The sequence below is a fragment of the Alligator mississippiensis genome, chromosome 11 (assembly GCF_030867095.1).
Source record: "Alligator mississippiensis isolate rAllMis1 chromosome 11, rAllMis1, whole genome shotgun sequence".
NCBI lineage: Eukaryota > Metazoa > Chordata > Crocodylia > Alligatoridae > Alligator > Alligator mississippiensis.
Window position 1 is genome coordinate 51,891,776 of NC_081834.1, and position 141,755 is coordinate 52,033,530.

Genomic DNA, 141,755 nt, shown 5'->3' on the forward strand with positions numbered 1-141,755 from the left:
CTCAATGGTTGTATAATCTGCAGATACTCTGTGAGCTATGGTGTGACAAGCTAATGTTGACTTAATCGAAACTGATTTGCTATTTCATTTAATCAAAACTGTTTTGCTATTTCAATGCTGTTTTGATGTTTTGCCCATAGTTATTATGGGGAAACATAAAATGCAGCAGGCAGGCAGATTGGGGTCTCACCAGAACCCCAGGGAGGGCTGCAGGGGCTGTGTCAGAGTCCTCTCTGGGGTGCAAGCCCCTGATCTGCCTGCCAGATGAAAGAAGCCGGGTGCTGCCACCTGGGACTAGCACCAGGAGCACCCGGCTCCTGTCACCCGGCAGGCAGATCAGGGGCTTGCACCCCCAGGATGACTCCAGAACAGCTCCTGCAGCCCTCCCAGGGGTGCCTGCAGGACCCCAATCTGCCTGCCAGCTGACAGGAGATGAGTGCTGCTGCCTGGCAGATCAGCTCATGCAGGGACCCTCCCCATCCCGGATCAGTACGCCTGTCCTCCCACCTGCTCCTTGCTCTGCCCTGCCACCCCCACACCAGGATGCAAGCCACTGGGACCTGAGCTGATCTGCCCCAGGCCCCACACCCTCCTCCAGCCAGCTCTAGTATGGGGCCAGGGCAGATCAGCTGGTGTGGGGACCCTCCCCCACTATGTGATCAGGTCAGCTCCCTGCACCAGCTGATCTGCCCCGGCCTCGTACCGGAGCTGGCTGGAGGAGGGTGTGGGGCCAGGGGCAGATCAGCTGGTGCAGGGATCAGGGATTGGGGTGGCAGGTCCCCTCACAAGCTTATCTGCCCTGGCCCCAGCTGGAGGAGGGTGTGGGGCCCAGGGCAGATCAGCTGGTTTGGGGACTCTTCCCTGCCCCAGGATTGGGGTGGCAGGTCCCTGCACCAGTTGATCTGCTGATCTGCCCATACCCGAGCCAGCTGGAAGAGGTCCCAGCTGCTTGCAGTCTGGTACAGGGGGCGGGGCTCAGCCCTGGGACTGTACTCTGCCCTCTGCACTGGGCTCAGGTCTCAGCGGCTTGCAGCCCCTTTGAACTCAGCCTGGTGGTGGGAGGCAGAGCGCAGCCATGGCTCTGCCTGCCTCCCGCTACCAGGCTGAGCTCCATAGGGCTGGTGGAGCCCATCGGAGCACAGCCGGGTGGCAGGAGGTGGGGAGAGCCAGGGTTGTGCTCCCTGCTGGGCTGAGCCACATGGAGCTGCCAAGCGCAGCCCTGGCTCTCCCCTGCCTCCCACCACCTGGCTGCTGCTTCGAAACTCAAAACGTTTCAAAACTTTCAAAATGTTTTGACTGGCCTGATTTCATTTTCAGGCTGTTTTGAAGTCTGCTGTTTTGTTTTGATTTTACTCTTTCGAGCTCAAAACCAGTTGAAACACCATCGAAACGAAACAGCTGATGAAATTTCGCACAGCCCTAATGGCTACTCAGGCTGGGTTGACTCTACAGTAAACTCACCCAATAGCTTTTGCACATGTAGACACACACACTGTCATGTAAACTACCATGGCATGGACAAGGCTGCACTCAACCTATGATTGTTCCGTGGAAATTTTGACACGTCACATACATGTGGCATGGACACTTTGCACTATGGCTGCATACACATGTTTAAATGATCTGGAAGAATTCTCCCAGTTTATTTTCCTAGTAGACAAACTTACCAAAAAACTTCCACTCAAATGCTGAGCCCTTTATGAGCAGAGCTTGCAGTATTGATGCTGTAGATCAGCACAGTGGGGTCCCTTTTTACACATTTTGAACTTTCTGCAGGCTTCCTGACTGGCTGACCTAGACTGCAGCAAAATGTGGGAATGGGAAGGGGGTATGTTTTGCTCCCAGTTCAGTTAAGACAGCAGAGTCCAGCAACTCAGACACTGTCTCTTGGTGGGGGTGGATGGCAGGAGCAAAGCATCCTGGAATGCTGAAGGACTGTGCTGTGACTTCTCAGAAGAGAATGTGTACAGACATTTGCTCTCCCAGGAGAAACTCTCTCGGTAGTGATTTAACCCTCATTGTTGCCAGGTTACTTTTCTCCTGTAGTTGCCTCTTCTGCTCTGTGAGAAAAATCCTGAACATCTATACACTTGTGGTTTCTTCTGGTAGAGCAGCAACTTTCCCAGGAGAAACTGAATGTCTGTACATGTGTTCCAGAATATGTACCAGAGCAGTATGTAGCTAAGTTCCTCATGACTTCTAATGCAACTCTAAGTGCAATTACAGTTTTTCTTAAGGATTTTTCTAAAGGCAATGTCCTGAACAAACAGACTATACAGTGTAAAGTTATGCAAACTATTTACATTTTAACATGATTATGAGCTTGTGATAATACTTGTAACTCATGGCTTATGAACAATTGGATTCACATAAATACATAAAGTAAGGCTGTTTTAATCAGAACTTATAATAGTGTAAAATTATTTAAACAAACAAACTGGCCCTTGATTGTCTTGTGGGAAAATGCTTAACTTTTCCTTGCACTACTTTTTGATGTAGATAGCTATGCATTTCTACCCAGTCTTTCAAAGTTCTGAGCCACATCTATATCCATTTAGGTTAATGAGAATAAAGAACACTGAGTATGTTACAGGATCAGGTCCTAAAAGAGCATGTTACAATCAAAGCAAAGACCTTTGCTTTATAAGAGGTTTTTCTTAAAGACCAGATACTATTGAGTACAAAGAGGGTCCACTCATTCTCTGGGGGTGTTAGCAATGCACAGAAACCAAATGGCATCAAAACCTGTTTCTCTCTCAGGAGGCATCCAGTAATGTACTGGGAACATCTAAATTTTACATTCCTGGGTAAAGAGACACGTGAAGCTTTATTGGAGGTTTTGTGGTGTTTCAGCTCTGCAGTGAATGGAAGAAGGTAACAGACTGACAAGGTGAAAAGTTTTTTTAAAAGTGTGTGGAGGGGTTGTTTTACCTTAACCTCCCCAGCTACCTTGATGAGAGCAAAACAGTTTTGCAGAAATAAATGTTCGGTGTGAGTGTATGAGTAGTTAGAGTGTTGTGTAAGCTGTGATGGTCTGGGAAGTGTATGAGAGGCAAGGATTTTTTGTGATAGCTTTTTACTGAACCAGCTCCTACAGTTGGGAGAGTTGTTGGAGAAGCTTTAGGGCATCAAATGTGACCAGGTGACCTGATATCTCAAAGCTTGTCCAACAGTTCTCCCAACTAGTCCAGTAAAAGATATCACAAAAATACTTGCCTCATAAAAGTGAGGTAGCCTGCAGAATTGAGACTAATTCATCTTTTTGATCCCATGCTGACAAAAGGAAGAGCTAGAGAACCATAGGATTCTTGGGTAGTGGAAAAGTATGCTGGATGATTTAGCAGCCTGTTCCCTGACTGGTAGTAAAATGATGCAGAGGGAGGATGCTTTGGTAAGTGTGTACTCTGTTGTCGTATTTTTAAGCCAACATTAAGGGTGCCCAAAGTGATGGAGGTCATTCTTCAGATATGGAGTTCATAGAAGACCACCATCTCTAAAATGAATGCTATTCATTATACAAATATATATAACAACATAGAGATGTATGTTTACATACCTGCACTTTTATTCCATCTAGGGCAGCCATCTTCCTGAGTTGGCTTGTTTCAGAACTGACCCTATTTTTGTCTTCAGTAGATATGTTCTTCCCTTTTTCTGCTTCTGATTTTGAACGTGTTTTTAAAAGTGAAATGTTTCATGAAATTTATGGCCTCCAGAACATGGTGTGGAGGGAAACGTCTGTGCACAGATCTTCCTTTCTTCTTTTCTCCACCCACTTCCTGCAACAAATACACTCTCACTCAGGGGTGCAAAGGGTTCCTTCACCTAAGGTAGAAGTCCCTGACAGAGATCAAGATTTAAGTCAGGACTAGGGTCACTGAGCTGGGAAGCCTATTAGAGGCATGACACTGTTTGGTAACCCCTAATACGTTTGTATAGGTGAATATATAATTATAGCTCATCTCCTCCACAAACAAGATAGAAGGTTTTATTTATAGACATATAGGCAGCATGTTCATCTCTACAAAAATCTCTGCATTTGTTCATCAGCAAGACTGACACCTGCCAACTTGCATACTGGTTTGACAGTATACTTTTGGTATAGACTTCCCTATGTTTAAGGGAAACTGTCAGCAGGCCAAACTCTGCTCAGTTACTTAGGTATAAATATGAGAGAGCAGAGCCTTGTACTTAAAAAGTGTGCATAATTTAGGAAAAGTTAAAACAGTATCTGTTGTGCAGGAGAAAGTTTAAATGAAGCCAACCAGTGTGCATGAAATCCTGACTACATGAGAATGAGTTGCATATTTTGAACTAGCAAAATACAAACAGCAAATAACTAATGAAAAATTATTTTAAGGAATTCTTTGTTGTTGATAGTTTACAAGCTTGCATGCACCTCAACTCAAGAGAGTTTTTATTAACAAAAGATTTTTTTTTTAAAGGTTCCTGTATGTATCGGCAATCTGAATGCCTCATCTTGTGAGCAGTGGACTGGGGAGCAGCTTTTTTGAGGGGAAACATTAGGTCGAAGTCAAATTGTATGCTATATAAGACCTAGTTATAAAAGGTACTTCCACCAAATATAGATCTATAAGTAGGAAAAGCTGAGGATGAAATGGTGTAGGTGTTTCCAAGCAGCTGGGTTTTTCTGGCTTCTATCCTGCAAAACCCTAGTTGGCTGCCTCTCTTCAAAACATTTTGATTTGTGCTGTTGATGGGGTGGGGGTGGGTGCTTCTCTGCCATTAGGACATGTTCCAGATAAATTAGTCTAAGTCTAAACAATGCCATTGTTTACAAAGAGAGCGACAGAAAGGAGAGATTGTTAGTTTTTACCTCTTTTACACTGTGATCGGTGCTGAAAGGGAAGATCTTTTGATATCTCTGCTGTACCTTTGTTAATGCTTCAAATGTCATAGAGATTGCCATATGGTTTAGACACATTTCCTCTGCCCACATGTCTTCCTTCTGCACTCATGGAAGTTAGATGCATCTCTCTCCTCCCTCTGTGATATATTTTGGGGTCCATCACTCTCTAGTATGAGAACATGAATTGAGATGTAGCCAATCCATTGAAGTATCTTACCTCACCATATGATGTGATTATTGCCCTACCAGAAAGCAAAAAGTGGTTCTGGCTCTTAACCTGCTTCCAGCTCTCTCTGGGGTGGCAGAAGGATTCTAAAGGAATGGCTCTAAATGAATGGCTAGGTAGAGTAGCCCTTGTTATAGTATAAAATGGTGATAGTGTAGCTGTCATCCCATCCTGCCACATTTCTATCTGATGTTTAAGAACTCAAGGTTTCAATCCACTGTGGGTATTGGAGACTTTTACAGGAAAGAGATCTAGAAGAAAGAAGGGAAATGAAGACATAAGAAGTCAGTACTACCTACATTGTTTTCCACCATCTCAGTTCATTCCAGTTTTCCCTCCTTTGCTGGCAGGACTGAAAGAAAGATTATGGCTCTAAATTAGCAAGATTACTGTGACAAGAGCAATAGTAGTAACTTTATTATAAAGGGTAAAAAAAAAGATTAAGAGGAACAGAGCTGTGTTCACAGCTGTGCTTTCTTTTATCCTTCACCAGTATAAATACCTGTGGTTCATGTTATGTTTGGTTAATGCTTTGTACAGCAAGAGGCTAACAAATGACATCAAAATCTTTGAGCAATTTTTACAATGAGAAATTAAAAAACAATTTAAGTGTCTGAGGTCATATAGGTTGTACAACTGGATGCATGTCTGGGAATAAACCAGATGGCCTGTCCTACATGGTGATGTCCATTCACTCCTCCTATGGAAGTTAGGAGCAAAAGCCCAGTAACTTGAAGGACTAGACCCTAAATAAGACCCCGTACCTTAAGGAACTAAGAATCTGTGGAAAGTAGGTAGGGAATTAAGGGACATCAGAACTTTCAAAGTATCGGGCCTTGAAGGAAACTATTGGTTCTAGCGTTGGAATATCTAATACATCTCCTACTGGGACAGTGTCTTTGGGCCTATAATAATAACAGTACAGTAGTTCCTGGAGTCCTGTCCTTGCCTGTGCCTGGGACTCTCTCATGCTTGGAACGGAGCATATATAGAAAAAAAGATGATTTTTTTACCTGCCCAGACAACCTACAATCTAAGTATAAGATTAAACATAACACACAGCTATAGACAGGTAGGGGACAACGCTTCACAATTAAAGGCTAATTTAACAATTGATGTAAGGTTCTTCTGTTCTTGAACCAGTAGCTCTGAAGACAGCTAGTGTTCCCCAATACAGTATACACACAAAACTGAACTGCATACACACAAAAATTGCATCAGAATTCAGGAGGTATGTCTTCAGTAAGGAAACGAAACAAAACTAACAACTTCTTGTCATAAAACTAATACTAAGCTTTCTTTTCAGACACAGCTATTCCTACGATTCGTTCCACAAGATCTGTCTGTCCCAAAGCTTTAGTCCAGTCCCCGCCTCTCTTTTTTCCCCCTAAGAAAAGCTGCCCCACTTCTTTTATATCCACATGTGGTAGCAAGTCAGCTATGCCAATGAATCAGTAAAACTCACTTAACACTTTCCCTGCAGGATCAACAGCAGCTAACAGGCAAACATTAAAGCAATCTAAAATAGATGATCCAAACAGAAGTTTAAGGTAGGCAAGTTGTACCTGATGCCCAAGGTTTGTGATCTCAGTTTTGAATTTTCATCATCAGTTTATCTCTGAAGCATAATTAAAGAAATGAAGGTGTGCAGTGACACACAAATATAATACATACACAAAAGTAGGATTCTTCCATGTTCAACAGTTCAACAGTGACAGTTCAAAATGTCCAACCAGCTTTCTGTGTCAAACTCAGTTGTGGTTTTATTTTTATTTATTTATTTTTTATCAATCTCCTATGCTATTTGAAGATATATGAATACTATAGCTCAAGCCTGTCACACAACTACAAGGCATATTGTCTCCAATCACTGTAATGTACCACAGGTAACGCAGACAGACAAGGACTGTTAATGTCCTGCCAGTGCAATGGTTGCTGAAATATACTCAAGAGGAGCAAGGAAGAAGGTCATGCAGTCCACTACAGAAGAAGGCAGACTCCCTCCCTCCTTCCAACACAAATCTGTACCAGTCTAACTGTGGAGTAAAATTCCTTCCTGATCACAAATGTGACAATTGTCTGATCCTAAGCTAAAAGGCAAGGCTCTAACCAGGAACCCCTCCAGGTTTTAGTTCCTGCAGGATCATTGGGCGCACCACAGTCAAAATCCTCAGTCTTGGCTGCAGCCAGCACGCAATACTTCTGAGGAAGGCAGCCCCCGGGCCCTACTGACTTCTGTAGCAATAGAAGAGGGAAGAAACATCCTTCCTGGCCCCATGTGGCAAGCACAAAGCCCAGAAGCATGGGAAAAGCCAACCACCTTCCACTCTGGTCTGTAACCTGGGGATAGCAAGCATCACTCCACATCACACTCTCCAATGGAAGAGCCAGAACTCCTGTTTCTGGAATCCTATCCCTTCCTTATATTTATCACAGCTCCTCTCATTTTCTTTTGTAACTAAGTCACTTGTGGAGCTCTGTTTCATTCTACTGCTGCTGAGCACAGTCTTCTTCAATATCCACCTGCTTTTCACTGCAAAACTCTACCTTTCAGAGATCATCGGCTCTTGTCAAGATCTCTGTGTGAGCGGCTCCTGAGCTTCCTACCACCGCTCTTTACAGCACACTCCAGGCACAGCTATTCCTAGATAAAACCTGATCAATGCTTATCTGTCCTTGAAAACCTCCACTGAGGGAGATTCCATAACTTCCCAAGTCATCTATCCCACTGCTTCACTAATCTAAACTTTAAGAAGTTTTTTCTGATATCCCATCTAAACGTACTTTGCTACAAATTCAAACCATTGGTATACATTCTGCTCTCTGCAGCAATGGAAAAAAGGTGCTTTCCCTTTTGCTTATGGTAGCCCATCAGATAACTGAAGATTTAGCTTGAGACAATGTTGTCATGTCTGTCTATTTCTAGATTTCAAAAGTTTTTTAGCCAGTGATTCTCAAAGTTGGACACGTGTCCATACTTATGGGTTGGACAAATATAGAAATACAGCAGATTAACAGGGCTGGTAGACCTACTGCAGAAGTAACTAATGAGCAGTGGTTCATATGCCCATAGTAGCTTTCAGGAAGTGAAAGTTAAACCCATCAGCTGTTCCACAGTAAGTGCCTGACCTTTGCTAATTTGCTTTAATTTTGTCATTTGTCTAGTCTCCTAAAATAAGCGGCCTGATTTCCAGTAATGCACAACTTCTTTTTGAAGTTCTGTGTATTCCACACCTTTTCTTAATCAGGCCACTTATTTAAATTGTCAACTTCAGTCAGCCAGTTTTGAAAATCTTAGCCCATAGCATTTTAAAGTGATAAGCTGGCAAAGATAAGCAATTTGGCAACAAAGGGGTCAGAGCTATGATTAATCACCTGAGAAACAAATGTTTAGAAAAAGAAGTCCATTATGTTCTAAATTAAAAGGAAATTAAACTGGCAGTTGTACAATAAAATGTATGCATTCTAGATGAGTACCTTTTTTTTTTAACTTTTGCCTGTATCTTTTCTGTTAAGTGAACATCCATAATGAAACAGTCTAAGATGCCCCATTGTTTCTTGTAACACTACACTGTCTCTTTGCACTGGTGTGAATTTGCAGTTTCACCCCCTTATTAACAAGAAAGAACAATAGGAAATATATGTACATCAGGATTAGTATATATGTGTTGGCAAACAACTAAAATGAGCCTAGCTTGATTTCTAAAGTTAAACTATTAATTACTGTACATTGATGATTTCCTTTGTAGTAAATTGTGCACATTTCAGTTAGCAGTAAAGCCTGTGCCAACCCTGCAGCCCCAGAAACTGGCACAAAAAGCAAGGGGGACTTCCCACTTTTATACATAAAATCATAGGGGTTAGGGTCACAAGCCAACAGGCCAAAGGGGAGGGAACACATAAAAGGGATGGTAGGGACAGACATTACACATAAACCGGTTTAAGTGATCAGAAACTGGTTGTGACAGAACGCCCCTTTGGGTGTCTGTCACTTTAGGGGCTGGAGCAGGGAGCTGCCAGGTGGCTGATGAGGGTGGCCATTTTTGGTGAGTAGCCATTTTGAAGAGCTCTGTTATAAGAGCAGAGCATTTTGTGTTTGGCTGCTTGGGGAGTAACATCGCTCAGCATTGCTCCTGCTCCAGGAATATCTTGGAGGTAAGGGTGTGGCTATGGGGAAGGAGGAAGCCTCACTGGTCCTGGGCATGACCTAAAACTGCACCCTGTCAGGATAGGGAGGCCTGGTGGGCCTACCTGTGGCACAGCAGGACCACCCAAATACCAGGGCCGAGAACCTACCTAGTGTAAGGAGTGTTGGGGCACCTAAACCCCTTCCCGCACCTTTGAGTGGGTTACAGAGAGAGTTGGGGGGGGGGTAGGTAAGTTTAGGAGAAGCACCTGAGTCTTATAGGGTGTTGGACCCTGGAGGTGGGCCAGGCACGCTCAAAGAGGAGCACCTGAGCCCAAGAGGGTATAAGATACTAGGGCCTGAGAGTGGCAGGGCAGAGTTGTGGGGCCAGTTAAGCTTAGGGGGGAGTGGCTGAGTCCCAAGGGGATGGAAGATCCCAGGCTCCAGTGTAAGGGGCAGAGTTGTGGCCTGAGAGAGGGGTGCAGTAGTCTGGTGAGGGGCCAGGGGTGAAGTAGACCCATAGTTGAGCAATTGCTCAGTCCCGTTTGTGTGAGGGTCATGGGAGAGGCCCAAAAGACTATGCCAGGGCTGACCAAGGGGTGGGGAGTAAAACCCGAGGATCTCTGCAAGTAGGGCAGAGTGAATGTGGCCTGGATATGCAATATGCAAGAGACCTGGTGAGAGCTGGTGATGCATGAGTAGTATATGAGACCCCAGTGAGAGCGGGGTGATGCATGTGTGCCCTGAGAAGACAGTGTGGGAGAGACACAACTGTGTGTCCAGTTGGACCTGGGTTTGAACCAGAGATGGAACACACTGTGAGACATCAGCAAGGCATGGGACATGTGTAGGGGTGGAAGGAGTGTTTACTTATCACCCGCAATCATTTGGGCTCATGAAGGGCAGCCTCCTGCCTATTTAACAATCATTTATAAATAAGGTGTGGCAGGAGAACAAGATGGGCTGTTTGCCCAGAGACAAGGGCGGGGCCATACTAGTACTGGGCCTGAAAGGTGCTCTTGCCACACTGGTTTAAACCTGTAGCAGAACATATTCAGTGCACATAAATCAGTTTCAAAATGGTCAACACTGGTTTGAGATAAACGTGGTTGAATGTGGTATCAGACTCAACTGATTTGGCTCAAACCGGTTTATGCAATGTCTGTCCCAGATGCCTTCCTGGTTTAAGGTAAATCAGACTCCCCCAGTATCCTGACATGCCCTCTGGGCTGGATGGGGCTCTCTTCTGCAGCCGCAGGGCTGACCCCACCCCTCCGCTCTCTAGCTGGAGCAGAGACCGGCCCTACTGGAGACACTGGCTGGCATGGCCACAATAACATAAAGTGGGCAGGGAAGGGGTTAATTCTTCCCTCCTTCCCCTTTTCCCCCACTGCAGCAGGGTCAACCTGTCTGCTGGGGAGCAGAGGGGGGTAGGGCTGAAGCGGTAGCCTCTGGAGCTGGCAGACCCTGGCTGCAGGGGAGGGACAGAGGGAGGAATTAACCCTTTTCCCTTCCCCCTTCACCTTAACAGGGCCACGCTGGATTGGTTGTCCTGCTGGGTGGGGAGTGGGCTCTGTTCCATACTGGGGGGAACTCTTTCCCCCCATCTCCTCCCAGGGTGGGAAGGGGGACTCTGTGAGATACTGGATGGGGATTGTTCCTCCTCCTCCCTTTCCCCCGCTGCTTCTGTGGGACTGCAATGGGGAGTGCTCCTTGCGATGCTGCCTGACCCCAAAGCAGGTACAGGAGGGCAGGGGAAGGCTCTGTGCCATACTGGGGGGAACTCTTCCCCCTCCTCCTCCTCCCCCCAGAGGGGCAGCAGGAATGCGGAGCTCAGCTGGGCAGGGTGTGGGTGTAAGGGAGGGTGAGGGGTGTAGGGATTCCCACACACTCCCCCCCCCACCTGGTGTGCAGCCCCCACTGCCTGGCAGAAGCAGCAGATGGGGAGGTCAGGGTGCTTGTTCCTGGGGGAGGCATGGCTCCAGCTAGCACTGCGCAGGGGCAGGGAGTGGAGCCTGCCTTACCCCCGTGGCTCTGCTCCCTGAGCTTGCAACTTGCAGAAGGGAAGCCCTGTGCTGGACTCTGCGGGAAGCAGGGGTGGGGCTCCACCTATTCCTGGCAGTGCTGGAACTTGCACGGCAGGGAGAGGCACCATTTCGTAGTCAAACTCAGCCAGCTTTTCTAACAATCTAGCTAGTTGTCCTTCATGTTATAGGAAATTGTGTAGAAAACTGGTGTGTTCTTAATGTGAAGCATCTCGCCAGGGGAAATTGTCAAAATGTTTTGTAAAGGTCACCACAGCGAGTAATTCCTTTCTTGTAGTTGCATATTAACACTCAGCTTTGCTTTAGGTTTGACTTGCATAGGCTGGTATCTTTTCCTGGCCGCCTTCAACTTGTGACAAAACAGCGCCAATGCCAATGTCACTTGCATTAGTGTCCAACAAGAAGGGTAACTGAGGATTGGGATACGCTAAGAGAAGGGATGACATCAACTGCTGCTTTATCTCTGTCAAGGTATTCCCTGGTCTAGATGAATTTCACCTTACCAGAGAGCTTATGTAAGAGGCTTGCAATGGTAGCAAAACCTGCTCCAAATTTTCTATAATAGGAGGCTAAGCGCAAGAAGCTGCATAGTTCTGTTACACTTTGAGGTACTGGGCAGGCCTTAACTGCCTACACTTTCTCTGGATCTGGGCCTATCCCCTCTGTGGAGATCACGTGTCCCTAAAAAGTTCATTTCCCTGCAGAAAAGCTGACATTTCAGAGGTTTAATTTTTAAGTTGGTTCCCTTCAGCCTCTTAAACACTATTTTCAGTTTCTGCAAGTGCTCCTGAAAGGTTTGGCCTATCACATTGATATCATCCAACTACACCTGACAGGATGTCCCTTGCAAATCCATGAACATGATATCCATCAGTCTCTGAAATGTATGAGGAGCATTACATAAACCAAAAGACATAACATTCAACTCAAAAAGTTCCATCTTAGTGCAGGAAGCTGTCTTAGCATTAGACTCTGGATGCACTTCCACCTGCCAGTACCCATTTGCCAGACCAAGGATGGAGAACCATTGAACTTTGGCCAGGAGGTGTAGCATGGGCAACTAGTGCCACCTTAGCCGGATGGGCACGTGCTCCCCCTGCGACCAGTCTTGCCGACTGAGGGGGAGGGGTCCCCCCGTGAATGATCTAGCAGACTTCGGGGGTCCCCCGCGGGCAATCCTGAAGGGGGGGATCCCCGGGTGATCCCATGACAGCGGATCACTGCAGCTGATCACTGTGATCACTACAGCCACTTACAGGAGTGGCTGCGGCTACTTCTGGAGGCAAGCACCAGCCAATCACCACTCCCAGAAGTGGCTGCTGTGATCACAGTGACCGGCTGGCACTTGCAGGGGAGGCACCAGTGCTCCTGCCTGCCCCCCCTGCCCATTGCCTAAGCAGTGAGTGCAGCCAGTCAGTGGGTGCACTGGTGCTCTCAGGGGGTGCACATTCCCCCTACGCATTGCTGCTAAGGTCTAGCATGTCATCAATTAGAGGTAAAAGGCAGGCATCCTTAGCTGTAACATCATTCAGTCTATGATAATCCACAGAAATGTGCACACCTCTCCCTTTCTTCTGTGACAGCACCACAGGGGCAGCCCACGGGCTGACAAAAGGCCTGATGATGCTTCTTTCCTCCGTCTCTTGTAGCTATTGATTAAATTCCTGCTGGAATGTACAGGTACTCTTTGAGGCACCTGTATGACAGATTTGGCATTGCCAGTATTAACCCAGTGCTTTGTTAAGCCTGTATGTCCCAGGTTGTGGTCTCCAAGGCTGAGTACATTTGCATATTCCAACAGGACTTCTTGCACTGCACTCACTTGCTCAGGTGTCAGGCAATGATGACTTAATTTGAACTCATGTTTCCTGCATTCCATTGCTAAGGTTTTGGCTCTTGTCTGACCTCAGTACTCTTACAGCAAACAACCTTTCTGATCCAAGGTCCTCATGCAGGACAGTCCCTCCTCTCTGAAACATCCCGGTTATGTGTGACCTGTGGTTCTGTTGATGTGTTAGCAACACACACTGGAATTTCTCCTCTGTGACTCTTACCCATTCCAGTTCCCACTAGCGGTTCCAGTTCATCAGTGAACTTAGCTTCAAATAATCCCTCCTCCTCTTCATGGCACCATCTCTAAAGTTTGCTGGCGATCATCTCACTTCTAGGAGGTATTGCTAGATTTTTCTCCACTGCCATTTCACATGCCTTCACATGGTCATCTGTGGTATACAAGGGGAAACACCTTCCCAGAAGGGAACATGAACAATCTGCAAAATTCATAGTAACCTGATAATTTTTTAGGAAGTCATTGTTTAACAAGGCATCTTTATTGGCATCCTTTGTTACGAGAATTTTACATAGAAGTTGTAGGCCTTGGAAGTTGTAGGCCTTGTACGCCACTCCCCCAGAATTGGTGATGCTTCTCCATTAGCTCCCTTGACCACTAGCCTACAGAGTTGAAAGCTTCTTTCTGCCTCTGTTGTAGGCTTCTTTCTGCCTCTATCTATGTACAATGGATACTTGGGCATCTGAATCTAGGAGGAACTCAGCTGTCTATGCACTCGCACGGGATATGGAAAAGTGTCAGAACTGGGCCACATCCCAGATGACTTTTCTAGCCACAAGGCCTTGGCATATCTGTTCTCACTTTGTTTCATGTTGTGAAAAACTGCAAGTATCCTCAGGCTTATCCTAAGGTTTCTCAAGGTGCAAAGGTGTTTCGGAGATTGTTATTACTTGGAGTCAGTAAGACTGCTCCTTTGCATGTTTGGTTCAGAGTCATCCTCATCATCCTCTATGAATTGGAACTACAAACAACTCTCTTGGACATCTGTCTCATATTTTGTGAAAATTGAGCCTACTAAACAGTTTACTGAGGTTTGTTGTTCTTTTAAGACAAGCTGGGCACAGTATTGTGTCTCAAGCTAGTACTGACTGATTTGGTTGTCAAAATGGGTTAAATGTTTCTGGCTACCCTGTGTATATTAATATCCCCTTTTGGCTAGAGAGGTTAACTGAGATGTTGGGCCTTGAAAGATTGTTTCCATTGGCATGAAAAGTCAGTTATGCAAATTAGATATGCTGTTTAATTACAAAATATGTTTCCCTGAATGCAGTAGTAACACACAGCAGCTGGTTCTTTCATTGGTCAGAAATCCCCAAGTAAGTCACTCCAAGTCCTATGAACACCCTTTAATCTGCTGGAGTAAGGGCTGACTTGCTATGTAGCCTATTGGTCACTCTCATTGTTTTGTAACTGTTCTTAATACATAGAGGCTTGAAAGCCTTGAAATGCTTGGCCATGTCCATTATCTTTAAAAATGTCAGGGATTGTCTTTGGATCCAACACTCCCCCGCTAACAGCCTTAGCAGCTTTAACCATTACAATGTTTTCCAAGTTGCTGCTTCTAAAGCAATGTTCCCTCTGATGTTTGGTTGGTGTGGGTGTATGATATAATAACGTACCATAATAGTAATAATCTAATATTGCAATCATCTTGTTTAGAGGGAATGTCTTTCTGAAAATTAGCTTATAGTAAAATTATTCAGGAAGGGCCTGATCCAATGATTTAAAGACTCCCACGGATTGGACTTTGTGTGGCCCCTAAATGCAGCAATACAGGTCTGATTAGAAGGGGGCATAGATCTTTCTCAGCAGTGACATTTACTGAATTGTTTTCAGGCATTTCCCATTCTAAGCAACAGGGAATCTTTTTCAGACTAAATATTGCTTATACTTGTGAGAGCAGTTTAGCAGCATATAATGCCACACGCTGCTAGAAAGAACTGTGTCACTGTTTCTTACGTTAGTACTTTTATAACAGTGTCAAGATCAAACAATAAGAGCAGCAGAAGGGCCCTATGCTGTGACATGCACAGATTTTGCTCGGCTTAGTGCTAGCTTGGAGTTTGGAGCAGTCGCACCTTAAATTTAGAAATCCTCTCTGACTGTCCCCCATCTGCACAGCTGTGACTTGCCACTAGAGGCCTGGTGAGCAGGGGGTCCCTTCCAGCCCTACTTCTCTATGCTTTCAAGGCCAAGGCTGGTAGGGCAAGTGCCTAGCTCCCTTGGGCTGGCAGGGGGAGGCTGAGCCTATGCTTGCTGCAGGGTGGGTGGGAGCCGATGGAGGTGAAAAGCAAAGCAACTCCCATGAAACCAAATTAGCAACTGACCCCTGGTACCATTTTCATAGGGTTAAGACTTGGCACTGGTTGCACTGAGGGGGGCCAGTGCTCCCATGCCTGGTAGGACAGCTGAGCTGCCCCCGGCTCCCTGGGGGATGGCTGTCCCCACTGTCTGGATCTGGAACTGGTCTGTAGTTTGCTGGCATGCAGCTATGCCTGATCCATTGAGGAGGGAGCATTGCAGAGGCAGCAGGGCTCACCAAGGCATGCCAGCTCCCCCTGAAGTCAGCTTCACCCTGCAGCTGGGAGCAGAATCTGCCTGCGGCTGGCTCCTGTATCCACACAGGTAGCAGCAGAGCCTTGTACCTGCAACTCAGATCCACTCGCAACCATCCCAACCCAGAGCAGTGGCTTCTATGGCAGCCGGCTGTACTCCACCCTGCAGCAGCTGCTTCCAGCTGCACTGTATGTGGATTGGGTGCCTGGGTAGAGTACTGATGGAGCTACAGGGCTAGAGCTCTTTGCCTACCAGGAGAGTTAAGGAGTGAGCTGAAACTTGGCTTTTCTTCGCAGGGGATGGTGTAAGTAGCCAGAGCTGTCGGGCAGCTGCTTCTAGCCAGCCCTGAAAGGCATATCTGTGGGGAGTGGCCACACCTTACTGGAACAGGAGCTGGGTTGTGTGGATCAGAGGTAATCCTGCCTGGAGTGGCGTAACGTTGAGCCTCATAACAAGTGCTTTAAGCCACTTTAAGGTGTTAATGTGCGGACGGTCCAAGGACTGACCTCCAAAAGCCACCTAAAATTACCATGTAACAAGGCCCAAAGTCATTTAATAACTTGAAAAGTTATTGAAAGCAAAAAAACCCCTGAAAACTACATATACTGGCTCCATCCAAGCATCCTGATATGGTGTATGTTGCAAGCAATCCTTTTTTTTTTTTAATCCCTTAATTTCTATGATTAAGTGTGTTGGGGTGGGGGGGGGAAGGCAGTGCAAAAATAAATACAAGAATAAAACGTAGGTGAGTATTGGGTACACTAGCCTAGGATAAGATCTTTAATCAGGATGATCTCTTCTTATTACCTAGTCCGTCTCCCATTGGTGTAAATGAACTGGCTAATCACCCATTTATAATTTTCCATTACTCTTTTTGTTGTCCTACTGCTACTGCTAGAAGTAGAGTGGGGGCAAGCACAGATGGAACATTCCAAGTAGCTCCTTTTATCAGCTAGAATATTGGAATAGATCAAGAAGTTTTTCTTTCATAAAGTCATAGAAAATTAGGGTTGGAAGGGACCTCAGGAAGTCACATCTAGTTCAATCCCCTGCTCAAGGCAAGGCCATCGCCAGCTATATCATCCCAGCCAAGGCTTTGTCTAGCTGGGTCTTAAAAACCTCCAAGGAAGGGGATTCTGCAACCTCTCTGGATAACCTGTTTCAGTGTTTTACCACCCTCCTAATATTGAGAGAGTTTTTCCTAATATCTAACCTAAACAAGGCCATTGCTTCTCGTTCTGTCATCTGCCACCCGAGAACAGTCTAGGTCTTTTCTTTTTCAAACCCCTCTTCAGGTAGCTGAGAGCTGCTATGAAATCCTGTCTCAGTCTTCTCTTCTCCAGACTAAATACACCCCATTCCCTGAGCCTCTCCTCAGAAGTCATGTGCCCCAGTCCCCTAACCATTTTTGTTGCCCTCCACTTCAATTTGTTCACATAGTTTCTGTAGTGGGAGGCCCAAAACTGGACACAGTACTCCAGATGTGGCCTCATCAGTGCAGAATAGAGGGAAATAATCATTTCCCTTGACCTGCTGGCAATATTCCAATGCAGCCCAGTATGCTGTTAGTCTTCTTGGCAACAAGGGCATGCTGTTGGCTTATATTCAGCTCCTTGTCCACTGTAGCCCCCAGGTCCTTTTCTGCAGAGCTGCTGCCCAGTCAGTCAGCCCTCAGCCTGTACTGGTACATGGGACTCTTCTATTCTAAGCGCATGACTTTGTATTTGTCCTTTTCAAACCTGGTGAGATTTCTTTCGGTCCAATTCTCCGATTTGTTTAGGTCTCTCTGAATCCTAGCTGTACTCTCCAGCATATATATTACTCCCCACAGCTTAGTGTCATCTTCAAACTTGCTGAGGGTGCACTCTATGCCATCTTCCAGGTCATCAATGAAGATATTGAACAAAATCAGCCCCAGGGTACCAGAAATGATCCTGGCTCATGTTTGATCCCAATTAAAGGTGTAGTAACAGTTTCCCTAAAAGCAAATACAGTCCAATCCAAAATATCCTAACGTTATAAATCCAAACAAATCATTAATACAAGTCTGCAAAGTTCCAACGTGAAATCTAAGCTATTTTGTTGCACAACTGCTGGTGACAGAGGAAGACCCATGTAAGTGCCATGTGTCCTAACAGTTGTCGGTTTGAACTCCTTTTTCATTATAAAGTCTCAAGTAGAGAGTAAGTTATTTGTGAATAGGATGAGCTTAGACTTTCGAGGCTGAATACCCAGTATATTTTTAGGATCTTTGCTAGGCTGAATACTGAAGTTCCTGGAGTTTGTTTTTTTTTTTCTCTGTAAGTTTTTTCTTCCTTCTACAAACAGTAAAGTATTTGATTGGCATTCCCCCTTCTCCCCTCCCCCCCCCCCGCACCCATATTCTTTTAATATAAGAATTTGCTTTTCATTACATTGACCTTTACTTCTGGTTGCCCTAAACCTAGTTTAAGTCTGACTGACTTCAGAGCCTGAATCTGAGTTTGCAACTGTATACATTCTTCCTAATTCCTGCAGCAGAAACTTTCATCTTTGCGTTTCTTCTCCTTCACAAAGGCTACGTACAGCCATTGGGGGAGAGTATGGGGAGGTTAGATTGAGTTAAAAATGGCTTCAGATCTGAGGTAAGTCAGGATGTAGGGGGCTAGCAGAGGCAGGCTCCAGGGGTGGCATCAGGAGGGCTAGCAGGGTCCATTGCAGGAATCAGCGGGGGCAAGCAGGGTCCGCAGGAAGGATCAGGGGGGCTAGCAGGGCCCACAGGGGAGTTCTGGGGGCAGATGGAGTCTGTGAGGGGATTAGAGGGATCTGGGGGCAGGTGGTATCTGTAGGGGAATTGTGGGGGCAAGCAGGCAGGGATCAGGGGGGCAAGTAGGGTCCATGGGGGGCTTGGTGAGGTCAGGTAGGGTTTGGCAGGATCAGGGACTTATGGGGATGGGGGACTCCTCCCTGGTCCCCAAGACCAGGGGCTGTTTTTAGCCCCCCATCCTGACTTATTTCCTTAGCTCCCAGCACTGGTGAATGCTGGTAAAACTAGCACCGGGGGTGGGGCACTTGTCCGAGCAGGGTGAGGTATCTGGCTGTCTGTCTGGGGGTGGAGCGAGGGGTCTGGAGTTCAAAACTAGTCCAGTGCTTGGCGGCAGAGGGTGATAAGAAAAGCGTAGCCTCAGAACTGGGGCCAGTGGCTGGGCTTTCCCAGCCCCAGGGCTGTGCTAGGAACTGTACAGAAGTTCAGTTATATTAGTCTCACCTGACTTGATCTAAGCCAGGCTACTTTGGAGGTATAGTTAACTGAGACCAGGTCGGCCATTTTTAGACACATCTATCTGACCTGTACTTCTGTAAAGTTCACATTTAGATCCACCTAACTAGGGATCTAAGTGTAGGGACCGTACCTGGGTGAACTAAGTTAGATCAGGTGGCCATTTTTAACAGAATCTAACCTCCCCGAATGTCTGTGTGTACCCAAAGTTATTGGTTAGGTTTTCCAGGTTCTGTTGTAGACCACTTGTTACTTATTGTCAGACAGGAGGCAGTTTTATGTTATGAACAAGTTCTATCTTACCACTGAAATATAATTTAAGATAAGAGGTGGCTGAATTATTTGTCATTCCAAATGAAAAGTTGATTAAAGGATGGCAAAGCTGACAATTGAATTTTGTTTCAGTTTTTTTCCTTTTAAAAATTAAAATCATGAAGCTCTTAAAGGGATTCTCCTTTTCCCCTTTTTCTCATGAGAAAACGAAGGAAGAGTGAAATCTCCAAAATTCATAGAAAAATTATTTAACTGTTTTAAAAACACATTATTTAAAAAAAAAATTCTCAAACAGTTCTTGCTTAAAATTAGCTTAAAGTATAACATTGTGGCAGGAGTGTTTCTGCCCTCTTATTGATATTTTTAAGCATTGCTTCTCCTTCAGTATTTTTCTATTCTTCTCAGGTAGTGTTGCACTAGAGGACAAAGTGCCTTTCTCTGTGGCTCTCCTGTTTTCCACTGCCCTTTTTTGACCCCTGGCACTTCTTTCCTGAGGCAGTAGGATGAATTTTACTGGCTTTCAAGCTTCAGGCACCACACTGCCATAAGTCTCTGATGACACTGGGTATCACAGAAGCTGCTGGGAGCTTGTGAGTTCTTTTGAGAGGCATGATTATGCAGTCGGTGTCTTGCTTTGTATCCTTGTACTGTATGGTTTAATGCTACTAGGGGGAGGAACCGAATGGCAGATGAGTTAATCTTGCTCTTAGGCCATTAGAACAGCAAGAATCTGAATGGCAACATGTATTGCCTGGGGCCATCCTCCCACTTGGCATCTCTGGCCTGATGTTGCCTCTGCCAATCCCTTTTGGGTTGTCTGCATGTGGCCCCAGTACAGAGGAAAAGAAGCAGCATCAGAGTTTGTCTGCCACTGCTGCTAGAGGCTTTTAATGAAAAGCATTTACTGTGGCAGTGCCACTTAATATTGCAGTCATCCCGATGAAGGGGAAATGTGTGGGAGGCTTACCTGAGATGATGGAGATAACTGGGTGATGTGAAACTTATAAATGAGTGACACTGAGTGATTAAAATTGGTATTGAGGCTGCTTTTTCTGCCTTCACAAGGAGGGTCAATGTTCCCTGATATTCATCTGAATAAATAGCATGAAGGCATAAGTAGTGTGTTCTCTTCCCAACCAACTTACTTAATGTATTTCTTCCCTCAAAAATAGTTTTGAATTTCAAGAATGTTCAAATATGTATAGTTTCAACTTAAAAATACAGCCACTAAATAATACAACTGCATAAAGAAAAATGAGATCAAGTCCATAGTGTCATGATATTGTCTTTTAAAACACCTTCCTTCTCCAAAAGTAGCATTATGAGCTCTCTAGTACTCAAATGTTTAAAGTCTGTTGAAGTAATTCCAGTGCTTTTCTTATGTTGTCACAATTTATTAACAGTGTTAACTAAATTAATAATAATAATAATAATAATAATAATATTGCAGTGATGGCAGCAGTCCATTGATATAAATATGACAGTTTTCCAGTAAATAGGCAAGCCATTAATGTCTTTTTTATCATCTGCAGAGATCTGCATGTTTGACTGTAGACATGACAAATAGTTCCAGGAGGAAGGAGTAGATGATGGTGATGTCGGGTCACAGCTCTTTGCTTTGTCTCTCTTGTCTGTCTGCTTCCATAGCAAGGCAAGTTTTCTTGAAAAGGTTGATGCCTTGTACATCATGGAACCAATGGGGACAATTCAGTGCTTGAATCTCCCAGATGTTGAAGTTAAAATTTAATTTCCTCATATTGGACTTCAAGGTGTTCTTGAAGCTTTTCCCCTACCTCTAGAATGGTTACCATTGGTGAGTTGAGAGTATAGGACCTGTTTTGGAAGCTGGTTGTCAGGCATCCTTATGATGTGTCCTGTGCAGCAGAACTGGTGTTATATAGACATAGCATCATGATGGTGATGTTTACTTGAGCCAGAATGCTGGTATTTGCTCTTCTGTCCTTCCATTTGATATGGAGGATTTTCTGAAGACGTTGTTTATGGTAACTTTTCTCAAGCTTTCAAGTGTTTCTAATGTCATCCAAGTTTCACACCCACCTGTACTACAGGGTATAGTAAATGAGAAGTTCTTTTTGATTCCTTAATACCATGATCATCGCAGGCATGGAGACATCCAAAGGCAGACAGATTTTATGCAGTGTTGAATAGTGTCATATATGTGAAAGATTTACCTTTTGAGCATTTCCCAAGTAAGGGAAATGCTCAACGTTCTCCAAAGATTACCCTCTAATTTTTAATGTGGAGATGCAGCTGGTTGGTTTGGGGTGGGTTGGTAAAAGATCCTGGGTTTTGTGAAACTGACAGCAAATCCAAAGGTTTCATATGCTTCACAGAAGCAATCAAGAGTGACCTTCAATTCAAGTGAAAACTCTTCTATTAAGTAGGCACACATGACACACTTGTCAGCAGATTGCAGATCAGTAATGGAGGTGTTGGTTGTCTTGGGTTTGGAATATGACTGGTTGATTTTTAAAGGGTTCCCATCCATGTGATACTGGATGCTGACTCCAGATGGAAGTTTGTCAGCAATGAGATATAGAATAATTTCAGTAGAGATGGAAAAGAGTATTGGTGTAATCACATCCTTGTTTGACTCCACTTCTAATAGTGCAGGGGTCCATTTCTGAGCCATTGCTTAGGCTGGTTGCTTTTATGTCATTGTGAAGGAGTCTGATAATGGAAACAAATTTAGGTAGACATCCAAATCTCATCAAGATGTTCCATAAAATGTCTCTGAGTGTGAATCCACAGCCTTAGGTCAATGAAGGCCATGTAAAGATCTTTGTTGCTTGCAATTCTTCTCCTGCAGGCGTCTAGCAACAAAAAAGCATGTTCATAATGTCTCTGAGTGGATTGAAACCACACCAGGACTCAGGTAGAATCTGCTCAGTGAGACAAGTGAGAACGTTGATGAGAATCTTCTCAGCTATGGACAGGGGTACGATACCATCTTAATTGCTGCATCTATCTCCTTTCTTGAATATGATAATGATTCTGGCATCTCTCAAGTTACTGGGAATCTGTTCATGTTTCCAGATTTTCAGGATGGCATGTAGTTAGAGAGAGAGAAAATTTTTCTCCCACCTTGCTTCTAAATTTCAGCTGGTATTCCATGAGGACCATGTATGTTGTTCGTCATCTGTTCATCAATGGCTTTCAAAGACTTTTGAGCAATTGGTGGATCTGCAAGGTATTACTTAGCAGGGTGGTGTTGAATGGCTTGGATGGTATTGTCTTCTGCATTAAAGTTGTGTTTCAGGAGCTCTTGAAAGTGCTCCTTCCATCCTGCATTCCAACCTTGCACATTTCCTTGCACTTCAGAGGGACAGCTCCTTGTGTGCTTGGTCCAGAGACAGCTTTGGTGGCACTGAGGAAACTACACATTGTGGTGGTTGGCAGCCTTTTGAATGTGTTTTGCTTTGTCCTCCTGCCACTTCTTTCACTCAAATTTTCCTCCAGGTCTTGGCTTTAATGTGGCAACAAGTGTCTCGCTTTTGTTTGGAGCTGATGTCATTCTACCAAGCTTTGAAGCCTCTCCTTTTTCTGTCATATCTACAATGAGAGCTTGAATTTCCCTATCATTCTTATTGAACCAGGCCTGATGTTTCTTTGTGAAGAAGTCTAGAGATTCTTTGTGTGCCTCATGGATGCCTTTCTCTCAGTGATCAATCTTGTCCAGGTCATCAGGGAGATCAGAGTGTCTCACCGTAGCACTGCTGGACATGCTTGCTTTTCACTCAGTATTGAATCTCTTCCTTGGTTTCTCCTTTGATTTACTGTAGCAGGTCCAGTGTAGGGGAGCCTGAACTGCCCCACATCCTGATAGCACTTTCCTACACCCATCCCGGACCTGGAAGGGGTCACTGAAGGCTGAGGATCCAGGTCCAGGGATGCAGTGAACCTCCCAGCAAGGGAGCTAAACCTGGTGTGGTGAATGAGGAAGAGCTGGCTATGAGAACCAGGAGGGGGGGAAATAAAAGATATTGAAAGCAGCCTTGGGGGCAGCTACACCGGCAGGGAGCAAGGCCGCCTGGAGCCTGAGGTTACCAGAGGCCAAGCAGCCACCAGGGGCGGAGAGGAGGGAGAGAGCAAGCCTCCTCATTTGTTTGTTTTGTTTGCAGAAGCCCTGCAGGCTCTCTTCAAAGCCTCTGAAAGATAATAGTTGACCAGAAGGTGAAACCTGGGAAAAGCTGCATGAAGTCTGCAAAGAGCTAAGTAGCAGTTGATTTGTTTAACTTCATTTGCTTCTTTCACATTTCTTACAAGCCCTAGGTGGCCTCCTGGTGTTATCTACTAGCTCTGCCCTAAACAGTGGGTCCTTAGCCAAAGCCAGCAGCCAAAGTAAAAGTGGCCAGCTCTGCTGACACGACCACATGCCTGTCTGTGATCTGCCCAAAAGCTACCCATAACAGCAGGGATGTAGGTTGTAGCCGTGTTGGTCTAAGGACATAGGCAGACAAGGTTCCTTGGGTGAATCTGATATCTTTTATTAGACCAACCCAAATAGAGCACACACTAACTGCTGAAACTTCCTTAGCCTGATGAAGGGTTTTTGAACCCAAAAGCTTGCTTAATAACTATTCTCCAACTATTTGGGTTGGTCTAATAAAAGATATCAGATTCACTCAAGGAACCTTGTCTACCCATAACAGCATACGTTTACATCATTTTGGGGCAATACAAATGGACACAATGGAACATACCAAATGATGATCCATCCAGCAATCATCTGTGCTAGTCATGGCTCTGGTGATTATGGATATTGCAACTGTTCTAGGCATGCACAATGATGTAATCAAGTGCCAGTGTTTTGAGTGGGGGTGCATCCATGATGTCTTCCTTCTTTCCTTTTGGTGGAAAAGGAGTTCATGATGGTGAGGTTATATTCTGCATGCTTGCTCAGGAGAATTCTATTTGAATTGACTTTCCCCACCCCTTCCTTTCCAAGTGTTCCTTTCCACAGCTTAGAGTCCCTGCCCACTCTGGCTAGGGACAGGCATTCAAAAAGTCTGAGCCTGAATTGATTCAATCTTTGCAGGTTAGTCTAACCTGGGTAGGCTGAACCAGTTTGTAACTGGACAGACATTCTGTCTGAAATTTAGGCACATGCCTGTAGTGGCTCAGGCTAGAAGCCAGGGGATGCTAGAGAGCCTTCTCTTCCCTTACACAGAGCTGAACTGAGCGGGGCATGGCCAGGCCCAGGCCCAGGCAGGATGCTCTGATTAGGGAGGTCTGCCTGCAGCATCCCAGGCTTTTACCTGCTGGCTGCTCAAGGGGCAGCAGTGTTGCCAGCCCCCAGCCCCCTGCTAGCACTCTGAGGCAGGGTGTGTGTGCAGTGTATGCATCTGTTGATGAAATGGAGCTTTTCAATCTCCCTCTCCCCTGCTTCTTTATACTGTCTGCAGCAAACTAACAGGTGAGCAAGCTAGCAGGGAGCTGATAAGTGTTTATCACCCCATCAGCAAAACAATACCCTCTCTCCATTAATTCAAACTCTTCTTAAACAGCTTACTGACTGACCTGTTGATTAGCTCCCAAAAGTCCTAAGGGGTCACTGTTCTGTCTGCCTGTCCCACTAAAATTGAAGATGCACAGAGACATCTCTCAGCATTAGCTAGCATACTACATGCCTATGGTCCATGGGGCTAGGGTCTGTGCTGTGGGAGATAGGAGGGAGGGAGTGGATCCCTGCTTGTCCAGCAAGCAGTGAGGTGGGGTAGGACAGGGGGAAGCCTAGCAGACCCTGCTGTACCTGCAGTCTCTACCAGAGCTCCAGCCAGGGAGCAGAGGGGAGGGGCCAGCCCTGCTGTGGAGCAGAGAGTCCCCCCCAACCCAGAAAACATGCCAGGATGCTGTGGGAGTCTGGTTTATGTTAAAACAGCAAGGGGTCTGGGACAGACATTGCCTAAACTGGTTTGAGCTAAATCAGTTAAGTCTCATACTACATTGAACCAGGTTTCTCTCAAACTGGTTTCAGCCATTTTCAAACTGGTTTATGTGCACTGAACATCTGTTCTGTTACAGGTTTAAACTAGTTTCTGATCACTTAAACAGGTTTATGTGTAGTGTCTGTCCCTAGCCCCTAGCACTGAAATTGCCAAGAATTGTCTTATTTTCTTTGAAGACAGATGACAGGACTTGATTGAGTTTAGAATAACATTTTTCTTTTGTTTCATCGTCTGCATCTAGGGCTAGGGTATATGCACTGATGACTGTTGCATGTTGTCTGCTGGTCAGTTGTAGACAAAGGATCATGAGGTATTGGAGTAACAATTTTGGTCCTGATAACAAAACCAGTGCCATGAATGTGCCTTTGGGGGGAGGGGAGGGCATGAATGTGTCGGGGGGGGGTGTTGGCTTTTCCTTTCCCCCCCAAAAAAGTATAATTACTACCATGCTCTGTGAGCTGCTCTTGTTCTTCATGTCTGGCCTAAAGCAGTGCCCATATCAAACTGTGCAAGTTCTCTGTCCACAAGAGCTACCCTTAGTTCCAGTCACATAAAGCTAATTTCTTTATATAAAAGACCTTTGAAAACTGGCTATCACTAGAAGAATTTACCTTGGGAGAAGAAATTTATCCCAAGAGAAACTATGTCATCATTTGAAATGAAGTTGGTCCAATGAGTTTGCAATCTAATTGGAATGTAAGGCTCTTCAACTGGCAAGGAGTTTCATGTGGAGCTGTACATTCAGCTTAGGCAGAACCTGGGCTGAAATTTGTTGCTATGTTCTGTGATACAAATGTTTTTCATTTGTTCTCCTGTACTGGAAAGAAATATGATTTTAAGTTTAAGTACACTTTCCTTTTTTTCCCCCTTCCAGTTTTTTTCCTATACAAATTTACAAATGTTCTACGCAGAAAAACATAACATAGTAAACTTTATTGCCTTTTGGGATTCTAATAACTTAAGTGGATGTCTTCTGTTGCTAAACGTGGTAAATTTTAGTACTGAAAAAACAACTTTTTCACAGTGGGCATGTTTATACTGAAGAGCAGGAGGGGCTGGCAAGGGAACCCCTTGGACTCCTTCAGACATCCGCTCACATCTCAAACACACACACAGAGGGTCATTAAGCCTCTATACCTTACCAACTTCCCATTTAGATTCAGACACCCTAAGGTTAATTCCCTCCGGAAGCTGGCGTACTGCATGGCCCCGACCAGAGGTGCAAACTACCAATGAAAATTTCAGACATCTGTAAAGTCAACAAGAAGTAAATATATATTGACAAGTAACCACAACAAAACACTAAAACAACAAGCACAACAACCTACAGTACTATAAACAATATACAGTTATGGAGCCCAATACCAGTCTGTCACCCTAGGTGGCAGACTATCACCCTAGAGTGCTGATGGGCAGGGAAGGCCTGCTGTGCAGTATCTCACACCCCTGAGGATATCTATGCTGTTCCCTCGCTCTAGGTGGGTATTAAGCACCTCAACAAAGGGTAGGTGATACTTACCCTGACTGATGCAATGCAAAGAAGCAGCTGAGTGGCCAGCAAGTGCCTAGGTGATTTGGACCCTCTGTCATTGCTCCTGAGCACTGTCACAACATACCCTGTTCTCAATCGCTCGACAACCTCACCGAGAAACTCTGGGTTCCAGACAACCACAAACAATCAAGCAGTAGATCAGTTCCATATTAATGACACTTGCACACTCAGTCATATAATCTTTATAAGCCAAGCTCTTGCTTTGCAGAATCAAGTTCCCAAATGAAAGAACCCCTCTTATCCCAGAGAAAGAAGCCCCATCCACACTGACCCTGGACAGGTTTTTATAAGGACTAAATCACCCTACCTGTCCATCAAATGGAGATCCAATTATCCCTCTCCTACTTCCATCAAAGTCAATCATTATAAGGACTATACAATTCAAACTATGGCAACAACTCATTACCATAATGGTCCTAAATGTCCTATTCCCTCAGTTCCCAAAACAAACAACTTGTTTTCAAACACTCTCTGTGCAAGCTCAGCCTTTAAAAGTAGGTCATAACATCATTAAGGTTAGAAGTTTAGGTGTTCCAGAGAGTTCCACCCTCTAATCATCCTATGCATGTGTAGTCACATCAGGACTCCACTGTCTACAACACAAACCTGTGTTTTTATGTGTACCTAAACTTAATGTGCATTAAGGAAATTTAGGCGCAAGTCTACACGTGCATGTGCTAAGGCGCATTAACACGGGTATGCAGACTAGGGGCTAAAGTTAGTCCCAAGTCAATGAATACACACAGTATTAATGCACATTATAATGCGCTTTATGCAGGTATCACACATATGTTCAAATAGCCTAAAAGTTCCACTTTTGAAGCACATTAAGGGCACGCCTGTATAGACATGCACCCTTAATGCACCTTAAAATGGGCTAATGTGGATTAAATGTATATGTGTAGACATGCCTAGTGTGTATATAATTTTAGCTTTATATTTCAAGTTTTGCCAGTTGCTTGAACTCATTGTCTTTATTATAGCATTTTAATAAAAAGTCTTAAAGACCACATCCAGATGTTCAGGGGCATGTGCTTGCAGTGACAAAAATAGTAGTGGCACAACTTTATGCTGCTACGTTTTGCTGCTGTGCGCTTCCCTGCACGTGTACTATGAGGGACAAATTATCGCACTCTGGGCAAACTGCCCTTGCCTGGCTCCTCTCAGCTCTTGGCATGCCGGAGGAGCTGGGGCACAACTGCAGGGGTGGAGACACTCTGGCCAGCAGTCAGAGAATTTCCCTGGAGGAACGAGCCCCCTTGACTTCTGACGTACACTCCTGCACATGCATTTTGCTGCTTTTTTTCCTGGCCCTATGAGTGACTGGTGCCTCCTGAATCTTGGGGAGTACCCGCAGAAGCTGCTGACGGTGGCAGCCCTGTTGGGGGGCACAAGCCCTGCTGACAGCATCAGTGTCAGCTGTCAGGGGGGGCACGTGTACCCCTGTGCACCTCCTATCAGTTGCCTATGCCTGGCACTTTTTTTTTTGCTACCAGGATTTCCCAGTAAAATATTTTGGCCCCATGCTGCAAATTTGCAGCACAGGAGACATTTTAATATTCCCCATGTGCAGTTTGTGGCACCACAAAGAGGTTTGCAGCACTAGAAACCTCACGTGCCTGCATGTCTTGATGTGGCCAAAAAGCACCCTTTCAATTTGCTGGCCAGATTAGACAGGTACAGTTAATGGCTCAAAAATTCAATTTTCAATGGGACTTCAATATATTTTTAAATAAATGTTTGTTTTTACAAGCAGTTAAAAGCAAAATGGCTTTTAAATAACGTGACAAATTCTACCAGCCACTGTATTATCAGGCCAAACCATTTGGCATTAAATTCTCTTTATGCAATTTTTGTGGTGGCTGTTTGGCACAATGCAGAAACAAAACATTTTGGAGATCTGGTTGTTAGTTAAATATCCTCTTCTCTATTGTATCTAATTGCTGCAGTGCTTAACTTGCATTGTAATATTTTTTCCCTATGTGGTATGAACCATTAGGTAGCCTTTAAAAATGCTAAACTAAGTTATCTGGAAAGATGCCAATAAGGAAATAATTAAGGACTTGCTGGCATTTTTCTGTTTTAAAGGTCATGGAATAAGTCAAGACCTGGAAAAATACGGTATTTTAATTGAATGTATTTACAGTATTCAGATTCTGGTGTAATTGAGAGAGTGTTTCCCTAGAATTTATCTAAGATTTCTTTGCCCTTTTCCCCCCAGTAAAATGGCAGTTTATTTTTTTTTTCAGATGAAGGATCCAGTGAAGCCCATAGTGGTGGAACCGTAACAGCACATCACAATAGGTAACACCATTTAACTAGCATCAGCAAAATACTTTTCACAGACAGCCTATGACTTTGCGAATGGGGCAGCAGACAAGGGGTTATGTGAACTTACGTATGTTGGAGCACAAACATGTCACAGCCAATTTTAATCCTTAAGCCTACTTTTGTTTTGCAGGTTCTTGTTTGCTGCAGGTATCTAAATTTAGCCATATTTTTGTCAGCTAGAACTTACGTTACAGAAAAGAATGCTAGCAAATCTCAGCAGTGTCACACTTTATTAGTCATGCAAGCACTTAAAAGCAAGGTTAGAAACACAAAATTCCACAGATTTGTGGTGGCAGTTGTTTAAAAATGCCACACTGAGCCTTTTGGGATTTACCTCCTGAAACTGGACCAAGTTAAAGCATTAAATTTCTTGAACAATGCAGCTTTTTAAATTAGGAAGGAGTATTTAAATCCTAAAGAAAAGCTCCACTGGACATGTACACTCCTCTTTGCAACATTGAATCCATTACATTTTCTACCAGGTTCAAAGGCAGAAAATTTGTATTTGCTGACACTTCACTTTCTGATTTGGTTTAACTGCTACAGACTGGTTGCGTCACACAGATAAGCTAAACTGAGCCATGGCATCAAGTTTTAAGCACTCTCTCTTTGCCCTTATTTTTGATGTTGCTGTGTAGTCTGGCTATCTGTCAGTGTTGCATTGTTCCTTTCATAGGGGTTAGAGACCAGAAGACATGCTAGGCTGCTAGGCAGCAGAGTTCCAGATACAGGGGCTTTATAAAGGAGCTTAGAAGCACGTTGCAGCTGTGTTGGGTCTATGTTGAAGCTCAGTTGTTGAAGTAAAGATGATTTAAAAAATAAAAAGATTGCTAATGTCTGTTGTTCTGAGTTGCCCACTATAGTTAGTGCAAAGGAGAAAAGCCAGTCAAATTAGTTTTGTTGCTGTGGTGTTGTTTTTTCTTGATCCAGGATTATAAAACTGCAGACTCCCCAAATGCCTCTACCTGTAACAATTGCCAAAGTTGTACTTACACTCACTTCAGAATCGAGTGGAATAAAATGGTTCGGCTTGATGTGTGGTATTTTTCTTAGCCCTATTTAAATGTTTATAACTTTTTCATGTGTCAAATACTCTTCTTATGTACTTTGGAAAATCCGCTCTACACCATCTGGAAACTTGTGTCATGGGCAGAATGATTTCCCAGCTCAATTTCTAAAGTTTGCATTTCCTTTATAGGTCCCCACTCCCCATGTATTTGGAAGAACTTTGGAGCTTAATTACTAAATAGCTAGCTTGTGACTGGGCATTGTCACTCTCCAGGTCAGTGTGCAGCAAGAGATCCATATTCCCTCCACTGTGGTGAAAGGTAAGAACAACTTGAGGTAAGAGGAAATGAAGTTTAGAGGAGAACCAGAGGATATGTGACAGCAAGAGACAACAGCCTGGAAGTTGTTGCAGATGCCAGCTTGATGGAGACTAGCCACAGCAACGAGGTTGCGGCCAGCAAGCAACCAAATAGCGTAGAAAGGGAAGCAACACTGCAGTATATTAGTCTTCTGAAGTTCAGTGCTTCCAAGCTCTAGGTTGAGAACTTTGGGGGCTTTTTTCTTTGCTTGTTGTTTTTGCCTAACAATTTAAAAAAAATGTTGAGGCCAGGACATTTGGGCCTTTAATTTTTGGTAACCTTAGTAAAGAAACATCCTACATGTGAAAGCATTTCCTGGGAAACTAATAAAGTCTTGAATCTAAGGGGTCCAGTGTTTTATACCATCCTACAGTGCATGCTGCCGAGATATGGGAGGCTGGTGTGCCATAGCATACATGTTGTCAGTCAGCTGTGAGGTTGCTGCAATAATGAAAGATGAAGGAAATAGACTGAATTCTGCATCTCTTACTCATGTGAGTAATTTATGGTAAAGCCAGTGGGAATATTTGCATGAGTGCAAGAACACTGCAAGATCAGATGACAGGGCTCTTTGGTTACTGAGGAGGTGCAAAATGAAGCTTCAATTATAGAATCTTCTCATTTTCTCAGTAACAGCTTTCAAAAGTAGATGGAGAGGGCAGGAAGGGATTAAATAACTGCCTGTGCCTCCATATAGTGAATGGTTCTTACATAACTATCACTGGAGAACTTGAAAATGAGTAGAGCAGTAGTTATGCATCTGCTGTAACTTTTACTTTTCAAATAATAAGAAGAATTTTTTTAAGCTGGGCATTATTTTCATCATATCATATAGTTGCCAAAGCTATGAAGAAGCAAGTTTAAAGAAAATTTTAAATTGGAAGAGATCTAAAATGTTTCAGGCCTCAAGATTTAATACCTTATGCCAATTGCAATATTTGCTTTTGCCTCTTGTCTTTGTGAGATGTCCTTAGACTTAAGAATGTGATTTTTTGATTTTTCTTATGTTCTAGACAGTTTTATCCAACCTTTCTTGGCTCTGGCCTTAAACTTTATTCATTTATTGATCTCAGGCTTACTTGGGTTTCCCACATACAGCGGGGTTGGGTGGGGGGGGAGGGTTGCAAATATTTAACTGTTTCACTCCTTCCTGTGAGTTAGCATGCTAACCTGTGGCTTGCTGTGCAGGGCAAGCTCACCAGTGGGTTCATGGTCACTGACGATGGGGCCAATATGGGCAAGGTGGTCTGTGATGCCAACTTTGATAACATCCGCTGTGTGGCACACAAGTTGCACATTGTTGTCAGGGATGCCTTGGAGGGGGACAGGGCTGCCGGTGATGGCGCCAGCCAGCACCACCAGCAAGCTCATTTCCAAATGCAGGAAGGTGGCAGCTACCTCCACTGGAGCATCAAGGGGGGCAAGAAGCTGTGGGACAAACAAACAGAGCTGAACATCCTGCAACACAAAATCATGCAGGATGTGGAGATTAGGCAGAACTCCACATTCCTGATGCTGGAGAGGCTGGTGGAGCAACAGAAGGCCATCCATGAGATCGCCCTGCTCTGGGAGATTGGGGCTGGTCACCCCCTGAACAAAGTTATGTGCGATACCATCTCCCAGATCTCAGTGGTCCTCAAGCCCTTCCTTTAGGCCCCCAAGAGCCTCGGTGCTGCTGCTGCCCTCCTTAGCCAGGTGATCCCCACAGTGAGGGAACTTCAGAGACGAATGGCAAGCTTGCAGTGGATCAATGATCCTGGCTGGGGCCAGCCACTGTCACCAGATGTGCAGGCACTGGTGAGGCGGCTGAAGGAGGGCATCAGGAAATTGCTTGATATCCCTTGCAGTCCAGTGCAGTCCACGTGCTGGCTGCCATGTGTGACCAAAGGGTGAAGGGCCCTGGATCTGGCAGCCAAACACTGTATCAGCGGATGGAGGTGCTGGTAAAGGAAGTCAGGGAGGCAGAATGACAGAGGCGGGGGGACGTGGAACAGGGGGATACACTGTCTCATGCTAGCACATCATCCACAAGCCAATCTTGAGCTCCACCACAGGTGCATGCCTTCTGTGGTGGGGTCCAGAGCCACCAGACCCCAGCATGAGGCAGGTAGTGCTCACCCCTTGGTGGCTGCCTATGTTGCCGAGGATGTGGAGCCACTGGTGTGTGACCCCTTGGCCTACTGACCAGTGTGCCGAGTGAGAGGGTGTTGAGCATCCCTGGGGATGTAGTGACACCCCACCGCACCTGCTTGGACAGTGGTTTGGTGAAGCAGCTGGTGTTCCTGAAGGTGAACCTCCCGCTGCTGGGGTTCCCCAAGCTCCAGGTGTAGATGGACTGAGTGCCACCCTCCTCACTCTGTCCACGCCTATTTCCTTTTTTCCTCTTTCAAAAACCAGGTAATGCCCCGCTCTCAGCTTGAGTGGGCACTAACTGCATCACCAGCCAACAGGGGAAGAACATGTCCCTGGAGAGCTCTTACTCCTGCCAGGATGAACTTGGAGGTATGGCATGGTGGGATGGGGAAGGAGGAGGCACCAGGTCCTGGGCATGACCACTAAAACTGCACCCTGCCACTGTAGGGAGGGTTGGTGGCACTGCTGGCAGTGTGGCAGCCCTGTAAATGCCAGGACCAACGATCCCCTGGCTAAAGGTGGGTAGGAGGTACCATAACCTCCAGCTAATGTATGCACACAGTCCTCACTGTGGCCTCAGCGCGGCACACTGCCACGTTGTGCAGGGGCACCAGTGCCAGGAAGAGCACACCTGAACACACACACAGTGTCACTCACCAGTGTCACGAGTTTTGCCTGTCAACAGCCAGAGGTGCAGGGCCCCAGAGCCCAGAGTGCCCCTGCACCTATCTCGTTGGAACGTGGCAGGCTTCGTTGCCTCACCAGGGCTAGCAAGCCTGCAGTTTTAACCCCGCTGTGGCTTCACACATACACATGACAGGAGTTTTGCTCTCAAGATTTTGGGGTGCAGTTTATCCTAACCCCCTGCACCTATCTCCTTGAATGTTGGCAGGTGTCATGTGCTCAGAACGGGCTACCATTGCAGTATGTTTCATCAAAATCAAGTCAGAAATGACAAAGTTATAGCCTGTTTTGAACTTCCCCATTATAGCCTATGGGCGGAACGTCGAAACAGGCACGAAATGGGAAACTCTTGACGAAGCGACACAGAACAGCTGCTGTGACTCGAAACAAAAGTCGTGGCACACTCTGCAACTTCACTGGAACATAGATGTGTCTGTATGCCCTGGTCCTAACTTCTCATGTTCACTAGGTTGGCCAACTGAGTGTAGCATTGAGCAGCGGACTTTGGTCCTATAACATCTGCAGAGTGATTGTGACTGTGAGTGTGAGTGTGTGTGTGTTAGTGCTCTTTTGAATCTTATAATCAATAAACATGGCATCTTGACATATCTCCCTCATAAGGTCTCACTCATCACTCGAGGCAGCTGGTCATTTGTGCAACACAGAGGCAGCCACATGTGATGCCAGCCACATCACTCCTTTGTGCCTTATCTGCATTAGTCCAATGGGCAGCTAGGCTTGGATGAAATTTCCTTATTTAGCTGCCTACAGCGGAGTTCAAAATCATCTGGCCCCTTTCCAGCCATTGTGCAGGTTGCATGCAGAGCACAGTGCTATGACATCTGGCCCACGGGGGTGGACTTTGATGGCAGCAGCCTAAATAGTTGTGGCTGTCACAGTGGTGGCAACTAATTCTGCCACCAGGTACCTCACTGTCCTCTTCCTGGGCCAGACGGCATGGCTCCTCAGTCTAGAACCACCTGGTAGGTGCTATATTTGAGAGCCCTGGCCTGCAGTATTAATTTGTGACTTGAATATTTGAGGTAATGACTTGGTGTCAACTGTGATTTTGACTTGGTGATACCATTGCTCTGTTGTTAAAAAGCTTGGTGAAATGATGGAGCTAATTTATTATAAAACACTAAAGTGAGTATTTGCTTGCTTGTCCCTTGTAATAAAAGGCACAGCTGGAATAAAAAATATCTGGAAAAGCACCCCTCCTGCCTGGGAAGATGAGACTGCAGTGATGTCCCTGCCTAGCTCCAGCAGAGGGTTGGGCCGCAGGAGGCAAGAGAACGGGGAAGGTCCCAGGTAAAACAGGGCTGCTGCGGGGTTGGAGGAGAGGAATGGCTCCTGCTTCCCCCAGGCCTGAACTGTCCCCCGACCCTCTTATTTGCATTCATCTCATGTAGAGACTTGACTGTGTGTTTGACTCATCTTGTGCAGAACTTGTCCTGCTGGAGGACTGGGACAGTGTGAGCTGGAGAGAAGCACAGCAGAAGTTGAGCTGTGGGGGCTGGTCCTGAGGGATTCACCTTAGGGAGACGTCACTGGGAAGTAGAAATGAAAGTGGGGGTGATGCAAATACTTCTGGGAAGATTCCTAAAGGCTCTATGAACAGTCCTGGCTTATACTGCATCTCTTGACCTGAGAGAGGGCTCTGGGCTGTGGGTGAGGAAGAGTACATGCTGAGTTCATTGGTTTCCAACCAGCCTTGCACAGGAGGGAGAATCCCACCCCTAGGAAATCCCTCCCGGCACTAGGTGCCTGGACCAGGCAACAGAGACCTGTGCCACCCACTCTTCTCCCCACTTTCCTTCCCTTTGCCTGGGACAGGGCTGCTAAAACTCCTGCTGCCTGCGGGGACGGACCTCGGCCTTGCAACAGCACTTCCTGGAGGGGAGCTGAGCCGTGCAGGAAGTCAACTCCTGCTCCCTTTCCCTCCCAAGGAGCAGAGGTGGAGGGCGGGTGGTTTTTGCACGAGAAAGAGGAGGACAAGGATTAGGACACAAAAGGACTCCGCTCTGTGGCCCGTACGGGGATCGAACCCGCGACCTTGGCGTTATTAGCACCACGCTCTAACCAACTGAGCTAACCGGCCACCGTACGACAGCTCCTGGGACTAGCAGTCATTCAGACCCGCCCCTCTCTCACTGCCCGGCTCCGCCCAGCAGCTGCCGCAGGACACGGGCAGCAGAGGAGCAGGCCATGAGCGCCGCCGGCCCCTGTCCCAGGCAGCGGGCTGCTTCCGTGCTCCGCCGCCGCCAGAGCGCACGGACCTAACCCCGTGCTGTCCAGGCTCCTCCAGCCCAGCCCAGCCCAGCCCAGCCCAGCCCTGCGCTGGTCACAAGTGTCCCCTGGGGCCCGTGGCTGCTGATCCTGTGGGGACACAAGTGCCTGCGCTTCCCTGCTCCAGCAGTGCCAGCCCTGCACCAGCCCTCGCAGCACTCGCCATGCTGGGTCCCAGCAGGATGCATGGAGGGGGAGGCTGCCGGGGGGAGTGGTGCACGGGGCATGGAGTGGGAGGCAGGAGTGGCCGGGCTGAAGGCTGCAAGGAAAGCCCGTGTGTGTGGGGTCCCGGGGTTTTATTTGCTGCCCCGTGGACCTGGCAGGGAAGCGCTGGTGGAGGGAGCACGGGGAGGGGCTGTGGGGTTTGGTGAGAGGGAAAAGCAGCACCACATCATTGGGGCATCCAACCTGGGGTGCCCGTGGGACAACAGGGACACTCACCATGACCCTGACAAGGACAAGGCTGGTGCTGGAGCTGTCGCTCAGCCCTGGGCCATGGAGAAGGGAGTCAGGCTCCCAAGAGCCAGCTGTTGCCAGGAGCGGGACAAGGACGTGTCTTGTGGCCACTGTAGGGGCAGGTGCAGCTGGGAGAAGGCAGGTGGGGATTTGGCCTTGTCCAGAGGTGTTCTCAGGCTGGACAGCTGGTGCTCACCCTCTCACACTCCAGCCCCTCTAACGGTGCCAGGACATGTGGGGATGAGGACGGGGCTGAGCCCTCTCCAGGGGCTTGGCAAAGGCTGCCGGGCATCGGTCACATGGAAGGTCACTCCTGTGTGAATGTCCCATGTCCCTCTCTTCCCCCTGAGCCTCCTTCCATCTCCTCTGCCTTGCCTCTGCCTCCCTTCAGCTGAAAAACCCCAAGTGCGAGGGGCTCATCTCCACTCGGGGCTGCACTGTCTGCCAGTGTGGTGAGCAGGGCGAGCGAGTGTGAAAGGTTTCATCTGCTGGAGCCTGCGATGAACCGGAGCCAAGATCGCCCCTCTCTGCTGCCCCGGCTCGGCCTGCTTGTGCAGAGAGGGATCCGTGGGAGCCGCTCCCCACCTGTCAGCGAATGCAGTGGTTCTCCACCTGCTACCTTATTTGTCCCCTGCCGAGCGAGGCGGCAAAAGGGAAACTGGAAGCCCTGCCATGGCACTTCCGTTTTCGCGGCCACAAGCCAAGTCCCACTTTTTCCACCGTGGCCTGGGCCAAAGCAGCCTGCGTGGGGCCTCCCTCCCTATCCCCTGGCACACTTATGCTGGGGTGTGAACGCCCTTGTGCACCGGACTCAGTGGGAGGGGTGGCAGCAGGAACTTCTGGTCTATGAAGGTAAAGTCCGAAATGCAGCACCCGCCAACACCCTGCGTGTGTCTCGCGTACCCCAAGGGTACACGTACCACAGGTTAAGAAACACTGGCCTAATCCAACTCTTGGTGCACCTGAGCAAATTCCTGAACCAAGGGAAAAAGCCTCCGCCCCTCTGGACTGGAGAGATCCTCGCTGTTTTTCTTGTGCATCATGTTTCTCTTCCCTGCCTTCCCTCGCAGTCTGGATATTGAGGGCTGAGGAAAGAAGCAAAAGTTGGGGGAAAGGAGAAGTAACTGCATTGGGCGGGAATCGAACCCGGGTGAACTGCTTGGAAGGCAGCTATGCTCACCACTATACAACCAACGCAGGCCAAGGCTATGGTTGCCAAACAGCTAAACAAGGAGGAAACCCTGCTTCTGTGTTTCTGTTTCCCAGGGCCCTAGTCCTGCTCCACTCCTGGCTTCTCAGATTTCTCCAACTGGGGATATGGGATCATGTCAGAACCTGTGGATTTGCACCTGCTCCTGCCCATCCCGGACTGGTGCAACCCGGGGAGTGTCCAGCCTTCCCTGGACATCAGAGGAGGGTCTGGGACCACAGAGCTGGGAGAGAGGAGCAGAGCCCAGCCCAGGAGCAGACCCTGAGCAGGGAGGTGGCACAAGCGGGTGTGTTGCATGGGAGCGGGGATCCCTGCAGGTCTCGGGAGAGGGTCCAACTGGTCTGAGTTGCTGGGCGGGCTCCAGCCTTGGGCCAGGTGGGGCCGGTCACTATTCTCCCTCCAGTTTCAGCCACAGTGCTCATTTTCATTGGGTCCCTCCGGTCCTTGGCACGGTTATTTGTAGCATTGTTCTTTCACCATCTCATTTCCATCAGCCCTTGTCTTCCACAGGCCTGAAGAGACTTGAGGCCGTGAACTGGGAGCTAACTCTGCACACAAGGGGCAAGGCCTCAGGAGGAGTTGAGCTGCCTTTGGTGCCCGAACATCGCAGGCTCCCACTACTTCGCTCGGCTCACACCAGGCAACTGCCTCCCACCCCAGCTGAGAGTGGCGGCAAGGCCTGGCTTCATCTCTGCTGGGCAGGTCGGAGCTGGCCGGGCATGGGGTGGGCACTTCCAACCCCAGCGTCCCTCCTGCCGAAGCGGAGGCTGCAGTATAAAATACTTGTGTTGTCAGAGGCAGGTCATAGATTCATAGTTTCATAGTTTGTAGGGTAGGAAGGGACCTTGACAGATCATCAAGTCCGACCCCCTGCCATGACAGGAAAGAGTAGTGGGGTCAAACAACCCCAGCAATTTGTTCGACTAGCCTCCTCTTAAAGACCCCAGGGTAGGAGCCACCACCACTTCTCTTGGAAGTTGGTTCCAGATCCTAGCCGTCCTGACAGTGAAGTAGCGCCTCCTGATGTCTAGTCTGAATCTACCCTCTGATAGCTTGTGAGCATTATTTCTAGTCACTCCTGGTAGTGCTCTGGGGACAGGGACTCCCCCAATGATTGCTAGTCCCCCCTGACTAGTTATAACAGGCCACTAGATCCCCCCTCAGCCTTCTCTTGTGGAGGCTGAACAGGTTCAGGTCCCATAGCCTCTCCTCGTAGGGCCTGCCCTGCTGCCCCCCATCACGCTGGTGGCCCTCCTCTGGACCCTCTCAATGCTGTCCACAACCCCCCTGAATTGCGGCACCCAGGACTGGATGCAGTACTCCAACTGCAGCCTGACCAGTGTCGCATAGAGGGGGAGGATCACCTCCTTGAACCTGCTTGAGATGCATCTGTGGATGTATGACAAGGTGTGGTTGGCCTTCCTGACAGCGTCCCCACACTCAGCCCATGTTCATTTTGGCAGCAATAATGTCTCCAAGATCCTTTTCGGCCTCTGCACTGACGAGAAGGGAGTTCCCCAGCCTGTAGGTGTGCTGCTGGTTCTTCCTCCCCAGGTGCAGCACCTTGCACTTGTCGGTGTTGAAACCCATCCTGTTCTCATCCGCCCACACCCGTAACCTGTCTAGGTCCAATTGCAGCCTATTCCTCCCTTATAGTGTGCCCACATCCCCCCACATCTTAGTGTCACCAGCAAATTTGAACAAGGTGCTTTTTATCCCCTCGTCCAAGTCACTGATGAAGATGTTGAACAGTGCAGGTCCGAGGACTGAGCCCCAGGGGAACTGTCCCTGTGGGGGATGCAGAGCCTTGGAGGGGATGGCGGCAGCTGGTGCCATGGGCAGAGATGGCGCAAGAGCAGGTCCTGGGGCACCGCTGTCGCAGAGCAGTGGCAAGAGCTGTCTGTCCACAACCCGAGGCAGGAGCAGGTGGCAGGGCTGCATTTCCAACGCAGAGTCCCTCCAGCCGAGGCACAGGCTGCAGTACTAAATACTTGTGCTATCAGAGGGGATCATGAAGATGCTATTTGAAGCATGATGACAATTTTGGAACAGGAACAGCAGAGTGGCGCAGCGGGAGCGTGCTGGGCCCATAACCCAGAGGTCGATGGATCGAAACCATTCTCTGCTAAATGCTTCTTTTTTTTTTGCTCTTTCTCCTCCTGAGGATGTGCTGTGCTTTTCCCTCAGTCCTGAAGCTTTGTTCCCGGCTTGGCCACACGGTGGCGCCAAAACCAGGGCACGGGCTCCACCGACCCCTTGGACCCAAGGAGCTGCTGCGTGTCCAGACTTGTGAAAGAGGGTTTCTCAAGCAGGGACTGTGGCACCCTCGGGCACCTTGAGATCCTCAGAGAAAGTCTGAGTCTCTCCAAGGCAATGTTAGATGTGGAGGAAGTGTGCAGAGCCTGCCAGAAAGAGCTACTGAGATAGGAGGGATCCCGGGCTTCCCACACAGACAAGCTGGCTGCTGGCTGGGAGTCTGGACCATCCTGCTTAGACTCTTGGGTTTTCCCACTCAGCAATGGTTAATGCTTAATTCACTGGTGCAGGAGATATGCCCCACAGGCCAGATTCACCCTGTGGATCCTCTTCCCCCAAGCCTCCCTTTCTGCATCTTGGTATGCCAGAGAGAAGAGTGGCAGTGGGTTCCAGGTGCTCTTGTTCGCTGTGGGTCCACTGGGAAGAGGTGCTAGGAGTGCGGCCCCACCTGCCACTGCCACTGTCCCTATGCAAGACGGGCACCCCAGCTGCTGCTTCCCTGTCGAGCTGCCTGGCCTCTTACTGGAGGAGCTGGAAGCCGGGCTGTGACCCTCTCAGGTTGCTGCTCCGATCCTTGCTGGAGCTGGGGAGCCTCTCCTACTGGCCACAGCCTCTCATAGGTGACCCAGGAGCCCAGTGGGGAGCCTCTCCTGCTGGCTGCACGCCGCACTGCTGAGGGTCCAACTGCTGCCTGCAGGTCCCACTCCTTCAGGTGCTTCTGGGGCAACTGCTCCCACCCCACTGGCTCAGCTCTTGCCAGGTCTTTGAAACTCCTTCCTTGTGGTCCCTCAGTGGTCTTCCCTTGAGTCAGCTATGCTGCCCCTTTTATCCCCCTCCAGGTGACCCAAGGGGCCAATCAGGGGACATGGAGGGTGCGTTTCTGGGGCCTGATTGGTGAGGAAGGGGAATCCCAAGTCCGCCAATCATCTTTTGCCCTTTCAAAACCCCTGGGCTAAGTCACTGCCAGCTAGCCCATCCCAGTAGGAAATGTGCAGGAGGCAGTTCAAATGCATCATAGGGCAGAGAGCAAAGTGTTGGGAGGACACAAGTGAAACATGCACACCAGGTTAGCACCAGAGTGACCCTGCACCACACTACACAGCGCAGCCCATTGAAGAGCAGCTTGTCAAGAGCTGCTTGGCTTCAGTCTAGTTCTTCTCTGCTCCTCCCGATGGTGCAGCTACTCACTTGCCCTGCAGCCAGACGCACCTTTACCCCTTCCAGTTGCGAAAACATAACAAACACCTGAGCCCATCAGCTGGGGACACCAAACCTGATGTTTGGTGCTGGGGTGGTCACCCCTGTAGCTCCTGCCCAACCGGGGTCCTGGCCCTGGCCCCAACCCCAGCTCTGGCCCTGGCTGTGGAGAGCAGGGGCTTGGTGCAGGGTGGACTCTTCAGGCCTTGATGACGATCTGCGCAGGAGCCTTGAGGCTTTCCCCTCCCCAAAGCAGTCAGGGGCTGCAGAGACAGACAGAATATGATCAGTGCCATATCCTGGGACACCTCTGCCTGTGTTTCTGAGGGTGGATTTTGTCCCTCTTCTATAGTTGATGGGCTTAGTTTTTCACCAGGTACCAGGGATTTCACAGGACCACATCGAGTGGTATCATGCACCCCTAATCTCACACAGAAACTTGCACACATGCACCCAGTTTGGGCCTGGGACCCTGGGGGTGAGTCTCTTCCACAAATACGGTATGACTGGGCCTGGCTTCTGTGGCAGAAAGGGAGGCATCTTTCCCCTCTTCTTCCAAATCAGTCTCTTTCCAAGAAAGAAATACAGGAACTGGAGACTGTTGCAAGTGAGTTTTGGGACCTAGCGTCCTGGGAAAGCACTCTATTCCCAGCTCCCTAGGTTTCCTTTGGCCAAGGGGCTGGGGGTGAGGGGCAGTATGTGAGGGCATGGGCAGCAAAGGTAATCAAACTCTGGCATGAATGCATCTATGCATCTTTAACAAAACCTGGGATGGCCTCCTCCCAATTCATTCAGCTGTGGTGAGCCCACAACTGGAGTACTGCACTCAGTTCTGGGCCTCCCAGTTCAGGAGGGATGTGGATAAGCTCAAGAGAGTCCAGAGGAGAGCCACCATATTATCGGTGACCAAAAGAGAAACCTTCTGAGGAGAGGCTGAGGGACATGGGACTTTTCAGCCTGAAGAAGAGAAGGCTGAGGGGAAACTTGGTGGCAGCCTGGAAGTACATAAGGGGAGTGCATCAGGACCTGGGAGGAGAGTTGTTCACCAGGGCCCCCTCAGGAATAACAAGGTCCAATGGTGACAAGCTCCTAAAAGGCTGATTTCAATTGAACATAAGGAGAAACTTTTTTATGAACTTAGTGTTCAGCGTCTGGAACAGACTCCCGCGATGTCTTCTGCCCGGCGCAATCCCCTGTCCATGTGACTTTCAGCCCTGTGGTGGGTGCATTCATGTTTCCTGGGATACCTGTGGTGTGCTAGGGGATAAAAAAAGAAAGAAAGAAAGGGATTTTCAGAAGCCAGGCTGCTGAGTGAAGAGGAAGAGCCTGTCACTAGGAGGAAAGGTAAGCCGGCTCCTTGAAAGAGTGACGGGAGTCAGGCTGATGACAAGGGAGATGGAGATTTATGGACAGCTGACTGAGGAGCAGAGGTCCCAGTCAGTGCTTTTCAATCAGTTTGTGTCCTTTATCAGAAGCGCCGTGCGGCAATACAGGAACCTCCAAGCTCAATCAAACAGACTGTGTTAAAATGTTTCTGAGTGAACTTCAGTCTCACCACCGGAAATCAGTGAGCGAGGGTGAAGAGGATATAGCCAACTCCATCTGGAAAGTCAACACCTGGTGCAGGTTGTTCAAAGACCCCTTGGGAGGGGAAGTGAAGAGAGAGAATGAAAAGGAGACGTATGCAACTAGACCTGGAGACAGCGAGAAGGACTACAACAGGACCAGGACACTGGCTCCACCTAATGCTCAACACCCAGGAGCTTTGCAACTCAGTAACCTCTGGACTTGTCTAGCAAGGGGCATGAGGGCAGGCAGGGGATGTGGCATATGCACAATGACGGCAGCCCTGCCCTGTTGCTCTTGTGGTGGGCGAACGTTGGTGCTCCTGCACTAAGGCACCGACCTCACTGCACCCAACTGACTTCCAGGCTCCGAGTGCCTCTTTGGGGGTGCCTCACATCTGGCCGACCCCCTTCCTGGAGCACACCCACTAGCCTGGCGGTAACGCTACCAACACCCAGGCTCTGGATTGATCAGAACTCTGTGCCTCCTGGGAAACACAGGCCTAGTAGCCCTTGAAGGTACTTGACCCACTTCAAGAACTTGGGGATCATTCCTCAGTTTTAAGCACAAATAGTGTTCCCCCTTAATCAGCTGAACCAAGGGGACCCAATGCATAACCTAGCCCCTCTCCCAAGAAGTAGATTACTAAGGAGTATCATCCAGAGGCAGGTGGAGATTGCCTCTGGAGGCAGGCAGTACATTGATCATAAGTTTCAAGAGAAAGTGCAAGTTTCAGATGGTCCAGCTTCTTTCTCTGAGTTTTTCCATCCTGGCTACTGCCACTCCTTCTGGGCAGTCCTTAACTTACATAGACCTTTTGACCTCATTTCCCTGGTCCAATGGAGGCCAGCAGCTGTTGGCTGCCAGACAACCAATTTGAAAAGCATCACTGGTTGCTGGGGAGACTGGCGGGGTCTCTAGCCCCATCCCAGTAAAGTTGGCCTTGCTTTGAACAATAGGGAACATAAACTCCTGACCTAGGTATGTGATGGCAGTCAGGTAGGCAGAGGGAGCAGGTTATCCCCTCCCTCAGGAATGTATCCAGCTCAGGTTACAACTCACGGTCACCTGACAAAGGGGGACGAGTTGTGTGCCCTTTCAGTGACCAAGTTAGCCAAATTGTCACATAGCAGAGTCGTGGGGCAGAGACAGAGGTGGCATTCTGCCACAGCCCTCGCACCTGCCAGGCTGTCCAGCACCTCCCTAAAGCCTTCCTTCTGTTCCAGGGCTCAGGGTCGCTTTCTTCCCAGGCACTGGAAGCACTGCCCAAGCAGGGATCAGTGTCGGTGTGGGGAGCAGGATGGACAGACTAAGAGCTGTGGTATGACTGCCCAAAGGAGGATCTCATTGGCTTGTTCCCTGGGCAGGAGTGTGTCAGTGATGGGAGTTGAGGTGGAGCTCAAAGGGGACCGGCGTCTCCAGTGTTTTCCTAAGGAATGAGGGACTTGTCAGGACTTGGGAACTAAAATACCCATGAGGGTTTCAGGCCACATTTCTGCCCAGACTTCATTGCCTCAGGGAATGGCGGTAGAACGGAAAGAGGAAATGGAAGAAGAACCCCTGGGGCACAAGAAATCCCACCTTGGGTCGGAGCTGGGGTTGCCCCATCCATGAGGTTGTGTGGACATTGGCAGACAGAAAGGTGGCAAGGTGCTGAAGAGGGAGAGGTTACTTGCTGGTGAATATTTCTTCCTGTGTCCTCTGTCAAACCTCCCCTGGCATCACCTGCCCTTGCCGGCTGTATTTCACACCCCTCAAAGAATCTGTCCTTGAGGAATGTGGCAAATCTCTTTCCACGCTGGGTGTACTTTCAGCCCCTCCAACCTCCCAGGGAGACAAGGTCTTTGGAGTCAGTGCATGCTGTGTAAGGAAGGACTTGCTCATGTTTGTAGATGTGATGGTGGAAAATCTAGGTGCTGCTCAGCGAGACTGTCCCCCATGAAGATCTTCTGTAGTTCCAAGACAGAGAGGACTTTTGTGGTGGAAGGGCACGTCCATGTGCCACCTCCCTCTGGCTTGTGTCTGCAGAGGTCAGCGACCTCAGCACCGTGACTCTGATCAGTGCTGGCAGGGTCTCAATGGAGGAGTATAAATGCTTCACTCCCACTGCTCCAGAACAGCAACTTGTTCCAGGTCGGCTGCTGGGGTGGCAGAGTTGGCATCTGCCCAGGGCATTTGCTCTTGCATGATCTGATGTCAGTTCCAAACTTGTCCCTCACCCACATTTCATGCCAATATTGGGATAACCAGCACCCGAGGGATCCATCTCTCCCCAAAGCACCCACAGACTCCTCCCAGGTCCCTACAAGTCTCACAGATAAAGGGGAAGAGGTCCAATGGCAACACTGCCACACACAAAATAGACATCGTTGGAGCGTACCAGTCTGGGTAACTTATGGTAGGGGTGATCACTCCCATGGGTATCCTCAGTGACCACGGAAACTCACTCAATTCCCTAACTAGGCACCCATCCATGGCACTAGCTTGTTGGGAACAGGGAGCTGGCCCTGGGAGATCAGGTTCAACTGATCCGTCACCACTTGTCTAGCATCAGTTTTGGGAATCATTGCTTCCCAGCAGAGAATGCCCAAGCCTGCCTGAGCTTCTGAATTCCTGGTGGCTTCATGTTTCCTTCCAGAGTAAGAAGGCCCTATAATATTAAAGACATATTCTACCCTTGAGTCTACATTCCCAAGTAATCCAGACTGCATTGGTGGAGAGACCTGTGCTCTTCACTGTAGCCTTTGTGCCAGATTTTGTGGCATTTGCAAATGGCATCAGTGATGATTTATATTTCATTCCAAGCTCATTCCACGCTCCTGAAAGCTCAAGTCAGGACCCAATCAGCCCCTGTGGGACAGATCACACTTGAAAGGCACTGGCACAGTGAAGATGCCTCTTTTACAATTGTATTCTTAGACCTACTGCTTAGTTCATTTTTGATGTGGTGAATAGGAGCCATGCTTGTAACTTGGGCCAGCTCTTTTGTACACAAATTATGACAGGTATCCTCACTGTAGGTCCTGTAATGTAGGTCTGGGTAGGGCAACATGTCAATGAAAACTACAATGAACTATGTCTGCACCTGTTCCCCAGTGCTTCATGTCCCTAAGTCCCTCTCACCACATCTCCTCTCGGGCCTTGGTGCCCGAGTCATGCTGGCCCCACCAAAGCATTCCCTGGAGAAGTGAAGCCCCGTGCACCATTCCCCACAACCCATCCCTGAAGCTTCCCACGGGAAAGGTAAGGAAGGTCTGGGGTCCTTTTCAGAACCTGGCTGGCCTCAGGTACAGAGAAATGGGGCAAGTGAGAGAGTAGTTCTTATCCAAAGTAAGGTAAAGAAGGAGGGAAATGTTGGCACCCTGTAGCAAGAAACCCTTTCGTCTGCCCCAGCCCCCGCTTCAAATGTGGAGCTCCTCCATATGGCTAAAGCCCCTCTTTTAGTAGTTGCTCCCTTTTGGGGATGCTTTCTCTTTCCTACCTTTTCTTCCTTCCTCTCTCTTTTCTTTTTATTATATCATTATTATTTTTATATAAGGTGCATTTGTAGTGAAAATACAGTTGTAGATACTTTTACAAATGTACTTTATGTTTAAAGGTAAGTTGTACCATTGAACAATGTTAGCAAGAACAGGAATCTCTGTATGGAGTAGGTCCCTGAATGAATCGTGGTTGGTTGTGGAACACAGTAGCCAGTCTGGAGAAGCATGTTAATGAGTGGGAATTAACACCTACAAAATTACAGGCCAAGAAGAGGAAAGAATTAATAAAGAGCTAGGAATTCCAGGAAACTTCACTGTTAAAGGTGTGAAAGCCCCCGTTTGAACTAATCAAGGCTGGAAACAGACCCTCAGGGCTGAAATCCCTGCTGATCAACCACTTCTAGAGCTCTATTCATCACAGTAGTGAATCAATCAAAATTCATCAATGAACTTCTGAGACTGCACGTACGTGCGGATGTGACCCCTGGGACTGACAGCTGCCATCCAGCAACTACCAAGAGGGATATCCCTCGAGGTCAATGACCCCTGGATTGGGTAAGCCTGAGAACTGGGGAGTCACCAAAGTCTGCCAGAGAGGGATAAAAGGCAGCAAAGAATATCCTACAATGATGCTCTCTTTGACGTGACCAACACCCTGCCTGTCAAGCCAGAAGGACCAGCTGGTGACCCCCTTCCAAAGCAACATCACGCTGTAAGAAGCCTCAACTAGCCATCGATGGTGGACTCCAGCACTTGGGGATAGGTATATCTTCATTCCGGTGCTTAGTATTCATAGCTAGCTACTGTGTGTGTGTTTGTGTGCGTGAATTTGTGTGTTTGGAGGGATCACCACCAAGGTTTATGGTCTGACTTTTGCATCCATCCAATAAACTCAAATTTTATGATGATCCTGTGAGTTGGTGCTTTGTAGCCATAGGAAACTCATTGCCACAAATGATAGCAGTGTGTTCCAGGTAAAGGTGATCTACCCATCTGAGGACAGTTATGTTGCCAATCTGGCAAGAAGTGCGTATAGCTGCCACATTGGAATCCAAGATGGCTGCTGTGAATTCCCCTTGTGGTCAATATTTCAGACCTCAGTAGCGATAGAAAATTTTGAAAAATTGCTACATCAGCTCTGTTCTGTTTCATATTACCTCAATAAAAAAACCTGCCATGCAGATGGTTGACACCAGACTCTCCTACATCGTCCGTAAAGAAACATTGCTATGGTGCAGATAGCATCCCAGAGTCCAGTGCAGCACGGGCGGTACTGGTAATATAAACAACCTTCATTTATAAATCTGTATGGATTCATACGTTCTCTTTGGGAGAAGAGATTGATGTCATATATCTTGACTTCAAAAAAGCCTTCGAGCTGGTATCCCATGATCACCTCCTGGTGAAAGTGGCCAATCGTGGCTTTGGGACCACCACGATCCATTGGCTGGGAAATTGGCTCTGTGGTCAGACCCAGAGGGTAGTATTTGATGGAAATCAGTCATAATGGTGCCCTGTTACAAGTGGGGTCACCCAAGGCTCTCTCCTTGGACCCATATTGTTCAAGATCTTCATTAATGATGTGGACATTGGAGTCAGAAGCAGACTGGCCTAGTTTGCCGATGACACCAAACTTTGGGGCAAAGCATCCACATCTGAAGACAGGAGGGTGATCCAGGCTGACCTGGACAGGCTCAGCAAATGGACGGATGAGAAACTGATGGTGTTTAACATTGAGAAATGCAAGGTTCTCCATCTTGGGAGGAAAAACCTGCAGCATCCTTATACATCATTGACCACAAGACGAACATGAGCCTGCATTGTGATGCTGCGGCTAATAAAGCCACCAAAACACTACATTGCATCCATAGATGCTTCTCAAGCAAATCCCAGGACGTCATTCTCCCCTTGTACTCGGCCTTGGTGAGGCTGCAACTGGAGTACTGCATCCAGTTTTGGGCTCCACATTTCAAAAAGGATGCGGAGAAGCTTGAGAGAGTGTAGAGGAGAGCCACACACATGATCAGAGGCCAGGAAAACAGGACTTAAGGAGAAAGGCTGAGAGCCATGGGACTCTTCAGCCTGGAAAAGCGCAGGCTCAGGGGTGATCTGGTGGCCACCTATAAGTTAATCAGGGCTGCTCACCACCATCTGGGGGAACGTCTGTTCACCAGAGCACCCTAGGGGATGAGAAGGTTGAACCGTCACAAACTCCTCCATGACCGTATCAGGCTGGACATAAGGAAGAACTTCTTTACTTTCTGAGCGCCCAAGGTTTGGAATAGACTGCCACCAGAGGTGGCTCAAGCACCTACCTTGAACACCTTCAAGAAACATTTGGATATTTATCTTGCTGGGATCCTATGATCCCTGCTGACTTCCTGTCCCTGAGGCAGGAGGCTGGACACCATGATCTTCCGAGGTCCCATCCAGCCCTAATGTCTTTGAATATATGAATATTCTATGTTTGATATTAAGCATCTGTATTTATTCTTGTAATTAATTGTACATAGTTAAGTATCTGGTTTTGGCCAACTCTATACAGGGTGAGGAAGCTGCTCTAGTAGCTGACTCCTTCCTCAGCACCCTGCGTGACGAGCACCGCTGCCATCGGTGTACAGGGCACACCGCGGGGTTTACCTAGGCTACCTTTGATTCATAGGAGGGTTTTGATCCATAGCCTTCTAAGCTGTAGCTGTGCAGGCTCACCCTCACCCTCACCTGACAACTGAAGAAGGAAGGTAAGGGATGTTCCTGGATGCTGAATACAGGGTAGCCCACAAACTGCATATCCCTCCCCACCTGCTCCTGCACTGAGGGCTTCAAACTGCAGACCAGTCAGGCAGCCTAAACACTTTACAGCCTGTGAGATGAAGGATGCCATCCTGCCCTACACAGTGGAAGATTCAATTGCCCAGGTTGTGGGAAATTCCTCACCCTGAGCAATGCTTTTCCAAGAAGATGTGGGCATGGAACGAGGTGATTCTGGATCAAATCAATTCCTAGAGGAACTGGTAAACCCTTTGCCTGGAGGGAGCTGTGCCTGAAACAGCAATGTGTTCCTAGCACATACCCAGCCTCCCAGGGCTGTACAATCCCAGACTGAGGTATGTGTAAGGACAGATATGCAAAGTAAAGGCAGGGAAAGAAAGCATGGTACCTTGCAGCCGAGAGCAGGGATTTGGAGAAGGCTGTGCTGAGTCACATCCTGAGTTCAAAATCCAAGGTTGGGAAAATCGGCAAGATTCACAAAAGGAGAAGCCTGACCCCACAGCCCTCAAATTAAGAGTCACACACCTTACCAACAGAGCCACACAGGCCAGGATGATGTGAGCTGCACCTGGCCTTTCTGCCCTTGCACTGTCTTCAGGGAACGGCTGCAGCAGCTGTCAGCACCAGGGCCCGGCAGGCCCAGCCTCTGCCAGCAGGGCTCGGGCGCAAGGGTCCGAGAGGTGCTGTGGCAGGAGGAGGAACTTGGGGCCAGGACGTGCTACAGAACAGGAGGAGGAGCAGGCGCAGGTTTTGTTTGCTTATGGTTTGGGGTAGCCAAGCTTCCTGTGGCCCTGAGCTCATCTAGCTCTAATCTCTACTCCTGGAGCAGTCCAAATGCTCCTGAAAGGACAAGAGAGCCGAAAGTGAGTCAACAAACATGGGAACTCACAGGTCCAGGGGCTTGGACTGCTTTGGCTTTGGCGCTTTCACCTTTTTGGCAAAAGATCAGTTCCCAGGCACAAAAACCACCTGCCCCGCCCCGCCCCACCCCACCCCGCCCCCTCCCCACTTTTTTTTCCCTCTTGCCCACTGCCTGTCTCTTTTTTCCCCTCCATTTGGCAAGGAGAGAGAGCCATTTGCCTACACATGCTGTTGGGAACCAGGAGCTCCATCTCAGGTCAGAGCTAGCTTGCGCATGGGGCTGGCCAAGGACAGAGAGAAGAACAGGCCCAGGGTTGCGGGTCTGCTTCAGCCCAGCTCCAATACTGGGCCCGTTCTCATGTGAAGGGAACATGGGGAATTGGAAGTGCCAGTGCCCCTTCCGGGAGAGGGCGTGCGGATTGCCATCCCTGCTACCGCATATGCACCACAATTTTGGCCCAGCGAGAGTTGACCCACACTCGTAGGCATTCCAAGTGAGCAAAGCCACAGCGGGTGTGGCTCTTGTGGGGGCCTTGTGCGGAGCTTCAGTGCTGGGCCCCTCATCTTTCCCAAAGACTGGAAAGGAAAGAGAGCTGTCAACCAGAAAAAGGCCCTGTGGAAACCATGCTTGATTTGGCAGGCAAGGCCCAGGTAGACCTAGGCACCAGGTGGTGGCGAGATCTCCTTGGAGGCCGGCTTCCCAAACTCGCTTGCCACAAAGTCTCCATCTCCTTGGCTCTGTTCCTAAGGATGCGGCTGCTTGGGAAGAAGAGGGGAAGGGTGCTTCTCTTCCTTGTAGACAAGCTAGCCCCACATAGGCCCTGGCTAGGGAAGAGCCCGTGCCCAGGGGCCCCAACCCCAAACTTGCTGTGCGGGTGCACGTGTCTGTTCTGCGGCGGGGGAACATGAGCAAGCCCTGCGTGGTTGTGTAAGTTCCCCGTTCCCTGGAGAAAATCTAAGACCATCAACTATACAAGGGCCTGCAAGAAGCAGAGTGGAGGCCAGCTCTGCATAGGGCAAAGCCCAGCTGCAGTCCAATCAAGGGGAGGCAGGGTTCCTCCACCGCACCACCATTGCCAGAAGCAGGCCCAGCAAGGGCAAGCTTTGGTGCTGGACCTGCCCAAGTCAGTCCCCCCTTGGAAAGTGCTTATTCCCAGCCTCTCCTCTCAGCCAGCTCTTGGCTTCTGCCTCCCCCTGCCTGGAGCTGAAGCTGAGAAGCCGCACAACGTCCCTGCCACTCCCATGTCTGTCTGGCCTTTGCTTGAAGGGGAAGAAGGGGCTGGAGGAAAAGCCCACGTTCCCTGGCTGGGAATCAAACGTGGGCCGCAGCAGTGAAAGCACCAAATCCTAGCCACTAGACCACCAGGGAGGGTGCAGCGCTGAAACTCATTGCCTCTTGCAGCGCTGTCTCACTTGCCTTTCCACAGCTCCCTGGATTTTATCCAAGGCTGGTGCCTGGTGCCTTGGGGAGACTTGGGCATTGCCAAGAGGGAAGCCATCTTGTACCTTAGGCCAACTTGAATTCCCCAGCTGGGCAACTGCCAGGGGGTGGGGCTCTCTGAGCCCTTCCGCCCTGATCTTCCTCACTCCTGGCATTGAAATCCAGGTGCTGCCAGGCTGCGCTTTGAGCTCAGCGCAGCCACTCCTGCATGTCTGCTTCTCCCAGCACACACCGCGCACCGGCACTTTGCGGGATTCACGCAGCGGCCTGGCCAGACTCATGCCTGGGATGAGCCCAGCCACCGTCAGCGCCTGGTCCCCCTGGGAGAACCACTTCCTGGGCACCCGCTCCCACCCCACGAGACCCGAGTCCTCACCCCCAAGGGCAGCGGTGCTTGGAGGCGAGGCCCGAGCCCTGGTTGTGCTCCCCAAGTGTCTGCACCCCAATCCCCATCCCTGGCTCTCGCAGCCAGGGGCAGTGGCTGCAGCATGTTCCCAGCACCCACCTGGCCACGCCCAGGCCCATGAATGGCAGGACAGAGCTGTGCAGGCAGGGGGTGGCAGCTGCCTTCCTGCCAAGAGCGCTGGCTGGGGCTGGGGCCAAGGCAGTGCCGAGTCATGGCCTGGGAGCAAAAGCCACTCATAGGATGAAAGGTCCACATGCCCAACATGGGGCTTGAACCCATAACCCTGAGATTAAGAGTCTCATGCTCTACCAACTGAGCTAGTTCTCCAGCTTGGGCCAAGGGCATGCCGAGTCGTGACCTGGGAGCAAAAGGCACTTGTGGGATCAAAAGTGCAAGAGCACCTACCTCGGGGTCTGCTTGGTGCAGATCTTTCAGGGTGAGCTGCTTGGGACTCAGTTGTTGGCCATTGCCATCATGTGCTTGACACCCTCCTCTGGAGTGATCAGGGCCTTGAATGCGCAGCTATCCACATCGCTTTGGACCCCGAACAGTCAGAGACCCTTGAAAGGCAGCTCAGCCTTCCACTTTCCCTGGTAGGCCTGGAAGACCTCCTTGAATGGGAGGGTGCACATATTACGCTCAGCACCGTCCAGGGTGATGGCCTCCAGGAACTTCCTGTTGATACAAAACAGGTGCTCTTACCGATGGAAAGTACCCCGTTTGACAGTATGTTTGTTCATGCAGGAGATTTGTTTGCCACCCTCATTGGGCCCCTTCTTGCTCAGAGCTGTCTGCAGTCCTGGGGGCACTCCCAAGAATGAAGTCAAAACATCAAGTGAGGTGGAGTCGACCTAAGCACATAATCCTGGGTTGAACCGACATTGCTGCAAGCCCCAGGCACCGAGCGTGGCCCTTCCAGCCCAGCAGCGTGACACGGTCGGGGCGCAATGAGGACAGTCTGCCTTGGTTAACAGTCGCACTGGGAGTGAGGGGGCCTGTCCAGTGGCGGGCCCTTGTGTGGCCCCCACTGCAAGGAGGGGAGAATAGGGGGCCATGGGGGAAGGCATGGCAGTGATCATCTCCCTCGAATCTGGGATGCTGCGGGAGCTGATGCCTGGGGTCTGTAACACTGCCCACCACCCCTCCTCAGGTTTCCCAGAGCCGGTTGCGGTGCACTGCCATCATAGAAATGCACCCTACTGGGGCCAGGGCCTGCCGGGCAGTGGTTCCCAACTGCCCCAGTATGTGGAGGTCGGGGAAGTGGGGTCCATCGTCCCAGGCCAGCCAGCCAGCCAGCCAAAGCTGCCGGGTTCAATCCTCTGGGCAGATTGTGCGGAGCCCACCCATTTACTTCTTAACGATTTCGCGGCCTCTTAAACTCTCTCTTCAAAGCTCTTTTCAACTTTTCCCTTAGGGTACTTGATGACTATTGGTCTCATGCCAGTATTTAGCCTGAGAAGGAGTTTACCACCTGCTTTAGGATGCATTCCCAAGCAACCTGACTCCAAGAAGACCCAATGCCAGTGCACTGGGGGCCGCTACCGGCCTCACACTGTCCACAGGTTGTGCCTTGATCAGAAAGGCTTGGACCCTCCGAGTGGCACCTGGGAGTGGGTCTTCTGTACGCCACATTTCCCGTGCCCCACCACAGGATGGGGATTTGGCTCTGGGCTCCTTCCTGTTCACTCATCATTACTGAGGGTATCCTGCTTAGTTTCTTTTCCTCCTCTGACTAATATGCTTAAATTCAGCGGGTAACCAAGTCTGATCTGTGGTCACAGTTGGATGGGAGGGCTCGGGCTAGGGAGATGGCTGCTAGGTTGGGCAGCCAAGAAGGATGGGACCAAATGGGGCTGGCCTGGGCCCTTGGCCCACCATGAGCGAGTGCAGTCCTACCCACCATGGCTGCAGGAGAGTGTGCTGTCCCTGGAGGAGGCCCGATGGAAGGGAGCTGTGGAGAACGGCCCTGAGGGACTGTGGCTGCATATGCCACCCCTGGCGTGGGGACCTGGGATGCGTGGGGTGGGAGGGGCCCAGGAGAGGGAAGGCAGCAGAGGAGAGGGGTGGAGAGGACAGCCCCAGTAACCGGGTGGGCAGAGGCAGAGGCAGAAGGCGTGTGGCACCTGAAGGCGAGAGGCCCCGGCCAGCCACGCCTGCCTGCTGCCTCCTGCTGCATTCACGTTCCCACCAGCTGAAAGTCTGAACCCCACAGCATGCTCCCTTCCTTGCCACACCCCTCGCTGTAGCCCCGACATGCCCGCAGGCATGCGTTGTCCCTGAGGGGCAGGAGCATGGGCCTGAGACCCTCATGGGCATCTGTGTCACCACAGATAGCCGCACAGGGTGGGCCTTGTTTCTGCCCCCTGGGAACGTTGCGTGCTTGCGGGGGCCTCGGCGAGGGATGAGGCAAGGTAGGGAGCACGTGGTGGGTTTCGGATGCTCGGCCAGTGGAGGGGCCAGTGTGGCGGGCAGGTTGCAGGCAGGCATGGGTGGGCGGGGCCTTCAGGCACCTCCCACCTTCCGTCTCTGCCTCCACCTCTGCCCACCCGGCGACTGGGGCTGTTCTCTGCCCACCCCCGCCTCTGCTGCCTTCCCTCTGCCAGGCCCCTCAGCTGCTTCCAGGCTGACCTTTGAGCTCACCACAGCCACTGCCACATATCTGCTTCTCCCAGCATGCCCCATGCCCCGGTGCTTTGCAGGATCCATGGAGCTGCCTGGAGAGAACCTCGGGTGCAGTCCCTGAGCAGCAGCTGGACCTGGCAGCTGCAGAAGTGTCGGATCCCACCGCTAGGAAATCCCTCCTGGCATTAGGTGCCTGGACCAGGCAACAGACACCCCTCCCACACCTATTCTCCCCTCTCACCTTGTCAACACCCCGGACAGAAGGTGTTTCCATCGCTAAACCAGCTTCTACCTGGGGTGAGCACTAGGGCTGTGTGAAGCTTTGGAAGTGCCCACCCCATGCCTGGCCAGCTCCGACCTGCCGAGCAGGCTGTGACTGAACCAGGCAGCTCCCTTCTCGGGGTCTTTTTTGCAAAAGCAGGTTGTTTGCCTTGGCTGTTGGGAGGACACTAATCCTGCCAAAGGTGTCTGCAGCTGAAATGCTATATCCAGCCACTTCTTAGCCACTTCTTATATTATATCCAACTGTGCAAAGAATGCTTTTTGGAGGAAAGGAAAGGTCTCCATTTATTACACCTAGATTGCACAGAGCGTGCCACGCAAAAGACACAATCACGTGCATTATGTGCAGGTATTCACGGCATCGCTACACTGGCCTGCAAGGATCCCAGCCAGGGTCTGCCTGGAAGGGGAGGGGGGAAGCAGCACGTGTCAGGGGTCTCCCTGGAAACGGTACTAAGCCCGGACAGCTGGGAAATGCAGTTCTGAAATATGGAAAACAAACTATCGGATGGACATGAGGATTTTGTTCCTCCCCCCACCCCTCCATGATGTACTACCCCATAAATTTTTGTAATAATTGTTGATTGCACCCATCTGTTTTGCATGCAGTGCCACAGGTGGTCTTATTCCTCCCCCCACCCCAGCCACAATCACCACCAGAGGTGTGGAGGAGGATAAGGAACCACCTGCTACTTACACCCCATTAAAATTTGTATTTATATACTTAGACAAAAAAAAATTGTGTATATATATATTTCTACATACATATATATATGTATTATATATATATATATATATATATTTCTACAATACATATATATATTTCTCCATACATTTATGTTTATTTTCTAACATGGGAGTTCACAGGGTTCAGGGCTGTGGGAGGGGATGATCTAATTTAGTAGGGAAGGGGGGGGGGGGGGGCGGGGGGTAGATTGGTATGTGGCTCCCCCTGCTGGAATTTACAGGGAACTGCGCACTAAGTTTATTGGTTCGAAAGCCTAGTACATGCAAACACTGACGTGATCGCTCCAAAATAAATAAGTTTAAATTTTATAAGCCTATTTCATTTAAAGAGGTTGAAACGTGATGCAACTGCGACAGCCTTGTGGGATCTTAAGTATTGGCTAATCAGTCTGACCAAAGGAAGCAATATTATTGTCCAATCTAAAAGAGAATAAACCATTGAACATGTTGACAAAGCAAAACAAAATTGCCAGAAATCAGAATCAAAATGCTAAGACTTTTGCTTGTTTCATTTCAACCTTATACTTTTAAATAACACTTTACTTATCAATATGAAAAATCCAATCCATTTACATTGACAATTCAAAACAGACTGAGAAAAAAAAAAATCATTTCTGAGCAACCTGTTTCATTTTGATTCTCCTGATTGGACAACAAAAAAAAAATGAATGGTGGTTGGGGAGAAGTCTGAGAGGAAAACAAAAGTCCTTTTTCCAGCAGATATTAATTGTTCATGAAAACATGCTTTCTAATATAATTTTTTTGTGCAAAAAATGTTAATTATTTGCAAGACCGACTGAACTTCACTAGTTTCCAGGGAACCAGAGAACCTTAGTAGCTTGTATGGCTTGTCCTACACAGAAGTGAGTAGTGAAGGGAAACTAAGCATCAGACCTCCAGGCATCCATCCCTAGGTCTGACCACGAAGGATGATATAGCAGGGATAAGGATTAGCATTCTTGGGCTCTACTCCCTGTGCTTCAATGGGACTGGAGGAAATCTAGTGGTTTTAAGAGAGAATCAGGACTCCTGGATCTAAAAAGGGTGTGGAACCTAATCCATTAGAAAATAAACTTCATTTTACAAAGAGTCCACTTTTAGGCAAATCTCTGCACCCCTTCTTCCACCTATTCATTGAGGATTATACTTACTGCCTTTCCAGTTGCGATGAGCAATGCTTCCTCCCATGCATGTGATTTTAGCTGTCAGCCCTTCCAAATACTCAGAGATGCCTTGAAAAAAATGTACCTTGAAGCAGGCCCCTGATCTTTACACAGACAGGGGAATAGACTTGTTTTCAACAAAGAGACAATGCCAGGAACTAGCCTCTAATATAATTTCCTAAGCTTCTAGTATGCCATTACCTCTGGCCTTAGTCAGAGTATGATGGTCCAGGAATCAAGCAGGTCCCACTTAGTCCCAAAAGGAGTCGTTAAAAGTTCTGTTAATTAACTGTGCATGATCTTCTTGTCAGCTAGTGTTGGTAGCAACACTATTCAGGACTTCTTTGTGAAGTTAAAGGAAAAACCTTACTTGCACTGCACTCAGGAAACCAGTGACCTCCCCTGGGCATCCAGGATAGGTAATATGTCCCTATCTGCAAATTTTGTGCCCATGTACAAAACTCCAGGCCCTCGTTGTCCAAACCCAGGTTCATTTCAGGGTCCACACAGGTTGGGCAGATGGCCAGAGAGTCTGTGTGTCTCAGCAGGATGGCCAGCAAGTCCATGTGGCTTGGCAGGATGGATTGAGAGTCTGTCTTCATGGGCTGTCTGGTCTGAAAAGGCTGCAGGTGTTTCACCACAGTCAGATTGAAGTCTTCATCACTCCCCCAAGCAGCACGGGTTTCCACCTACACCACCTTTTCAGATGCAACCATGTCATTGACCATGGCCGACTGGTGCCTCCTGAGTCTGGGACGGAGTGGGGTGGGGGGTTCCCCAGTGGCTGATTGTTGAGTACTGAACCACCAGCAGCAAACCCAGAAGTGCACTTCCACCAGCACTTCTGGTTTCCCAGCTGGCACTTCCAGGGGGTGCACGGCCAATCTCAGTGGATGCACGTACACCCGCATGCACCCTTACGCGCTGCCAATGTCATTGACTGTAAAGTTGAAGGAGAGTTCCTTCCAGTAAGACACACATAACTACATGCGCCCGACACATGGTTGCCATCCAGTATCCTCATGAACTGCTGCCTCAGTATCTTGCCCTGGGACCAGTGCGAGGCCCTGTCACAGTCATGTCCCTGGGATGCTTCACAACATGTTCCTAGTCCTAAGTACTTAGATCCCCCAGGTTTCTAAGTTTCTGCCAAGAAAGCCCTCCTAAGTTTCTGATTTATTATTGCAAACACTGGATTGTAATTGCTTAGCAATCTTTCTTATAGGTGCAAGTGTGGAATGGTGTGTGATGGCTAGGGATGTGTGATTGATGGGAGGATTTCTTTTTGTCCTGGACTTGGTGACTTTGGGCTATTTGGGTGGCTCATGCAGAGATGCAGTCCATTTCTTTGGTGGTGTGTCCTTTTTTGGTAAAGGTAGTTTTTATAATGGTCAGGTGGGTCATGAGTATTTTTCCTAATGCAGATACTGTGCTAGCTAGACTGACAGCCTAGCTATAGGTCACAGCTTCTTAGTGTGTTTGGGGTGGTTGCAGGGTTTGTGGAAATAAGTGTGGTGATCTGTGGGATTTTGCTTATAGGATGCCATTTTCTCTTGATGGTGTAAGAATATTCCAAACCAAATTTGATGGACATGCACGAACCTGATACAATATGAATGCCAACACCTGGATGTCACCATCCTGCACAGGAAACCTCCGTGAGTACCCATCAGAATATTTCTCTAATATATCCAAACTGTTATATTTCTTATCCTTCTTCCTTCTCCACTTTTCTGCCTGCCCACTAACTATCCTTAACTTGTTAAAATGTTCTGTCTGTCTTTCTACCTGTCCTTGGGGCTAAGTACAGGCATTCGGAAAGCCTGAGCTTTAAGTTAGTGTAACCTGCATAGATTGAACCGATTTGCAAGTGGGTAAAGATTCACTTTTCATTCAGGAAATGAAGGCACATGCCTGCAGTGGCTCAGGCGATAAGCTGTGAGGTGCTAGAGCAGCCCTCCCTTTCTTTCCTCAGTGCTGAGCTGGGGGGAAGGGGCAAGGACAGTGCTGGGCAAGCTGCTATGGTTAGGGAGGGGTTTAAACCCTGACCTAGCCTGCACAGTCCCCAGCTGGGGTGTGCCTGGAGGTGAAGGGGAAGCTGGGCTTTTGTCCACTTACCACTCAAGGGGCAGGGGAGTGTTACCAGACCCTGGTCCCTGACTAGCACGCTGAGGCAAAGGGGGTACAGGGTGAGGGAGGAGCTGCTTGTGTGGTGTGCATGTATCTGTTGATGATACTGGATGAGCATTTCAATCTCCCTCTCCCTGATTCTTCATTCTGTGTGCAGCTGTGGGTAGGAAGTGAGTGGCACCAAAGCCTGTCAGAAGTGCCTCTGCTGTCTTGCTCTTTGGGATGTGCACAGCCACTTCCCGAAGAGTTGTTGCGGGCAGTGTGACAGTGTAAACTTGTGTGTTGCAGGTGGATCTGCTGCCACCTTCTTATTGTCCTGTTAGCTAGTGCTTTATATTTGCCTAAATCTCAAACTGACAGCACTGACAGGTCTCATTCATTGCAAACCAGGTCATTTCTCACACCTCTCTCTGCCTACTGTTGAACACTGACAGACTGCAGCACGGAGAAGCTGCACTGTAACCAGGGTCAGTGTAAGTTATTGATGCATAGAAGCCATCACCAGCATTAATTGCTGCATAGTGAAACTTCATTTGATGTAAGGGCTTGCGGGAGGAGGATGGCTGCACTCTAATGGCTTTGAAGCAAGGCAGCAGGGAGCTTATCAGCCCATCAAGCACTGCATGTTGACTACAAAAGAAAACTAAAGCATCTCTCTGGTTAGTCTAAGGTCTTCTTAACTTCAGGGTGCAGTCATTTGCAAGGCCTTTACAAGCCTTGCTCAGGAAGAAGGGAGGGAGAGCTGCATCCCTGGCTGGCTGACAGACATTGCCAGGTGGCCAGCTGATTAGTTCCAGAAAGCCCCAAGTGGACACTGTTCTGTCTGCCTCCATGCCAGTGAAATTGGACACACGCACACATAGGCACCTCTCAGGATTAGCTAGTATGGGGGGTGCGTAGCCAGATGCCAGCTGGGCTTCATGCTGCTGGGGTTCATGCTATGGGAGGGGGTAGAGAGAGGGAGGATCCCTGCTTGAGTAGCGAGGGTGGGTGTGCAGGGAGGCAGCAGAAGCCTGGCCCCTGCCAGGCAGACCCCAGCTGCAGTCTGCCACCCCCTTCTCAGCCAGCCAGAGCAGTGATAGTGCTCTGGGTAGGGAGGAGAGGGGTGGGCCCAGCCTTGCTCTCTGGGGCAGACAGCCCAGCCCAGCCTATCCCAACCCAGGGCTGAAAAGCATGCTGGGATGCTGGGGGACTCTGGTTTAACTTAAACCAGGAAGGGGTCTGGAACAGAAGTTCCATAAACCGGTTTGATCTCCGGCAGTTCGTTCTGATACTGCATTCAACCAGGTTTATCTTAAACCAGTTTCAGCCCTTTTCAAACTGGTTTATGTGTGCTGAACTTTTGTTTTGGTATAGGTTTAAACCAGTTTCTGATCATTTAAACTAGTATATGTGTAACTTCTGTCCCTAGCCTATCGGTCCAGGGCCTGCCTGGCTCTGAAATGTAGTGTTCCCATCACAGTGCTGCCAGACTATTGTTCTTCTCTCATTCTGTAATCAACCTAAGCCTCGGGCCCCAGCTGGAAGTACTTCAGGGTTATAGGAAGAGCCTTCTCTCTGCCCCTTTCTCTTTTCCTTTGGCTGAAGAAGCTGACAACCCCTGCTTCTGTTCAACAGGACACCACCAGCACGTTCTCCATCACTTAGAATCTGCTCACGATGGTCTCAAGACTGCCACATGTTGAGTCTCTCCCAGTCCAATAGTGCCTTGGGTGGTCATGTTAGCAGCACCCAAAAGTAATTTAAATGCCATCCCTGCATCAACAACATGCACCATGTCTTTATCTGAGTTCCTTAGGCCCTGAGTTTTTAGTCTGAATATTGTCACGTGTTTTCTTGTGAATGTAGATTTGAACCCTGGACTTTCACTGCTACAAGTAGAATAGGGAGAAGCAGTGGCAGGTGCCAGGCCATACTGCCTGCCCGACTTGAACTGCAAGATGTTGCCAACTGCTGCTCCAGACCAGTGGCTCTAAAGCATTTTAGACTCAAGACACCCTGCCGTTATTTTCTGAATGTAGTGGCACCCCATTACAAAAACAGATTCATTACAGTGCTCACCTCCTAGCACAGGGTCTGGGCAAGAGGATGGAGGCAGGGGTGAGTACTTACCTCCTTACTCCCCACTACACCCTTACAAGGATCTTATGGCACCTGTGTGTCCCGTAGTGCTCTCACCGAAAATCGCTGCTCTAGACCCTGTTTCCCTCTTAGAGCTGGGGCCCTGACAGTCAATTCTCCCAGGAGAATTCAATTAGAGTGTAATAAAGCAGAGTTCTTCAAGTGTCATGAAGAATTAGAGCCCAAGAAATTGGTATCCTAAGACCAAGTTGCTCCATACTCTCCCATAGTCCTTTGAGCTGAGTGAAGAAAGTAGAAAATAGAGCTCCTGAGTTACATCCCTACTTATGGGAGTGGCATGTGGACTAGTGGGTGGGGAAAGGGCTGGTTTAATCATGGTATGCCTTAATTTCCCCATATATGAAATGGGAATAATTTGATATGGTTTTCTTTTGGAATGAACTTCTGATAAGAAATATTTGCTCAAAAATTAAAATACTCTGTTTGAAAATGTCAATTATTTTTTAATATTCTGTTCAGATTGACAGGCCAACTGCACCCATCCGAATGTTTTCCATCATATTAAAAGCCATCCCGACAGGCAACAGCGTAGCTGTAACTAGAGAACAGAGGCAATGTGGGGGGGAAGGGGGCTGAGTATTTGCCCCACAGCCCCTCTCAGGTCTGGGCTATTGGAGAGACAAGGAGGCAGAGAACTTGATGTGATGATTCACTCTCGTATGCAACAAACCAAATCATTCTCAAGTCACCTGTGTCTGGACTGACTCTCCTATCCCTGTTTTTCATTTTTCCATGCCACATAATATTCAAAGAGCAGGCAAGCTGGGAAACTGGGTTCTGTCCAATTGCTGTGATAGGAGCGGGGTCCAATGGTAAGAACTTGGCACAATGTGTTGTCCAATTGAGGTTAGCTGCTAATTCCTCAGTCCCTGACACCCTCTGGGTGAGCAGGAGAGAGAGAGATTTCTTTCCTTATTTCCCGATGTGGAAACCAAATGACTTATCCAAGGGGACATGGAGAGCCTCTAGTAGGCCTGGGTAGCCCTTGGCTCCTAGGCCAAGAACAGAATGAGAAGGCTAGTCTTTCCCTTTTCAGGACTGGAAACACTGAAGACATGGAAGAATTCCCGCCGAAAAAATAATTTCAGTCTTCTTTGGACCCTTTGATCCCCACCAAATCCCCAAACCTGCCAGTGCTGAATTCAGCAGCAGGCTAAAGGAGAGGGTGAGTGGCTATGGCAGCTCTCACCCACTGGACATTGGAGCCCCGTGAAAGCAGGGGCTCTGGCTGGCCCCGCGTTGAGAGCTCACATGTAGCACAGACAAAGGAGGGTGCAACTGCATCACTGCACCCCTACTGGATCTGCCCCTGGCTTCTGGCCATACAGGGAACTTGAGGCCAATGTGAAGTAGGTGTGGTGGATGATAGGCTGACACATTATCCACAATATTACTCTCTTCAGACAGTGGAATTAAGACAGGGACTCCCATTTCCTTGGATGAATAATGTCCATTGACTTCAAATCAAACGAGGCATGGCTGTTGAACCCCTGCTTCCAGCCAGGAAGCGCCCCTGCTTCCAGCCAGCTGCAAACCCCCGACCCCGCTGCTGGGCGGCTGCAAACCCCCACCTCTCCCAGCCCTGTGGGATCTCCACCAGCCCACCAGTCTGAATTCATCAGCCACGCCTGAATCAAACCATTTCCACTGACCTCCAAAAAAGACACCCAACCAGGATGGCCATTCTTCCCATTCCTTCCTTTGTTTACATGTTCAGTCCTTTCCATGATACCAGGACTCTGCTGAACACCCTCTTGATGGCACCTTTCATCTCGGTGTTCCTCAGAGTGTAGATCATGGGGTTCAGCATAGGGATGAAGACTATGTAGAGGACAGCGACTGCTTTGTCTGCTGCAAAGCTCTGGAAGGGCCGGGCATAGACGAAGATGTTGGGTCCAAATATGAGGCAGACCACAGTGATCTGGGCCAAGCAAGTGTTGTAGGCCTTTTGGCGGCCCTCGCTCACACGCGTCCTCAGCATCACCAAGATGACAGTATAGGACAACAGCAGCACACCAAAGCACACAGTGGCTTCCAGGCCACCGTCGGATAGCATCAGCCATTCCTCAACAGAAGTATCAGTGCAGGCCAACTTCAGGACCTGGGGAACATCACAGAAGAAGTTGTCCAACATGTTGGGCCCACAGAAGGGGAGACGTATCAAGAGGGCAACCTGGACTATAGAGTGGGCAAAACCACCTAGCCAGGCCCCAGCCACCAGCCCAATACACACATCAAAGTTCATGATGGTCAAGTAGTGCAAGGGTTTGTAGATGGCCACATAGCGGTCAAAGGCCATGACTATGAGGAAGAAGACCTCAGCACCACCACTAAAGTGGAAGAAGAACATCTGGGCCATGCATCCATTGAAGGAGATGGCCCTGCCCCCCAGGAGGAGGTGATCCAGCAGCTTTGGGACCGTGACAGTGGAGAAGCTGACATCGATTGCACTGAGGTTGGCCAACAGAAAGTACATGGGTGTATGGAGACGGGGATCAGAGATGACCGTGTTGATGATAATGAGGTTCCCCAGCCATGTGGTTGCATAGACAGCCAGAAAGAGGCTGAAGAGGAAGAGCTGGATCTGGCGACTCTGGGAGAGACCAAGCAGGAGAAATTCAGTCACTGGTGATGTGAGGTTGTCCTGATCCATCTCTGCCTGCACAAGGAGATAGGATAGCATTGTGATGTACAACCACCAAGAGGAATGAACCCCACAGCCTCTAGCTCTGAAGGATACCCTTCCACATTATCTGCTGGCAATGAACAAGCAGCCTGTATTTTAAATGCACTTCAAATCCAGCTCTCTGTGACCTCAGATTTCAGAGGACTGCAGCATACAAAAGAGTGGGAGGTGTGTTTTCAACAAGCAAGTTCTCACCGTCTTCTGAAAACTAAGCTCTTCATAGATGTCTTTGTAAAGGGACAAAGCTTGAAACACACAGTGTGGTATTCTCCAAACCACTAGGGAATTCGGAGTTGCAATTGCCAGTCATTTCATGAAAGCTAGGTCTCCAACTCCTTTGAGTAACAGTATATAACTCGATCCAGTTCACATGGTGGTCAGAATAGCATGCTATGAAGTAAAGGAGAGAAAAGTAGATTCAAAACCCACCTGGATAAAGACTACGTTAGAGTGTCAGGTGCCTTTGTCCTGGTTGAGTGCTATAGCCATTAGGCTATTCTGTTAAAGCATAGGAGCCCCGCTTCTGTTTTTGCACAGCTATACTTTCAGTGCTTTCCCTCAGGTAGGAACACGCAGAGCTGTGTACCTGCCCAACCTATTGGGATGGTTACCTGATTTGCGGACTTAAAAAATCCCTGCTGTTGCCTCAGACAGGATCCAAAAGGAGGTGTTTCCACACCACCGCACCCCCTGAATCCACTGTTGCATTTGCTGCCTCCTTTCCAGCACTTCTGTATATTGTTATAGACCTGTGCCTCCTTTCCTGTTGGCATGTTATGCAAGGCATTAGGAGAGAGATTTGGGCACATGCATAATTTGACTTTCCTTCTTCCTCAATTGTTGATAAGCAGTGAAATAGCTAACAGTGCTCTCCCTGAAAATATCACATGGGCCAAATTAGGCCCAACTGAAATCAGTGGAGTATTGTTTCAAGCCCTTTGCATGCTTAGATGGAAATCTGCACTGGTTACAAACATTTTCTTTATTACCAAATCAGCTAGAAAGTTAGTTATGTTGTACCAGGAAGGCTGATATTCTGGACAACAAATCCTTTATGCTCCAAATGGCAAGCCCCAGATTTTGGGAAATGCTATTCTACGCGATACTTGATCAAACGCTATACTTGTTTGATCAATAGACTTTTTAAAATTTAGATCTAGCTAGTTGAATTTTATTTCTAGCATGGTCATTGCATGTTCAACTTTTCATGTGTGACCACAAGAGTTCAGCGCTTGGGTTGAAAATACTTTGCAAGGAAAAGTGAATGGTGGCAGCACCTTCCCTTGCAGATACACACCTCATTCTCCCTTAAAATAATACAATATTAGAAAAGGAATCCGTAAACTGAAGTGTCAGGTGCATTCTAGCTGCTCTGTACTCTATTAAGTGAAGCAGTGCAACTCATTGGGAAAAACTCTGGCGATATGCACCAGAGTTTATTGCTCCATGCTAATAGCATGTGTAGACACACCCTGTAAGGATGAGTAAATAGTGGAATATATTACCTAGAAAAGGTGTGGAATAGTTTCAAGACCATTTCAGGCCAGACATAAGGACGAACTTCTTTACTGTCCGAGCCCCCAGGGCCTGGACGGACTGCCGCTGGAGGTGGTGCAAGCAACTAGTCTGGACTCTTCTAAGAAACATTTGGATGCTTATCTTGCTGGGATCCTTTGACCCTAGCTGACTTCCTGCCCCTGGGGCGGTGGGGCTGGACTCGATGATCTTCCAAGGTCCCTTCTAGCCCTAATGTCTATGCAATCTATGAAATCTATGGAATACATAGGATTGGAGGTTCAAGACGCATCAAGGTATAGTTTGAAAACAGTCGATCCTGCCACGGGGCTGGACTAGATGATCTTTCAAGTCCCTTATTTTCTATGCTTCATTTATCTGACAGATCTTCCAAGAAACTCAGGGGTTCATTCTGTCCCATCTTTTAGATGCCTATATCTATTTATTTTCTGAAAAAAGAGTTGTAGGTTTTTGCATTTCTTTTTGTCTCAGACCAACACGGCTACCAAATACATCCCTGAAACATGGAAGATGCTGAATTTTAGCCACTTTTGGATTTTAAACTTCATTGCTGAGCAACAAGAAAGATTTCTACACCTCCCAGCTTGCCATCTGAAACCACCCAGGAAGGAATCGTGCCTGATCTACCAGCAAAGAGGGACTTACAAAGACACGCTCATGGACCCAGAGAGACAGAGTATCATCTTCAGCTTCCTCTATGCAAAAATGAAGTTTATTTCCTACCTATGGGGACTTTTTATCATCTTTAATTTTCCCTGAGCCTGATGAAGGGTACATGGACACCTGGTGCCACCTTAGTCGGGGGGGGGGGGGGGGCACATGCCCCCTCATCCCCAGCAACCAGTCAGTGACTGGGGAGGGGGCAATCCCCCCTCAGCCGATCTTGCTGGCTTGGGGGGGGGGGGGGTTCTTCAAGACAGCCAATTGCTGAAGCCACTTCTGAGAGTGACTGCAGCTGCTTTAGGGAGCACAACGGCACTCCACTTCCTGGCCGGCGCTTGCAGTGGGGCATCAGCACAGGATAAGGTTGGTCAGGGATGATCTAGGAATTGCTATGCCTGTGCTATCCTATGAGTATTTCCCATGCTTCTGGGCTTTGCTGGTTGCCACATCTTGCTGGGAAGGAACTTTTGCTACACATTTCAGGGTTTGTTTGGCATTTTTTCCCCTTTCCTCAGAAGCTTTGGTTGTTGACTCCAGGCAAGACTAGGGATTTTGACGGGTGTGCCAGTGCTCTTGAGGGGACTAAAACCCACAGGTTCCTGGCTAGAGGGTCTTTCCCTTCTGCTCAGGGTCAGACCAATCACCATATTTGAGTTCACAATGGATTTTTCCCCCGTGATCAGATTGGTATGGCCTATGGGGATTTTTGCCTTCATCTATAGTGGGGCGGGAGGTGGAGAACATGTCCCCCTTCCTTGAATGTCCACCCTTCCTCTTGAATTTTTATCATTGTGTAGAAAAGAATGCAAAATGCATGGGGCCAGAAAGAGCACAGCTCTGTACTCTTCTGCTTAGGGCACTCAGCTGACTCGGAGGGGTGCTGAATTGTTCTTCTCTATATAAAGAGTATGGGGAGCAGAAACCAGAGTCCAGGACTTAGCTTCCCTACCTGAGTGCCCCAACCACTAACTTACAGTCAGGTTTCTCATTCATAGAGTCAGGATGTGGATCAGCTTCAGTGGGATGAGTGGAGGCTGCCCCTAGCAGACTAGCCCAGTGGTTGGTGGTTAGGGCACTCTCCTGGGAAGTGGGAGATCAATTTTTGAACACCATCAGGACTTTAACCCAGGGCTCCGACACCCCAGTATGCAGGCATGCTCTGAGCATGTCTCCTATATCAGATAGCGTTTCTCAAAGCTGGTGGATTTGCATCCCACTGTAGTCAAGTCAGGCACTCTCACGTATTAGGGGGCCAAACACCTACTACCTATTTAGGCACCTAAACCCCTGTTGGAACCACTGGGGGTTTAAGCAACTCCTTTTTTTTGGATCTTGCCTTAAGCCCTCAGCTGCTCTGACTATGGCAGCTATCAGCATGCACAGAGCATACAGCTGTTGGCTACTGAGGAGTTCTAGGCATCTCCAGCAATAGGTAGCTACCAAGAAGGAGCTTTTTGAGGTTACACGTTTGAATTTAGGGGTGCTAACTTTTTACTGATAATCCAACTTTTTAACTTTTTTACTATGGTGGATGTTATACTCCAAATTTGACCACAGCCCTTCTACCTGAGGCCTGGCAGCAGGGCCTTGCAGGAAAGTTACATTTACATTATATAAAACATATATTAGTAAAAACTTGAGTTTGGCAGTCAGTAAAAAGCTTGTAAATTATGAGTACCCACATTTTTCGGGGGGGTTGGCAACCTTGCCTCCAGCAGAGGTCAGCATGTGTGCTGATGTGCACCATGTACACAGAAGGAGGCAGCAAGGACACACACACACACACACACACACACACAGAGGAATCATTCCCTTCAGCAGGGGGTAGCAAGTACAAGCACGCATGAATGCACAGGCATGTGAAAAGAGAACACAAAGTTATTTTTTTTAAATGTGAAAAATTCACATGCCAACTAAGTTACAGACAGAAGCACACAACCATCCTTAGACAGAAAAACAAAAATGGACCTTGCAATTCCACAAGCTAGCATGAAAGTGTCACACTCATTAGAGCACACAAACATAGACAGATCATCACAAAAGCCCTTGTCATATGTTCAGGCTAACACACATTGAAGCACACAATGAGTTAACACATATGGCCACCAAAAACCAGCAGTGTTTAAACGCATACATTCCAGTGCCACCTATACTTGCCACCCCCCATACAGATATACATAGAAATATGCATGCAATTCTCTTTTAAATACACATATGGATGTACAGATCATTCCACAACTAATACAGGCAGAACTCCATTGTAGGAGACTTGCTTTCTGCTTTTGTTTCTTCCAGTCCCCAGGGATCAACCTCAAACTTTTCCTAGCTCTGCTCTCCCTGTGGAGGAAACCAACTTTCACTTGTAATAATTCCCTTTGCAACCTGCCTCCTAGCTGCGTGTCCCCTGTGGTCCCCCAACACCCAGCCTGCTCCAGCAAGTCCAGTGGCAGCCATGGAGTCTGTAGCCCTGAACCCAGAGAGATTATATCTTCTGGGGTTGTGATAATGCAGGACTTGGAGTGAAGGTGCCGGTTTCTCTCTATTGCAGTGGGTAGGTAGCTGAGGATATCTGGAAATCCACTGTGTGGGAAGTCTGATCCAGCCCTTTCCGAGTAGATACTAAGACAAGGCTCTGAAAGAAGCTTCTCAGAGTGAGGGCTGAGTACTGGGGTGAGGCAGGGCTTCAGACTTTGGACCAAGGGGCTTCTTCTCTGTGTAAGGACCAAGTCAAGGCTTTAAGATTTAGCTCCAAATCAGTTTTGCCTGAACAAAACATAACTCATGATCAAGGCCCTCAGAATGACTGTGTAAACTCTACAGGGAAACAACAAAAGTAAGGACTGAGATAGGGCTTTGCAATATCTTGGATCTCAAGTGCATTTTGGCAACTCTTGCAGTGGTGGGACACTGACAGTCCTCATCCCCCCGCTTTACCTGTGGCAGGTTAGGGTGCTTTTGGTGGCTTTGGGCAATATGCCTTGTATTTGTATGCATGGCGGGGTTAATTGGGCAGTCATAGATTCATAGATTCATAGATGTTAGGGTCGGAAGGGACCTCAATAGATCATCAAGTCCGACCCCCTGCATAAGCAGGAAAGAGTGCTGGGTCTAGATGACCCCAGCTAGATACTCGTCTAACCTCCTCTTGAAGACCCCCAGGGTAGGGGAGAGCACCACCTCCCTTGGGAGCCCGTTCCAGACCTTGGCCACTCGAACTGTGAAGAAGTTCTTCCTAATGTCCAGTCTAAATCTGCTCTCTGCTAGCTTGTGGCCATTGTTTCTTGTAACCCCCGGGGGCGCCTTGGTGAATAAATCCTCACCAATTCCCTTCTGTGCCCCCGTGATGAACTTATAGGCAGCCACAAGGTCGCCTCTCAACCTTCTCTTGCGGAGGCTGAAAAGGTCCAGTTTCACTAGTCTCTCCTCGTAGGGCTTGGTCTGCAGGCCCTTGACCATACGAGTTGCCCTTCGCTGTACCCTCTCCAGGTTATCCGCATCCTTCTTGAAGTGCGGCGCCCAGAATTGCACGCAGTACTCCAACTGCGGTCTGACCAACGCCCGATAGAGGGGAAGTATCACCTCCCTGGACCTATTTGTCATGCATCTGCTGATGCACGATAAAGTGCCATTGGCTTTTCTGATGGCTTCGTCACACTGCCGGCTCATGTTCAACTTGGAGTCCACTAGGACTCCAAGATCCCTTTCCACCTCCGTGCCACCCAGCAGGTCATTCCCTAGGCTGTAGGTGTGCTGGACATTTTTCCTCCCTAGGTGCAGCACTTTGCATTTCTCCTTGTTGAACTGCATCCTGTTGTTTTCTGCCCACTTGTCCAGCCTATCCAGGTCTGCCTGCAGCTGTTCCCTGCCCTCCGGCGTGTCCACTTCTCCCCATAGCTTTGTGTCATCTGCAAACTTGGACAGAGTACATTTCACTCCCACGTCCAAGTCGCTGATGAAGACATTAAAGAGTATCGGTCCAAGGACCGAACCCTGCGGGACCCCACTACCCACACCCTTCCAGGTAGAGACCGACCCATCTACCACGACTCTTTGGGTGCGACCCTCTAGCCAATTCGCCACCCACCGAACTGTGCAGTCATCCACATCACAGCCTCTTAATTTGTTCACCAGTATGGGGTGGGATACCGTATCGAAGGCCTTCCTGAAGTCCAGGTATACAACATCCACCCCTCCTCCTGTGTCCAGGCGTTTCGTAACCTGGTCATAGAAAGAGACTAGGTTGGTCAGGCACGATCTGCCCATCACAAACCCATGCTGGTTTCCCCTCAGCATAATTTGCCCTGCTGGGCTCTCACAAATGTGAGCCTTGATAATTTTTTCAAATACTTTACCAAGGATGGAGGTGAGACTGACCGGCCTATAGTTGCCCGGGTCCTCCTTCCTCCCCTTTTTGAAAATGGGGACCACGTTAGCCCTTTTCCAGTCCTCCGGGACTTGGCCTGTGCACGGCTCCCTACCGGCTCAGCTATATGGGACCCGGGGGGCTTCCCCTCCGGATCCGGCTCAGCTGCGCCAGGTCCCTCCGCCCCACTTACCTTCGGGGGATCAGCTGCTGCTGCCCCCGCTGCTGATTCCTCTGTTGTTGCTGCTGCCGCCGCCGCCTCCGGTCAGTTGGTTGGTAAGGGCACACGTGCGTGCGGGACACACGTGTGCTGCCTCCTCTCCTTCCCGCTGCTGGCCCTTACGATTAGGTTAGACAAGAACTTGAACGGGATGATTTGGATACAGATAATCCTGCCTCAGGCAGGGTGTTGAACTAGCTGACCTCTGGAGGTCCCTTCCAGCCCTATTTTTCACTGATTTTATACTTTTCTGTGCAGCTCAAGAGAAACTTAACTTGGGCAAGGATGGAGTAAGATGTGTGTAAAGTTTAAAGATTTTGAAAGAAAATTTTGCTCTAGTTAGAGGACTTGTAGGGGTATGAGTAAGGGCCAAGTGAGATTCAAGTAAAGAATAGAGTATAATACCTGAATAAGGGTTAAGTAAGATGCGGGTAAAATACGGGCCTGAAATGAGGAGTGGGGAAAAGCTGATTAAGGAGCTGGTATGGACTTAAGGTTCTGGCCTTATATTTTCAGTAATGAATGTTGCCCTTTTCTGGCCCTTTATAAGCATCTGAACTGATGGTGCTACTCCTTGCTCTCAGGTGAGTCAGTCTCCCCTGTTTTGTGGCAGGGAGCCTGAGCCAAGTCTGCAGCAGAGCCCAGCTGAGGACCTATGCAAAGTAGGCATCCTAAAGAAGTGCTAATGTGCATGCATTCATAGCTTGCAATGACGGCGGGTTTCTGGGAGGGATTCGGCATTTCGGGGTGAGGTGGAAACCAGGTAAAGATGGACATTTTGCACTGGCAACAGAGCATGGGAGATGAGCTCCCAAGAACTGCAGTGATGGGATCTGGAGGGTGCCAGGAGGTAAGTAAATGTGGTGTTGCAGAGGGATGAGAGCAGTGATTTATCTCCAGGGTAGATTGGAGCTAGGTGGGGTGAAAACCGGGTTCCCCTCAAGCTAGTAGGTACAGTCAGGGCTGCTCCCCTGCAATGGAGATTTTAATTTCTTTCTGCTCTCTCCATGTCACACTGCCCATACATCTTTGGCTAATTTTCTTCCCCTCATCTTTCCTCCTGCCTCTTATTGTACCCTCAACCATCTGCCCAACCTAAGGCAACCAGGAGAAAATTTTGAAGCCCTTAGGAATGAGGGAGCCAAGAGCAATCCCAGATCTCAGTTACCCTGACGCAAATGCAGTAAGGAGATGACTCCAGATTTACCCCGTGCAATCTGAAATAAAAAAAATCCAACCCTGATCCTATTATATCTGGAGAATGACTGCATTTACCCTGGGAAAGTGGGATCAAAATTGGGCCCTGAACCTATTGCAGTCAGTGATGGATGTTCCCCTGTCCCAGGAGGGGGCTGAGGTCTGACTCCAGCCTGATCCAGCATAGTCATGTGTCATCTCTCTGTCTATCTCTGTTGTCTCCGTATGTTTGCAGTTTCTTTCTCCTTGTTTCTGTCTATCCACCCCTGGAGCTAGTTTTAAGAATGAGCTTGATCAGCATATAGAAGAGACTGTACATGTGGTGCCTATGATAGCAGGGACCAGGCTTGATGACTCAAAAAGTCCTACCCAGCACCGTGTTTCTAAAAGCGGTTGGTTTTTAGTGCTGAAAAAGTCTCATTTTTGTGCTTCAGTGTAGCTAAGGTGCATCACCTGTTCCTGAGGTAACATGAAACCCAGTGCTTTCCTAAACTGGCTGCATTATATCTATTTTGGAAGGCAGCCCATACAGAGTAGGTCTGGTTTGGGTTATTGAGGCATCCCTTGGAGCAGTATTGGGAGGCTGTAGACATACCCTAAAGCATCTTGGCTTCCCTGCCTCTTCGGCTCAGGCAGGTGATGTGTGATAGTTGTCCCAAAGAAAACATACAGCTCCTTTAGCTCTTATAGGATGAGCATGGGCAGAGAGCTCCCTTTTGTTTTACGCTAAACTGGAAATAAGATGCCTTTCTGTTCAGGCATGGACTGTCTCTTCCCTTCACTTCCCTTTCAGTAATGTGGGCAGATCTCCTTCTCTGAGTCTATATATCCCTGTCTGTACTAGTGTCCTGATATAAAGCATCAGCACCGCAGACAATGGTGGGATGGACAGATGAGATGGGTAGATGAATACATTAATTTATGATCCATTCCTCTACCCTTGGTACTTCAAGTGCATCAGTTAGTTTGTATTATTTTACTAAAGACAATGATTATTCCTTTTTCCCACCCCTCCCATCTCCCTCTCCCTCCTATATTTCCCCATCTTTTCCTGCCAACCCCATCCTATCCCAATGACCCCATTCCAACTCATCTTAATGACCTCCGTTCATGCCATTGATCCCAACCCCTTCCCTTGATCCCATTCCATTGATCCCGATCTATTCAAATGCTCCATGACATTTTCCTCATCTTAATAACCCAATCCCACCCTCATGACCTTGTCCAATTTGTCTGTTTCCACTGATGTCTTCCCATCCTATTTTGATTCATCCCATTTAAATGATCCTCATCCTATCCCATTCACCTCATACCATTTCTTCCCTGACCTATCTCTCCTCTAATGTCCCCGTCCAAGTGTGCTGCATCAGAGCATGCACGGAGATCATGGAGAACAGCACAGGGGTGACACAGTTTGTGCTGATGGGTCTGTCCCAGCGTCGTGAGGTCCAGCTGTTCCTCTTTGTGATCTTCCTCACTTTTTATGTCATCGTCCTGCCTGGAAACGTCCTGATCATTATCACCATCCGGGGTGACCCCAACCTGACATCGCCCATGTACTTTCTGCTGGCCAACTTGGCCTTCTTGGACATCTGGTACTCATCCATCACGGCTCCCAAGATGCTAGTGGACTTCTTCTCTGAGAGGAAGGTGATCTCCTTTGGGGGCTGCATTGCCCAGCTCTTCTTCCTGCACTTTGTGGGAGCAGCAGAAATGTTCCTACTCGTTGTCATGACCTATGACCGCTATGCCGCCATCTGCAAGCCTCTTCACTACATCAGCGTGATGAACAGAAACCTCTGCACTGTCCTGGTGCTGGCATCCTGGGCTGGAGGTTTCATCCACTCCCTCATCCAGGTGGTGCTGATCATCCGCCTACCCTTTTGTGGCCCCAATGAGCTGGACAACTTCTTCTGTGACATTACTCAGGTGCTCAAAATCACTTGTGTCGAGACCTTTGTGGAAGAGTTGGTGATGATCTTCAGCAGTGGCTTGATCTCGGTTGTCTGCTTTGTGGCACTGCTGGTCTCCTATGCTTTCCTGCTCTCCATGCTCAAGAAAAGTGCTGGTGACAGTGCCAACAAAGACCTCTCTACCTGCTATTCACATATCACCATTGTGGTCTTCATGTTTGGTCCCTCCATTTACATCTACGCCCGCCCCTTCCGTGCCTACTCCCTTGACAAGGTGGTCTCAGTTTTCCACACTGTCATCTTCCCTCTCCTCAATCCCATTATCTACACGCTGAGGAACAAGGAGATAAAGACAGCCATGAGGAAGCTGGCCATCAGATACGTCCTCTGCAAGGGGCACGGATGCTAGATAGTAGGGGTTAGCATCCAGGCTCAGAGAAATGCATCCTGAAATACTCCGGTCCCCTGCATTCAGACAAGTGGAACTGCTTGCTAGTATTCTTATTTTGCCGTTCAGCCATGTTGAGTAATATCTTATTCCTCGAGGTCTTGTGATGAACTTGGTGTAAATCCAATGGAGTGAATGGACTGAATGGCCTAAAGTGTAATGCTGGATTCCTTCGAGGGGTCTAACAGAGTTAGGAACCACAGTCCTAATAAAATTCACTGGGATTTGGGTAACTAACTCTGTTAGGTTCTTTGAGAGAGCCTAACTCAGGTAAAAAAGGATGGGGAAGAATAAAATAAAAGAATATTGGTCAACCTTTCTCACTCCCAAGGGATGCTATTGTTTTATATGAAAAAGCAGTTCTTTCATGAAAAATGAGAATTGTCTTGGAAATGTCTGTTTTCTTTCCATTTGAAAAAAAATAATCCCCAAAATCTGATTTATTTATTTTTTTTGAGTAAAAATGTCAACACCGACAATAAGAGCTGGAAATTCTGTTAGATGCTTATCTTCATCTTTAAGCCCAATGTATATTTAAAAGCCATCCCATGTACTCTCTGTGCCTCGGTTTACCTAGCTGCATAATGGGGACAATAATACTGCCTTTCTTAGAAGGGTGTTGTGGGGACAAATATATGGAACACTGGGAAGCACCGAAACACCAGAGGAAAATGGACCAGTTAAAGCATATATGAAAAATATCTATATAATGCCCTTCTAGCTACACCAGATGGGATGATACAGGAAATCTCTTTTGTCTTTAGCATGCTTGAGGTGGCAGGGGTGCAAAATTCCAAGAGTGCAGTGCAAATGGCAATGGTGAGAGGATATTCTGGCCCCCACCTTTTATTATCTTGCAATATGTATTTTTTAAGTCATGCATTAAAATGATTTCCAACAAAGGAGTGACTGTGAATTGAATACACCAGTATGTGATGGAAAATGATCAGCTTGGGAAATACCACATTGGGTGTGTCTGCATAATGCAATTAATGCGAAACAAGACACTCCAGAGCAGTTTCAGCCAGAGTAAACTACCCCTGGGTGCAGTGTTTACATGTGCACCTGGGACAGCAGCAATTTGAGCTGGGTCAGAGCAGGTCTGGGCTGCAGGGGGCCTGGTGGTGGGCTCCAGGTGGTGGCATTAGGGAGCAGAGGTGGTGCCTGGGGCGGCAGGCAGGAGTCTGGCCCCCCCAGCTAGCTGGACTGACTGCATGCAGTTTACACCCATGCTCAATGTCTACACCTGCATTTAATTGCAATAAATTACCCTGGCATAAGATGGTATTGACCCCAACAGTACTATCTTACACAAGCATAAATTAGTTTACTGCAGCCTAATATCCTTGCATGTGCACATATTGACACTTTCCTTTGCAGCCGATTAGTCTACTCCACAGTAAAGTGCACGTGTAGATGCGGCCATTAGGATGAATATACTGTGGTAAACAGAAACACTGCCATTAGTAGGGTTCAGAGCGAACAGCCCACCGAGACCAATGGAAGATGGTCGTGTGTCTTTGGGTTGTTGCTACAGACTATTGCCAGGCTCAGGTGCCCCCATCATTGTACTGGTTGCACCCGGACTACATTTTGAAAGTTTGCTTTGCAAATGTGAGCCAGAGGCCAGCTGGTGCATATTGGCTGTAGCAACACCAGGGTCAATGGAGACAGATCCCCACCTGATGTAAAACAGCACAATGCCAGTGCGGTCTATTGAAGCAGCAGTTGGCCTTGTGTCTGGACTACTGACCCACAACTACACTAAGAGCTAGCAGCACTTGCCGCATTCCCTACTCCTCGTGCTCTGTCCACATGCAGAGCTCAGAGCTACACCTCCACATTGCAGCCTGGCAGAGCACGGCAGTTTGCTTGGACACTTTTGGCTGCCAAACCCCCTTCTGCTAGAGCCCTGCCAACAAACCCCAGGAGGGCTCACTCGCTTCCCCAGCCTATCTCAGCATCCTTAGGCATTTATGGAAGTCAGCTGGCACAAGGAGAGCTGGCTGCTGGGTCACAAATGACATTGGAGGAGAGGGAACTCCTGGAGATGAATTTCGGCTCATTGTTTCTGATCCTCTGCAACTACCCAAACAAGGTGAGCTCAACCTGGTGGGATCTCTCTCAAAAATATCTCATCTGCTTTCTTCCTCATCCTTCCTCCTGCTCTAGCTATTCATCTCCCTCCCCCAAACTGCTAACATTTGTCACCCTTTTGCTTAACTGTATGTTTTCTCTCTATCCTTCTCTCCGTCCATCCATCTGTCTGTCTATCGTTGAGCCAGTGTGAAGGTGGTCTGTTGTGTTGCAGCCATTGCTGTCCTTATACACATCAGTGGTTTTGTTCCTTGTTTTGGGTGAGAAGAAAAGCCCACTGGCTCCCTCACTAGGAGATTTGGGTATAGCTCCAGCGTCAGCCACACCCTTGAGCAAGTCTCAGTCTCTCACACTCTCCCCAAAAGCAGAGTGGGATCATGACACTGGCTGGTGAAGACTGGTGACAATAATTACTGTAGGACCATAAAGGATTCGGGACTTCTGGTAATGGGGGAGCCACATCAGGACCCTGATAGATGGGTTTCAGTGTTAGGGCTAGTCTCCTTGCTGAGGACCCTGTGCCTGCTGCAGCTGGAGTCCTCTGGCATGGGGCTCGGATGTGCTGCGAGTGGGATCGAGTCCTGGGGAAATCCTTGTTCTGAAGCTTGGCAAAAACACTGCCTCTCTTTGTCTGCCCCTGTCTGTCTCATCATCTCTCAGCTCCTCGTTATGCCTCAGACCTCTATGTCCATCATTTTCCTCCTTTTACATGTCCACATATACAATCTAATCTCTTCTTTTTTTTTCATTGTGGCTTTCTGGCTTTCAGCAACATTGCAGTAGTATAGGGATAACTAATAGCTGTCTAATATGGAGCGCTATGTGAGCACAGCACTTGCTTGGCTATTATCTTTTAGAAGCCCTGGAGCTCAGGTGAGATCCTGCATGACTGGAAAGGTCCGATATAATGCCCATCTTTTAAAAGGGGGGCAAAGATGATCTGGGGAATTAAAGATCCGTCAAACTGATCTTCATTCCCAAAAAGAGTATGGAGCAGATCATCAAGGAATCTATTTCTAATTGCCTAAAAGATGATCAAGAACGTTAATATAGACTTATCAAAAACAAGTCAAGCTTGACTAACCTGACTTCTTTCCATGACAAATTGAGAGGCTTTGTGTAGTGGGAGAGAGCGGTAGATGTGATGTATACTTCAACTTTAGCACAGCTTTTGACACACTCTCCGATGACAGTCTCATTTACAAGATAAGGAAATGCAGTCGAGATTAAATGGTTGTAACGGGGAGCATAACTGATTGGAGCATTGTGCTCAAAGAACACTCCTCAATGACTTAAAGTCTGATTGAGAAGTGGTAACAACTGAGGCTCCTTAGAGGTCTGCCATGAATCTGGCACTGCTTAATATCTTCCATAATGATCTGGGGGCTGGGATTGAATGCATAGTTAGCAAAGCTGCAAATGACACCAAGCTCAGTGGAATTTGGGATACTTTAGAGGACAGGAATTACTGCACAGTAGTGTTGCCAAACAGCTTTTAGGTGACACGGCTCATTGATACTGCACAGTAGCATCACATCTTGGCTCCTGCTATGTGACACTACTGCACAGTAGTGATGAGCTACTGCTCGGTCAACATGCTGCGGTCTATCGCATGTACAGACTCTCTCGCTCTGCTCCTCCCTATGTGCTTATTTTTAGTTTTATCATCATCTGTGTATCTAAAATGGCTCTTGACTCCTTCAATCACTGCACTCTCTCTCTCTTCCAGCTCACTTTGGCTGTCCTTATGCAGCAGGAAAACGACACCATGGTGACCAAATTTGTCCTTTTGGGCCTTTCCTGCTCTCCAGAACTGCAGCCTGTCTTCTTCCTCCTCTTCTTCCTCCTGTACCTCATCACCATCCTAGGCAATTTCCTTATCATGGCCACCACAGCTTCTGAACCTCGGCTTCAAACCCCTATGTACTTGTTTCTGAGGAACCTCTCCTTCCTGGACTTCTGCTACATCTCAGTCACAGCACCCAAGATGCTGGCAGGCTTCCTTCTCCCACCTCAGACCATCTCCTATGGGGGTTGTGTGGCCCAGATCTTCTTTTTCCACTTCTCTGGGGGCACAGAGATCTTCCTGCTCACTGTCATGGCCTATGACCGGTATGTGGCCATCTTCCACCCACTGCGCTACGTGACCGTCATGAGCCGTGGCGTGTGCGTCGGACTGGTGACAGCCTCCTGGGTTGGGGGCTTCATCCACTCCATTGTCCAGGTGGCCGTCATCCTCCAGCTCCCCTTCTGTGGCCCCAACAAGCTGGACAACTTCTACTGTGATGTACCCCAGGTGGTCAAGCTGGCCTGTACCAACACCTTCACGGCTGAGCTGCTGATGGTGTCGAACAGTGGCCTGGTGACTCTTCTGTGCTTCGTGGTGCTGCTCATCTCCTACTCTGTCCTGCTCGCCAAGCTGAGGACGCGTTCCAGTGAAGGACGGAGCAAGGCCTTGTCCACTTGTGCTTCTCACATTACCGTGGTGACCCTGATCTTTGGGCCCTGCATCTACATCTATGCCCGCCCCTTCTGCACCTTCCCCATGGACAAGGCTGTCTCTGTTATCTACACCATTATCACTCCCATGTTGAACCCAGTCATTTACACATTGAGGAACAAGGATATGAAATCAGCCATGGGGAAACTCTAAACTCAAATATGGCATTGTTAGCAGAAATAGGGGCTTGACAGTGACCTGGGAGATGTTCTCACGGGGCTCTAAAGTATTGATATTTTTACTTATTCTATTAAGGCAGTATCATCTGGGAGCTTACTCATGGACCAATGCTCCTTTCTGGTGGGCACAAGCATATTGCAATCATGTTCTTTAAATGAAGTTAATTGGGACCTAATTAAGCATTGCATTATTGGACAACTTTATACCCCAACCAGAAAATGCAGGATCTTTGCACAGAAGAAGTCCTCCAAATAATAATAGAACTAGAAGAAGACGAGACCTGCAATGGAAAACTATAAATACTCAAATATTTTCAGCCAAATCCCTCAGAAACTGACTCCCCCCATACCTTGTCCTTGCCTCCCCTCAAAATTGTTTGAAGAGCAAAAAATAAATGATCTTTTTAGCTAAAACCCCAAGTGTATATGTATGTGTATGTCATCTGCCAGGCACCAGTTGGCAGCACAAGGGCCAGGTTCACATTTGGGGGTACCCCATAAATTATACCCAAAGCGTGAGCCCCCACCCAGAAATCTGGGAACACTAAATTAATTACTAAGGTGTCCCACAAACTCCCTCCTCACAAGCAGTGTACACACACAAGACAGATTTAATACAGAAAACAGATGCAAATGCAGGTACCAGAATGGTTACAGAACTGAATGCAATATAAAAGACTATTAACTACAGGATATAGTCTATAGGTTCTGCTGCCAGTGGAAGTTGCTGGAGGTCTACGTCAAGGAGGAATACACATCCTCAACGAGTAGCACAGGGTCAGAGGACGGGCAGACCGAAGTGCTCTGGGTTAGAATACAAGGGAGTCGAGGGGAAAGGGACTTAATGGTGGGGGTCTACTACAGAGCACCCAACCAAGGGGAAGAGGTAGACCAGAAATTCTTAAGTCAGCTCACGGAGGTAGTTAGGTCAAAGGACGTGGTCATCATGGGTGACCTGAACTTTCCAGACATCTGCTGGGAAGAGCAGTCAGCCGGGTCTGACCGCTCATGTAGGTTCCTAGCTGATATACAGGACCTCCATCTAACCCAGGAGGTGCACAGTCCCACCAGGGGAGACGCCTTGTTGGACCGGGTCCTGGCCATGGGTGATGACCTGGTGAGGGGTCTGCGGGTGCTCGATCACCTGGGCGATAGTGATTATTGCCTGCTGGGATTCACCATCCAGCACAGGGTGTCAAAGGCCTGCAGCAAGACAGCAGTCCTGGACTTCAGGAAGGCGGACTTCAATGAGGTAAGGCGAATAGCTGGGGAGGCACTGAGGTCCCGGAGGGGAGGGGAGTTGGATGTCCAAGAAGAGTGGTCATTCCTTAAGGAGACGATCCTCCAAGTCCAAAGGGAGGTAATCCCAACAAGAATCAAAGGGGACAAGAGGGCGCAAAAGCCCCCATGGCTCACCAAAAGCATATGGGAACATCTCCTAGCTAAAAGGGAGGTGTACACTCAATGGCAGGGAGGGGCCATCACCAGGGAGGACTACACCTCGGGTGCTCGAGGCTGCAGCGGGGTGGTCAGGAAGGCCAAGGCGGAGATGGGACTAGGACTAGTGACCCAAATCAAGGACAACAAGAAGTCATTTTTTTAAATACATAGGGGGTAAAAAGAAGGTACTGGGTAACGTGGGGCCTCTGCAAGACACGCTAGGAAATCTGGTCGTTGCACCAGATGACAAAGCTAACCTATTCAACTATTTCTTTGCCTTCATTTTCCTGAGCAGGGACCGGGTCACCCCCACCACAGGACCCCCTCAGGCCCCAGGGGAGGCGCACCCAGGCCTAGGGTCAGTGAGGATCGAGTCAGGAACCTTCTGGAGGGACTGGATCTGTTTAAATCGGCAGGTCCCGGCGATCTCCACCCCAGAGCGCTGAGGGAATTAGTAGAGGTCATTGCGGGACCCCTGGCATGGCTTTACGAGCCGTCGTGATGCTCTGGTGTGGTGCCAGAGGACTGGAAAAGGGCCAATGTGGTCTCCATTTTCAAAAAAGGGAGGAAGGAGGACCCAGGAAACTATAGGCCAGTGACTCTTACCTTGGCCCCTGGGGAAACTTTTTGAGAGAATTATCCTGGCGCATGTCCGTGAGGGGCCAGCAGGGGAGGTTACGCTTAGGGGCGACCAGCATGGTTTCATTAGAGGCAGGTCCTGTCAGACCAACCTGGTGGCCTTCTATGACCAGGTCACAAAATCCTTAGATGCAGGTGTCGCAGTGGACGTAGTCTTTCTGGACTTTAGGAAGGTCTTCGACATTGTCTCTCACCCCATTCTCATTAAAAAACTAGAGGACTCTGGCGTTAACACCTACACAGTCAAATGGGTCACTAGTTGGCTGGAGGGCCGTACCCAGAGAGTGGTGGTGGACGGGCCATTTTTGACCTGAAGGGATGTGGGCAGTGGGGTCCCCCAGGGCTCGGTCCTCGAACCCAAGCTGTTCAACATCTTCATCAGCGACTTGGACGAGGGGGTAAAAAGCACCCTGTTCAAATTCACAGACAATACTAAGATGTTGGGAGAAGTGGACATGCTAGAAGGGAGGAATAGGCTGCAATTGGACCTAGAGAGGTTACAGGGGTGGGCGGATGAGAACAGGATGGGTTTCAAGATGGACAAGTGCAAGGTGCTGCACCTGGGAAGGAAGAACCAGCAGCACACCTACAGGCTGGGGAACTCCCTTCTTGTCAGTGCAGAGGCAGAAAAGGATCTTGAAGTCATTATTGATGCCAAGATGAACATGGGCCGGCAGTGTGGGGACACGGTCAGGAAGGCCAACCGCACCTTGTCGTGCATCCACAGATGCATCTCAAGCAGGTCCAAGGAGGTGATCCTCCACCTCTATGTGGCACTGGTCAGGCTGCAGTTGGAGTACTGCATCCAGCCCTGGGCACCGCACTTCAGGAGGGACGTGGACAGCATGGAGAGGGTCCAGAGGAGGCCACTCACATGATCAGGGGCAGCAGGGCAGGCCCTACGAGGAGAGGCTATGGGACCTGAACCTGTTCAGCCTCCACAAGAGAAGGCTGAGGGGGATCTAGTGGCTGTTTACAAACTAGTCAGAGAGGACCAGCAGGTATTGGGGGAGTCCCTGTTCCCCTGAGCACTACCAAGAGTGACTAGAAATAACAGTCACAAGCTGGCAGAGAGTAGATCCAGACTAGATATCAGGAGGCGCTACTTCACAGTTAGGGTGGCTAGGACCTGGAACCAACTTCCAAGAGAAGTGGTGCTGGCTCCTACCCTGGGGGTCTTTAAGAGGAGGCTGGACGAACAACTTGCTGGGGTCGTTTGACCCCAGTACTCTTTCCTGACATGGCACGGGGTTGGACTTAATGATCTGCTCAGGTCCCTTCCGACCCGACCAACTATGAAACTATCTTGGGTCCTTCTGTGGAGTAAGGGGCCCCTCATTGCTCTTGTATCATGCCAATGTTTGCTCCCCCGGAGAGGCTGTATGTGTGTGTGTGGGGAGTGACTGTGGCTCCAGACAGCATACACGCACCCCAAAACTTCTGGGCTGGCTTATACGGCCTGCTGAAATAAACTGCGAGAAAAACTCCAAAAGGAGCCAGGTTGATGAATACCTATGGCCGGCCCAACCACACAGCTCAACTAAAGCAACGGGCTATCAAAGAACCAAGGGGAAAGACCAGGCCTACCTCTAGGCCGCATAAAAACACAAGACACAACAACTAAATGTGTGTGTGGGTGTTACACACACACACTATATGAACCAAAGGTTGAATATATATATATATATGCCCCCCTCCTCCCCACCGCAGTGTTGTGCACCTGCCCCAGCCCCAACCCTCAATGTTCCAGGCTGCGGGTACGCCCAGCCCTGTGAGCTGCAGTGCACCACCACACCCCACGGTGCAGGAGCAGGAAGCTGGAGTGGGGAGGGGAAGTTTGGAGCCCCCGGATACTTCTGCAGCTGGTGCAGTAGGGGGAATAGCCACTCGCTTGGAGCCTGGGGACCACTAATTCACTCTTTGCAGGCCACATGCAACCCACAGCTTTGAGACCCCTCCTGTACTTAATCAGTCTTCCCTTCTTTTCTCCATCATGACCCAGGCTCCAGTGGATGCTCCGCTGCCCCAAATAGCTTGGAGCCCAGCGCTTGGGGTAGCCTTTTGGGAGATCCCATCACATGAAGGAAGGCCCAGCACCCAGGTTTCCTACTTCATTGACCAGTGCTCTGCCCACTAAGGTACTCCATGAAGTAGCTTTGTGGCCTTTTGGAGAATGTGCCTGCTCTCTCTGGAGAGCAACCTGAACTGTGAGCTCTGGGTGGGTGGAGGTGCACAGGCATATGCCGAACTTGAAGCAGGTCCCCACTCAGCACACTGCCTGGTTTGGATCCCATTCAGAGGCACCTAAAGTTCCCCATGTAGTGCATAGGAAGCTCAGCGCAAGCCTGGGAAGCTGCCATAGGGATCAGGTGGTTAGAAGTGAAGCACTCCTGGGTCTGTCTTTTAGGCACCAAAGCCTAGCACTGGATCCAACTCTAAGTGTTTCAGATTCCCACCGTTTGACTCTACATGTTTCCTTTCTTGCCTCTGAAGAGTTTTTTGCACTTGGGCCTCTGAAGAATAATACATTTGGCTTTGTCACTTGTTAATAATTCCCTCTGGGACCACACTTTCAGCTGCATCTGGACAAAAGCCCCAGTGTAGCAATACTCTGCTGCTATGGAGAATCATCTGGCATAAGGAAACCATTCACTGATCCTAACATGAGTTGATATATCAATGGTGGAGGTCAAGCCAGCAGAAGTAAGGGATGAGGACACAGACCTATGACCAATGCCTCAAGATACAATCACCATGGGTCTTCTCTTCATCTTTTCATGGGCAGTGAGTACATGATAAAACCCTAAAATGGAACAATTATTTGCTGCTAGTTCATCGGAGTCCATGGTTTATGTTTTTAAATATTAGTGGCAGGATATATTTAAAGTTTAGTGCCCCACCACCCCCAGAGTCCTGATCTCTCAGACTGTTTTCCCTACAGGAATGAGTAACAGACTGTAGGGTTGTGACTCTTCCCTTTCCTTGCTCTAAGCCTGCACTTACTTAAAAAGATCCAGAAGTCCAGATTCTCTTGCCTTATTGTCCTAACCCTACAGCTCCATCGCCTTCCCTCCCAGAGCCAAAGACAGAACCCAGGAGGCCTGATTTACACCCTACATCAACAGCCCCCACTCCTTTCTGAGAGCTGGAGACAGAAACCAGGCATTATAATTCATATGCCCCATGTCCGAATCCTTTGCACTGCTTGAACTAGAAGGAGAAACCAGGAGCCTTGACTCCCAGCTCCCCAACTTTCCTTAGACTTGATACGAAGAGGAACTGAGGCAAATGGGTCTATTTAGACAGGTGATATATAGGTGGGCAGGTACATAAATTATGCATGGGGGTAGTGAATATAGATCATTCAAATACAAATACGGTGATGCTGAATCAGACCCCATATCCACCAAGTCCAGGGGTGCGGTCAAGGATAGTTACTACCTGTGAAGTGCAGGGAGATTCGTGGCAGCGTGTCTAGGTTGTGACGAGCCATAAAACCACTGTTTTAAATAAAATCCAGATTTTTTATTGTTCAGTAGAATTGTGAATTTCTATTCCTAAGCCCATTTCTGGAGATTTTTGGTAATTCCCTTTGAACACAAAGATTGTGAGGCTGGAGAGGGACTGATTGTTCTGTGCCAAATCTGCTCCTAATGGTGTTGGTGTCTCTCTGTCCATCTTCCTGCTGTCCCTGTAAATGTGTGCTAGCTTGGGAATCTTGCTGTGTCCTCCGTCTCAGTAAGTCCAATGTCTACACAAGCCTAGCAGGCCACTGGACTAACACGCCAGGTTTACAGCCAATGCACACAAGGGACTGAAGTGCTTTAGCATTACATCTGCCCACCTTTTATTCTCTAGATTGAATATACTCATGTCCCACTGTTTGGATTTTAATGTGGGACTCAGACTCAAACTCACAAGGTAGTCAGCAACAGCCAGCATAGAAGGAAATCAGGTTGGTCAGGTATGACTTGCTCTATGATAAGGTGACAGGCTCTGTGGATGGAGGCAGGGGTAGAGCAGCGGCTGTGATATACCTTGACTTTAGCAAGGCTTTTGACCCTATCCCCAATGCCATTTTCATTACGCTAAGAAAATACAGACTAGATGAAAGTACTGTAAAGTGGATACAGAACTAGCTGGATCATCATGCTCAATGAGCAGTCATCAATGGTTGACTATGTGGGGGGAGGTGTCAAGTGGGGTTTCCCAGGGGCCTGTCCGGGATCCAGTGTTGTTGGTTATCTTCATTAATAATTTGGATGATGGGATTGAGTTTGAACAATGGGATAGAATAATTTGGATGAAAGGATTTAGCAAATTTTCAGACAAGACCAAATTGAGGGGAGTTGTAGACACTCTGTAGAGTAGGGCTAGGATCCAGAAAGGCCTGGATAGACTGGAGAAATGGCTCACAATCAAGCAGATGAGATTGAGCAAGGACAAGCATCCAGCACAGAGCCACAAAAATGAGGAGGAGTCCAGGAGTCAAGATTTATAAGGAAGGGTGAAAGAACTAGGGTTATTTAGTCTGGAAAGGAGAAGACGGGGAGAGGGTGGGGGGTGTGATAACCCTCTTCAAATACCTAAAAGGGGATCATAGAAAGGATCGAAATGAGCTTTTCTCTGTGACCATTGGGGACAGAATTAGGAGCAATGACCTCAACTTTCAGCAAGAGAAATTTAGGTAGGAAATTAAAAGAAACTTATTGACCGGGGTGGTCAAGCAGTGGAACAGGCTTTCTGAGGAAACTGTGAAGTCTCCATGCTTGGAAGCATTCATGAGCAGGTTAGACAGATGTTTAACCGGGGTGGTTTAATCAGAGCTGATCCTGCCATGAGCAGGGGGCTGGATGAGATGACATTGTGAGGTCCCTTCCAGTCCTACTTTCCTATGATATCTGGAGCTGAAACAAAACACCTTAACTGCTTTGCCCCCAAACCCTAGCATTTGAGTGCATGCCCCAGGGCTGCTGCTTTTTACATTACACACACATATTTTAGGCTTGTCTATTTGTAACTCCAAGTCAAGGAACTCTGGATGGAAGGCAGAAAGTGTGAAGCTGAGCCAAGGAAACATTTACAACACAAGGAGGAGGTATTACAGAGCATTCAAGGATAGGAGATCAGTGTGAGACTTAGAAGTGGTCAAAAAGGCGTTGGAAAGGGTAGCAAGTTGATCCCTATTTTCAGTAGAGAGGATATATGTGTAGCATGAATATCAGGGTCCAGTTTTAAGCAACTCAGTGATGGATCGAGGCATAAACTTTTCTTGGGGTCTGGACCCAAGAAAGACGACTCCGGGGTGTAAATCTTTCTTTCTTTTGCTGTTTCCAAGGCAGGCAGCCAACCAGTTCTAATGACGGAGCATGGCATCGCTGAAGGAAAACCACTGGCATTTGGGTGTATTGTGGGCAGTCTCAGTTTTAACTACATAAATCCATCACCATTCACCCGGTGTGGGAATGTGCTATGTCAAGGGTTCTCTGAGTCCCTTTTCACTTTAGATTTTCTTTAAGAAGAAAGGAAGCACATGGCTATAACTATTTTTTCTTTCCTGATTCCACAGGATTTTTTCTATCTTTCCTGTTCCTAGGTGACTGCCTAGAAGGGGCGTGAGTAGATAAAGAGTAGACGACTGCCTTCAAAATGTCACCACCTGTTCAGCTGTGATTCAGGTAAGGAATGGGATTCTTTACAGGCAGCTCCTTCATCCATTGAGCTTTGTTCCAAGTGAATCAGACTCTCATCCCCTGGCAGGAAGGAGAAAACTCAGTGCTTATTCCCATTTCAAATGTATTTATTACAGAGCTAGCACAGGAAAGGGCTGGGTTAGAATAGGAGGAGGTGAGAGCTAGGATTCATGAGCTCTAGTCTCAGCTCTGGGAGGAAACTGGATGTTTGTGCTGCAGGTGGATCCAGGATTTAGAAGAGAGGAGGCCGCTGGCATCACCCTCAGACAATGCATGCGGGTGGGGATGAGGTGCAGCTGGAGCCCTGGAGGTAGTGAGGGACACTGGATGGAGTGATGGGCAGGGAGCAGCGGTAGGAAAGAGGACCATGTCCACTGGAGCTTGCTGTCCCAAGTGGACCCAACACTGGCAGAGATGCTTCTGGGGCTCTGCTATGCCTAGGCCAGCTCTGGGGCACCTCTCTATAGCTGGCACCGAGTCAGAGAGAGCCTGGGAGGGGGGTCATGCTTGCTCCCTCGCAGCCACCCCTGCTCACTGCCCCATGAGGAACCAGGATCCCCCTTCCTAACCCAGCAGCAGGGACCCCAAGGGGGTTTGTGTAAGGGTGAGGGCTCAGGGCCAGGATACTTGGGATCTCTCCCTGATTGTGGAAGGGGAGCTGTGAAGCTTAGTGTATTAACAGCTGTGAAGAAGTAAGAAATCCTGCAGCCTGCTGGTTAGAGCACCTTTCTGGGAAGTGAGAGGTGGGAACTTGAATCCCCCGAGGGTGGAACAGGGCATTGTTCTTGGGTCTCGGTTGATCCTGCTAGCCACAAGGCATGAGATTTAAGGGTTTGACGGGGGTTATTCTGCCTAGATTAAAAGGAAAAAAATCATGAAACATTCTAGGTTTTCAAATACAACATTGGGGGTCTCCATGCAGTTTCTAATCAGGCATCCAAACGCAGGAAAAGAGTGAGATTTTAGCTTCACCCCTGCCCTCATTAAAGTCCTTTATCATTCTCATGTGATATAAGATATCTCATCCTGCTTCTTACTGCATGCAAAGCAGAGATGTGTGCTACACACTCCTGCCTGTTTTGCATTCTTGTTACTAACTACGTTATCAACTATCCCTAGTAAAGGGCCAACTCCATTACTAGGATGTCCTTCTTATTAGCTTCAGCCTTGCTGGCCATGGGGTTTACTTGATGTCTTTAGCCTCCCTTAAAAAATGTCTACTCTTGTCATCATCTCACCATTCAAGTGTGACAGACATTGAGCCAAAGTTGTACTCTTCCCTGATAGTGGGATTATGGCTCTTTTGTCCATCTAACAGTTCAGCCCCATGAATTCTCCCACTAGGTTTTGGCCGTGCTAATTATCTCACATTTCTTTTTTACAAGAAGAATTCCCAGTTCGTCTTTCTTGTTACTCCTTGGGCTGGTGCGGACTGTAATGGGGAAAAATAGATACGGTTTGAGTAAGCAATCCTTTAGGTTCAGTTATGAAGTCAAGTCTCAGTAAAGGTCTCAGCACCGTGCCCATTGATTCCAGTGGGAGTAACGCATGAGTCAAGCCTTAGCCAAGGCCACACGATTCTTCTCTTTATTTCTCATTTCACCTTTTTCCTTCCAGGTCATTCCCACCCAGTTGCCTAAGGCCACATGGAGCGACTGCGGGGAAACCAAACCAGGGTGAGCGAGTTTCTCCTGGCCGCCATCTCTCCAACTCCACAGTCCCAGGCTGCTCTTTTTGTTGTCTTCCTCTTGGTTTACATCTCTACACTGGTAGGCAACTTTGCCATCATGTTGACAGTGAATGCTGATTCCCACCTCCGTACACCCATGTACTTCCTGCTGGGCAATCTCTCCTTTCTGGACCTGTGCTACTCAACAGTTACTGCCCCCAAGATGCTCATGGACTTCCTGACTGAAAGAAGGAGTATTTCCTACGATGCCTGCATGGCCCAACTCTTTTTTCTCCACTTTGTGGGGGCGGCTGAGATGTTCCTACTCACCGTTATGGCTTATGACCGCTACGTAGCCATTTGCAAGCCCCTCCATTACCCCAGCATCATGAACAGACACCTTTGTAGCTGCCTAGTGGTGGCCTCCTGGATGGGAGGTTTGATCCATTCCACAGTCCAGACCATACTCACCATGCAACTGCCTTTCTGTGGGCCTAATCATGTGGATAATTTCTTTTGTGATGTCCCACCAGTGATCAAGCTGGCCTGCACTGACACCTATGTGGTGGAACTGCTCATGGTCTCCAACAGTGGGCTGATCTCCACCAGCTGCTTCATCATCCTGTTGACCTCCTACACAACCATCTTGATAAAGATGCGCTCCCCCGAAGGGCGTCGCAAGGCGCTCTCCACCTGTGCTTCACACCTGACTGTGGTAACTTTGTTCTTTGGGCCCTGCATCTTCATCTATGCCCGGCCTTTTTCCATCTTTTTGGTAGACAGGCTGGTCTCAGTGCTCTATATCATCATTACCCCCATGCTCAACCCCTTGATCTATACACTGAGGAACAAGGAGGTGAAGTCAGCTATGAGGAGACTTAGGACACGGAGCATCACTTCTGGGGGAAAGATGATATTATGAGATGCAGGAACGGCTGGGAACCAAGCAGCATCTTGGGGACATGATCTAGGCGAGGTGGAGATGTTGGCCAGGTGAGGGAACCATATGTGGGGAAGATAGATATCCTGACTTTTTTGGGTCATTTTAGGGGAGCGGAATATCAGAAAATATATCCATTTGGTTTTGATTTGTTACCAACAGAGACTTCCTTTTCGAGGAGGTATGGGCCTGGTAAGACCCACCTTGAACACTTGACACTCTGTCTGTGACCTGAAGATGGCTGGTCCTAGGCAGCAAATATTTGAATACCCATTTGAAAGGGAAATTTGTGGAACAAGAAGTCATCCTCAGTCTGGACTGTGTTAAGTATGGTTTAAACAGGGACTATGGATTTGTATCCCAATGCCTGTCTCAGCTGTTCTAGCTCCTTTGTTCCTAAGGGTAGAGAGCGTTTGTGTTCATGTGGGTGTTCTCCGTGCCACCTTTGAATGCCTTTTCGCTGTCTGTGGGCTAATCCAATATTCACTGAGGCACAGGGGCAGGGGGAAGGCATGGTATAACTCTATGGGTTTGTGGCTGAAGACCTTGAGTGGGTAAGAAGAAGTGTGAATTTGAGCCCCTGATACTTCAAGGCACAATGATGCAGCTGGGCCCAGAGCTGTTGCAATACATGGGGGTAGCAGTAATATCCAGCTACTGCTGGGCTGCCAGTGTGATTGTGTATCTGTGCAAGCAGCTGTTGTCCCGCCTTCCCTACCCCACAACTCAACACCTGGGATGGCTGCCCTGGTTGCACTACCCTCATTATGCCACTGCCTTGCTACGCTGAATAATCCAGTCTCCCAATGCTTAAAGAAGGGTGTTTGCACCTGAAAGCTTATAAAGAACTTTTTTTTTTCACTATTTAGTTGGTCTAATAAAAGATATTACCTCTACCAAAAGAGCCTTGCCTGCTTTATTCTAAATATTCAGTGGAGCTGGGGTTGGACTCTAGATCTCTCTTCTTCTAGCTCTTAGACTTAACCCCCCAGGTTGTGGAGTCATACTCAAGTTCCATCTCTATCTTGCTCTGCAAAAGCATTCAGTTATTCCGGAGCAACTGCATAACTTCTCATGCATGTTTAATTATTCAGTGGAAAGTTTGACTGCTTCAGCAGGAGGGCGGGAGAGCATCCTCCAAGCGATGCGCTTTCCCTGGGTGGCTTGTGTATTGTAATCCCTAAGCTCCTTTGTGCATCTGCCCCTCAGCCTTTTCACTCTGGAGTGTCCCTGGTTCAGTGCCAGTATGTCAACCAAGGAGGCAGCCATCATGGAAATGGGGTTCAGAGTCTAAATCATCTTGTACCGCCAGCCCCAAAGGGCTTTGTTTGTTAATGGTGGGTGGCCTGAAACCCATGTAGGGACACAAGTGATATACTATACTATACATTAGATATACCCATCAATAGACTGGAGGTGGGTGGCCAATTCTTCTGTCCTGTATATGCTTTTTAAGTGAAAGACTATATTTTCCTTTTGAAACAAGGGAATAATGTGGGGCTAGATAGGGAGAACACAGTTGCCTTAGACAGGAAGTGGAAGGGAGAGACTCTTAGTGACCTAATTCATATCCCCCAACAAAAATATATCCAAAAATGTATGGGTGAAGGGAAATTTATTTGTAAGTCAGGACTTCCATTTTTTTTTCACCTTAGAAATTCCCATTTTCCCTATTTCAAAAGAGTCTGTGAAAGACTAGGAAATGGAAACAACTTTCATTGAGGTATTTATTAGGCAAATCTCTTGACATTGCTTTTGTTTCTTATACATTGGTTATTTGTTGTACATTAGAGCTTACAGGTCCCAATCAATGTCCAGTGCAAAGTGTTTCAATAATTAGGGTCTTTATGGAGGAGATTTGAATACTGAAATCACACAGGTCCCTTAGAAAAATCCCAACGTAACCACCCTCTTAAAATAGCCTGTGGACATCAGTCACTTTGTCCAGCTCACGACGGGGGCTGTGGTATGGAGATTACTGCTGCTTTACATTTAAGCCTCCAAGTTGTAACAAAGATCAGGCTCCACGGTGCTGAGCACTAGAAGCATAGTGAGAGACAGCTCAGGTCCCAAAGGCATGAAGAAGCAAAGGGAACCTGAAGGGGAAGGATCCTGTTCAATGGCAGTGTCACCCCACGTGTCTGTGGCAGAGCCGGTGTTAGCACCCAGGAATCCTGGCTCTCACATGCCCACCTCCACGTCCCTACCCTCCTCACATCTTGGTCGTGACCTGAAGGGGTCCTGGTTCTCTAGCCCCCTAACTCTAACCAACAAGACTTGACTTGGTTTTGAGAGATCAGAATGGAAACCAGGATCTCTGGCTCTTGACCCACCTGCTATCTGGATCCTGGACCGCACGCTCAAAGTAAGTAAAGCAAGTAAAACACATTGCCCTTGGTGTTGGACTATACAGTCCCTCTCTTCTGCTCAGCTCCACCCTGCCTGTAGCTACATGGCTGGATGCTGAGTGTGTGACACAGCCAGCCATGAAGTTACCAGTTTCAGACCCAACCTGCCTGGGATTGAGCTCAGTTTGGACTTCCCATGATGGGTTCTTCTCATGACGAGGGAAACCTGGGAGGAGACCTACACAACCCTCTTAGTCCACAGCCTTCTCATTGCTGCCTTCACCTCTTTGTTCCTTAACGTATAGATGATGGGATTCAACAGAGGGGTGATGGCAGTGTAGAAAACAGACAACACCTTGTCTGTGGGGAAGCGAGTGAAGGGGCGCAAGTAGATGAAGAGGCAAGGCCCAAAGAAGAGGGTTGCCACTATGAGGTGGGAGGAGCAGGTGGAGAAAGCCTTGGAGGTACCTTCGGCTGAGGAGCGGGATCGGACAGCAGAGAGAATGAAGCCATAGGAGACCAGCAGGGCTAGGAAGCTCACCAGGGATAGGAGGCCACTGTTGGCCACCATCATGACTTCCAGAGCATCTGTGTTGGTGCAGGCCAACTTCATGACTAAGGGGATGTCACAAAAGAAGCTGTCCACGTGGTTGGGCCCACAGAAGGGCAGGTTGATCATGAAGGAGAGCTGGATGGTGGCATGGAGGAATCCACCAGACCATGAAAACACCACCAGACCTAGACAATGCCTCAGGCTCATGAGAGAGGCATAATGGAGAGGCTGGCAGATGGCAACATAGCGGTCGTAGGCCATAGTTGTGAGCAGCAGCATCTCGCTACCCGTAAAAACGTGGAGGAAGAAGATCTGGGCCATGCAGCCCTGGAAGGAGATTGCTTTGTCATGGGAGAGGAGGCCCAAGAGAGCCCTGGGTGTGGCAAAGGAGGCAAGGCACAGGTCCAGAAAGGAGAGATGGTAGAGCAGAAAGAACATGGGGCAGCATAGCAGGTGGGGGCTGCTGATGACAGTCAAAAGGATGAGGAGGTTCCCCAGTACAGTAGCCATGTAAAGGAGGGTGAAAGGCACAAAGAATGGGAGCTGGAGGTCATGGGCAGGGGACAGCCCCAGCAAAATAAATTCAGACACCACTGAGCTGTTACTCCGCTCCATCCACTCTGGCCTGGAGGAAAGAGAATTGGAAACAGATTAAAAGACAGGATACTGCTTGGAGGTCCTGGTTCTGCTCCAACTTTGTGATGGGGATGGGCTTTAGGATGGGCTTGCCCCTAGGGAAGATGTGGCTCCAATGTGGCCCATGCCCACAGGAACTGCATAGCTCAGAGGATGGGGAAGAGGGTATGGGACCTTTCCCCTTCCAGTGCATTAGTCTCAACTGAACCTGAAGTACAAGGTGCTGCGTTACACTAGCCCTGCAACTTAATCAGGTGTCTTTTGATAAAATGGTCACAATTTTAGAAGTGATAAATCGGGGTCCTAGCCTCCTGGGTCCTACCTTCCCATGTTTGGGAGGGGATTGTGGTCTGGTAAGGAGGCTGACACTTCTGCCTGTTTTGCATTCTTGTTACTATGTTATCAACTATCCCTAGTAAAGGGCCAACTCCATTACTAGGATGTCCTTCTTCCACCCTTTAGCTGGAATAGGCTGGAGCTTGCAACCAGGATGGTGGCTTCATACTACTAGTTTCCCTCCCTTGCCCTCACCACCTCCCTCTCAGCCACCCAGTAGCCAGCTGCCTGCAATACCCTGGCCCCACTGCAATGAGGGAAATGGAGATGTGGCTGAGTAGCAAGCTTCAAGGTGGAGGGGAGCACTGCAGAGGGCACTGACAGCACAGCACAGCTCCAAGCCACTGACTCACCCATGATGGCTCTGACCACTTGGGGCCAGATCGGACCTCTTCACAGGCCATAGGTTGCTAATCCCTGGTCTAGTATATTGGGAAAAGGGAGTCAGGATTTCTACATTGCAGTATCAGCTTGGGAAGGAATAAGAATTAAAGATTAAAGTGTCCAGATGGGAGCTTGATCTTGGCCAAGAGCAGATCAGTGCAGTGTCTGGCATGATAGGACCTCCTCTTGGCCCAAGTCCGGGCAGTGACTGGCTGGCAATAACAAAGACTGCGATCTTGCCCAGCGTTGGTATAATGCCCAGCATAGTGGAAGCCTCCATCGTGCTTTATGCCTCGAAGCACTACTAATAATAAGGCATTTCAGTTAAAGCTGTTTCTGACTGATGGTGCACAGAGCCAAGATTGAATTCGCATCGGTTCAGATTTGCCAGTATCCAGCATTTGAGCTGCACCTTCTCAGAGTCTGCCCTCAATACCACCAGTTCAACCTCCACCGGCTTAAATAGTGACATCAACCATTCAGCTCCATCGTAGTTACCATGAGCTAAATTCTCAGCCCCAGTGTATCAAGTGCCCATGCAAGTGCCCTCATTTCCACCAGGAATGATCTTTTCCCCTACTGCTTTCCAGCCCCACAATGTCAGAGGTTTCTTACTCACCTGCAAACCTGAGAAAGGGGGTTCTGGCGAAATCACGTCTTCTGCAGTGACCCCAGCATGGAAGGACCGCTTCTTCTGCTATCAGTGTCCATGGGGTTGGTATATGAACTGCAGGGCTGGTGTGGGGAGAGAGGCAGGAGACGATTGCAAACTACCTTGGAGAAAAAAAAAAACTCGAATCCATTGGGCACGATGCAGGTGGCATAAGAGCTGCAGAGGGGGTTATTAAAAAGTTTGATAGCACCACTTATTTGCTGCTGGGAACGCTCCTCATCCAGATGTTGGGAGGGGATCTGCATTTCAGTTTGATTTCAGTCAGAGAGAGAGCAATTCCTTGGGTTATGAGGGTGGACACATCTCATGACCTTTCTTCTTATAGGCACCAGACTCAACCCCGGGGAACTTGGGGAGCATTTTTAGTCTCTGTCATCCCTGCTATGTCTCAGAGTCTGAGTTTTTTAACCTAAATGTAACCTTGTGGCATTCAGACCCCAAATCACATCGAAAGTCAGTGGGAACTGGACATCTAACTTGCTTATGGGCCTTTAAAATGCCACAAACTGGGTGCCCGAGTCCCTTAGGACTTCTTGAAAACCACAGCCGTTACTTTCTGGGCACCTGTGAAGAACCGTATGCAGTCCAGTGCCTGATGCATGCGCTCGGGCCTGCCTGTGAGGGACGGAGAGTTCCCCATGACATACGGAGTGCTGTTAGGTCATGCTGGGATTTGGGAGTGCTCAGTGGATCCCGACCATAGCTGAATGGTTCTTGGCCTGTCTCTAGTGGCTGGCTGCTCAATTGAAATGCTGCCCCAGGCTAGTGGAAGAAACTTTTCTGGGGGGGGTCTGCAACTGCCTTCAGCATCAGGATTCCTGCTAGCATTCAGAGGGGCCAAAGGGAATTAGGCACCCAGAACCCTATTCAGCAGTAGCTGAGGTGCACATCCTTAAAGACACTCACACATTGCTTGGATTGACACTGAAACGTTAAACCTCAGAATGAAACCGTTTAAAAGAACCGTCCATTTGGGTCATCCAAGACAGAATGTTTGAGCCAAAAAAAAAAAGATTCACTTGAGAAACTTTGTCCAGCTCTGGGGATTCCCATTCTCTTTTAGCAATGATGACCATGGGTTCAAAACCCACCCAATCAGGGACAGGTCATGCTACAGCTTCACAGGTAGAAGGCCATACTCCCTGCTACAGAAGAAAGCAAGACCCCCAACAGCCCATACCAATCTGACCAATCAATTCATGGCACATGGTGCATAGCCATGAGACTGATGCAGAGCACATGCTCTAAGGGGCATCCATGCCAGCCTGGCCCTGCGCACTAGATCTGGCACGGGTGGCCCATCTGTGAGGCTGATCTGGGCCAGCCCTGGATCTGGTGTGCAGGGCTTGTCTGGCATGGATGTCACGCATAGCGTGCACTCCAGAACGGCCCCATGCTAGGTGCAGCCTGTGCCAGATAGGCTTCATTCACTGCATGCAGCAGGCAACATGTTGGGTAGGATGATATGACACCCCTTCATTAGAAGAAAGAGGAACAGGAACAACTCCAGCAGCTTCCAGATATGATCCAGGGCCCCAGGCTTCTCTTTCCAGCAGGCTTCACATGCTGTGATCTGACTCTGTTTACAAGTACGAGTGCTTTGAACTGTGAGGTTCCACTCCCCAAACTGTGCCCACCTTAGCTTAGTACAGGCAGTCAAAACGCTCGAGGTTGGATCAATTCAGTCTTTGCAAGTTAGTCTAAATTGCAGAGATTAAACAGAGAAACAACTGGACACGTTCATTTTGATTCAGGCTATGCAGTCACATGCCGCAGTGGCTCAGGCTAGAAGCCAGGGGGTGCTATAGCAGGGCTGTCCAGCACATAGCCAGCATGGGCTGCATGTTCACTTCCTCTTCCTGTTGCCCCTGGAGCCTCTGGGACTTCCAGCCCAGAACACAGCAGTGGGACTCTGCAGGATTGCTCATCACTTCCTCTTCCTGCTTCCGGGTGCCTCTGGGATTTCTAATCCACAGTTGCAGCCAACGGTAAGTTTTAGCAGGGCGCAGTAGCTCTGTACTGGGGGGAAGGGAAGTTTAACCCCCCTCCCTGGCTGCAGCCCCTAGCCGGGGGGTAGTCCCTGCCTGCCCCCACTAGCCCTTCTCTGGTGGAGCAGAGAGCACAACCCAGCCCAAGGCTGGAAAGCATGCTGGGGGACTGTGATTTAACTTGAACCAGGAAGAGGTCTGGGACAGAAGTTTCATAAACCAGTTTGACCCAAATCAGTTAAGTCTGATACTACATTCAACCAGGTTTATCTTCAACCAGTTTTACCCATTTTGAAACTGGTTTATGTGCACTGAACTTCTGTTCTGTTACAGGTTTAAACCAGTTTCTGATGACTTAAACTGGTTTATGTGTAACTTCTGTCCCTAGCCCTTGAAACCCATTTCAGGTCTGTAAGAAATAACTGTTAATCCCTCCACCCACCACATAGCCTCTAGGGTCAGGGGGCCACCCACTGGCTAAGTCCCAGGACCTCTTTGAAAAGATGGGATTAGGAACCTGCTCCTTCCTATCCACACCCCTCCACCCACTGAGAGCCTCTTCTAGCTGCGGTGCTATAATGTCCCTCATATCTCGAGACAGCCAATAGGGGATAGCATTGGACAAAGTGGGTAGGTTGTGGCTGAGCAGCCTGGTCAGGAGATGGATTTCAGGCAGTTGATGCTAGGCCAGATGGACCATAACAGCCTTGGCATTGAAGGAGAATGGCGTGCGCTGTTTGTGAAATCCATTCCCCAGAGTATTAATTATCAGGAACGATACTATGCCACTCAGGGCATTGTTAGGAGCTGATGATTGCAGGTAGGTGTTTTGGGTTTTTTTGGTGAGGGATCTTGGCAAATAACATGACTTTATCAAGCACCTGCACGTATGGCTATTAACTTTCTTGTCTAGGTGGGGAAACCAAGGCACACAGCTCTTTGGGCCAAAAGAGACCCTTATACCAGTCAGTGCAAACTCCTGCAAAGTAGAGGAGACAGGATCCATGTAGTACACCCTGTGTCCTGCCCATCACGGGGACCTGAGCTACAGCTCTAAAGAAGCCTAAAGGTTTGCTTTGTTTTACTGCTCACTACTGCCAGCTCGTTCAGTTTCTTGTGGCGGATCTTGCGGTATTTGTTCTTCTCCATTTGGCATGAAAAGAAATGAAGCTTCAGCATCCTTTTTTCTTTTGATGAAGTCCAGTATGGATTTTCTAAAGGGCCTAATGAAATAATCGTTGTTTTGCCAGTCCCCAAGCATTAAAAAATCCTGAGCAGTGTCAAGAAATCATGAGTTGCCAAACCTCCCTTGGTGGTGTTTGAGTAGACAGCAAGGTGAGACGGAGGGTCACTTAAGAGGTGCTGCACTACTTTAACATTGTACCCTCCTTTCACACTTCTGAAAAGCCCAGACCCCAAATAGTGACACAACACAAAGATCTCCCATCAAAGGGATTCAAATATATGGCCTGTTGTTTCAAAGAGCACCACTACTCCTCGCACACGTCCGTCAGTGTGTGCTTCTGATAACCCAGTTCCTGAGGAAGCAGGGATTGGCAGAGGCATGAACTGCATGTGAAGAGAGATGCTACAGCTTTTTTGAGTGCTTTGAGTGAGACATGCCCTATGATATCTTCTTAAGCAAACCTGGAAATATGTTTTGGTGGAAATTACCATATTTACTTCAATCCAAGAGGAGGGGTTTTTTGCCATTCAACATGGGCTTGGAGTTGGAGTCGCAGACAGAGCTGCAGCCTCTGCCCTGCCACCCCCTGCCTCCTCTCCCCCCGCACCAGTGCCTGCCCTCCATCATGGCTCCAGCCCAGCTTTGGCCCTGCTCCAGCCTGGGCCATGGAGCACATGGTTGCTCCAGCCTCTGCCCAGCAGGCTCCAGCTCCAACTAAGGGCTGAAGCAGAGCTGCTGTGTTGGCAACTGGGCAGCAGAGGGAACCAAGGAGAGGGTGGCAGGCACCAGGGGGTGAGGATGTAGGCATAAGGTGGTGGGCAAGTGATGGGGGGTAGGTACTGGGGGCACAGGCACCACAGGGGAGGGGAAGGCAGTGCTGCAAGGACCTTTGAAGGGTGCCCCGAGGTGTTAGAAGATAAGCAGATAAGCTCAGGCTTGGGCTTGCCCCTGCTTGACTAATCCCCCCAGCCCCACTGCAAGGGAGTAATATGTAATTTAGCTTTTGGATTTGGGTGAATTTGATATGGTCCCCCACAGCATTCTTGTGAACAAATTAAGGATGTCTGGGTTGTAAGATGGATAGAAAGCAGACTGGATTGTCAGGCTCAGAGGGTAGTAATCAAAGGCTCAATGTGTAGTTGGCAGCCAGTATCAAGTGGAATGCCCCCAGTGGTTGGTCCTGGGACTGGTGCTATTCAATATCTTCATCAGCAACCTGGGAGATGGGATGGGGTGCACCCGCAGCAAGTTTGCAGATGACAGCAAGCTGGGGGGAGTAGTAGATGCGCTGGAGGGTAGGACTAGTATTCAGAGAGCTCAGCAAATTGGAGAATTGGACTAAAAGACATCTCATGAGGTTCAATAAAGACAAGTGCAAAGTCCTTTACTGAGGCTGGAACAACCCTATCCACCAGTACAGGCTGGGGAACAACTGGCTAAGCAGCAGCTCTGCAGAAAAGGCCCTGGGGGTTGCAGTGGACAGTAAGCTGGATATGAGCCAACCGTGAACCCTTGTTCCAAATAAGGCTAATGGCATACTAGGCTGCATGAGTAGGAGCGGTGCCAGCAGATCAAGGGATGTGATTCTTCCTCTCTATTCAGCACTGGTGAGGCCACATCTGGAGTACTGTGTCCAGTTTTGGGCCCCCCGCTACAGAAAGGATGTGGACAACTTGGAAAGAGTCTAGTGGAGGGCAGTGAAAATGGTTATGGGGTTGGGGTACATGACATATGACAAAAGGTTGAGGGAACTGGGCCTATGTATTTAGGAGAAGAGAAGACTAGGGGAGAGATTTAATAGCAGCCTTCCACTCCCTGCAGAGAGGCTCCAAAGAGACTGGGGCTGGACTGTTCTCAGTGGTGGCAGATTTCAGAACAAGGAGCAATGGGCTCAATTTGCAGCAAGGGACGATTAAGTTAGGTATTAGGAAAAACTTTCTCACTAGGGGGGTAGAAAAGCACTGAAACAAGTTACCCAGAAACATTGTGGAGTCTCCATACTTGGAGGTTTTGAAGACCAGGCTAGACAAAGCCTTGGCTGGGATGATCTATTCAGGGATGGTCCCACTTTGGACTAGGTGACATCCTGAGGTCCCTGCCAACCCTAATTTTCTATGATTCTAGACTTCCAAGATAAATGACAAAAGTCCCCAAAGAGCTAGCTCAGGGTCTGGGAGCAGTAAGCTGTTGTGATTAGGATAAAGGTCCCTGGGCACAGCATCATGCTAGCATGGCTAGCCTGTTTCCAATACATGGGCTAGCTCTTTTAGAGCAAGTTTGGCTACCACACCACAAGTATTGTGCAGAACAGGTAGGGTCAGAGTAGCATCAGGCACAGTTATGTCCAGATCATATTTGGGGTTTGTACAGTGGCCAGCACAAAGAGGCACCATGTTGGCTGGGCCCTTTAGGTCATCTTGTACTACAAGCACTAGTTTCAATGGAAACTGGGTATTTTGCACAGCTTGAAGATTGGTGTCTATCATAATATTCCCCATGAGTGAGTTATCCAAAGGTGCCAGACAAATTCCTAGAGGCCAAGTAGCCAAATCCATTAGCAGGTCATGAAGATCTGAGCCCAGGGGTACAGAGGGAGGATGTCCAGCTTCAGAGCCAGTCTCCTTGGACTGCGTGCACAGCTGGACAACACCTAGCATTTTCATATCTGGGCATTGAATAATTTGCTTTCCTTCCAAATTGGAACAAGTCTGACTATTTTTAAAGTTTACCAGGGGATGGAAACTCTTAATTTTGTCTTTATCAAATTCCAGGGTGACCCTGCCCTTCCACAGAGAACTCAGAGTCATTTCTTAATATAAAATACTTACATACTTGTTGGAGCGGGAACTTAAGACACATGAATTGAGGTGTCTCCATGTTTCCTGGTGAGCACCCTAGTTACAAGGCTGTAAAGTCAAGTCATATTGCTCATCAATTCTTTTTTTTTTTCTCTCCTGTCTAATGCCTATAGGAATATTCCCTGCAAATGAAGAGCTTCAAGAGAAAAGAATAATTTAGGTGTCTTTACATGTGCTCTGGGGTGGGGCAGAGGGCACTTTAATTAGAGCAGCTCTTGGAAGCTGCTCTACTTAAAGCACCTGCAGCCTCTCATGTATTCAGCATCTTGCACTTTGAAACGGCAGCAGGAGCATTTTAACTAAAGCTCGTTTGACAATTTTTGGTTAAAGCACCCTCGCCGCCATTTTGAAGTGCAGGGACACTGAATACACATGATGCTAATTAGCATGTTCCAGAAGACTCGATTAATTGAGCCCACTTCAATGTGTGCTAATTAGCACACATTGGAGCAAGCACCAGACATATGTATAAGTGCCCAATGTAAGTCCAGGGCCAGGCCAGGGCATCATTTCACCTTGCCTTTGAAGCTTGGGCTGTGGTGAGTTCATATCCTCCGAGGTAGAGAATGAAACTAATTTCTCCCCCATCCTAAATGAGTGCTATAACTGTCAGGTCATTGAGCGACCTCTTTTTCTTCAATGTCAATCAATCGCTAGCTGGCCTTTTCCTGTGACTAACAGGCTCTTTGGTAAATGGAATAGACTCAGTGCACAGGTGGGAACAGGATCTGAAATAAGTAAGCTACAAAAATGCCCCATACACAACTACTTTTAAAGGTGTAAGTAGCACTTGGGTGCCTTGGGGTAAAATCTGATTTTGACTCGCATGTCTAGTCCACAGCTATTACAGCTATTTACACCTTCCCCCGCCCCATACTGTAGATTTACTCCACAGTTACTACTGTGAAGTCACTGCATGGCTTATATAGACTTAGCATATAGCTCCACTCAATAGATACTAAAGAGTTACTGTTAGGTTCGTCATCAGATACTGTAGAGACACTGTGCATATAACAGAGATGCTCCAGAGGTACTCCAAGGAATTCTGTCAATAGGTTATACAAAATAATTATATACAAAGATACAAATCACAGCAAAATTACACTATGGATATTACCAGGTTAGTCCCCAGAAATTACCAAGTTGCTACACCATTACTCCATACATGCTTCACTGTTTTACTTCATAGACTTTACACCATAGCTAGAAGGCAACTCTGGAGCAACTCCAACCTCAGCTTTTTTTCCTGGTCTTCAACAATATTCCATTCCTAACACATCGCATTCGGACACACTTCTATTTCCTTCTCCAGAGCCCGTATCTACCCAACATCCTCTTCATGGCACTGAGGATCTCCCTGTTCCTTAATGTGTAGATCGTAGGATTGACGAGGGGGAAGACCACGGTGTGGAAGACGGCCACCACCTTGTCCATGGGGAAGCTACGGAAGGGCCAGCAGTAGATGTAGATGGCTGGGCCGAACATGACAAAGACAATGATGATGTGGGTGACACAGGTGGAAGCTGCTTTGCTCTTCCCATGGGACGAGCCTGCCCTCAATCGGACCAGCAGGGCTCCATAGGAGATCAGCAGAAGTAGGAAGCACACCAATGTGATGACTCCACTGTTGACAAACATCATAAACTCGATCTGGTAGGTGTTGGTACAGGCCAGCTTAACCAACTGGGTGGTATCACAGAAGAAGTTGTCCAGCTCATTAGGGCAACAAAAGGGGAGATGGACAATAAGAATGACTTGGATGATGGAGTGAATGAAGCCTCCTGCCCATGAAGCTCCCACCAGGGCCCAGCAGAACCCCTTGTTCACCATGGTGCTGTAGTGCAGGGGCTTGCAAATGGCCAAGTACCTGTCAAAGGCCATGCCCATGAGGAGGTTGATCTCAGACCCCCCTAGGAAGTGGAGGAAGAAGAGCTGGGCTATGCAACCTTTGTAGGAGATGACTTTGTGGTGCGAGAAGAAATGGACCAGCATCTTTGGAGGGGTGACAAAGCAGTAGCAGAGGTCCAGAAAGGCCAGATTGGCCAGAAAGAAATACATGGGGGAGCCCAGGTGGTGGTCCCAATGAATGGTGAGGATGATGAGGACATTCCCAGGCAGAATAACGACATAGAAGAGAAAGAAGAACATGAAGAGGGAGAGCTGGACCTCTCTGGTCTGTGCTAACCCAAGCAGTACAAACTCTGTCACCCCTGTGCTGTTCCCATCTGCCATCCTTGTCAGTGCCGAGCCCTGTAACAATACAGAGAGGTTATTGCCATAATTTATTAGGCCTGAGAATGTCGAGTCAAATGTCAGGCATAAATGGGTTCCATCGTTTGAGGGTTGCACAGATCCTGACAAAGTAGAGGGTCCCTTGCATGCACGGTGCTGCACAGACCCTAACTGAGACTGGCTCTGCATTATACCAGGAGTTCCAGACTCCACCGTAATTGCATCTGGGTTGGGGGGGCACAGAATCTGGCTGACTTCAAATACAGAGGGAGATGCAAGGTTTGTCTTTCTCACCACTTGGAGATGCGTCTACACAAGTTATCCTCACTGCAGGGAAAGCACCATAGGGAAAACTTCGATTTGAACTCTTCTCTCTCATTCCTTTTTTGTGTTATGCTTTCAGTTGTTATTGCCATCGGCTATTCATTTGTTATTCATTCATGTACTAAAGTAGTCATTTATGTATGCATGGATTTATCCATTAAGTAAGGAAGGGGTCTTAAACTCGGCTCATGCACTAGGCCAGATCCAGACCGCAGGGCTCCTTGCAGCCCGAAGCATGCGGCAGCAGCTCTGGCTCCAGCCCAGGACATGTGGCAGCAGTAGCAGCACCTCCAGCTCCAGCCCCAGCAGCAGCCGCTCTGGTTTCTGCAATGTGCTCTCTGCCAGAGCTGCCACTGCCGCCACCACATACCCTGTGCTGCAGTGCCAGCTCTGGCTTTGCTACGAAGCATCAAGAGGTGATGGCTCCACCATAGGGTGGCTGAGGAGATAGGGCCATGGCACTAGTGATGGGTAAACCAGTTGGAGAGTGACCAGGACTGTATCAGCCCTCACCTGCCCTCCTGCCACGTCCATGTCCACCAGGGCCCAAGGTCCCCGGATTCTGTGGCAGGCCATGCCCCTGAAGGCTGATCCAGCCCGTGGGCCCTATGTTTGACACCCCTAAAGTAAAGCCTCTTCCTTTCTTCCTTCCTGGGTGAATTTCTGCATTGGGTCCTGCATATTTAATGTCATATTTATGGCATGCAGTCTTTTAATACACCATCTTGTTTTATATTTGGCTCATTCATTTCTTTTAAGTATAACATTTGTATTTCCTTGTGTATTGATTCCTTCACAAATTTTTCTCTAAACCCATTACTGGTCACCGGAGGGGTTCAAGGTACTGGGGACACCCTCCATTCTCTCCTGCTCTTTTCTGGTGGCATTTTTTTGTAGATCTATGGACTGTGTACTAAAGATGCTAAGTTTGGATCTCATGGGTGTTCTTGTGGATATTTGAATTACATGGTTGCCTGCAACTGCAAGGAACTGGACTCTGTGTAGGTTAGTCTTTCCTTCATATACGTATGTATGTATTCTTGTATTGATTCCTAGAGATATTCATTCCTCTTGTGTTCATTTCTTTGGGGATGTGCTGAATTAAGGATTTATTAATTCTGATTTAGTCCTTACCACTTGTGTTCATTCAGTCAATTATTCCCATATATACCCATTAACTTTTAAACCATTTCTCTTTCCAATCATATCTCTCTCACTTATTTATATATTCATGTATTTATTTCTTCATTTATTATATTATATAATTTATTTACTTGCAATAACTGTCAGTGCACCTTTATGTATGTGTGTGTGTGTGTGTATATATATATATATATATATATATATATATATATATATATATAAAATTTATAAATTTATTCAGACAAGGTTCCTTGGGTGACTCTGATATCTTTTATTAGACCAACCCAAAGGAACCTTGTCTGCCTATGTCCTTAGACCAACACGGCTACAACCTACACCCCTATAAATTTATTCATGTATATATAATTTATGTATTATATACAATTACAGGTAAAGAAATATTCAATATTCCTTCCTCTGTAATGGTACATATTCCTTTATTTCTTCTTAGATATATTCACCACTCCTTCATTTGCAATTATAGTATTTTGGCCATGTTTTCATTCATTCGTTTAAACGTTTATTTCAATAAATGAAATTGAAAATTAAGATTTAAAGAATTAAAGGATGCAACATGAGATAACAATGTAATGAGCCTGAGCGAGTCAGTGGAGACAGAGGCTGGAGCAGAGCTGGGAGCTGTCCTTATCCCCCAAATGGTTTAAGTTAGAGGGTATTTCTGATGTTTCTGGCATTGTGCATGGTAGTTGTGTAGGAAGGTTGCTAATTAGGTTTTTAAAAATAGATTATACAGAGACTTTTGTAGCATGGGCAGGGGGCTGGACTAGATGACCTCCTGAGGTGCCTTCCCCCTCTACTTTTCTATGATTCTCTGAATAATAAGAATGCAGATAAACCCTTGCAGCTTCAGGCCCTTATACAACTGGAAAATTATGCACCATGGTATAGTGCATATAATGGAGTAGAGGCAGGTGATGAGCAGATGTTTTGGTTGTCACCATTGAAACTTAAGTAAGAAAAAATAGATTTCTGATTCCAGATTAAAATCAAAGCCGTATCTTAGCAAATACATTGGAAGGAAACTCCCTTGTGAACATTGTGGGGTTTTTTTCCCACTTGGAAAATCTTTTATTTAAAAATTGAAATAGAAGAAATCTATCAGTAAAAAGTTGTTGCTAAGTAAACTATCATGTATTTTGCTTCAGAATTATTACAGTTGGCAACTTGGATTTTAAAGACATGTTAAACCTTTTAAAGTGGCTAGTAAAACTGACCTGCAGGCATGAAACGGTTTGGTATCTGAAGCTCCCTTTTTTCCAGCCAAAAAAAAAAAAAAAAGATAATATATTCCCTGCTTTCATTGTGATATTAGAGCTAGTCCTCACTGTCACAGTCAACTTCAACCCTTTCCTGACCAAGTCTATGCATCTGTTAGAAAGTGGAGTAGCATGGAGGCTGCAAGAGGGGACGGAGTGGCACCGGGGACCAGCCAGAGAGAGGAGGATAGTGGAGAATGAAAGGAAGGAGGACAGAAAAGAACTAGAAAGAAAGAAATCCTGGGAAGGGCAGGACCAACAGAGACTTAATACCTTGTGCTGCCTTTAGCAGCATGGGGCACCCTCAAGAAGGTCCCATCTCCATCCTGGCCTGCCTTGTAGCTCCCTTCCACTGGTACCCACTGCTCTATTCTTTCTGGTATGGAGAAGATGCAGGCTTGGTCTTCCTGCGCTGGTGAGGCCCCAGGGAACACAACAACAGCTCAGCACCGAAGGACTTGTTATCTATTAGGACCCAAGACCTGTAGGAGTAACCTCAGGGACATGAGAATGACAACAGGAGGAAGGGGAAGAGGCCAAGGCTGGCCATGGGACCCACAAGTCCTAACTTCCTGGCCCCCCAATCCCAATCCTTTGAGAACCAACCAGTGTTGTTTTAATTAAGGCTTTTCCCATTACTTTAAAATCAAAGATCTTTTCTGAATTAAGTAACACAGCTCAGCGTAGCATGCTAACGAAACTGAAATGTTTCCACATACATAGTCTAATGTGCATACATTTACACACTTGACATAGTACAACAACAGGTTAGGAAATTATTAGGACAATGAACGATTGCTAAGAGTAATAGATGTCGTTATAATGGAGCATCATGAGTGGCTATCGTATTAATTTTATGATAATGTAAGACAACATTTTCGTGATACTCAAGACCCAAAGAATTAAAAGGAGTGGCTACAACTGACAACATTAAGACATCTAATAGTAATTAGCATATTATTAAGATTAGTAACAAAGAGCAAGATAAAACACTCAAACATAATAAACCGCGAGTGTGATTATATCATCCACATTATAAGATTAATTAATTACTTCGATAATAAACTACCGAAAAATTAATTACAAATAAAGATGAGAGCTAACAAATGTTAACTAAAATCATAGTGACAATGCATAATGACAAAAAACCCCTAGGCATAAATGAATCAGGAATCAATGTATTAATAGTTCAAAAGAGAATGAACTGATTAATAATGCATAGCTTTCACTTGCATACATTTTTAACATGTGCAGGATGAGGATAAATAATTTAATGATAAAATATGATCACCATACCTTATTAAAATAGTAATGCCATTTCATTTTGGATAATTGTAATCCCCCCCCCCCCCTTAACTCATTATCAGAAGCAAAGTGTCCCCACTGATTAACAAACACCAAATGGGACACAACCCTGCCTTACCAATAAATACAATACCTACCAACTCATCTCTATTGCCACAACAACTAACACTGCACCTGCAAGGAAACCATGGATCCTACACAGGTCTATAGTGTGGTATCCAGTCTACCAAATGCCTTCATGGAAGCCATGTGGATAAAACTAGATAAAAGTCAGGCCTGGGAACAGAAATTCATTAGTTTAGTGGATACTAAAATCAGGAACTTTGCACAGAAATTGGCGTCAGGACCCACTGTGACTTTCCTGATCCCAGTCTGCAGGCAATAACAACCCTCTTGAGTGATCTTACTCTTCCACTTATCAGATTGTCCTTTCTACTTCAATTCTCTTGTCTGCTCTCTACCTGATAATATCATTTATATTCTGTTTTTATCTATGTATCGAGCTTTGCACAGGCCTTTTGTTCTGTCTGTCTGCCTTTTTCTTAGTGATCAGAGAAAGGGTAACTTTGGTATCTGAAAGCTTTCTCTATATCCCTCCCAGCTATACAGTTCATCCAGTAAAAGATACCCACAGAAATTATTAGCTTTCACATGTTTTTTGTGCCATCGCAGCTACAAAAGTACCCCAACACTACCACATTCATTTATTTCATAGATATGATATGGTGGATGCCATGCTACAGAAGGAATGCTATAGGTTTCTTTTATGGCTACAAAACAACACATCCATAGGCACTACCTCCTTAGTGAATAGCAATTCCAGAATTACTCCATGGATATTACAAAATTACCCTACAGATACTGTAAACTTCTTCCTGTGGATTTATTATGTAATTGTTCTATAGGTATTATAGACTTGCTATTGGGTTTCACCATGTGCTGCAGAGTGATTCTATATATATTATAGAGCATGGGCGACTGGTGCCTCCTGAGTCTGGGGGGGGGCACCAGATTGCTGGGGGGGGTCCCCCAGTGGCCAATTGCCAATAGGGGGGGTCCCCCCCAGTGGCCAATAGCTGAGCCAGGGGCAAAACCAGAAGTGCACTTCTGGTTTCACAGCTGGCGATTCTAGGGGGTGCATGACTGATGTCAGGGGGTACACATCGCCAGTGCTACAGAGTTACTACAGTGTTACTGTACTGCTCTCAATGGACGAGAAAAAATATTTTGCTGGTACTATAAAATGGGTTTTTGAATTCGAAAGCTTGCTTAATAACTATTCTCCAACTATTTGGGTTGGTCTAATAAAAGATATCAAATTCACCCAAGGAACCTTGTCTGCAGGCAGCCTGGAAGCTATTTAAAATCGCCATAGTCAAGGCTCAGCAAAAGTGCATAATGCAAATCAAAAGTTTAAGAGGCTTTCAAAGGCAAAAAGTCATCATTCCAGGGAGTCAACGCTCAAGCTTACAGAGAGGAGGTGCAGAAAGATCTCACCAACCTGAGCAGGCAAAGAAGTGGCAGACGAACTTCAGCATCAACAAATGCAAAGTAATGGGCACAGGGAAAAACAGCCTCCGTTATGTTTGTGCAATGCTGGCTTCTAAACTAGCTGCTGAAACTCGGGAAAGACATCCTGGAGTCACTGTAGACAGTTCTCTAAAAATATCAGTTTAATGTTCAGCAATGGCCCAAAAAGTGAATAAGGGCATCATTAAGAAGGGGACTGAAAACAAAAAAAAATCAAGGAATTTCACCCCATAGTCAGATTGGTATAGACTGTGGGGGTTTTGCCTTCCTCTGTAGTGAGTGCCACGGCCCTCTCCTTGGATCTCTCAAGTGTATTTTAACAATGCTCACAGCAGCAGGACACTGGCTACCTTTGTCCCCGTGCTTTACCTTTGGCAGGTTAGGTTGCTATGCCTTGCGGCTGTGTGTCAGGGCTGACTGTGTACTTTTACTCATAGGTTAGACAAGGATTTGTATAAAATGGTTTGGATAGGGGGTTGACATGGGGTTGGACAAGATGTCCTCCAGAGGTCCTTTCTAGTCCTACTTTTCTGTGGTTCTGTGATCATGTCACTATACAAATCCACGGTGCACCAACTTTGTGCACTGTCTGTCGTTCTGGTTTCTGCATCTCAAAAAGGATGTAGTGGAATGAAAAAAGGTTCACAGAAGTTCAGCCAAGATGATCAAGTGTTTGGAGCAGGTGCCATACCAGGACAGGCTAGAAAGACTAGGATGCTTCAGTTTGGAAAGGAGAAGGCTAAGGGGGGATATTATAGAGGATTATAAAATAATGAAGGGTATGGGCAAAGTGAGCAGGGAGCTAATCACAGAATCATACAAAGTTAGGGTTAGAAGGGACCTCAGGAGGTCATCTAGTCCAAGCTACAAGCTAGCATTTTCTGAAGGGGGCCTTGAGAATAAGGAGGGCTCCTGCCCACGGACGCTGGCTGACTTCTTTTCCCAACACAGGAGGTGTTCACTGAGTCTAAAAAGGGTGAGGAGCACTGTTACAGATATTGCAGTTAATCTATAGATCAGGCATGTGGCTTTTGGTTATCTCCGTACCATGCAACTGCTCCAGGACCAAGGGCTATAGGATTTCTAGACTCCCAGGTCCGGTGGGCACAAGTCTATCCAGGCAGCATACAGAAACAGCTGCCGTGGGATCTGTAAGCTGAGGCCCTCACCTAGGCCAGCCCATATGAGAGAGCTTTCTTGAAGCTGCTAGTTTTGAAAGACTGTTCAAGGATTTACAGGATCGTGCCAAGGAGTCTAGAAGCCCGGAGACCTCTCAAAAACTTAGATTCACAACTTCCAAGTTTCCTTCAGCAGCCATAATAGCCTCCCAACACCTCCACATTTCTTGCTCTACAGCCTGAATGTTATGGTCTGGCAAGGCAGCCAAGGACAAGCTCCACAAATGTAATTGTGACTGGATGAAGCTTTCATTGAAGCCACAAAATTGAGCAGAACCTAAGAAATGAGCTTTTTCCATTTAAACTCTCTTTCTCTCTCAAGTTCATAAATCCTACAGTAATAGTACAGTACGTCTACAATGTCACTCAAATCAAAATCAGGCCCTGCATGTCAAAAATATCTCAGACCCGATAGATTTTTATTCTGACTCTATTCTATTCTTTTCTCCAGACCCCATATGTAGCCAATACCCTTGCTGCGGCAATGAGGATCTCCCTGTTCCTCAGCGTGTAGATCATGGGATTCATAAGGGGGAAGACCACGGTGTGGAAGACGGCCACCACCTTGTCCATGGGGAAGCTACGGAAGGGCCGGCAGTAGATGTAGATGGCTGGGCCGAACATGACAAAGACAATGATGATGTGGGTGACACAGGTGGAGGCTGCTTTGCTCTTCCCATGGGAGGAGTCTGCCCTGAGCCGGACCAGCAGGGCCCCATAGGAGATCAGCAGTAGGAGGAAGCATGCAAAGATGACTAGGCCACTGTTGATGAACATGACAAACTCCAGCTGGTAGGTGTCAGTGCAGGCCAGCTTGATCACCTGGGTGACATCGCAGAAGAAGTTGTCTAGTTCACTGGGGCCACAGAAAGGGAGAGGAACAATGAGGACAACCTGGATGATGGAGTGAATCAGCCCTCCTACCCAGGCAGCCACCACCAGGGCCCAGCAGACCCCCCTGTTCACCACAGTGGTATAGTGCAAGGGCTTGCAGATAGCCATGTACCTATCAAAGGCCATGGAGATCAGCAGGAAGATCTCAGCCCCTCCTAAGAAATGGAGGAAGAATAGCTGGGTTATGCAAGCCCCATAGGAGATAGCCTTGTGTTGGGCAAAGAAGTCAGCCAGCATCCTTGGAGGGGTAATGGAGCAGTAGCAAATATCCAGGAAAGCCAAGTTGGCCAGGAAGAAATACATGGGGGAGTCCAGGTGGGGGTCCACCCAGATGGTGAGTATGATGAGGATGTTAGCCGGGAGGATGAATGAGTAGAAGATGAGAAACAAAATGAAGAGGAAGAGCTGGACCTCTCTGGTCTGGGCCAGCCCCAGCAGCACAAACTCTGTCACCTCCGTGCCATTCCCATACTCCATCGCACCAGCGCAAACTCTTGTAACAACAACATGTGAGTCAGTGATAGTCTTCATTAGGTGTCATAAGGAAGTATTGGAGGGCAGCTAAAAGCAGGGCACTGTTGTACCAAGTGCTGTACAGACCCTGACCAAGACTGAGTGCAGGACTGGGCTGGCACACAATTGTATACAGCTATTAAACTGGCACACCATTGCAGTAAGGCACAAGCAGGATGCCTGGCAAATTTTAAAGAGTTGTCCATGGGACACCACTATTAAATATGGCATTTTTAGTGGAGTGCCACAGGTTTGTTGCTTAGCCTAAATATCTTTAATATTTTCATTAAGACATGCATTTCTGTAGACCACTTTCAGGGGCCAGATCAGGGGCAAATTGTCACTTCTGTCTGCACCTGAAGAGGGTGAAGAAGACCCTTTTCAGAATGGGGAGCAGCTCAGTTGGTTCATTTTATCAAAAAGAAGAGCAATAGGTGATTTAATTACAATTCAAAGATGAAAATACAAGATGCCAAAAAACCATTTAATGATTGGCAGAGAGGCCAGACAAAAAAAATGGTAGGAAGCAAAAGCCAAGCCCATTCCAATTGAAAATAAGGATTGCATTCTCAACCATGGGGGAGATTGACCATTGAAACCAACAGCCAGGGGATGTTGTGCATCTTGTCATGTCTTCATGTTGAATAGACTTTAGTCAAACACTGGGTATTGAAATCAAGCTAGAGGAAAGGGGGCCTGTGATATGCAGGAGATCAAATTTACATGCTCTTAATATCCTTTTGGGGTGTCAGGTATGGTGGAAGACACTGTCACACTTGGTTTTCCACCGACAACAGATGAGGTAGCAATGCTATGCCGCTGGGCTCTGCAGAGAACCCAAATCAGGACAGAGGCCTCTACTGTACTGCTGAGAGCACAGACCCCAACTAAAACCAGGACGCTGCCATACGCCATCTGTTTATATTTTCTATTTTCAATGTATTTCTGAAAGGCAGGCAAGGATTTCTTAGGGTGAGATCCTTTATTGGCCCAGCTATGTAGCTGGAATAAAGTTTGACAAGCTTGTGAATGTAACACATTCTTTGTCAGGTCTTTTGTCAGGTACTTCTTATACTTTCATTTATTGGTTCTTTCATTTCCACCCCCATCCATATCTATTTATGCCATAATTTCTCTTTATCTCTGTTGACTCCAAATACCCACTTCTCCGGTGTTTATTTAGGACCAGATTCCATTCCCGTTCACACACATAAATGACAAATATGTAGCTATATAGCTGCTGTTTTTCCATTTATGCAGAGTTTGCAATTCAGCATGGCCTACACTCGCTTACTGAGCATGCTCAGCAGGGCTCTACTCAGCTGTGTGGTTCCCCAGGCAAACAGAATCACTCAGGTACCTGCGTACGGTCAGGGCAAGTCCGGAAATTTTGCTTGGAAAAAACCACAACTAACAGGTGTTAGTTGCCAGAGGCGGCGGAAGGTATCCCCCACCTTTCAGGTTAATAGCCTTATGGTTAGGACATTGGCCAAGGAGAAAGAAAGATGCCCTTCCTTTTGGGACTGGCCCACTGCACCTTGCATTTTATAGTCATTGGATGAAATGGTTAAACAGCTCTGGGCAAATACCTGGCCCACTGTGAGCAAGGGTCCTGGCTAGATCCCAGTAGTCCTGTGCTATGCATAGCAGCATCCAACTCCCTGAGCTATGCTCCCTCTAGCTGGCTGCTTTCCTGCTGACCCCTGGTACCCGCTTTGTTGGGTCCTCAGTAGTACTTACCCGCTTTGTAAGAAAACTGGAGAGCATCCTTCATGCTGGACGCAACAGGCGCAGACAAACCCTAGGATTATGCCTATCACATGTTTAAACTAGAAGAAAAAGGGAAAGGAAAGGAAACAAACAGAGGAAAACCACAGCCAACCCATGCAAGGTGTATCCACATCATAACGATGAAGCTCCTTGCATACAAAGACAAGCAAAAGATCTGAAGGAGAAATTGGAGTGGGAAAAGCAGTGGAAGAGTAAGTTAAAACAGCAAGCAGTGTGTCACGGTTCCTCCGCTCCTCATGTAGAGGAGCCCAAGGAGTGCCAGTACGCGCTCAGAAAAGACGGAATTGCAAAGACAAATGAGGACTCCCAAGGTAGAAACCAGGTGGTTCAAGGATATCTAAGGCACCGCAGGAAGCCATGCTTGGTGTTGGAAATCAGGGAAATGCTTAAGGAAATGGGGTCCAGTGTGGGGAGGACAGGTGGCTGCATTAACTCCTGGAGCCCAGGTTAGTGCTCCCACTGCGCTGCATGTTACTGAAAGTAAGGAGGCCAGTGACCAGGAATATGATCAGACAATCATTCAAGAAACGCTTGGATGTTTATCTTGCTGGGAACCTTTGACCCTCACTGCCTTTGGGGCAGGGGGCTGGACTTGAAGATCTTTGAGGTGCTTTCCAGCCCTAACATCTATGAAATCATAGAACAGAAGCATAGAGAAGTAGGACTGGAGCCTCGGCAGGTTTTCTCGGCCATCTCCATGCCAGAGGCAGGATCATCCCTAGCCAAACCATCCCATGCAAATCATTCTCTAACCCATAAACAAGCCTGACCTGACAGCCTTGCCCCACAGCTACAGGCATTGCACCCTGACCTGCCAGAGGTAAAGCAGGGGGACGGTGGTGGTCGGTGTTCTGCTGCTGCAGCGGTTGTTAAAATACATTTCAGAGATGTAACCAGAAGGGCCATGTCCTTTGCTAGAGGAAGGCAAAGGACCCCACCGTCTGCAACCATCTGACCACGGGGTAAAATTCCTCCCTGGCCCTAAAGCATGATGAGTCTAGACTGGGGAAAGCAGAGCAAGAAAAGGCTGTCTCATGGCAGAAGACCCAAGAGAATCAAGGAAGAAACACGGAGCTCCTAAAATCCGAACTCTTCCACGTGCCGCAGATTAGCAATGCATTTATTTAGAAAAGGCAACGCTGTCACACTGTGTGACACCAGAGTTAAATGTAATGGCAAATTGCACCGTCTCAGTAAAGAGGATTTAAAACAAGCAATTGGGAACAGTCTGAAGCAACCTACCTGATGCTCACAGAGTGGGGCAACAACTTTTTAATAAATTCTCCAGATTACAAAATATTGTAATAGAGCAGAAGCCCAAGGCTTGAGGGCCCAAGATCCAAAGGAAAATTCACCGCTTGGCAAAAGTTTTAGTAAACTGGATGCCAGCACGAAAGACCGCATCAAATTAATTAGTAAGCAGAAAGGGCTTGATCAGCCAAACCATCATCTTCAGCGGGGAAGTCCATATGACAAAATACTTCCCTCTCCCTGACAATCCTAGTAACAGATAAATGCAAAGTGGATATTAAGAGTAGCTCTTGGGGCTAATTTCATCATAATTATCACCCCCTCAAGCACCTCTCCCCAATTTAGGGAAGACCCAGTCAAGATATTCAGGACCAGCCTTAGCCTGAGGAGCTATCAAGCAGGCTGGGTTGACGAGCATGAAATGACCCATGTTGTGTCAAGAAGCTGATATTAAATGGTGCTTTAAAAAGTGCCCAGCACAACATCACAGCATGGTTTTTATATACTAAAATACAAATCTGGGTAAGGAAGGACGGAAGATCTTTTTAAGACTTCCAAGCCAAGTGCAAATTAAAGTCCGAATTCAAAATACCTAAGCATAATATCCATGTCTATTGTGAGACATATCTTGTTACAGGGCTGGCATCTTATGTGCAGTCCCTGGGCCAAAAAAACTGGGGATTCGGCTAACACCCAAAAACCTGACTTGATCTAGGGAGGGAGGGAGGTGGAGACTCACCCTGCACTGTTTTTAGTGAAGCAGTGGCTCTGCAGACAATCCCATTTCCATCCTGTCCCGTGCCCAGCCTCCTCCACTCTCAGCTGTCCCCAGCTATAGCCCCTCTGCTTCAATGCTGTTCTTGTGTCTGGGAAGGGTGGAGCTCTGAGGCCGGGGGAGTGCATTGCAATTTGGCACCAGGGGACTCGTTAGCAAGGCAGCGCCAAGCCAAGAGAGCCATGACTGTGACCCCTCTGGGAGGGACAAGCTAGGCTCTTGGTCACCAGGCCAGCAGGAGGAGGACTGGGTCTACTGGGGCTCCAGCCAAACAAGGTCCTCCCAGCAAGGAGCATTGCAGAAACCCTTCTGCAAGCCAATGAGAATGAAAACCCTTCAGACAGGATTACTTCTGGGAAGTACATCTCTACTGGGAATGTAGTCTCACGTGCCTATCTGGACTTTTAGGAGCCAAACTATTTCTGTAACTTGGTTCTAAGTAATGAGAGAAAAGTCCATGGCTCTTTTTTTCCCATTCTGAAGTACAAACACATGCTTTGTACTTGCAGATGCTGCACAGCAGGGAGGCGGATGATCTGTGGAAGTCTTCATGGTTTTTTGATTTTTCTTAATTAAAGTGAAGTCACTTTCATAGATTCATAGATTCGTAGATGTTAGGGTCGGAAGGGACCTCAATAGATCATCGAGTCCGACCCCCTGCATAAGCAGGAAAGAGTGCTGGGTCTAGATGACCCCAGCTAGATACTCATCTAACCTTCTCTTGAAGACCCCCAGGGTAGGGGAGAGCACCACCTCCCTTGGGAGCCCGTTCCAGACCTTGGCCACTTGAACTGTGAAGAAGTTCTTCCTAATGTCCAGTCTGAATCTGCTCTCTGCTAGCTTGTGGCCATTGTTTCTTGTAACCCCTGGGGGTGCCTTGGTGAATAAATACTCACCAATTCCCTTCTGTGCCCCCGTGATGAACTTATAGGTAGCCACAAGGTCGCCTCTCAACCTTCTCTTGCGGAGGCTGAAAAGGTCCAGTTTCTCTAGTCTCTCCTCGTAGGGCTTGGTCTGCAGGCCCTTGACCATATGAGTTGCCCTTCTCTGGACCCTCTCCAGGTTATCTGCATCCTTCTTGAAGTGTGGCGCCCAGAATTGCACGCAGTACTCCAACTGCGGTCTGACCAGCGCCCGATAGAGGGGAAGTATCACCTCCCTGGACCTATTTGTCATGCATCTGCTGATGCACGATAAAGTGCCATTGGCTTTTCTGATGGCTTCGTCACACTGCCGGCTCATGTTTATCTTGGAGTCCACTAGGACTCCAAGATCCCTTTCCACCTCTGTGCCACCCAGCAGGTCATTCCCTAGGCAGTAGGTGTGCTGGACATTTTTCCTTCCTAGGTGCAGCACTTTGCATTTCTCCTTGTTGAACTGCATCCTGTTGTTTTCTGCCCACTTGTCCAACCTGTCCAGGTCTGCGTGCAGCTGTTCCCTGCCCTCCGGCGTGTCCACTTCTCCTCATAGCTTTGTGCATAACTTTAATGCAGCTTAATCCACAGCTTATCTAGAACCAACAACCCCGGGCAAAACACTTGTTATTAGGACTGTGAGCGGTAATCAGCTTCAGAGGTGTGAGTCTGAAGGATTGAGGTGTCCCTTATAGACTGTGCATAAGCATGAGTGTCTTTGAGAGGGCGAGCGAGCGAGCACTGTCTAGGAACGGGGATTTCTGTTTCCTGGAAAATGTTGCATTTTTTTCCCTACTTTTCGTATCAGGGCAAGACTCAAAGATGCAAAATCTTCAGAGGAGGGTAATGCTGAAAATTTTCCATTTTGGGAGAAACAAGGAAGAATATTTAGACAAATTCTGTCCATGGTGATGGCAAGCCGGAGAAGTAGCCAGCATAAATATATATATATATTTTTAAAGCTGGGTTCTCACTTATAGCCTCTCAGGACTAAGTTTTCAACAGGGATGGACTGGGGAGGGAAGCAATAAATCCCTCCCAAATTCCTCACTCTCTTAAATGAGGAAAGTTCTCTAAATGAGCATTTTCCTCACTATCAAGATGCTCAAGAGGATTGCGAGGGGCTGATCTGAGTACTAAGGCACGGAGCACAGTAAACACAGCCAGGGAGAGAGCTTACTCCTAGGATATATTTTCCTCCCAGGAGGTTTCCAGCAAGGTGCAGTCACGGGAGAAATGGCTGATCATGTTGGATCTGCAGGACAGCTAACTGGTCATGATGTGATCATGGTGGGAACGAGATCCTCCAAGCAGGGGCAAATGCCCAGCTGGATGCTGGCCCTGCTTCCAGAATCATCTGCACCTCAGTGGGTAAAATAAGGCCAGGTATCAGTTGCAAGACAGCTGTCAGTAGGATGAGCTTTGCAGTAAAAGGTGGAGAAGTACTGTTTGAGGCACTCAGCAAAGGAAATTGTTCCCCTTGAAAGACTTCAGTTTGATGAGAGGATGGAAAGGACTGAAAGTTGCATGTTGCCTGTTGCATGGGTGATGATACTAGGGCTACTAGAGCTTTTCAAAGGCATCTTTAGTAGGGTTCAAAACTGCAAGAAAAAGAAAAAGGAAGCGTGGGTGACGGCTGTGGAGGCCTCCTCTGCCTCCAGCCAAAAGCAGAAGCTGCTATTGCATGTTGTACAAAGTCTCGTCCCATCAGTGTGCATTAGGCATGCTCTGGGAATGCTCGTGTAAGAAAGGTTTGCAACATAAGCCCCACTTTACCTGCCCAAGGTTTTTTTTTTGGCTCTGCCCTGAGTCTCAATCTGCACCTCACTTCCACGCACCAAGTGTCCCACGTAACAGGTCCCCATTATAGGGGGGTGCCGTGATGATGATCCCTTTGTTAAATACTGTATGAATGCAGACTATAGGCCCATCTTAGACTTCTCTCAGACTTATCTCACTTTACCTAACCAGCTCCCTGTGAGGGCAGGGGCCAAGGCCTGTGGAGCACCTTTGGCCTCCCCTGCTGTCTCCTTCCTGTGTCACACTGCAGTTTTTGAGGCTTTGTTTTTGGGGTTTTTTTGCACTACGGCTCTAAATTTTGATCGTCTGAGAGGGGGAGTTTAGTGGCATGTGGTGTGCCTGGAGATGAAGTGTTGCAGATGCTCTTGTGGACTCGGGGGACTGGACACAGTGAGGCAGACTGTCTCTGCTGGTCCTAGTCTGTCATTCCTGACGACCTGATGCCGTTTGGTGGTTGTTGTAGGGTTCACCTTCTCTCTGTTAACAGTTTCTGATGCATTTGATCAGAAGTATGCAGCTCGCTTCCCAGCTCCCACCCCTCAGTCCCTGCTGCCCGCAAGTGCTTGTTAGATGGCTAGCCATCTGTTTTTCCCTCTTTTCCATACTCTCCATCTTGCCCATATTCTTCATGACCAGAACATGGTTCTTCATGGCCCTGTGTTGCCATCTTGTGCCAGCACCGTTTTTATTTTCCAACCTTTCATTCGAACTCCTGGTTAAGCTGTCGTATACAGTTGCAAACATTGCTTGACATTGTCCTTCTGCTATTCAGTCTTTCACGCTTTTATCTGAGTTTAGTGAGATGGTTTGTGGCAACTCATCAGGGATTGCAATCAGTCACTGGCTAGTTAAACAGGAGAATCCTGTTGAATTATCCCCCTTTGGCCCTTAACTATTTAAATGAGTAGACAAGTTCAGCAATCCAATCCAGATACTATTAGTATAGACTGAATGTTGTAGTCTAAGGTAGCGGCTTTCAACCTTTTTTCATTTGTGGACCCCTAAAAAAATGTGAATGAACGTGTGGCCCTTTTGGAAATTATAAATGGGGTTGTAGACCCCTTTGCATTGTAAGTGTAGGTATTCTCCTACTTTTGATTAATCATGGTCAACTTTCACAGACCCATTAGACATAGTCTGTGGACCCCCAGGGGACTGTGGACTACAGGTTGAAAACCACTGGTCTGAGGCCCCCTTTACATGTTAAGAAATGAATTAATGTGTATATAGGTATTTACATGTTAACATATGAATTGCAGTGTATATAGGTAGGGTGCTATACATGCACCCATTTTAAGGTGCCATAATATGGGAAACAAGCCATTAAAGGTTTACATATAATGTAGATATTTTTCTGCCTAGTTTGTATGGCGACTTAAATTTTACTTGTGGCCAAGCCTGCTGAGTCTGTTCCTAAAGTTACTTCTTGTGTGTTTCTAACCTTTATAGCATATGTGGGATAGGCAAGAAAGTCTACAAGAGGCCTCAAGAAACTTCCTTTCCTCTGAGAACCTGTCTGAAGTAGTTCCAGGAGGATCCATGGGAGGTGTTGGTTTCTAAAGGAGTCTAATCATTGACTTGTGTCTAGCTACCAGGGGCAGATTCAGGATTGCAGTGATAAGGTGAGGTAGAGAAGTTGCGACAGCTCATTTTACATCTCTCAGCTAAGACAGCTCATTTTGCACACCACTGAAGGGGATGAGCTCACGCCACACATGGAGCTGTCAGCAGGAGCTGCTCTGAAGTGCCAGCAGGAGCTCACTGTGCATTGGGGGCACAGCCAGAGGTGGGGGGTCACATCTGCAGCTATGCCACCACACCATCTATGGATCTGTCCCTGCTCGCTTCCCATTGTCTGGGGGCTTCCTACTGTTACTTCCACAGACCAACATATTGAATGTATCTTCAGTAACCGAGGTTTGAGGCAAAATTAGGATGCTGGGGAAAAGGCTGACAAAAAGCTTTACAGGGCAGTGCAATTACAGTATAATAATTCCTAACCAGCACAAAATCCCATCATTCATTGATATTACTATGCCTAAACTGCCACAGCAGTGTGCTCATCCTCATTTTGGCTGGTTTGGGAAGTGTGTTGACAATGGCTTAATAAAATGCAACCATTATTATTTTATTTTGCTCCTTGTCCAACCAGTGTCCCTGCCAATCTCACACTCAGTCCCACCTTCTTTTCCACTTTCTACAGCTCTCAGACTTTGCCTGTCTGGCCATAGAGTCACCAGAGTATTACTCTCCGGGTGCTACAGGCTCATTCCAGTTATAAAAAGAAAACAATCCAGAGGTACTAGAGTGTTGCCACAGTTATTTGGCCCAAATCTTGTGTCCCCCCTCTCAGATGAATCCCTCCAAATGGGAGCAGAGCATCCTCTATCCCTCCCCTTAAAACTAGCCCACCGAGAGGAAAGGTTTGCAAGAGTCAAGTTCCCTCTTGCAGGCTCTCCTTTTGGCTTTAGGACTCCCATCTTTTCCAGAAGTGCTCTAAGCACTTGGCTACTGGGCAAAAGGGAGTGGCAGTACTATTAGTAGGGATATTTCTACTACTATGGATCTGCAGGGCAAAATAGGATTAGTCTTTGCAGGAGCAGTAGGGGAACTACACATTTTCCAGGATGAAGTAGGATTAAGGGTCATGAGGTGACATACCTTTTCTGGAATAGCCTGAACAAGAATTAGCCCAATAGGATTTGGGGCTATATACTTACAGAGCTAACAGAATTGCCCCACAGATGATGTAGACTTACTCCATAGTTAATATAGAGTTACTGCCTGGCTTATACCAAGTTAATTTTTAGTTATTCCATAGATACTATAGAGCGGGAGGTTGTCAACTGGGGGTTGAAAAACCCTGCTTTACAGTTAGTACAGTGTTTCTACACAGCTGTTGTGGAGCCTGTCCATCTATATTATAGATCACTTCATGGATAATACATTTATTCCAAAGTTTTTCTATGGACCCAGAAAATTAGACCATAGGTTCTGCACCATTAAAACCTGCATTCATGTGTTTTTTTAATGCACATTAGGTTTAGTACCTCCAATGTCAGGTACTAAATATAAGCGCATTAAGCTGCCCTAATGTGCAGTATAAAAAGTGCACATTTTAAAGTGATGCATAATGCACAGTAGCCTACTTTATTGTGCATTAGAGTAATTGCATGGGTTTTTACATGACAAGTTAATGTGCAGTATAATAGGCTACTGTGCCTTAAAGCACGTGTGTAATGTACCCACAGTGTAAAAAATCACTGTACTCAATAGATACTAAGTTTCTAAAAGTTTCTTTCCAGGATACTTCAGAGGAGCTCTGTGGTTAACTTGCAGAACCCATACCATGATTAAAGTGCTACTCCAGTACACCTCAAACAAAACCTTGCCCAGCACAACAAAAATATTCTAATCTCTGCATTTCTATTATTCTGGCAGTCCTCTATTTTCCTTTCCAGAGGCCAGATCTGTCCAGCAGCCTCTTCATAGCACTGAGGATCTCCCTATTCCTCAGCGTGTAGATCATGGGATTCACGAGGGGGAAGACCACGGTGTGGAAGACGGCCACCACCTTGTCCATGGGGAAGCTACGGAAGGGCCGGCAGTAGACATAGATGGCTGGGCCGAACATGACAAAGACAATGATGATGTGGGTGACACAGGTGGAGGCTGCTTTGCTCTTCCCATGGGAGGAGCTTGCCCTCAGCCAGACCAGCAGGGCCCCGTAGGAGATCAGCAGAAGGAGGAAGCACATGAAGGTGGCCAGGCCGCTGTTGAAGAACATGATGAATTCCAAGATGTAGGTGTCAGCGCAGGCCAGCTTGATCAGCTGGGTAATGTCACAGAAGAAGTTGTCCAGCTTGTTGGGACCACAGAAGGGGAGAGGAACAATGAGGGCGACTTGGATAATGGAATGCATGAATCCCCCTGCCCAGGCGGCCACCACTAAGGCCCAGCAGACCCCTCTGTTTACCATGGTGGCATAGTGTAGTGGCTTACAGATGGCCACGTACCTGTCAAAGGCCATGCCAATGAGCAGGAAGATTTCAGCTCCTCCTAAGAAGTGGAGAAAGAACAGCTGTGCTAGGCAGACCCTGTAGGAGATAGCTTTGCGGCGGGAGAAGAAGTCAGCTAGCATTCTAGGTGGAATGACAGAGCAGTAACAAATATCCAGGAAGGCCAAGTTGGCCAGGAAGAAATACATGGGGGAGCCCAGGTGGGGATCTTTGTGGATGGTGAGGATGATGAGGACATTAGCTGGCAGGATCAGCGAGTAGAAGAGAAGAAACAAGCCAAGGAGGAACAGCTGGACCTCCCAGGTCTGAGACAGTCCCAGCAACACAAACTCTGTCACCTCTGTGCTGTTTCCATGCTCCATTTCATCACTGCAGAGTCCTGTAACACATACATGAATTCTTGTTATTGTTTGCAGCTGTCTTTGTGTGACGTACCTGTCCTTGTGTGTCATCGTAGCTGTCATGAAAATGTCGGGGTGGGGGAGCAGCTAAGATCAGAGCACCGTTGTACCCACTGTTTCAAAGACCATGACCAAGGCTGAGCTCCCTGCATTGTACTAATGCTGAACAGACCTCAAACGAAAATCCGGGTCTCACTCCGTGCATCTACATACGACGTTAACTGTGCAGTAGCTTAATAACACTGCACAGTAGCGCGTCATGTGATGGACAGTGCTAATACGCTACTGTGCAGTATTATTATGCGACTGCACAGTAGTGTCACTAAAAAGGCATTTGCCGGCACTACTGTGCAATAACTCTGGTTACTGTGCATTTATTTAGTACTTGGTTATACAATACTAAATTAAATGTGCAGTAACCACTGCATTAATGGATGTGTAGAAACACCCACTGATTCTGAGCTCCCTGTTGTGTTTGGTAGGCAAGACTACTTAACTAGTAACTAATGTAGACTAGCAGCAAAAGGATATGAGTAAAGACAAGGCTGAGTGACAGAAAAGGAAAATTCCTCTTGGGGAGTTGCCCTTGGATAGTTTTTACTAGCATGCCTCAGACCCAGGTCACGTTCACTGTTTTCACTAGCTAACTGGGCATATTTCAAACGTCTGCTGGCGTAGCCGGCAGATCCTGCAATAAGCACAAAGGAGTAAATGCCAGTGAGAAGAGGGCAGTTATGCAGAGTATCCTGGATCAGCTGGTAACCTAGGTCCACACTGTGGACATCAATACATGCAACTGCAAGTTAATACTTCTGGGAACAAAGAATGTGGCCTCTACTTGCAGCATAAAGACCTGTGTTTCAGAAACTGGTGACTTCTGTATGGATTTGTGTACATAAGTCACTGTGGCCTTTCACTGGCAAGAAGGACTTGGGTAAATCATGGCTGTATAAACAGAGGAGTAGTAAACAGGACTAGGAAGGGAGTTAAACCTCTGCAAGCAGCCTTGGGGACACTAGATCTGGTACCCTTATTTTTAAAAATAATGTTGAACACGTGGAAAGGTTGTAGGAGAACCATAACAATGACCTGCAGACTATGCAAGAGGAGACTATATCAGGTATCTAAGGGCTCTTCACTGCACTCAACAAAAGCAAAGTAAAATGCAGTGGTTGGAAGTAAAAGCCAGGAACATTCAGACTGGGAATAAGCATCAAATATTAAATCATATAGGTGAATAACTATGGGGACAAATAGCTTAACAATGGGGTGAATCACTCCAGACTGCAGTTAGATGCTTGCACGTTATTGGACTCAGTGTAGGGAACATCAGTGACATTTCTGTCCTGCTGGATGCAGGAGGTCAGATTTAGATGGCTATGGACTTCCAATCTAGGCTTCTCTAAACATGTGAATTTTGGAAGTGCTAAACTAAGATTAGATGCTCCATAAGTCTGGATCCTCTGCAGTCGAGACCAAAACACAGCCCTTGCTGTGCTGCTCAAACTAGAGTCGTTAACTGAGACCAGGATCCCACCGGGTCCTATTTAGTGAGACTTTTCCATGAATGCATTTATTCACAGATTTATTGGTTCCTTTACTCATTTATCTCCACATTTCTTTAGTCCCTCACACCTCTAATTATATATGCACTCTTTCATCTATCCAGTTCTGCAACTGCTTCTCTTTTTACAGGTATGAACAAGACACATGCATCCTCTTCCTTGCAAAGACATTATAAACTCCTCACACTTCTTTTCAACAGGATGGATGGACATAGGTTTCCCTGAGCTACCTGATATGTGCTTTAAATCCTTTACTTGCCTTCCCAACTGCAGCGCCCTTTCTGAGCCTTCTTGAGCACGTTCAGTTAAACATCCACACTGCTTCTCTTTAGTCTCTTCCAAATATAATGAGGCAAAGAGCTACAACACTCTGCCTGCTGTTTTCCCTCACTATGCTACCACTTTACTCTTCCTAATAACCTCTAGCAGGTCTTTGACTTGCCTTTGTACACAAGGTACTTAATGATGAATGGCCCACACTTGCTACGTACACACCTTGCACGGCTTAACTGTTTTCCTTATCTTTTTCTCTCTCTCATTTTTCTTCTCCTTCTAGTTTACAGACATGATCTCAGCTGTTATCTGCATGTCTTGCATCCAGGGGCAAAAACTAGTGTCATTTCCAGCCTGTGTTACAAAGCCCTCCTTTTAATTTGCCATTGCTGGAAATTGGTTCTAGCTAGTTACAAGGGTAATAACTTCTAAACTGATTATGAATGTTACAAAATGGGAATGGGAAAAGCAGTACAAAACAAATCTTGTCCCATGTTGGAAGCCAAAGGGGAGACAGTACCCCTGCACAGCACCAAAAGAATTAGCTGTGGACTTCCCTAAATACAAACTCTTATATCCCATGAATTGAACAATGCGTTGATGTAAAAAGTGGACCTGTCACATTGCAAAATAGCAGAATTATATCTAATGTCAAATCACGCTTCTTGGTAAAGAAGCGTTCAATCTTGGTATATCTTCTTGGTCAAGAAGCATTCAGTCTCTTGGTAAAGAGTATTCAATCAGGTCTGTCCAGCTAACCAAGGATAACCAGCCTGAAACACCCTTCCTAATGCTTACAGAGGACAAAACTCCTTTTCCCTGCATTTCAGCTGCAAAAAACAAACACAAAACCCCAGACCTGGCGAAGTATCCCAAAAGAAGAAGTCATGAGATCTGAAGGACTTAACAAAGAGAGAGATGGGTTTAGTCCTTCAAATCTTCAACCACTGGCAGTAGACCAGGGATTATAAAAAAAACTGTTGTGACCAAATAATCATCATCAGCAGCCTCTTGGATTCAGGAATGACCTAAATAGTGCATCCAAGACCAGCCTCAGCCTGAGGAGATGTCTAAGGGCTCCTCCTGGCATAATGTGTGCACAAATAACTCAGCCAATTTGTGCCCATATGATGATACTAAAGAATTGTATAAAAAAGAGTCCAGCACAATCATAGGTTTCAGTATAAAATATAAACCTGGTTTGTATACTTGCCTTTTATGAGCATACCTTCATGGTCAAGAGAAGGAAAGAGAGAGAGAGAGAGAGAGAGAGAGAAAGAAAGACGACGAGATAGGTGAAGTCTTACCCCGTTCTGCGTTTGAAGGAGTGGGTCCTCTCAGCATGCCCTAATGTCTGCCTGCCCTTCCCGGCTGCCCCCAGCTAGATCCATTTGGACAGGGATGGTCCTGAAGTTGCTGTCCTTGTGGCAGGGGCAGGTGGAGTTTGGAGGACAGGGGAGTGCAGCTGCCAGTCGGACACAGGTATCTTGGTCGTGCTGACTGCGAGCCCCAGAGAAAGGTGAGCTGGCACCTCAGACACCAGGGGACGGAAAAGGAAAACAACTGGGTCTTTGCAGCAATGAAGTGATTCAAACTCGCGTGTCCCGCTGCCCAGGACAATGTCCTTGCCATCAGGGTACGATCCCTCTTTTCACTCGCCCTGCTTCCCTATCCAACATGAGTCTACCCTTCTTGAATCTCCTCAGTCCTGTTCCTGTGCCTTTCTCTCTGCCATGGGGCACACCAGACAGTTCTCCTACGTAAGGGCTAGGACAGCCTCAAAACTCGCGTGGGGATGGCTTGGTGTTCCTCGTACCACTCGGGCAGAATTGAGAGGGGGCGGGGTCAAGCTGAGGGGGAGGTGCCAGGGCAAAGTGATGGTGGGTAGCTGGGCCGTGGAGCAGGCAGGAAAGCAAGACTCCCGAGACTCATCCAAAGTTACAGCAGTTGCTAACTGAAAATGTTAAGGATGTCAGAGAGGGGAGCGGGTGGGTGCTGCCCTTCTGTCCCTCAAATCAGCGCCTTTAGCCCCAAATCATAGTCCTGCCACTCCAATTGACCCTCCACCCCATTCAGGCCTCCCAATTCCTGGAACGATGTTTTGCTGCCCAATGTCTTGCTGCCCAATGTCTTCCCCCCACCCAGATCCAGTCCCCACAACTAAAGAGGAGACAGGAAGAAGGTGGTGATAGCTGCCAGGCAACTGTGGGAGCCAGTGGGGCATGTAACCCGGTGTAAGAGGGCAGCATGGGCCATGGGAAGCCCAGGAGCAGGCACGAAGTGGGATCTCTTCTGCTTTGGTGACACAGCTGTCATGCAGATTGGGGTAGCAGCGCAGTGATCCAGGGGTAGAGGGGCCAACTTGGGGGTCCAGGAGAAATCCACAGATGGAGGGGCTGATCACAGGGTGGAGAGGAGATCAAGGTGGAGATGGGGGGCAGTGGAACAATTTGTGGGATAGAGGGAGCAATCCAAACAGCTTTCCCTCTTTCCCTTCCAGACTATACTCTGGCTAGAAAGCCTACCGATGCAGTTGAGTATGCCATATGCCATTAGCCTTCTTGGCAACAAGGGCATACTGTTGGCTCATATTCAGCTTATTGTCCAGTGTAACCTCCTGGCCCTTTTCTGCAGAGCTTCTGCCCAGTCAGTTAGCTCCCAGCCTGTACTGGTGCTGGACTTTGCACTTTTCCTTATTGCACCTCATAAGATTGCTTTTGGACCAATCCTCCAATTTATCTAGATCATGCTAAATCCTAGCCCTACCATCCAGTGTATCTACTACTACCCCCCAGCTTGATGTTATCTGCAAATTTCCAGAGGGTGCACGCTATGCCATCTTCCAAGTCGTTGATGAAGACCTTGAACAAAACTGGCACCAGGACCAACCCCTGGGCCTCTCCACTTGATACCTGCAGCCAGGTAGACATCAAGCCATTTATTACTACCTCCTGAGCCTGATGCTCCAGCCAGTTTTATGAACACCTTAGAGTCCATTCATCCAAGCCCATACTTCCTTAGCTTGCCTGTGAGAATATTGTGGAAGACAATATCCAAAGCCTTGCTAAAATCAAGGTACACCGTGTCCACTGGTCTTCCCACATCCACAGAGCCAGTCATCACATCATAGAAGGCAGTCAGGTTGGTCAGGTATGACTTGCCCTTGGTGAAGCTTTGCTGACTGTTCCTCATTACCTCCTTCTCCTTCAAGTGCTTAGAAATGGGTTTCTTGAGGATCTGCTCCATGATTTTGCTAGGGACTAAGCTGAGGCTGACTGGTATGTAGTTGCTAAGACCCTCCTTTTTCCCTTTCTTAAATATGGGCACTATGTTTGCCCTTTTCCAGTCATTGGGGATCTCTCCTGATTGATATGAGTTTTTAAAGAGGGGGGTCAATGGCTCTGCAATCACATCAGCCAACTCCTCAGCACCCTTGGGTGCATCTTATCTTGTTCCATGAACTTGCATATGTCCAGCTTTTCAAAATAGTCTCTAACCTCTTTTGCCACTGTTGGCTGCTCACCTCCTCCCCAAACTATCTGGGAGCTGACCTTTCCTGTGAAGATGGAGGCAAAACAGTCATTCAGCACTTCAACCTTTTCTGCATCCTTTGAAAAGCAGGTCAAAGAAACACTTGTATAGGATGGTTTAGATAGGGATGATTCTTCCCTGGATCGGGGGCTGGAAAGGATGAACTCCTGAGATCCGTTCAAGACATACTTTTCAATGATTTTGTGATCCCTAAGAAGAACTCTTAAAATATCCTGTAGATGAATTCATAACCTCACACAACACAAGTATCAGTGCTGTTTTGGAAGAGAATCTAGATGGCCACTGAATTCACATAGAAACAATGTGCCTAATGGTCTAGTAAAGCAGATGTCTTGAAGCAACCCAATTTTTATTTCTATTTCATTTGCACTGAAAACATGAACATGGGGAAGTCTGAATTTCTTTCACAACACAGAATTTAGCAACAACTTTTGTCAGGGCCTGTTTTACCTCTTTGTTTCTCAAGCTGTATATGAAGGGGTTAATTAGGGGAGTGAGGACAGTGTAGAAGAAAGAGAAGGCTTTATCCAAGTCTCTCAGGGTGTCCTTTTTTGGTACCATATACACAATAAATACGGTCCCATAAAATATTGTCACTACAGTGAGGTGGGAGGAGCAGGTGGAAAAAGCCTTTTGCCTCTTGGTGGTAGAGCTGATTTTCAGGATGGCTGTGATGATACAGATGTAAGATGTCATTGTTAATAAAAATGGTGGAAAAGTCCATAAAGGAAGCAGAATGGCAGCTACAACTTCCAGCATGAATGTGTCGCTGCAGGAGAGTTTTACGATTGGGATAAAATCACAAAAGAAATGGTCCATTTCATTAGGGCCACAAAAAGTTAAGTTTAGCATTAAAACTATTGTTATACCAATAGCCAGAAAACTACTTGTCCAGGACATGGCTGCTAGCTGTAAGCAGAATCGTCCATTCATAAGAGATGCATAATGCAGTGGTTTGCATATTGCCAAATACCGGTCATAAGACATTGCTGCTAAGAGACAGCATTCTGAACCTGACAATAAACCAAAGAAAAAATACTGTGTGAAGCATCCACTGAATGAAATGGTTTCATCTCCAGTCACAAAGCTTGCCAACATCCTGGGCAGAATGGATGAAGTGTAGCAGGTCTCCAAGCAGGATAAATTCCCCAGGAAAAAGTACATGGGGGTATGAAGACGGTGATCAACTACAATCAAGACAAGGATGAGGATGTTCCCAGCCATGGTCAGAATATAGATTGTTAGAAACACTGGGAAAAGAAGAACTTGTATTTCCGAGATGTTCCTGAATCCCAGGAGGACGAATTCCCTGACTGCTGTTTGGTTTCCCCACTCTGTGTTCACTCCTGGGTGCACCTTGGAGACAGAACACAAAACCAGAAAAAAGATTATGAAGTGGGAAGATTTTATTGAAGTAGCAACCTGGGATTAGTTCTATAAACACACCACGATCCATATAATCAAAATGTTTCAGAAAGGCAACATGAATCTGGAGGAAAGATTTCAAGTACCTCATCTTTTATTTCATTGTCCGTGTTCAACTTGTAACCAGAAACCCCCAGAGTGCAGTAAAGCTGGGGATTAATGCAATAAAAGAATTATCCTCAAGATTTTGCAGCTAAAATGCCCTGTTTTTTTGCAGCTAAATTTGCCCCTTCTTTTCTTTTTGTTTTGTTTTCCATCTAAAACCTCTCCAGACAGATGCCAGTTGCTGAGCTGTTGCATCAGAAGCTCATGCCAAATTTTTGCTGTACTTTCACTAAACAGGAAATTATTATTGATTTTTTTTTAATTGCCAAAGCACAATAGAAATTAGGGAATAAGGCCAGGGATAAGTTTGAATAACTTTAACAAAGGTTTTCGAAGTGATTCAATAATATATGTATCCTGAGACAGAAGATGTGAATATTGTCCCATGTTCTATGCTTGATGGTACCAAAGGAATTGGATAACTAAGGGGCTCTCCTATGGTATATAGTTCCTTTGTCATCTGTATATTCCATATTAATAATATGGTGCTCATGTCTCCTTTGATGTGCTCTAATGCTCAGCAGAGTACTCAACAGAAATTATTAATAAGAATGTAATAAATCATCATTTATATCAAATGATAAATTCCACTGTCTGCCTCAAACTGCGTGAAGACGAGCCTAGTCTAGGCCCAATATTGGGAGCATCTGAAATGGGAACTCGAGAAAGAGCTAAGACCTAGTGCAATAGTTTGTAACCCTTTAGAGTCATGGCACCTATCCACAATATTTTTTATTTCACAGTACGGTCGTTCAGAGCCAGCTACCTAGAGGTAGAGGGGGTAGCGTGTGTAGATGCACACTGCACTCACATGCAGCTGCCTGAAAACAGAAAGCTATACATTTAAGGATCCTGGCATAGTCTATATAATCACTGCATTTGAGCAGCACATCACCGAGCTCTATAAATGTTGGTATTTCCATCAGTAAGGTCTCTAATTAAAGCTGTCCTATAGTGTTGGGAACTAAGCTACTGTTTTTATGTGAAGAGCAAGACAATCCACTGAGTTCGGGTTACAAAAGCTAATGAGTGAATGGTAATTTCTCTTCAATTAAGAGCTTGTAACAGTTAAATTGAGTTCCTGAAATTTTATTTAATTTTATTTTTATGAATGCCTCGTTGCAACCTATCAAAGCTGTGGGTAATCTTTATGTATTCAAAGCCTTGTTTTAATTATACCCAGTGTAATTCTTCTCCTCCCCACCCAAAATAAGACTGCATTTAGTTAAGAAACCAAACAAGCTTGATGAACCAAACAAAGTGTTTCATGTCATAGTGCAACTTTTGTATTCTGAGACCTGCATGTCCAGCATCACAGATCAATGGTCTGTTATCATGCACTGCCCTTTGGCTTAAATGTACTGCCGATTCTTTGCTTTGAATAATTAATTTGTCTTATAAGCAGAGAGATTTGGTTAGCTATGTTAATCTGAACTCAGGAAGAACTAGGGTGGATTTGAACCTTATAGATTGACTAAGGCAGAGATGTATAGTGTAGTCTTTTTCTGAATCAGAGATCACTTTGTCAAATGCTGATCACATGAAGTGGTCACAGCATCTGATGAAGTGAGTTCAGACTCACAGAGAAGTAATGTCAGAAAGTGTGGCTTCGTAAAACTTAAAATAGTCGGTGGAAATTCCTGGGATCCAATAAACATCACTTTGTCCTTGTCTATCAGGAATTTTTTTCCATATAGAAACCAGCCTGGTTCCCCATTTAGCTGTTTGCAGATCCTAAGGTTTTCTGTTTTCATGACCTAGATGTGGGGTACTGCACCAAGGCTAGGGACACTGCACTTCCTAGGTGCTGTGTGGGACTTATAATGTTTAGGAAATCTGGGTTAGCTTCTAGTGTCACATTCAAGGGTGTCCTTTAGTCCTGAACCTCTCCCCACCACCTGCTGCTTGACCACTGAGAACAAGCTGAGTTTTATTTAAGAGGAAACTCGTTATTCCCATGTCCCTCAGCTCCACCCATTTCATCCGTCCCTTGCCAGCTTCAGCAGAGAAGATGTTGACAGCTTACAGCATCAAGGTCTTGTCTAGTTTGTGTTACACTGATGTGGTCCTCACCTTCATAGGAAAGAAGAGCCTGGAACTGCCACAACAGACAATCAGTAAGATATAATAATCAGCAAAAAAAATAAAAATAAAAAAACCCAAAGATTTTTTTTTTATATAAGTAAGAAAACAAAATTAAAAAGTGACTGTTTATTGAGGTGGAAATATAAAAAGATAAGAAATATGAAAAGAAAAAAATTAAGAACTAGGTATGATCTGACCCTGCACTTTGCCTTAAATAGGCAAATTTTTCTTCAGGCCCTTTTGTCAGTTTTTTCATCAAAAACTTCTCAGTCTGCTCTATCCAGCTGCTGTCAACCGAGGGATTAAATCACCAAGTGCCCAAGGACCATTAGATAAAAACATTACTTCTATAGCATCTCTTTAGTACCAACTTTTATCTGACTATCTACATTCCTTTATTCAGTTCTTAGGGATGTATAAAACTTCCTCCTCCACAGGTACATCTGTTTGACAGCTCAGTCATCAACCCTATTCCCATTATCTCTAGGAAGTATGTGCAACCTTTCAGACATATAAATTCCTAATCCAATATTATCAGGTACTAGTCACTACTCCACCACAGCAGGAACATCACCTCAGTGCTACTAATAAATGAATTGACTTTAAATGATGACAAAGCAGTACTTACTTCTACGGTTGGTACACTCAAAGCTTGAATTGCAGCCATCTCCTCTCAATTCAGCATCACATGCAGCTGGACATGACCCCGCAGACTGTGCTCTAACCCTGATTCTGACATGGACCTTGCATCTCTATGAGAGGAGTTCAATATATATATATATGGCTTGACTTCCAGACTTATAGCTTCTTTCTTTGTATCCAGTATCCAGTATCAGTATTGCTAACTATGTATTTATGCATTTCCTAATTCACCAGCTACTCTTTATACAAGCCCTACTCTTTAATACTTCTGCTGATGAGTCCATGAAATGGCTGGGAAGTGACAGTGGCCGGTGTATTTATTTTCTCCATGGAACAAACAATTGTGTTAAAATGATGAAACTGCTAAACGGCATAGTGCTATTCTCAATGGAGTGCCTCCCCTTGCCCCCTAAAAAGCAAAATATCTCAAGTGTTAAAGAAAAACACACACACACAGCTCAAACCACAGAAGACAACTAATTGGGAGAAAAACACTTTGAATCTCAGAGGGAAACTTATTTGTTGGTGCTAATAATGTGACATAATGCATTTGTGACAGTATAGAATAAGTGGCTGGGAATTTTATTAATTGCTTTTCCTATGAACACTATGCTGTATTTCAACCTGGTTTTGAATGTCACTTTGAGGACGGCTAAATGCTTTCATTGCAGAGCAGGAACCTGGCATGTAGTGGATAAACTGTCGGCTACTTTCTGTTCCCATCTTGTGCCAGTAACTCATAGCCATGTAAGACTTGTATTGCTTAAGTTGCGTGCATAGTTGAGGAACACCACCAGTATGTGAGCACTTTTGAACATGGAAAAGCAAGTAGTTATAAATAATTTAGGAAACTGGCAACGTCCAGTGACCTTCCAGTTCACTGTCAGCTGATCTCCCACTGGGCTTGCAATTCACAAGGTATATGGGATGCTCCAGAAGGTGCTCTGCTATCTTCAAGATCTCACTCGTGTCTTTACTCAGATGGGATTTCCCCATTGCTTCAGTACAAGCAGTTCTCTTGTTGGACCGATTCTTTGGCTTTCTACATCATAACCCCACCAACATATAGGGCTCTTTTTTCAGTTGTGTTGTGGGATGTAATGGCTCATTATGCATTTCACTGATAAATGATGTGGGAAGTTATCCAACACTAGTGTCCTCCAAATATTCATTGTCATCTCCCTGATGATGTTCTCATTCTTCTGCAATTTTTGCTTCAAACACTAAGTTTAATAGAATGACTATACTCTGGCTGTTTCTTAGGAAACCAGCATACCTAGTCCAGCTGTTCATGTAGTGATGCACAGAAACCCAGGAAAGTATTGTGCTATCAGCTGGGCCCTTATAGGATACAGTTCCAATATACACTTGGGAACTATTTCACAGCAGGTGGAGGGCTCTTGTACCATGGCTGTTACCCAAGAGTTATCCAACTTTGACCTTTTCAAGATGTTGCTGGCCTATTTCCTTCTGGCTACCACCTGTGGGAGATGGTTGGTTATTATGGGTAGAATAGTTTCCTTACCAGTAGGAGTGACTTCAGTTGGCACACCCAGATAATGGTCATGTCTATACAAGATGCTGTGTCACCATAGTGACAAGCTACAGCAATGTAGTTTGTTGCTATGGCAGTGTAGCAAATGCGGGCACAAGCCGTGATGCCGCTGCTACTGCACAGTAGCAACAAACTACTACAAGTAGCAACAAGCTACTGCACAAAAGGTTCAGAAATTATCCTTGTGGCATTGGGACTGTGTAGTACCGGCAGTTACTGTACAATCATTTAGTATTTGGTAAAGCAAGTACTAAGTGACTGTGCAGTAACAACTACACAGTCAGGCGCAAATGTAGACGCACCCAATGATAACAGTCAGGGGAATCAAACCGGAAGCCATGGCCATCTATTTTGAGCATGGATAGGTACCTGGTAGCAGCTTACCACTATGTTAGGGAAGTACATCAAGAGCTCAGTGAGCAACTATTCACTAGGACACCCAAGGGGGAAAACCAGGAGTAATGGCCACAAAATCCTGGAAGACTGATTCAGGCTCAACATTACAAAAGGCTTCTTCACAGTCAGGGTGTCCAGACTGTGCAATAAGCTCCCTCCAGAGGTGGTGCAATCGCCTACCCTGGAAATCTTCAAGAGGAGACTAGACAGGCACCTTGCTGGGGTCACCTGACCCCCTGTTATCTTTCCTGCTTGGTGCAGGGGGTGGACCCAATGACCATCCAAGGTCCCTTCTGGTCTTCCAGTCTATGAATCTATGAATTATACAAAAATAAATTATTTCTTAGGGTGATACCATTTTTTGAACCAACTGCACAGTTAAAATAGATTTTGAGAAGCTTACAAATGCCAAACACTCTTTTTTTTTCAGGTTTTCTGAAACATTGTCAAGGCATTTCCATTTCCTTCATGCAAATTTACTTTTTTGTAGATTTACTTGTAGGAAATTAAATGGCATTTTTGAAATTTTGGGAATTATGCCTGGTAGCTGTGTGTTAGGATTATCCCTAAAGCTTTTAGAAGCATGTTATAGAAATAATAATAATAAGAAGAATGCCTTGCATTCAGAAGCTTGTTTAGGTCTATCCCAACTGTGTATTTGGTCCAATAGAAGGTATTACCCTAAGAAACCACTGCTTCTAGATATGTTAAGATGTGGAGAAATTAGAGAAGGCCCAGATGTGACACAAGTGATAAAGGGCTTGGGAGGTTAGTAATAGGCTCAGGAAGGAGTTTGACCTTGTGGTCACATTTGCATAGACTGTGCCACCTTCTCTAAAAGGGGTCATGGTCCTCTTCTGTGGATCTCCTGGGAGTATTTTAACAAACTACTTCCTATCTACTGGAAGGAAACTGTGGGGCATTGGCATTGCCCTCATCCCCCTGCTTTATTTCTAGCCAATTAAATGTTGTGTTTGATGTTTTGCATATTATACCTAGTAGTTGTGTTTTAAGGTTTTTCCTGAAGCTTTGAAATGAATATTAGAGAAATACTTGTTTTAGATAGGGATGATTCTTCTCTGGATAAGGGGTTGGAAAAGATGATCTCCTGGGGTCCCTTCCCAATATGATTTTCAATGAGCCCATGACCTCTAACAAGAACCCTTAAAATATCCCTAAGGAGAATTCATAGTTTTACACAGTGCAAGTATCACCATTGCTGTGTTTTTGGTGGAGAATCTTGGTGGCCACTGACTTCACGTAGAAAGAAAATGTCTAACGGTATTTGTAACACAGAAGCATTAAAGCAAACCACCTTTTATTTATAATTCATTTATAATTATAATTATAATTAATTTGCTTGGACAACATAGGGAAGTCTGAATTCCTTTGAAAACACAGAACTTTGTAACAACTTTTCTCAGTGCTACCTTAACCTCTTTGTTTCTCAAGCTGTAAATACGGGGCTTAACTAGGGGAGTGAGGACAGTGTAGAAGAAAGACAACACTGTTAAGTCTCTAATAGTCTCTTGTTTTGGTAGCATATATACAATAAATAAAGGGCCTGTAGTTGCTTAGATCCTCCTTTTTTCCTTTCTTAAATATGGGCACTATGTTTGCCCTTTTCCAGTCATTGAGGATCTCTCCTGATTGATATTGAGTTTTTAAAGACAATGGCCAATGGCTCTGTAATTACATCAGCAAAGTCCTCATCACTGTTGGGTACATCTTATCTGGCTCCATGGACTTGTATATGTCCAGCTGTTCAAAATAGTCCCTAACCTTCTCTTTCGCCACTGTTGGCTGTTGACCTCCACCCCAAACTATCCTGTCTGGTGCAGTAGTTTGGAAGCAGACCTTGCCTGTGAAGATGGAGGCAAAACAGTCATTGAGCACTTCAAACTGTTCTGCATCCTTTGAAGAGCAGGTCAAAGAAACACTTGTATAGGATGGTTTAGATAGGGATGATTCTTCCCTGGATCAGGGGGTTGGAAAGGACGACCATCTGAGAGCCTTTTGAGACATATTTTTCAATGATTTTGTGATCCCTAAGAAGAACTCTTAAAATATCCTGAAGATGAATTCATAACCTCACACAACACAAGTATCAGCACTGTTTTGGTAGAGAATCTAGGTGGCCACTGACTTCACATAGAAACAAAATGCCTAGTGGTACTAGTAACACAGATGTCTTGAATCAAACCAATTTTTATTTCTACTTCACTTGCACTGAACACAAGAACATAGAGAAGTCTGAATTTCTTTGTTAACACAGAATTTAGCAACAACTTTTGTCAGGGCCTCTTTTACCTCTTTGTTTCTCAAGCTGTATATGAAGGGGTTAATTAGGGGAGTGAGGACAGTGTAGAAGAAAGAGAAGGCTTTATCCAAGTCTCTCAGGGTGTCCTTTTTTGGTACCACATACACAATAAATACGGTCCCGTAAAATATTGTCACTACAGTGAGGTGGGAGGAGCAGGTGGAAAAAGCCTTTTGTCTCTTGGTGGTAGAGCTGATTTTCAGGATGGTTGTGATGATACAAAAGTAAGATGTCATTGTTAATAAAAATGGCGGAAGAGTGCAGATAACAGTTAGAACGGCAGCTACAACTTCCAGCATGAATGTGTCGCTGCAGGAGAGTTTTACGATTGGGATAAAATCACAAAAGAAATGGTCCATTTCATTAGGGCCACAAAAAGTTAAGTTTAGCATTAAAACTATTGTTATACCAATAGTCAGAAAACCACCTGTCCAGGACATGGCTGCTAGCTGTAAGCAGAATCGTCCATTCATAAGAGATGCATAATGCAGTGGTTTGCATATTGCCAAATACCGGTCATAAGACATTGCTGCCAAAAGACAGCATTCTGTGCTAGCCAGGAAACTAAAAAAATAATACTGTGTGAAGCAGCCACTGAATGAAATGGTTTCATCCCCAGTCACAAAGCTTGCCAATATCCTGGGCAGAATGGATGAAGCGTAACAGGTCTCCAAGCAGGATAAATTCCCCAGAAAAAAGTACATGGGGGTATGAAGATGGTGATCAACTACAATCAAGACAAGGATGAGGATGTTCCCAGCCATGGTCAGAATGTAGATTGCTAGAAACACTGGGAAAAGAAGAGCTTGTATTTCCGAGATGTTCCCGAATCCCAGGAGGACGAATTCCCTGACTGCTGTCTGGTTTCCCCACTCTGTGCTCACTCCTGGGTGCACCTTGGAGACAGAACACAAAACCAGAAAAATAATTTGAAGGGGGCAGATTTTAATGAAGTATCAACCTGGGATTAGTTCTATAAACACACCACAATCCACAACATTAAGATGTTTCAGAAAGGCAACATGAATCTGAAGGAAAGATTTCAAGTACCCCATCTTTTATTTCATTGTATGTGTTCAGTGTGTAACCAGAAACCCCCAGAGTGCAGTAAAGCTGGGGATTCTTGCAATAAAAGATTTATCCCCAAGATTTTGCAGCTAAAGTGCCCTGGTTGCCATTTGCACCCTCTTTTCTTTTTGTTTTGTTTTCCATCTAAAACCTCTCCAGACAAATGCCAATTGCTGAGCTGTTGCATCACAAGCTCATGCCATATTTTTGCTTTACTTTCACTAAACAGAATAATTCATGGATTCATAGATTGTTAGGGGCTGGAAGGGACCTTGCAGATCATTGGGTCCAGCTCCCCAGCTCTAGGCAGGAAGACAAGTAGGGTTAGGCAACCCCAGTGAAGTGACTGTCTACTCCCTTCTTAAAAATCTCCAGGCTAGGTGACTGCACCACCTCTGGAGGGAGTTTATTTTAGTCTGGACACCCTGTCTATGAAGGAGTTTTTCTTGGTATTAAGCCTGAAGTGGCCTTCCAAGAGTTTGTATCCATTGGTCCTGGTCTTCCCTGGGGGTGCGCTAGTGAACAGTCGTTCACTGAGCTCCTGATGCACTTCTCTGATATACCACCAAGCCCCTATCAAGTGCCCTCTCAACCTTCTCTTCTTTAGGCTAAGGAGGCCCAGGTCGCTCAGCCTATCCTCGTATGGCTTGCCTTGCATGTCCCTGATCATAGGGATGGCTCTTTTCTGGACCCTCTCAGGTTTTTCCATGTCCTTATTGAAGTGTGGTGCCCAGAACTGGACACAGTACTCCAACTGCTGTCTCACCAGCGCTGAGTACAGTGGGAGTATTACTTCCTTAGCTTTACACGAGATGCATCAGTTGATGCATGCCAGCCTGCTGACCATCACCTCACACTGACAACTCATATTCATACAATGATTGATCATTACCCCTAGGTCCTTTTCAGCTGTGGTGCAAGTCAAGCTGTTACCACCGAGCCTATATGTATGTTGAGGGGTGTTTGCCCCCAGATGGAGCACCTTACACTTGGAAGTGTTAAACTTCATCTGATGCTGGTCTGCCCAGCTCTTGATCCTGTCCAGATCTGCCTGTATCTGCAACCTATTATTTGGTGTGACCACACTGCCCCATAACTTGGGGTCATCCATAGACTTGGCCAGTGAGCTTTTCACTCTCCCATCCAAATCATTGATAAAGATGCTGAAAAGCACCGGTTCAATCATGGACCCCTGAGGGACACCACTGGCCTCTTTGCACCAGAATGACACAGATCCATTCATGAGAACTCTCTGGGTCCTACCGTGCAGCCAGTTTCCCATGCACTGAACCATCAAGCAGCTGAACCTACAACCTTCCAGTTTTCCCACAAGGATTTCATTGGATACTAGATCAAAAGCCTTTTGGACATCTGGATATATAACATCTACCATGTATCCTATGTCCAGGTGGTGATAGACCTGATCGTAGAAGCAGATGACATTGGTAAGACAAGACCTACCCGTGACAAAGCCATGCTTGCTGTCGTTCAGAATCTTAACTTCCATGACTGTATCGCACATAGGTTCTTTAATGAGCTTTTCTAGGATTTTCCCTGAGATGGAGGCCAGGCTGACTGGCCTATAGTTGCCTGGATCCTCCCTCTTCCCCTTTTTGAAGATGGGCACAATGTTGGCCTTCTTCCAGTTGTCAGAGAGGTCCCGTGTGTCACGAATTCTGAACGAGCTTTGCCAGGGGTTCTGCGATGATCTAAGCCAGCTCCTTCAACACTCTCGGATGGAGTCCATCCGGTCCTGCTGACTTACAAATGTCTACCTTTTCTATTTGGTATTGCACCCACTCAGCATCCATAATGGGGAGGCTGTTGGTCCCAGCATGTCTCCTATGAGCCTTATCTCACTTGCCATTCCCCATGGTCTGGTGAAATACCGAAGCAAAGTGGGCATGCAGGAGTTCAGTTTGTTCCTGAATGTCAGTTAGCAGCTGTCCTGAGGTGTTAAACAGGGTTCCCACACTTCCATTTGTTTTCCTTCTACTGCCTACGTACCTTAATAAGGACTTCTTATGATCCTTGACTCCCATAGCTAACCTAAACTCCATCGTCGCCTTGGCTTTCCTGATCATTTTCTTACAAGTGCTGGCCACTGTTGTATAGTCCTCGTTGAGGACCATCCCTAGCTTCCACTGTGCGTACACCTCTTTTTTTCTTTTTTTAAGAGGACTGTAATGTCCCTATTAAGCTGGGAGGGCTTGCTAGCCCTTCTGTTGCCTTTCTTCTCTGCAGGAACGGTTATCTTTTGTACTTTGAGAATTGTATCCTTGAGCAATGACCACTCTTCATGCACCGCATTTGCCTTCCCTTCCTGGCCCCACATCGCCTCCCATACTAATGCTCTGAGCCTGTCAAAAGTCAGCATTTTTTAAGTCCAGGACTTCAGTCCTGCTGGTTGATTTGTTGACCTTGCAGTGGACAATGAACCTGATAATTTCTTGGTTGCTGTTGCCCAAGTTACCCTCAATGTTCAAACCACACACCAGATCAACTCCCGTGGCCAAGACCAAGTCTAGGAGAGCCTGGTTACCTCTGGTTGGCCCTTGCACTTCCTGGGTCATGAATAGCTCCTCAATCACAGTCAAGAAACTGTGTGAATGAGCTGACCTTGCCAAGTGTTCCTCCCAATCTATGTCCAAATAATTGAAGTCACCCATGATTATTGCTTTTTGAAAAAAAAAAAATTGCCAATGCACAGTTAGGGAATGAGGCCAGAAATAAGTTTGAATAACCTTTAAAACAATGGTTTTCTGAGTGATTCAAGAGAGAGTGATTTCTGAGACAGAAAATGTGAGTATTGTCTCATTTTCTATGCTTGATGGTATGAAAGCAATTGGATGATTAAAGGGCTGTCCTATGGTCTATAGTTCCTTTGTCATCCGTTTACTCCATATTAATAATATGGTGTTCACAGGTCTCCTCTGATGTGCTCTAATGCTCAGCAATGTACTAAACATAAATTATTAATAAGAATGTAATAAATCAGTCCCAAATCATAAATTCCACTGCCTGCCTCAAACTATAAGAAGACGAGCCTAGTCAAGGCCCAATATTGGGAGCATATGAAATGGGAACCCTGGAAGAGCTAAGACCTAGGGCATTATTTGTCAACCCTTTAGAGTCATAGCACCTATCCACAATATTTTTTATTTCACAGTACAGTTGTGGAGAACCAGCTTCCTAGAGTAAGAGAGGGTAGAGTGTGTAGATGCACACTGCACTCACATGCAGCTGCCTGAACATAGAAATCAACCCATTTAAGGATCCTGGAATAGTCTGTATAGTCACTCCATTTCTGCATCACACCACACAGCTATATGAATGTTGGTATTTCCATCAGTAAGGTCTCTAATTAAAGCTGCCCCATAGTGTTGGGAATTAAGTTACTGTGTTATGTGAAGAGCAAGACAATCCACACAGTTCAGGTTACAAAAGCTAATCAGTGAATTGTATTTTCTCTTCAATTAAGAGCTTGTAATAGTTAAATTGAGTCACTGGAATTTCTAAGTTTTTTTTAAAAAATGCCTGGTTTCACCCCATCAAAACTGTGGGTATCTTTTCATATATTCAAAGCCTTGTTTTAATTATACCCAGTGTAATTCTTCTCCTCCCTGCCCAAAATAAGACTGCATTTAGTTAAGAAACAAAACAAGCTTTGTGAACCAAGCCAAGTGTTTCACATCATAGTGCAGCTTTTGTATTCTGGGACCTGCATGTCCAGCATCACATTTCAATGGAATCTATTACTCAGAAAGATGCTCTGTTATAATGTACTGCCCTTTGGCTTAATATTCATTCTTTGCTTTGAATAATTATTTTGTCTTATAAGCAGAGAGATTTGGTTAGCTATGTTAATCTGAACTCAGGAAGAATTTGGGTGGATTTGAGCCTTATAGATTAAGGCAGAGATGTATAGCATAGTCTTTTCTGAGTCAGAGCTCACTTCATCAAATGCTGATAATATGAAGTGGGCACAGCATCTGATGGAGTGAGTTCAGACTCACAGAGAAGTAATGTCAGAAAATGTGGCTTCATAATACATAAAATAGTTGGTGGAAATTCCTGGGATCCAAAAAATATCACTTTGTCCTTGTCTATCAGGCAGTTTTTCATATAGAAACCAGCCTGGTTCCCTGTTTGGCTGTTTGGAGACCCTAAAGTTTCCTGTTTTCATGACCAGACTCTGGGGTAATGCACAAAAGCTAGGGACACTGGACTTCCTAGGTGCTGTGTGGGACTTATAATGTTTACAAAATCTGGGTTAGCTTCTAGTGTCACATTCAAGAGTGTCTTTAGCCCCAAACCTCTCCCCACCACCTGCTGCTTGACCACTGAGAAAAAGCTCAGTTTTATCTAAGGGGCAACTTTTTAGTCCCATGTCCCTCAGCTCCACCTGTTTCATCCGTCCCTTGCCAGCTCCAGCAGAGAAGAATTTGACTGCTTACAGCATCAAGGTCTTGTCTAGTTTGTGTTACACTGACGTGGTCCTCACCTTCATAGGAAAGAATAATTTGAAAGTGCCACAACAGACAATCAGTACGGTATAAGAAAGAGTAAAAGAGATTTCTTATATAAGAGACATCATAACCAAGTGACTGTTTATAGAGATGGACAGAAATATGAAAAAAAAAATGAAGAACTAGTTATGATATTACCCTATGCTTTGCCTTAAATATGCAGCTTTTTCTTCAGCTCCTTTGTCAGTTTTCTTAATAAAAACTTATCATTAGGCTCTACCCAGCTTCAGTCAACTGAAGAATTAAATCACCAAGTGCCGAAGGATCATTAGGCAAAAACTTACTTCTATGGCATCTCTTAAGTACCAGCTATATTTTTATTCAGTTCTCAGGGATGCATAAAACTTCCTCCTACAGAGGTACTTCTGTTTGACAGCTCAGTCATCAACCCCGTTCCCATTATATCTAGGAAGCATGTACAATCCTTTCAAACATATAAGTTCCTAATGCAATATCCTCAGTTACCAGTCAGCACTCCACCAAAGCAAGAACATCATCTCAAAGCTACTAATATATGGTGAACTGACTTTAAAGCAGTACTTACTTGGTTGGTTGGTATGCTCAAAGCTTGAACTGCAGTCATCTCCTCTCAATTCAGCATCACATGCAGCTGGACATGGCACTGCAGACTGTGTTTTAACCCTGATTCTGACATGGACCTTGCATCTCTAAGAGGAGATCACTATATATGGTTGACTGCCAGAATTATAGCTTATTGCCTTGTATCCCCTGTCAATATTACTATCTATGTATTAATGTTTCTCCAGATTCACTAGCTACACTATACAAGCAGTACTCTTTAATACTTCTGCTGATGAGTCCATGAAATGGCTGAAAAGTGACAGTGGCCGGTGTATTTATTTTCTCCATGGAACAAACGATTGGTTAAAATGATGAAAATGCTAAACTGTATAGTGCTGCTCTCAATGGAATGCCCCCCCCCCACAAAAAAAAACAACAACCCCAAAACATCTAAAAGGTTAAAGAGAAAACATACACACAGAGATCAAATCACAGAAGACAACTAATTGGGAAACAAATCTCAAAGGAATTTCCTTTGAATCTCAATAGAAAATATAGGGAAACTTCTAGCCCTAACGGAGTTATTTGTTGGTGCTAATAATGTGACATAATGCACTTGTGACGGCATAGGATAAGTGTCGGGGAAGCTTATTAATTGTTTTTTCTATGAACACGATGCTGTATTTCAACCTGGTTTTGAATGTCACTTTGAGGATGCCTAAGGCTTCCATTCTAGTGTGGGAACCTGGCATGTAGTGGATAAACTGTTGGCTACATTCTCTTCCCATCTTGTGCCAGTGACTCATAGCCATGTAAGACTTGTATTGCTTTAAATCTGCGCAGAATTGCAAAAGACCACCAGTATGTGAGCACTTCTAAACACAAAAAAGCAAGTAGTTATAAGTAATTAGGAAACTGGCAACCTCCAGTGACCTTCCAGTTCACTGTTAGCTGATCTACCACT

The 141,755-nt window shown here is 47.1% G+C and overlaps 10 protein-coding genes, 1 long non-coding RNA gene and 2 other non-coding genes across 13 annotated transcripts; 4 read left to right on the forward strand and 9 right to left on the reverse strand.

The window, feature by feature from the left end:
- Positions 1 to 25,605: 25,605 nt before the first annotated feature.
- Positions 25,606 to 33,829, forward strand: LOC132243835 (uncharacterized). The gene is made up of 4 exons (XR_009455410.1): positions 25,606 to 29,029; positions 30,255 to 30,384; positions 32,821 to 32,925; positions 33,449 to 33,829. It is a non-coding gene; the product is annotated as an uncharacterized LOC132243835 (long non-coding RNA).
- A 1,438-nt stretch (positions 33,830 to 35,267) lies between these two features.
- On the reverse strand, positions 35,268 to 35,341 carry TRNAI-AAU (transfer RNA isoleucine (anticodon AAU)). The gene has a single exon. It is a non-coding gene; the product is annotated as a tRNA-Ile (tRNA).
- Positions 35,342 to 51,430: 16,089 nt separating this feature from the next.
- TRNAK-CUU (transfer RNA lysine (anticodon CUU)) lies at positions 51,431 to 51,512 on the reverse strand. The gene has a single exon. It is a non-coding gene; the product is annotated as a tRNA-Lys (tRNA).
- Positions 51,513 to 61,967: 10,455 nt separating this feature from the next.
- LOC132243212 (olfactory receptor 4D2-like) lies at positions 61,968 to 62,915 on the reverse strand. Its single transcript, XM_006259567.2, has one exon. It carries the CDS (start codon positions 62,913 to 62,915, stop codon positions 61,968 to 61,970), a length of 948 nt encoding a protein of 315 aa, XP_006259629.2.
- A 9,383-nt stretch (positions 62,916 to 72,298) lies between these two features.
- Positions 72,299 to 73,249, forward strand: LOC132243659 (olfactory receptor 734-like). The gene has a single exon (XM_059714050.1). It carries the CDS (start codon positions 72,314 to 72,316, stop codon positions 73,247 to 73,249), a length of 936 nt encoding a protein of 311 aa, XP_059570033.1. The 5' UTR covers positions 72,299 to 72,313.
- A 3,871-nt stretch (positions 73,250 to 77,120) lies between these two features.
- On the forward strand, positions 77,121 to 78,412 carry LOC106740319 (olfactory receptor 4D5). Its single transcript, XM_059714303.1, has one exon. It carries the CDS (start codon positions 77,133 to 77,135, stop codon positions 78,036 to 78,038), a length of 906 nt encoding a protein of 301 aa, XP_059570286.1. The 5' UTR covers positions 77,121 to 77,132; the 3' UTR covers positions 78,039 to 78,412.
- Positions 78,413 to 87,482: 9,070 nt separating this feature from the next.
- On the forward strand, positions 87,483 to 94,563 carry LOC102574639 (olfactory receptor 4Q2). Its single transcript, XM_059714051.1, has 2 exons — positions 87,483 to 88,384; positions 94,521 to 94,563. The coding sequence occupies exons 1-2, from the start codon at positions 87,483 to 87,485 to the stop codon at positions 94,561 to 94,563; spliced, it is 945 nt and encodes a 314-aa protein (XP_059570034.1).
- Positions 91,032 to 91,961, reverse strand: LOC106739830 (olfactory receptor 4K14-like). Its single transcript, XM_014605642.2, has one exon. It carries the CDS (start codon positions 91,959 to 91,961, stop codon positions 91,032 to 91,034), a length of 930 nt encoding a protein of 309 aa, XP_014461128.2.
- Positions 94,564 to 100,703: 6,140 nt separating the features above from the next.
- Positions 100,704 to 101,639, reverse strand: LOC132243827 (olfactory receptor 4N5-like). The gene has a single exon (XM_059714302.1). The coding sequence runs from the start codon at positions 101,637 to 101,639 to the stop codon at positions 100,704 to 100,706; it is 936 nt and encodes a 311-aa protein (XP_059570285.1).
- A 7,192-nt stretch (positions 101,640 to 108,831) lies between these two features.
- On the reverse strand, positions 108,832 to 109,767 carry LOC132243660 (olfactory receptor 4N2-like). Its single transcript, XM_059714052.1, has one exon. It carries the CDS (start codon positions 109,765 to 109,767, stop codon positions 108,832 to 108,834), a length of 936 nt encoding a protein of 311 aa, XP_059570035.1.
- Positions 109,768 to 119,779: 10,012 nt separating this feature from the next.
- On the reverse strand, positions 119,780 to 120,715 carry LOC102558238 (olfactory receptor 4N2-like). Its single transcript, XM_059714053.1, has one exon. It carries the CDS (start codon positions 120,713 to 120,715, stop codon positions 119,780 to 119,782), a length of 936 nt encoding a protein of 311 aa, XP_059570036.1.
- A 5,789-nt stretch (positions 120,716 to 126,504) lies between these two features.
- LOC132243661 (olfactory receptor 11A1-like) lies at positions 126,505 to 127,368 on the reverse strand. The gene has a single exon (XM_059714054.1). It carries the CDS (start codon positions 127,366 to 127,368, stop codon positions 126,505 to 126,507), a length of 864 nt encoding a protein of 287 aa, XP_059570037.1.
- A 7,204-nt stretch (positions 127,369 to 134,572) lies between these two features.
- On the reverse strand, positions 134,573 to 137,800 carry LOC132243662 (olfactory receptor 2AP1-like). Its single transcript, XM_059714055.1, has 2 exons — positions 137,630 to 137,800; positions 134,573 to 135,568 (listed from the first exon to the last, which is right to left on the reverse strand). The coding sequence occupies exons 1-2, from the start codon at positions 137,798 to 137,800 to the stop codon at positions 134,573 to 134,575; spliced, it is 1,167 nt and encodes a 388-aa protein (XP_059570038.1).
- Between the last annotated feature and the right edge of the window lie 3,955 nt (positions 137,801 to 141,755).

What these genes read in the sequence shown, in the direction of transcription:
- LOC132243659 (XM_059714050.1), top strand. Translation starts at nt 72,314, where the DNA reads ATGGAGAACAGCACAGGGGTGACACAGTTTGTGCTGATGGGTCTGTCC.
- LOC106740319 (XM_059714303.1), top strand. Translation starts at nt 77,133, where the DNA reads ATGCAGCAGGAAAACGACACCATGGTGACCAAATTTGTCCTTTTGGGC.
- LOC132243660 (XM_059714052.1), bottom strand. Translation starts at nt 109,767, where the DNA reads ATGGAGTATGGGAATGGCACGGAGGTGACAGAGTTTGTGCTGCTGGGG.
- LOC106739830 (XM_014605642.2), bottom strand. Translation starts at nt 91,961, where the DNA reads ATGGAGCGGAGTAACAGCTCAGTGGTGTCTGAATTTATTTTGCTGGGG.
- LOC102558238 (XM_059714053.1), bottom strand. Translation starts at nt 120,715, where the DNA reads ATGGAGCATGGAAACAGCACAGAGGTGACAGAGTTTGTGTTGCTGGGA.
- LOC132243661 (XM_059714054.1), bottom strand. Translation starts at nt 127,368, where the DNA reads ATGGCTGGGAACATCCTCATCCTTGTCTTGATTGTAGTTGATCACCGT.
- LOC132243212 (XM_006259567.2), bottom strand. Translation starts at nt 62,915, where the DNA reads ATGGATCAGGACAACCTCACATCACCAGTGACTGAATTTCTCCTGCTT.
- LOC132243827 (XM_059714302.1), bottom strand. Translation starts at nt 101,639, where the DNA reads ATGGCAGATGGGAACAGCACAGGGGTGACAGAGTTTGTACTGCTTGGG.
- LOC102574639 (XM_059714051.1), top strand. Translation starts at nt 87,483, where the DNA reads ATGGAGCGACTGCGGGGAAACCAAACCAGGGTGAGCGAGTTTCTCCTG. An exon ending in AAGTCAGCTATGAGGAGACT is followed by an intron (nt 88,385 to 94,520) that starts TAGGACACGGAG and finishes CCATACTCCCTG; the next exon opens with CTACAGAAGAAAGCAAGACC.
- LOC132243662 (XM_059714055.1), bottom strand. Translation starts at nt 137,800, where the DNA reads ATGGAGTTTAGGTTAGCTATGGGAGTCAAGGATCATAAGAAGTCCTTA. An exon ending in TGCATGCCCACTTTGCTTCG is followed by an intron (nt 135,569 to 137,629) that starts GTATTTCACCAG and finishes TCTGTCTCCAAG; the next exon opens with GTGCACCCAGGAGTGAGCAC.